A 144,179-nucleotide genomic window follows, 5' to 3' on the forward strand; every position below is an offset into this window, starting at 1 on the left:
TTGAGACCGTTCATCTATCCTCATAACTCTTCAACTACTCTATGATTGTTACATTCAACTATCGACACTTGAACTTCAACTTGACAAGACGTTACATTAGAATGCACATGTGCCCATGTGAGGCAAAATGGCTTGAGCAAGCCATGTAAGACATCACTGACACTCGGACCGTTGTGGTGAGACCAACTCTTTGACATGCTTGTGATGGTCGAAGGTGGCGAGCTGATGCCAAGCTTGGTTGCCTCTGATGGTGTCTATGTTCTAAAATGTGACATCTTGCTGAAGCGAACTCTTACCTTCATTGCATCCGTGTGGACTCATATGGCTCCTCCGTCCAACTCGTCTGATAGCATGTGCATGGTCTTCTTGGGTGCGGTCGAACCAACAACACAGTGATGCATAGTGTCCGTGCTGATCTTCAAGTGTGTGCTGGTGGTCATGCACATCAACTTGTCGAAGTACATGTTGAACTCCAGTTGGACTTGCTTCTTGTCTTCGCCTTGGTGAGTGTGCCAAATGGGCGGGATCGCATGCGTGCACACAATGACATGCGTGCTGCTGAATTCCCTTGCATGCGATCAACAACACCACTCACCATGTCTACTTCATGCCAGTTACTGGGATGAATCTATAACTTGTACGGGTGCAGTTTCATCTATATGTGCATGTTGCACCCCCTGCTGTACCTGTTCATGCTGCAACTCATTCTCTTGTCTATGCAACTCTTGTTCTTCCTTGAGTTGTTGCTTCAGCAAGTGCAACTCCTTCTCTATTATGTTCTCTACCTTCGTGTGATCTTGATGTCACATTGTCACCTTATAGCCTGAGTCTCCAAACTTTCTTTCGTCACAAGTGGATCTGCTTGAGCTTGCAACTTTGTTCTACCTCTCTATTGTCCACAACCTTCCTCTTGTATTCATTGCGTGCATGTGTGCTGCCTTCTGCTGCTGCTGATGGTGTTGCTAGTTGTAATGTTGTTGCCATATTGTCTTGATGTCCTGGTCTATAAACGACTTGATGTCTTCATAGGTAGGTGAGCTCATAGACACTTGCTTGGCTGCAAACCCCATTGGGCTCTCAATGGTGTCCTTTGACTCTGCTCTCCTGAAGGCCATTGTACTTGTGCTACTGAGAGACAAACGAACACCTATGATGATTGGAGACATAGAAACACTCATGGCAAGCAATCTGTCAATCAAAAACCAAAACAAACTTGAGGACTGACTTGCAACATATATGTGTGATTGATCATGAAGGTTGCGCAATTTCCATCGGGAGGTTGGGAGACTGACTGCAAAAACTACTCAAGGCACAGTCCAAGCTGTTAGGAGGCTGACTGACTGCTAGAACTGCATAATGCGCAGTCCATCCTGGCCTGCTGAGGACTGAAACTATGCAATGCACAATTTCAGTCAGCAGTGACATGCAACCAGTAAACTACATTGCACAGTTTCTTGGGCCAGCAGGAAACTGCCTCCAAGAATTGCGCAATGCAAGCCTAGATGTCAGTGTTGGGCCAAACTTGCACAATTTCTGGAGGGAAGGCAGAGCCTTCGCTTCTGGAAATGCGTAGTGCTAGCTGTGCAAGATATGGTTTGGGCCAAGGCAGCCCAGACCGGCCGACGGGTGACTGAAAACATGAGAAGTTTGAATGCATGGTGAGATGAGTGAAAACAAGAGCAAATGATCATTCATGCAAACATCAAGTGCAGGATTCAAACATCAGGAAAACATGCATGTGTGTGAAGCTGTTCGCTGCAACAACGACCATCCGTGCAAAGATAGTGTCATTCATGCGACATCAGTGAGATGCGAAAGAAAACTGAAACGATGCTTCTACAAGCTGACATGCATCAAAACGATAGCAAGTGCTCTCTAAAATCAAGCAGACAACAATCACGCGAAGCGAAACACAAAAAGTGACAAAAATGCAACTCGAGACATGGAAGGCGGGCTTACCCCAAAACAGCTGAGTTGAATGTGTCAATGACTCCTAGATGAAATGTGGAATGTCAGCACTGCAAGGTCGATGTGAGGAATGAGCTCTGCAGCGTTCGGTTCATGAGTTTTGATAAAATCGAAGATGTGACGTTCATGTGACAAATCTAGGAAGAGCAACACTTGGTGGGATGTTTCTGAAATGATCGTTGCATGCAACCTTCAGCTGCTAAAAGTAGATCCATGAATCAAGGGATGCCTTTGCATGTTGCCTTGGGAGAAGCAACCCATGCATGCAAATCATTTTTTCTTGGTCCCGAAGGGAACCGGTCAACTCAACTGCACATACAATAGTCTGATCAACTGGGAGGAAAAAATCAGCATTTTTGGGAGAGAGCTGCGCTGGCTGCCTAGGGGGATTGCACAATTTTTGAGCTAAGCAGCTGACTGCTGCCCAGAATTGCACAATTTCTGGGTTGAGCAGTCCTGTTGGGAGGAATTGCGCAATTTTTCTAGTGAACAGTGATAGGCAGATTTTTGCAATTCTGGAGCCCAGCAGGCTGCCAGACAGAATTGCGCAATTTCTGGAGGGAAGGCTGGTTCCCCTCCAGAATTGCACAATTTCTTGAGGGAGCTGCTTAGCCTGCAACTAGACAAAGTTATGTGAAACAACCTGTGAGGGGGATGCAATAAGTTTTGATGGACAGGCTATCATTCTGCAAGAAAATCATTGAAGCTTGTGTACTTGACAAGGCAAGACATGTTGTTGTGAAAGGTTGGTCGGGAGGATCCAAAACGAAGCTAAGGAAAAATTTTGGAGGGTGGTTGTAGCGGCTAGAACACTTGGCGACACAGTGGTAGAACTCCAACTCTCTGAATCGACCTTGTTCGTGAAAAGATAGTCTAACACCTCCAGAAGTATTGTTTAGTCCTCAGTTCATCTTGGTTTCCACACTTGCTTGATTGTAACATGTATTATCTGCCATGCTGTTGGTCGATTGACACACATTGCAAGCCAAGTCAACGCATTTGTTTAGGTTGGAGTTGAGGGGTATATTGGTGCACAAGCAGTATAGTTGTCACAACTTTTGTTTCATCTTTGGTGTTGCTCCGCTGCTAGCAGGCCTGGACAGTACCTCGACGGAGTCATGTAGGAACAAAAGCATCGCTCCGCTGCCAACGAGCCTGGTCTGTAGCCTGATGGAGTTACTTGCATCACCTCTCTGCGCATGAAGCCTTTCTCTTCTTTCGCCTTATTCATTTTTCATTTTGTTCATTTTTCACTTTTCATTTTTTTCATTTTTTCATAACTGTGCATAACACTTATTCATTTCAGAGGCGGAAGAGGGATCCCGACTTATTGAGAGCAGAAGAGGTTGTTCCTTCATAGAAGTAGTTTATTATATACCTCTGACATTCCTATTAAGGTTTTCCCCCTCACCTTACTCTATTTGACTGAGATGACAAGGGTTACCCAAAAACAACCGACTAGAGTAGGTGACACTAGTTAGAGCGCAAGCGTTGTGTTTTCACCAAGGTTCATTTTGAACAATACGTATTTTCCATTGACATATCATGGACTAGAAGTAACAAGTTCTTCATACAGAGGTAGGATGACAGATAACCAAGTAGTGATAGCTGCACAAGGCCTCTCGTACTTTACCCAGCTTGTTTCAAGAGTCATGCGTGGTTTCATGTGAAACTAACCTACGAACGAAAACAAGCAAACAAACGACAAAGAAAATCATAATCAAAAGTAAATGCAAAAACAAAGTGAGTAAGAAAACAAGGAAGCAAGAAAGTAAATAAGCAAATAAAGCAAGAAAACAAACACGAATGCAAGCAAGCAAATTGAAAGCAAACACTACTCCTACTCCTAAGCTAACAGTGCATGGGCTTGATCACGTGAAGTGATATTTCCAATGCAGCCACCGGTGCATTGGTTGACCCATGTTGGTGAAGGCTTGGTCCGCAAGCAACCCAGTTGTGTGAACCAACAAATGTGAAAGATACAATAGTGAAAACAGACACACTTCGAGCTTATAAGCATCCACAGAAAAAAAATGAGTGAAAGCGCATGACATGCACTCTATGGACTTGTCATAGTGTTGTGCTACACTGCATGCAGATGTTGAGTGTATGCATTCCCTTGGTTCGTGCAAGCAAACGTGAGAAAGGTAGACCACTTACGTTGTGCAAGTGTGCTTGCTATGTAAGATTCCTCCAATGCATGAGCGATGGGATCATGTAGTTCGAGTGGAGGAAGTGAAATTTGAGTGTTGGATTGTTCTTCCGTGCATACAAATGAGTGATGAGGAGCCTTAGGTGTTTGAACAATTTCCTGATCGAAAGTGAGACCAAACTCAAGACAATGAGGACCTGGCATAACCATCAACTTAGGCTAAAGTGCCTTGATAGTCTAGGGGGTTTCGACTTTGTCAATAGATAGATCATCGTAGGCCAGTGGCTTAGACGTATTAACAATGAATGAATCAACATCGTGATCAGGTGATGAGGTAAAGAGATCCTGACAACCAAGATTAGAAAACTTAGGATGTTGGTTAGCATCCTCATGATTTGATGAATCACATAGAGGGGTAGATGTGAAGAAAGGATGTTCACCCTTTGCGTTTCTAGAAAAAGCATATGAAAGATCAAGTGGATTTTCAATGAATGGTTCGTCCTTTCCATTGTCGAATGATGGTCTGACATCTGGTGTGTCCTGCGGATGATCAACAATGGGTACATCCATGGATGGAGATGTGCATGAAAAATCAGGGATGGCAGGATCATCAAGGAGGTCAGGAAGAAACGGAGGACGTGTGAATAGATAGGGATGGTCCCCTGCTTCCGGTGGATGTTCAAGATCCCCGTCATGCTCTTCATGAATGCCAGTGCATGTTGGTTGTGCAACACCAACTCCGTCAATAGAATGATCCTCGTTCAAAACAAGTGTAGAGTCTAGAATGGAAGAACAAAAGTCAGTGTCATCTAGAGGATGATCAGAATACGAAGACGAAGGTTGAGGTACAAAATACATGTGCCGAGGTATGGGACTCACAACCAAGTTTGCACAAAAATTGGAAGTAGCGACGTCGAGAGGACATGACGGTTCAACAAATGTGTGTTCATGCTCTCCCACATCACTTTGCGATGGTGGAGCTATTTGATGAGGGGACGGTGGACAGTCACTTGTGACAATGACCATGTCTGTCTGTGATTGCGCAGCTCCATCACCGAAGTATGCTGAGTGGGGTTTGAGCTTTAAATTCTTCTTGGGACGGGAAGATTTCTTAAGACAATACTCAAATCTATCCCAAAGATAGGGAAATTTCATCTGGCTCTTCGGAGCTTGAAACTGCAAATCACGGAAGCATTGCCAAAAATCCATAGACGATGCATGCAAAGCCTTCCATTGTTGCAACAATTTTTGGTCAAGATGTTCTGGATCAAAATGATAGAAAGTGTCTTCAATGAGATCACAAAAGTGCTGAAGTGAGTGCACACTATCAACCGGTAGGCTACACAACCACCGATGTGGAGATTCACGAAGTGTGTATGCAAGCAGCAGATTGGCCTATTTGTCAAAACATTCATCTTCCTCGTGAAGCATGGAGAGGAAGTCATGTAAGAACTCAGGCCAGGCCACTTCGCCTTCACCATCATATGTGAATGTAGACAAGAGATCAAAGAACTCCTTCGTGATGGTGACAAATTTGGCATGCGTAAAACATCGTGGATGGAGGAGAGTGCAAGCTTCCATGATAGATATGCAAAGGTTCAAAATAGGATGAGAGGGCACAACTTGTCATCTGGCCCTCCTTCTAGCGCCAGAAATGTTGACGGTCTTGGACCCACCAACATGTCAGGGGATCTCCTCGGTAAGAAGTCCCAATTAGACCTTACACCATTTGGTGTAGGAGTCCCAGCGGTGGGTCGTACAATAATTCCTTGACTGCGGTTTCACACAGAGGCAAGTAAGATGTCCCTGTTGGTAGCAAGGGTGTGACAGTTGTAGTAAGTCAAGTAAGGTGCATGAGAGGTTCTAATACACGGAGGGTTAAGTGAGTGCGCCCCTTGGAAACCTGTAATAGTACGCAACCTGGAAGGGAACACACGAGCAAAGATGCATCACAAGCTGGAAAGCAAGTTAGCGAGCAATCCAAAGCGATGGTTAAACCAACAACAAATTTAAGAAAGATTTATACATACTTATATAGAATAGTCCATACATGCATGCATAAGCAAACAAATACATATGCCATTTAGAGTAAACCATATAGCATAGAATACAATACAACATATGCATGAAACGTGTTGGCTTTGTTATATTAAGAAGTGTAAGTTCCAGTCATACAATACATCCATGTCCAGCCACATAGCGGAACTTTACAGCCACAACCGCCCGCTCCTCCAAAGAGATATACTATCTCTGTGCAGTGGAGAAGCCAAGGAGCATTACAATACTGTCCAAGCTTTCTCTAAGATACTCCTATTGAAGCTTGGCTGACCAAAATCCTATACAATGAGTTATGAGGTACTATTTATAGTAAAGGGTGGGGTGACCCTTGAAATTCCCCTTTGAGACCATTCATCTATCCTCATGACTCTTCAACTACTCTATGACTGTAACATTCAACTATCGACACTTGAAATTCCACTTGACAAGACATTACATTACAATGCACATGTGCCCATGTGAGAAAAAATGGCTTGAGCAAGCCATGCAAGGTATCACTGACACTCGGATCGTTGTGGTGAGACAAACTCTTTGACATGCTTGTGATGGTTGAAGGTGGTGAGCTGATGCTAAGCTTGGTTGTCCATGATGGTGTCCGTGTGCTCAAAGGTGAAATCTTACTAAAGCGAACTCTTGCCTTCATTGCATCTGGGTGCACTCATATGGCTCCTTCGTCCAACTCGTCTAATAGAATGTGCATGGTCTTCTTGGGTGCAGTCAAACTGGAAACACACTGATGCATAGTGTCCGTTCTGATCTTCAAGTGTGTGTTGGTGGTCATGCACATCAACTTTTCGAAGTACATGTTCAGCTCCAGTTTGACTTGCTTCTTGTCTTCGCCTTGGTGAGTATGGGCGGGATCACATGCGCGCGCACAATGACATGCGTGCTACTGAATTCCCTCGCATGCGATCAACGATACCACTCACCATGTCTGCTCCATGCCAACTGTTGGGATGAATCTATAACTTGTACGGGCATAGTTTCATCCGTCTATGCATGTTTCTCCCCCTACTATACCTATTCCTGCTGCAACTCATCCTCTCATCTATGCAACTCCTGTTCTTCCTTGAGTTGTTGCTTTAGCACATGCAACTCCTTCTCTGTTCTATTCTCTGCCTTCGCGCGATCTTCATGTCACACTGTCACCTCATAGCCTGAGTCTCCAAAGTTTCTTTCATCACAAGTGGATCTGCTTGAGCTTGCAACTTTGTTTCGCCTCTGTGTTATCCACAACCTTCCTCTTATATTCGTTGCGCGCAGGTGTGCTTCCTTTTGCTGTTGCTGATGGTGCTGCGAGCTGTAATGCTGCTGCCATATTGTCTTGATGTTCTTGTCTATAAACGGCTTGATGTCTTCATAGGTAGGCGAGCTCATAGACACTTTCTTGGCTGCAAACCCCGTTGGGCTCTCAATTGTGTCCTTTGACTCTCCTCTCCTGAAGGCCATTGTACTTGTGCTGCTGAGAGACAGACGAACACCTGTGATGCCTGGAGACATAGAAACACTCATGGCAATAAATCTTTCAGTTGAAAACCAAAACAAACTTGAGGACTGACTTGCAACATACTTGTGTGATTGATCGTGAAGGTTGCGCAATTTCCGCCAGGAGGTTGGGAGACTGACTACCAAAACTATGCAAGGCAAAGTCCGGGTTGTCAGGAGGCTGACTGATCTAGGTTGATATTTGTGGCCACCTACCTATTCCACTTGGACCCCCACCATTGTTTCTTTTATTTTTTTAGTTTCCTTATTTGTAGCACAATTTACTATTTTTGGCATTTTTTCGAGTCCTGAACTTCCGGAGCCATTTTGAGGCCCTAAATGATGCATTTTTGGGAAACCCAAGAGCAACATGGGGGTTATATCGATGTTGCTCACTCAAAAGTTGTATTCCTTGGATAAATCTTTCTAACAAGGTATTGTGTGCATAAAACGAAGATCATATGCCAAAGTTACGACCCCGGGAAGTTGATGTTCCAGTTTACCCAATCGTGGCCCATAGTTTGGCGCTTCATCTCCTAGGATTAGGTTTTTGGATGTTTAGGGTTTTCCATTGTAACACAATTCAGAGGCATGTAGCTGCCACATCTCTTCTCAGAGATAAGCTACCATCACCTGAGCTAGTCTTATTTCCATTCTGTGTGTAAGCATATTTCAGTATTTTACATTAATGAAAATGAAGTATTATTTCTCCTACATCTATGTATTTATGGTTATCTCTGTAATTTGTTGCATTCTTGTCTAAATCTGGATCAGTGGTATCAGAGCGGTTTGCTCGTTCTCTGTTTTTCTTTGCATGTCCCCAACGAGGTCGGGATATAAGGTGTTAGGGCTCGATCTGGTTGAACCTTTGCAAAATCATCCTCTCAAACCACGAAAGCCTCCCATGGTGGAAGAAAAGAAAGACGAGGGGGCAGGAAATCCTATCAAAATGTTGCTTGAGGTGGCCCTTGAGAAACAAAGGAATGAAATGATGGATATCTTTGCCCAGATCCTTCAACAGTTACCCACCATAGGTGCATCCACATCCAGCAACCACTTTGGAGGCTCCACTCCTTTTAAGGTACAAGTAAACTTTGGCATTCCCATATTTAAGGTCCAAATAGATGAAGACATCGTAGATAAATGGTTAAATCTGCTAGAAGGATATTTTTCTGTTCATGATTTTTCCAACCGAGAAAAGATTACTTTTGCTCTTCTCAAAGCCACCCCCCACGTCAAGGATTGGTGGGAAACCTACTGCGAGCAGAAGGATGAAAGCACAACTTCACTGTTTTTAGTCGCACCCAATTGGAATTCATTCCTGGATGCCATCAAGGAGTAGTACTACCCTGTAAAAAGCTATGAGGCTAAATATATAAAGTGGACCATGCTGCGCTAGGGAAGGGACCAAGATGTGCCAGAGTTTACCAATGTTTTTCATACCCTTCGCACGAAGTTGGGTATCAAGGATTCTGAGAAACATTTGGTACTTAAGTACTGTGGTTGCCTAGATAGGTACATCAAGGACAAGATGGAGTTCCTGGACATCTCCTCTCTTGGCATGACGAACTGATACACTATCAAGATCCAGCAAAAGTTTAAACAAAAGAAACGAGACTTTGGATCTGCGAATCTGAAGCAAGGAAAAGGTGCCCCCAGAGTGCGGAACAAAGGACAAAGCCAAGGCACGGTGACCTAGGACAACCCACCAAAGCCACAAGCAAAGAACAACACTACGAAGCTAAAGAAGGACATGGGAAAGTGGTGTGAGTTCCATAAGAGCTCCACTCACAACACAAGTGAGTGTTGGGCCAAGCAGTCACTAGTGGACGAGCTGAAGGCTTCAGAATCAGATGCATGTTCCGTCTCTGAGTCAGAACTTGACAAGGGGAATGACAAAGGGAAGAAGATTATTGATGCGGAGCCGAATGCCACCATTGCCACCATGAAGATCTAGAAGGAGGAACTCGAGGATCCAGAGGAGGAGGAGTGCCTCTTCGACTCCTAGATGTGGGTAAAGGGTTCCCCTCTACAGTTCATTGTCAACAATCAGAGACAAAAGAACCTCATTTCAGCCAAGGTCGTGAAGTGCCTAGGCTTATCGACCTTAGCACACCCACAACCGTACATTATCGGGTGGCTTCACCAAGGACAGGATCTTCGCGTGAGCCAACAGTGCTGCCTTCCATACAACATCAAGCCCTTCATGGATGAGGTGTTATGTGACGTTGCTCCCCTTGATGTTTGTGATGTATTATTAGGCCAACCATACTTGTGGAAGTGACATGTTGTGTATGAGTCAAGGCCTCGCGGTGTTATTGTTACTTTCGGAAATAAGTTGTACAGGATACCGGAGGTGGCACTGCCTACCGCCATCTCTTTGGTTATTGCAAAACAATGCAGTAAGCTCATTTCCAAAATCAGGAAATTTGTTTTCCCGATGATACGCCCTCAGGGAAAGAAGAAGATGGTGGCCAAGACCTCCAGACAGGGCCCCTCCGCACGACAATAACAGATGGACAAGGTCGTGGAGGAGTACGAGGACATCTTCACCTCCCCCGCGGGGGTGCCTCTGCACTATCAGGTCAAGCACTCCATCGATCTGACCCCAGGTGCGCTGTTTCCCAATGGACCAATCTATCGGTGATCTGTTCTGGAGAATGATGAAATCAAGAGGTAGATTCAGGAGCTGCTGTAGAAAGGTCACATCCGGCCGAGTTCATTGCCCTGTGGGAGCCCGATCGTGTTGGTACAGAATAAGGATGGGACTTGGAGTCTCTGTATTGTCTATCGGGAACTGAACAAGAGCACTGTCCATAATAGGTACCCAATGCCGTGGATTGATGATTTTCTGGACCAACTCAAGGGGGAAAATATTTCAGCAACATTGACTTGAAATCCAGTTATCACCAGGTACTAATCAAACCCTCTGATGTGTGGAAGACTGCCTTCAAAGCCAAGGAGGGCCTTTTCGAATGGTTGATTATGTCTTTTGGGTTGACGAATGCTCCTGAAACCTTAATGAGGTTGATGGATGACATCTTGCGGCCATTCACAAACTCATTTGTAGTGGTATACTTGGATGACATCTTGATCTTCATCTAGAGTTGGGAAGAGCACCTCCACCACATCCGACTGGTTCTCCAAACACTGCGACACCACAAGCTGTGTGCCAATTTGGAGAAATGCACTTTTGGCATGACCCAGGTTCGGTATCTGGGATACATTATTGATGAACGCGGGGTGCATGTGGATCCAACCAAGATCCAAGTCATTCGGGATTGGCTAGCCCCAATCATTATGACAAAGCTCCGTAGCTTTTTGGGTCTTACTAATTTCTACCGTAGGTTCATGTTGGGATTCTCTCATATCACTTGGCCCTTGAGTCAAGTCACCAAGGGAGGAGTGAAAGCAAAATTATTTTGGTCTAAATCTCAATAGAAGGCATTCACAAAGTTGAAACATCGCCTCTACTCTGCACCAATGCTCACTTTACCAGACTTGCAAGAACCATTTGAGATCGAGACAGATGCCTCTCACTATGCTATTGGGGCAGGCCTTACTGAATAGGGGCATCCAGTGGCATATCACAGTGAGACACTTTCAGATACAGTCTAGAAGTATCCCACTTATGACAAAGATATGTATTCCATTGTGCAGGCCTACCGACAGTGGACGCATTACATTTTGGGGAAGGAAACAATCATCCACACAGACCATCGACCCCTGTAGTTCATACAGATGTAAGGGAAGTTGCGGAATGATTACCATCAAAAGTGGTCCACATACCTGCAACAGTTCCATTTGAATATCAAGTATAAGAAGGGTAGAACCAATAATAATGCAAACTGCCTCAGCCGACCACAGATCATGGCGTTAACCACCGTGCCCAACTCTTGTGGGCATGATACTTCTGATTGGCCACTTCTCTACAAAAGCGACCTAGAATTTGGCCACACATACCAGATGCTCTTGGAGGGTCAGCAAGTTCCAGATTTTCATCTCCAGGATGCCCTGCTATGCCACCTGGGACACCTTTGTGTTCCTTCAAGCGAGTGAGCCAAGATGATTTGGGAAGCGCACTATAGTCGAGCCACTGGGCATTTCGGGGTTGAGAAAATAGTGGCAGTACTGTAGAAGTATTTCTATTGGCCGAATCTTTGACAGGATGTCAGGTTGTACATCAAATCCTGCATTGCCTGCGCCATTGCCAAACAAACCTTCAAGAAGCAAGGCCTCTATACTCCGCTGCCTACCCTTAGTCGACCTTAGGATTCCATCTCCATGGATTTCATGTTGGGCCTTCCTTCTACTAAGCATGGCAATGACTGTGTTTTTGTGGTCGTCGACAAATTCTCGAAGATGGCCATTATGGCGGCCTGCAAGAAGAATATCACAGTAGAAGCCACTGCTAAACTCTTCTTTGAACGAGTGTGGGTACACTTTTGGATCCCACAGTCTATCATCTCAGATCGGGACAATAGGTTCCTTAGTACATTTTGGCCTAGTCTTTGGTTGATGCTGGACACCAAGCTCACTAAGTCCACAACTTTCCATCCCGAAACTGATGGCCAGACAGAGGTCATCAACAGGATGATCGTACAGATTATGTGCATGTACAACTTAAATTATCCACGCACATGGGATGAGAGCCTCCCCTATGTCCAGCACAACTATAATCGGGCTCTCCACAGCTCGAATGGCCACGACCCTTTTTAGGTGGGCTTGGGATTCCAGCCACTATGTCCCATTGATGTGGCCATACCATTTGCAGCTACTCAGGCAGATTTGGCTCATGTCCAGTCAGAAGCCGATAAGGCAAACAAATTCATTGAGCACATCCAACATATTCACCAGCAGGTCCATGACATTAAGGAGAAATCAAATGCTATGTACAAGCAGTGACATGATCAACATCGGGTGCCACACAAGTTTCAGGTGGGTGACAAAGTCTGGTTGCATTTGCAGAAGGAACGCCTTACCGGAGCCTATCAGAAACTCAAACCACTCCGATATGGTCCTTACACCATTACCAATGTTGTGGGAGATAATGCATTTGAGCTTAACATTCCCCCATTCCTTGGTCTTCACCCAGTGTTCAATGTGGACCGCCTTCAACCATACTTCCTACCATTGCTGGACACATTAGACATTGCAGAACAACTCACACCTATAGAGTTAAATCCAGATTGCATGGAGCAATCCACAACTGATCGAATTATGGACACGCAGATCAAGAACACCCGACAACAAAGGATCCAACTATTTCGAGTTGTCAAAGCAGGCCAACTCCTTCACCACGGCAAGTGGCTCACCAGGGACCAAGTTCAGTGGAAGTTTCCTCATCTCATGGAGGAACTCAACGCAATGGGGACGATTGCTTCCTAAGGGGGAGGGAATGATCCAGGTAGATATTGGTTGTCACCCACCTATTCCACTTTGACCCCCACCATTGTTTCTTTCAGTTTTTCAGTTTCCTTATTTGTAGCACAATTTACTATTTTTGGCAGTTTTAAGGGTCCTGAACTTTCGGAGCTGTTTTGAGGCCCTAAACGACGTTTTTTGGGGAAACCGGGAGGAAAGTGAGTTGTTGACTAGTGTTATTCACTCAAAAGTTGTAGTCCTTGGATAAATCTTTCTAACAAGGTATTATGCGTGTCAAACGGAGATCGTATGCCAAAGTTACGACCCCAGGAAGTTGATGTACCAATTTACCCAAATGGGACCCATAGTTTGGCGCTTCATATCCTAGGGTTAGATTTTTAGATGTTTAGGGTTTTCCATTGTTTCTCAACAATAAATAAGCCTTCGAGCCTCGTTGTAACACCGTTCAGAGGCATGTAGCCGCCACATCTCTTCTCAGAGATAAGCTACCATCGCTCGAGCTAGTCTTATTTCCATTATGTTTGTAAGCATATTTCAGTATTTTACATTAATGAAAATGAAGTATTATTTCTCCTACATCTATGTATTTATGGTTATCTCTGTAATTTGTTGCGTTTTTGTCTAAATTCGGATCATTCACTGACTGCTGGAACTGTGCAATGCATAGTCCATCCTGCCCGGCTGAGGACTGAAACTGCGCAATGCGCAATTTCAGTCAGTAGTGACATGCAACTAGCAAACTGCATTGCGTAGTTTCTGGGGCTAGCGGAACATTGCCTCCAAGAATTGCATAATGTAAGCTTGGAGGTCAGTGCTGGGCAAAACTTGTGTAATTTCTGGAGAGAAGGCAAAGCCTTTGCTTCCGAAAATTCGTAGTGCTAGCCGTGCAAGACACGGTCCGGGCCAAGGCAGCCCAGACCGGCGACTGAAAACATGAGAAGTCTGAATGCATGGTGAGATGAGTGCAAAAAAGAGAGAATGATCATTCATGCAAACAACAAGTGCAGGATTCAGAAAACAGGAAAGGATGCATGTGCGTGAAGCGAGTCGTCGCAATGGCAACCGTCCTTGCAAAAATAGTGTCATGCATGCGACAATAGTGAGATGCGAATGAAAACTGAAATGGTGCTTCTACAAGCTAACATGCATCAAAACGATATCAAGCGAAATCAAGCAGACATCAATCACACAAAGTGAAACACAAAAGGTGACAAAAATGTAACCCAAGACATGGAAGGCGGGCTTACCCCAAAACAGCTGAGTTGAATGTGCCGATGACTCCTAGATGAAATGTGGAATGCCAGAGTTGCAAGGTCAATGTGAGGAATGAGATTTGTAGTGTTCAGTTCATGAGTTTTGATAAAATTGAAGATGTGATGCGCATGCCACAAATCTAGGAAGAGTGACACTTGGTGGGAGGTTTCTGAAATGATCCTTGCATGCAACTTCCAGCTGCTAAAAGTAGATCCTTGAATCAAGGGATGCCTTTGCATGCTACCTTGGGAGAAGCAGCCCATGCATGAAAATTATTTTTGCTCGGTCCTAGAGGGAATCGGTCAACTCAACTGCACATGCAACAATCTGCTCAGCTGAGAGGAAAAAATGGGCATTTTTGGGAGGGAGTTGGGCTGCTGCCCAGAGGGATTGCACGATTTCTGGGCTGAGCAGCCGACTGTTGCCCAAAATTGCACAATTTCTGGGCTGAGCAGCTGACTGCTGCCCAAAATTGCACAATTTCTGGGTTGATTAGTCCTGCTGGGAGGAATTTAACAATTTTTCCATTGAACAGTGACAGACAGATTCGCGCAATTCTGGAGCCCAGTAGGCTGCCAAACAGAATTGCACAATTTATGGAGGGAAGGTTGGTTCCCCTCCAGAATAGCGTAATTTCTTGAGGGAGCTGCTCAGCCTGTAGCAGGACCAAGTCCGGTGAAACAACCTATGAGGGGGATGCAAAAATTTTTCATGGACAGGCTGTCATTCGGCAAGGAAATCACTGAAGCTTGTGTACTTAACAAGGCAATACATCCTGCTGTGAAAGATTGGTAGGGAGGCTCCAAAACGAAGCTAAGAAAAAATTTTGGAGGGTGGTTGTAACCACTAGAACAGAGACCAAATAAAATTATTATAAAATGGAAGAGAAAGGTGTGAAGACATTAAAACAATAAAGCAAAAGAACATATCCCTCGTAAGGGTCTGTAACAATAAATTAAGATTCTTAGCAAAAAAAGGCTAGTAGGACTAGATATAGAGTTAGCACTTTATGACTTTGAAAGTTGTTCCATAGGTTTTCCATACATAGTTTCCATAAATTATAACACCCTTACACACTTTAACTTAGAAACTTAGGAAGATACCTTGTGTCCTACTCCTATGATACATGTAAAGGGGATGAATTTATACTATCATGGTTTGCTTATGCAAGTTGGTAAGACTATCTCATGTTATTTTTGCTGACCTAAATTATAAATGTTGTCGTGCCTTACATCTTGTTTGGAGTTTCATTCAACATGATAGGTTAGTGTGATAATCATCAAAATTCATGCACTTTGACTTGATATCCATGAAATCGTGGATGTCACATCATCATAGGGTGTCCACTGACAAATTGCAAACTTTCTAGGATAAGGAGCATGCATGAGCCACTTGGAGGAATATTCTCACACGAGTGGTTAGAGCATATTTTTTTTATGGAAGCTAGCTTTAGGGGCAGTTATCTTTTGATAAAGCACCCAAAATTCCCCTAGACCAACATGATAGGATGCAGATTAACCATGGGATTTCAAAAATGGGGTTATGATAGAAAATCGGGTAAAATGTAATCAAGTTACACTATTGCAGAAATTGAAAAATGAAAATTATCATGTGTTTAGACCACTTGGTGTCCAAACGTGTAGAATTTGACTAAAAGATTAGAGGACTCCACTAGATTGATCAAACCAAAGAAAAAGCTAGGAGTTTGTTCAAATACCACTTGTAACAAACACATGGAAGCTAGGAGTTTGTTCAAATACCACTTGTAAGAAACACATGGAATTGTAAAGCACATTCTATTGAATGATGGTTTTGAAGCACCCATTCTCTTATAAAAGAGGATGCTAACTCATTTTTACTCATTGGAATTTGGAGAAAATAAAGGAAATATTTATACTATTTTTTTTGGAGCTTTCATTTCTTCTTTTTGTAAAGACTTAGTGAAATTAATGGAAACCGATTAAAGTTTTAAACTCTATTAAGCAGTAAATATCGACATAAAGGTAAAAACAATTAAAGAGGTATAACCCATGTTTATTTCTTTGTGTTTTTAATGCTTGTTAAACAAATTAATGAAATATTTAAGAGAAATATCATTGCATTTTATCTTTCTATTTTCAATTTTTTAATAAACCCTTTCAAATATGATTTGGTTATTTTTTTCCTAAACTTAGATTTAACCTCTTTGTGGAATTATGATTTTTATCATTTTAGATTGATGCTCTTATTCCAACATGGAGGTGGAAAAAGACATTCTCGTTGTAAGAAGCATTGTAGACAAAGGAAAATAAAGACTCCAGCACCCAAGAGTGAAGGTATCGTCTATTTTCTCCAAGTCAATCTAATTTATTTCCTAATTTAAAACTTTTTTGGAGCAAGTTATTTTTTTTTTTTAAATCAGATATTTTATTTACTTACTCAATGCAAGTTAAAGATCTTAAATTATAAATCTTTAAATTTCACTTGGATAGCTAAAATTTTGATCCAGGGCCTTTAATTTCTAACTTTTTTAAAGGGTAAATGGATTATTTATTTTATTAAATATCTTTTTATGTCATTATTAAATAAAAAATCATTTCATGAGTTGTTATGGATTCATAAGTAATAATCTTAAAATGCTGTTTAGTTATTTATTTTATTGAGGATTTTTTAATGTATGTGTTTATTAAAGAAGTGTTATTCGTGAGTATAACAAAAGTTTTGTAGGTCTCCTGAAACCAACCATTTGGGCACTAATTGTTATGATTGCACCAAGAATAGCACTGAGGAATATGATGTTGTATATTGTGGTAATCAAATAGTATGACTGAGGGTACAATTGATCCTCCTTAGTTATAGCTCTAAGATATTAGGTCATGTACCACTATTTAATCATGTCAGTATATTAGAGAGCTATAGCATAGGATAAACCCTTATCCATAAGCCTTTTCATGTGCTAGTTTGTTGTTTCAATATTTTATCTATTTAAAAAAACTTGCATTATTATCATCAAGGATAAATAATTAATGAATTGATATTTCATCCATTACGAATAACACTATTTAAAATCATGTGGTTGATGTCCTGTGGACACTTCACCAATTTGAACCATTGATCATTCAAATAATTTCTAAGAGATCTTAAACCAATTTTATTCATAGTAAGCTAGAGTATAATCCTAGCCATATTCTCTCCATATTAAATGATAGGATTAGTATTAAGTATAGGGAACCCCCCCTTAGGTTAGGATACCATTTCTTGGACCTAGAAGTGAGGAGAAGGCTACTAAATTGATAGTGGGTAGCTTGCTTCATAGCATCCTTACTTTTTTCTTGAGTGAGGTGTTGATAGTGCTGGACCCGCCAACATGTAAGGGGATCTCCCCGGTAAGAAGTCCCAATTATACCTCAAACTGTTTGGTGTAGGAGTCCAAGTATTGGGTCGTACAGTAATTCCTTGACCGTGATTTCACATAGAGGCAAGTAAGGTGTCCCTGTTGGTAGCAAGGGTGTGACAGTTGCAGTAAGTTAAGGAAGGTGCATGAGAGGTTCTAACACACTGAGGGTGAAGTGAGTGCGCCCCTTGGAAGCCTGTAATAGTACACAGATTGGAAGGGAACACACGAGCAAAGGTGCATCACAATATGGAAAGAAAGTTAGCGAGCAATCCAAAGTGATGGTTAAACCAACAACACATTTAAGAAAGATTCATACATACTTATACATAATAGCCCATACATGCATACGTAAGCAAACAAATACATATATCATTTAGAGTAAACCAGATAGCATAGAATACAATACAAGATATGCATGAAATGTGCTGGATCTGTTATATTAATAAGTGTGAGTTCCAATCATACAATACATCCATGTCCAACCACTAGTTCCGACATCGAAATGTTATAGCCACAACCGCCTGCTCCTCCAAAGAGATGTACTATCTCTGCGTAGTGGAGAAGACAAGGCTCATTACAATACTATCCAAGATTTCTCTAAGATAGTCCTATCGGAAGCTTCGCTGACCAAAAGCCTATACAATGCGTTATGAGATACTATTTATAGCAAAGGGTAGGGTGACTCTTGACATTCCCCTTTGAGACTGTTCATCTATCCTCATGACTCTTCAACTACTCTATCACTGTTACATTCAACTATCGACACTTGAACTTCCATGTTACATTACAATGCACATGTGCCCATGTGAGACAAAATGGCTTGAGCAAGCCATGAAAGACATCACTGACACTTAGACTGTTGTGGTGAGACCAACTCTTTGACATGCTTGTGATGGTCGAAGGTGGTGAGCTGATGCCAAGCTTGGTTGTCTGTGATGGTGTCCGTGCACTCAATGGTGACATCTTGCTAAAGCGAACTCTTGCCTTCATTGCATCCGGGTGCACTGATATGACTCCTCTATCCAACTCGTCTGATAGCATGAATATGGTCGTCCTGGTGCAACCGGATCAACAACATGTTGATGCATAGTGTCTATGCTGCTCTTCAAGCATGTTCTGGTGGCTGTGCACATAAAATTGTCGAAGTACATGTTCAGCTCTAGTCAGACTTGCTTCTTGTCTTTGCCTCAGTGAGTGTGCCAAATGGGTGGGATCACAAGCGTGTGCACAATGACATGCATGTTGCTGAATTCCCTTGCATGTGATCAACAACACTGCTCACCTGGTCTGTTCTGTGGCAGCTGCTGGGATGGATCTATAACTTGTACAGGTGCAGTTTCATTTGTGAATGCATGTTGTGCCCCCTGTTGTACATTTTCCTACTGCAACTCATTCTCTTGTCTATGCAGCTCCTGTTCCTCCTTGAGTGGTTGCTTCAACACATGCAACTCCTTCTCTATTCTATTCTCTGCCTTCATGTGATCTTCATGTCACACCATCACCTCATAGCCCGAGTCTCTGAAGTTGCTTTCATCACAAGTGGATCTGTTTGAGATTGCAACTTTGTTCCACCGTTGTGTTGTCAACAACCTTCCTCTTGTGTTCGTTTCATTCGGTATGTTGTCTTCAACTGCTGTTGATGGTGCTGTTTACTGTGATGCTGCGGGCATCATACCTTGATGTCCTTGTATACGAACAACTTGATGTCTTCGTGAGTAGGCAAGTTCATAGACACTTGATCGACTACATCCCCAAGTGTGCTCTGAACAGTGTCTTCGAATCTTCTCTCCTAGAAACCATTGTACCTATGTTGCTGAGAGACATATGAACACCTACGATACCTGGAGACATGGAAACATTCATGCCAAGCAATTTGTCAGTCGAAAACCAAAATGAACTTGAGAACTGACTTGCAACATACATGTGTGACTGATCATGAAGGTCGCGCAATTTTCATCGGGAGGTCGGGAGATTGACTAACAAAACTCTGCAAGGCACAGTTCGGGTTGTCGGGAGGTTGACTGACTGTTGGAACTGCACAATGCACAATCCAGCCTGGCCTGCTGAGGATTGAAACTGTGCAATGCGCAAATTCAGTCAGCAGTGACATGCAACCAACAAACTGCATTGTGCAGTTTTTGGGTCCAAGAGGACACTGCCTCCAAGAATTGCGCAATGCATGCTTAAAGGTTAGTGCCTAGCTAGACTTATGCAATTTTTTGGGGGAAGGCAGAGCCTTTTCTTCCTGAAATGTGCAGTGCTATCTGGGCAAGGCATGGTCCAGTCCAAGGCAGCCCAGTCCGGCTGACGGGTGAATGAAAACATGAGAAATGTGAAAGCATGATGAGATGAGTGCAAAAAAGAGTGAATGATCATTCATGCAAACAACAAGTGCAGGATTCAGAAAACGAGAAATCATGCATGTGTGTGAAGCGAGTCGCTGCAACGACGACCGTCCGTGCAAAACAGTGTCATGCATGCGACAATAGTGATATGTTAACGAAAAATGAAATGGTGCTAGTACAAGCTAGTATGTATCAAAATGACAACAAGCGCTCACTGAAATCAAGTAGACAACATTCATACGAAGCGAAACATAAAAAGCACCAGAAACACACCTGCGAGACATGAAAAGCATGCTTAACCCAAAACAACTGAGTTGAATGTGTCGATGACTCCTAGATACAATGTTGGATGTCAGAGCTGCAAGATCAATGTGAGGAATGAGATCTACAGTGTTCGGTTGATGAGTTTCGATAAAATCGAGGTTACGATGCACATTCCACAAATCTAGGGAAAGTGACACTTGGTGGGAGGTTTCTGAAATGATTCTTGCTTGTAACCTCCAACTGCTAAAAATAGATCCCTGAAACAAGGGATGCCTTTGCATGTTGCCTTAGGAGGAGCAGCCCATGCATGCAAATCAGTTTTGCTCGGTCTCGGAGGGAAACGATCAACTCAACTGCACATGTAACAATCTGCTCAACTGGGAGGAAAAAAATGCGCATTTCTGGGAGGGAGTTGGGCTGGCTGCGCAGAGGGATTGCGCAAATTCTTGGGAGAGTAGCTGAATTCTGCCCATAATTTCATAATTTCTAGGATGAGTAGCCCTGCTAGGAGGAATTGCACCATTCTCTCAATGAACAGTGACAGGCAGATTTGTGCAATTCTGGAGCCTAGCAGGTTGCTAGATAGAATTGTGCAATTTCTAGAGGGAAGGCTGGTTTCCCTCCAAAATTACACAATTTCTTGAGGGAGTTGCTCAGCCTGCAGCTGGACTAAGTTTGGTGAAACAACCTGTGAGGGGGATGCAACAAGCTTTGATGGATAGGCTGTCATTCTGCAAGAAAATCACTAAAGCTTGTGTACTTGACAAGACAAGACATGCTATTGTGAAAGGTTGGTAGGGAGGCTCCAAAACGAAGCTAAGGAAAAATTTTGGAGGGTGGTTGTAGCCGCTACAACACTTGGCGACACACTGGTAGAACTCCAGCTCTCTGAATGGACCTTTTTTGTGAAAAGCAAGTCTAACACCTCTGGAAGTATTGTTCAGTTCTCAGTTCGTCTTGGTTTCCACACTGCTTGATTGTAAGATGTAGCATCTGCCAAGCCCTTGGTCGATCGACACACATTCCAAGCCAAGCCAACATAGTTGTTTCGATTGGGGTTGAGGAGTATATGATGCACAAGCAGTATAGTCATCAGAGTCTTAGTTTCATCTCTGGTGTTGCTCTGCTGCTAGTAGACCTAGAAAGTACCTCGACGGAGTCACGCAGGTACACAAGCATGGGTCTGCTACCAGCGAGCCTGGTCAGTAACCCAACGGAGTTACTTGCATCATCTCTTTGCACAGGAAGCCTTTATCTTCTTTCACCTTATTCATTTTTCATTTTTTCAAACTTTTTTCACTTTTTCATTTTTTCATTTTTCATCTTCATAACTGTGCATAACACTTATTCATTTTAGAGGTGGAAAAGGGATCCCGACTAATAAAGAGTAGAAGAGGTTATTCCTTTAGAAAAGTAGTTTATGTATACCTACGACATGGTTTCTAAGGTTTTCCCCCTCACCTTACTCTACTTGACTGAGATGATAAGGATTAACCCAAAAACAAACGACTAGAGTAGGTGACACTAGTTAGCACGTAAGTGTTGTGTTTTCACCAAGGTTCGCTTTGAACAATACGTATTTTCCATTGATGTACCATGGACTGAAGACAAAAAGTTCTTACATAAGAGAGAAGACAACATATAACCAAATGTTGATAGATGTACAAGTCCTCTTGTACTTTACCCTGCTTGTTTCAAGAGTTGCACACGGTCCATGCGAAACTAACCTATGGACAATAAAAAGCAAACAAACCAAAAAGAAAAGCAAGAAGCAGAAGAAAATACGGAAGAAGAGCGAGTAAGCAAACAAACACACAAAGAAAGAAGCAAACATGCATGCAAGAAAACAACTCAAAACAAAAAACTACTCCTACTCTTAAGCTAACAATGCATGGGTCGTCTCACATGAAGTGATACTTCCAATGCAGCCACCAGTGCATTGGTCGACCCGTGTTGGTGAAGGCTTGGTTTGTGAACATCGCAGTTGCGCAAATCATGAAGCATGAAAGATATAACAATGAAGAGAGACACACTTTGAGCTTACCAACGTCCACAAAACAAAAATGAGTGAAAGCGCATGACATGCACTCTGTGGAGCTGCAATGGTGTTGTGCTACACTATGTGCAGATGTCAAGTGTATGCATTCTCTTGACTGTGACATGCAAGCAAACGTGAGAAAGGTAGACCACTTACGTTGTGCATGTGTGCTTGCTGTGTAAGATTCCTCCAATGCATGAGCGATGGGATCGTGTAGTTCGAGTGGAGGAAGTGAAATCTGGGTGTTTGGTTGATCTTCAATGCAAAGCAGAGAGTGATGAGGAGCCTTGAGTGTTTCAACAATTTCTTGACCGGAAGTGAAACCAACCTCAGGACAACGAGGGCCTGACATAACCATCAGCTCGGGTTGAAGTGCCTCGACAATCTGCGGGGTTTCGACTTCGTTGACAGATAGATCATCATAGACCAGTGTCTTAGACATATTAACAACGATTGAATCAACATCGTGACTTATTAATTACCACAGTGTCTTTAAAGCATCCGACTTATTAATATTATCCTAAGGTGATTTATTTATATACGAGGTCTTTGTTTATGTACAAAGGCTTATTGGTGAAACTAAAAAATGACTATATTAGGAAAATAAAAACATGAAAGGAAATAAAAGGCATAAAATGAAAAAATGGCATAAAAATAATATGTATAGAGATGATAATAGTTGCAAGGGCTGCTAGTAGAAATAGAATTTCAGATCTTGGACATTCATGGGAAGGGAATTGATCTTCCTGTCTAAGATTTGTAATCGATAGGTATGTAGGCGAAGTTTCTCCTAGATTTGACATGGACCAATCCACAAGGATTGGAACTTGGTGTGATTTCCCTTGTCTTTGTGGGATTTATCCCACTTCAAGGCAAGTTCCCCCACACTAAACTCCCTAGCACCTATAGATTTCTTATTGAACCATCTTTTGATGCGTTTTTTATGGCACGAAACTTTCTCAGAGGCCTTTTGCCTTTCTTCTTCTAATTTCAAAAGAGTGTCAATCCTACTTTGCATGATTGGATAAGGCCTTGCATGTGATTCCTAAGATAGTTGAAGAACTGGTAGGTAAATATTGGGGGGCATGATTGCTTCCTTTCCATAGACGAGGAAGTGTGGTGAGGTGCCAAGAGAAGGTTTGGGTGTAATATGATTAACCCAGAGAGCATTTATTAAAGTGTTATGCCAATTTATCTTATAGGATAACATTATCTTCATTATGATACATATCAGGTTCTTGTTAGTGGATTCAACCAAGCAATTTCCTTGGGGGTAGTAATTTTCAAAATGTTTTAATACAATACCATTTTCCAAGGCTAAATCATATAACCTTAAAGATGAGAAATAAGTAACATTATAAAAAACAAGTGAATTCAATGTGCCAAACTTGGTGATAATGTTTTGATTGAGAAACCATATCACCTCTTGGTCATTCACTTGCCTCAATGGGATGGCTTCAACCCACCTTATGAAATAACCCATGGTCATAAGAATATCCTTGTGTTGTTTTGATTAATGCAGAGTGATTTCACCTATGACATCTAAGCCCCACTATTGAAATGGTTCTTCTATTACAATGGGATGAAGAGGGGTAGCTGATCGTCTTTCCCTATTAGCACACTTTTGAAAAATCAAGAATTTTCACACATGCACATGAGCGTATTTGAATAGTGTTGGTTAATAATATCCCGCTCACATAACTTTGTGTGTCGTGGTGTCACAAACATAATGTCCTTTTATTGGTCCATTGTGAAGTTCTTTCAAAACTGTCTCAAAATCAAAAGACTCCAAAAATTTCAATAAAACTCCATTATGATGTTTTCAAAATAAAACTCCATGGGTTGGTTTATTAGAAGAGGCTTTCAACCAAATGGCCCTTTTTTGCTTTGCTGATAAGCGAGATGGAAAGGTTCCCTATTCTAGATATTACCTTATCTATGAATACCAATATGATGGTGAACTTAGTGAGGATGTAGAATTGTTATTGTACATTTCAATTTCTTGCTCCCATACTAACATCTCACCTTCTTGGGGATTTGTGGCTTTAGCGGCAAGATTACATAGGATGTGACCTTTAACTATATGAGCGGGACTGAATTCCAAGACATATTCCTATAGGAAGGTAATCCAGTTTGCTCTTAGTTCACCTAGTTCCTATTCTACAAACAAATATCTAATCACGGGATGAAGAATGAATATTATGACATGATTTTTAAGAATATATGACCTAAAATGTTTAACAATTTTGTAAATTGCACAAGCTTTTTTATCTAGGTCTAGATGTTTTAATTTTGACCCTTACATACATACCCATACTGATAAATGAAATGGATCATCATTTCCTTGATCATCTTTCTGGGTGAGAACAACCTCAAATAAGGAGTATGAAGAAAATGTGTAGAGCATGAAGTCTTTGTCAAAATTAGGACTGAAAAGGGCGGGAGCTTTGACTATAGCTTGCATGATTTGGGTGAAAGCTTCCTTTTCTTTTTTATTCCATTTATAAAAAACATCCTTCTTTATCATATATTGTAGTGAATTTACAATTTGGTTATGGGATATAAGTGACGCCTTTCATACGTTCATGATCTACTATAATTCCACTCTTTACGATGATACACCTTAGGAGATTTCCTTTGGACATATCAAAACTAATTTTCTTTGGGTTGAGTGAAATACCATACTTCCTGCAACACTCAAAAATTTGTCTCAAATGGTGTAAATGATGAAATCTTTTCTTTCAGAACACTGTAACATCATCGAGATATACCACCACACTTTTGCGAATCATTCCTATGAATGCAATATCCATGGCTTTTTAAAATGTGGCTCCAGCATTGATTAATCCGAAGGGCATGCGCCTAAAGGAAAAGGTTCCCCAGTTGGTTTTGAAAGTTGTCTCAAGTCTGTCTAGCTCAACTATCAATACTTGGTTGTATCTAGAAAATCCATCTGAAAATGAAAACATCTCAAAACCTGATACTATTTGGAGTATCTGCTCGATTGAGGGAATCAGATAATTATCCTTGTCTGAATCCTAATTAAGATTATGAAAATCAACACATAAGTGTACCTCCCCATATTTCTTCCTCATATGGATTAGGTTTGTAACCCATGTAGAATGCATCACTTTAAAAGTAATCAGTGCATCCAACAACTTCTTTAATTATTTTTGTATTAGAGGCTTAAGTGTCGGATGTACCTTCATTAGCTTATGTTGGAATAGATTGACCTCATATTAGATTGGAATCACATGTTGAATAATCTTTGTATCATATGTTTTGAGGTCTTCATAAGTCCAAACAAAAACATCTCAATATTGTTTGATTAGCTGAATGAATTCTCATCTTTCCTCTAGATTAACAAATTTAGGGACCTCCTCTGTCCTAGATTGATTTGTTCATGTGATAGCATTGAATTCTGGGTCTTTGGGTTAGGCAGTCATTGGAATCTATTTTGTAAATCAAACAACTTTCTAGTGATACAACACCTTTAAGCATTGGATTTCCTCTTGTACATTCTCTTTCTTGCAAAGATTTAACGTGTTCATCCTCATTTATGGCCACATCTTCAAATACATTTGTGTTAGAAAAAAATTCCAAGATATGTTGGTCATCATTAAAAACACTCAAATTGGTCACATTATCAAGGATGATAGGTTTGTAAATTATTTCTACAGAAAATCCATCCCTAGGAGGTGTAAATATAGTGGATGCATTAGCTAAAGCATTTGTTGGACATTTGGTGGTGGCTACGTTAGTATTGGCATGTATGATTGGCACTGATGTCAACCAAACTAGCAAGAATGTGTGTTGCAACAAATGCATGGTTCAGGAGGATTCCCATAATAGCTGCAAGATTTATGTTGAGAATCATCATAGTAGAAAAATTATTTGAAAAGCCACAAAATGATGACTACTATGTGTTCCAGAGGAATCCCATGGTTGTTGGAATGTTTCATAGAAAATCATCATAGTCGTAGGCTTGCTGAAGAAGCCATAAAATGATGATTACAGTGGTGGACCAGATGGAATTCCATGGTAGCGGCAGGCTTCATGTAGAGAATCATCATAGTAGCAGGCTTATTGAAGAAGCCATAAAATGATCACCATGGTGGTTGAGAATTCAACTGTCTAAGCACAAAATAGAAGGGTCAAGGAGCTGAGAAGTTTTCAGTCATCTAACAAGTAGAAAATGGACTAAAAATCCTACATCGAACCCTATCCAATGCAAAGTTCTCTGGAAGGGTTTTCCAATGATATGCGGAAGTCCAAACATGGTTTCTTGGATCAAAAGATATGATCTGTTGAAGTCGAGGAATTTGAAGCATAATGAAGGAATATCGGAACCTCGGAGGTTAGGATATCAAAGATCAACATATCAGGCATATTGGATATCACAACCCCGGAGATCAGAACATCGACACATAGGATATTGGAACATCGGAGAATTAGAGAAGATGGCATATCGGAGATCGGAACAATGGGGTATCGGAATCACTGGGATATCTGAATATCGGAGGATAAGGACATTGGAGTATCAAAGCTTCTTAACTCTGTACTCTAAGAATTTACGATGTCCAACAGTTCCGGTAATACTAAAAGCGCTGAGTAATGTTGAAGAAGATTGACAAAGAATCTAGTTACAAGACCAAGGTATGTTGGGCCCTCTTCTCTCTCCTCTGGTAGGACACATGGCGACATAAGATTGGCTCTAAGAAGCTATAGTGTCATCTGATGTCAACATGACATGGCAGTACGACAAGACATGTGGTAGGATGATTCAACTATATTGGGTGCCCAAATGTGCCAGATCTGGGTGACACGTGTCATCATTATGAAGTTTCCACATGGGGTGATGACGTCATATTTGATGGTGGAGACCCCGTAACTTCAGTTCAGATGATTTGAAAATTTTTACGATGAAAGGGGCTTACGATATTGGATTGGAACTTGGTCATGAAAAGCCAAAGAACCAAGGGCATATAGTAGCTAGTAAAATAAGATTAGCTCCCGGGATGAACAAAACATCTTAGCACCTAAAAGCTAAGTCGCATGTCATATCTCTCAGTCCCATGGAGGAGAAATTCTCAAGGAGCTAAGCCGCAGAGGAGCTAAGGTCATCGGAACTGAGAAATATCGTAACGTTCCACCTCTAGGAAGTTACGATGTGGAGTTTCTCCAATGATACAGTAAAACGAGTTAAAATATGTATGGGTCGACAATTGTGAAATTGGATGCAGGCACAAATGAGTTGATAGTTGAAAGGGGCTAAACTTTCAGAAGACTATGTAATAAGAAATCAAGGACAACATTTCTGGCAGAGACGAATTTGGGAGAATGAATGAAGCAATTGACTGATTCGCGTGCACGAATGGTTATGACAAATGTGAACAAAGTTGTCACCTATACGAACTATCAAGATCTGTGGAACAATAAATGAGAATGGGACTCTTGGAGGAGTGTTCAGGTCACCTGAGAATTAATTTCTCATCATGGAGCTCTATGCAGTTAGACGATAAAGGACTGCAAGGTCTATCTCTATTTTTGCACTGTGACAAGAAACTACCAGGAGACGCAACAGTGGCAAGGGAAGCCATGCCTAAGTACAATTAGACAGCTAAAGGACATATAACAAATATTGCCTTGCACAAGATTGTTTCAAAAGAACAAAACCATAGTCTCCAATGGAAAAGAAGGTGGCGTTTAGCATATTGTGAGTGTGTTGTGTTGTGAGTTGTGTGCGTTGAGACATAGAGGTCGAAGCACCAGGGAGGAAATTGTGTTATACAACAACAAGTGCAATGAGAGTGTAGAGTGGATAATTGCAAGGGTAGTGTTGTAGAGAAGACATTAGAGAGCCCTAGATAGAGGAGGCAGAGCATAAAGGGAGTGTTTATGTGAGCAACAAGAAAAGACCTGCTGCAAGTGAGCCCAGAAGACAAAGTGTAGAAGTTAAATCTGCAAACAACCATTGTTGGTATTTTACTTTTATTACTGTATGCCTCTTTTTTCAGTTTGAAAATTGTATGAAATAGTAGAATAGTGGCAAGAGCGGGATGGTGCCTGCATATTGAAGATGTTGGTGCCTCTTGGAAAGTTGGTGCTTGATAATCAAAGGGGGTCAGTGCCTCCTGTGAGTGGGTGCTCACAAACAAACAAATGTAATTAAGTGGGTGCTTAATTTACATAATAAACAAAAAACAAAATTGACGGTTTTTTCCCTCTGGGTTTCCACATGAAAAACACTGTGTCAAATGTGTGTTGCTCATGTGATTGGTGTTTGAACATGTGTGTTTGAAATATTGTTGGTTTACTGCTTTTGTGAATGAATTCTCTCACAAGTAAAATAATATAAGAAGGGACTGTAAGCATAATAATAAAAAGTCAAGAGTTTCTTTTACTGATTCACCCCCCCCTAGCAATTCCTTATTTCAACAGTATCAGCTATTACATTATTAATTATTGGCACTGACTTAATATTAAAAGAATTAAAAGTAGTAATCAAACACATTACTTCCTATTGGTAGTTTTTTAGATGAGGCAAAAAACAATGAATAGTGTTACACACTTGCTTGGTAATAATTTCATAATCACCATTACCTCCAAGCATTCTACCTTCAGGCATATAGCTTTTTTTGGACCAAGAATTAATGTCTTATACTCTATGGTGTTGTTAGTGCATTGAAACTACTAATGAAAAGAAATCTAGAACTTGTTCTTTTTAGGATCCATAAGGATGCATCTCGCACCAACTCCATCCTGCGTCTTTGTTCCATCGTAATAAAGAGTCCACAAGTTAGTATTTCGGTATCTAAAATAAAAATATTTACATCTATAATATAGTATTCATTTTCATCAGATAGGGAAGGAGTTCTAGAAGTGTATCTGATGAAACAAACGATGGTTGGGCTTTATAGCAACCAATATCTGCTTCCAGAAAATAATTCTCCAACATCTTCTAAGCAACACTGATAGGTTCATTGGGTGCCTCCAGCTCAGTAACCATGCACTTCATGTGTGGCTCATTATTAATCCTGATTTGGTTAATTTTCGCTTTGTATGAGAGCCACGAATGTGACCAGTATGTGGCAAAGTACCCTTGGAGCTTATTGGACCAATATCTGCTGAAAAGTAGCCCATATGCCTTGAAAATGTCGCCGACCATAATATCAATAAATTGATGTACCTGTGAGTCGAAATACAATCTAATTAGCTCATTGTTAAGCTCTCCAATCCCTTGTAATTGAAATCTATCAAGTTAAATGATATTTGCATTTGACTTCTCTAGGTTAGCATTAATCTTCTTACATACAGATAAATGCATGACATTGGTTGATGCACCAAAGTCAAGTAAACAATTATGAACATTGTAATTGAAGATATCAAATGTCAAAAAAATGGAGGCACTAATGATCTCAAATTAACATTATTCGCATTCACAATAGATTCAAGGCTCACTGTGACTTTAGATTGAACAAAAGGTGAAGTCTTAGAAAAAGAAGTAACTTTTCTTGTTGAAGGGATGGAAGAAATTCTTAAGAATAATCTCCCTTTTCCCCGAAAACTTAGCTAATCCATATCACACGATACACTCTCATATTTAGATGACTGGCTAAGGATCTTGATTGAGAACACTTGTTAGCTACTTCATGTGTGTTGGAATTAATTTTAACATTTCTTGATGTACCTTTTGAAGCTTGACCAACTAGAGATCGTGGAGTCAAATTTTGAGGATGATACTTTAGGGGTAGTATTATTCTGAAAATCATTTTCTTCTTATCATCTAAAATAGGTTCAACTACTGGTCCCTTGCTTCTCAAATTATAGGTCTTAAGAGGGTTGGCAGGGGGGTTTTCTCTGACTAAAGATTCACCAATTGATTGGGACTCGCTGCCTCTAACTAATTCTAGTTTCAATATGGGTGAACCAATATTAGTGTTATCTTCAGGCGAAGAGGGTTCTTTTTCTTTTGATTGGTTAGGTTGATCTTGAATGGTCTGATCATCAAGTACTTTCTTGACTATCACAGTTATGTTATATAGCAATAATTACCCATGCCAAACTCTTCCAAATTGAGATTCCCATTCAATCTTTTTGTTGATTTAGCTGGTTGGTTATTGCTCTTTTTGAAATAAGGCTAAAACATTTTCTACCAAAATAACTTTCATTGGTCTTTCTCTTTAGATAAAACACTTCATTAGTCAATTGTTTGAGATATTTTGTTAGGCTATCAAAATCGAAAGTGTCTTTATCACTAGAGTTTCTAAAAGAAGCTTGATATTTCTTGTCGGAAGTCTTTCAATCATCATGTGTAGTATGTACTCATATGGCAATAATCATGTCTTTCTCAACAATAATAACTTCAACGAAATTTTCAACCAACATAGGCTTCACTACCCTCTTAGCGAACATAGCATTGTTATAGAGAAATGGCGTAGAGTATTAGTTGATCGTTATAGAGTCATGAGAAGTCACATTGTTAGGAAACCGGTTCAGTATAGTCGTGAAATGTTGATTGAAGTCTTTAACTTTTTCTTTCTTTTCCATCTTAAGCACACTCAACTCTTTTAGCAAAATACCACGTGTCTTCTCTTCAACAAAATTCTCCAAAAATGTGTTTCTAAATTCATCCCAAGTCCTAATTAATCCCATAGGAAGAGTATGATACCATGCAATGGCTTTGTTATGTAATGTACACGAGATTAATCTAGAAGCTATGTCTTCATGTTGCACATTCATCATTCTTAGTGAGAGATAGAAATTATTGACATGATCTTTTGCAGAAATCAACTTGTATGGGTCATACTTGGTGAGATATTTTTCAAGATGGTGAGGTAGATCATGCAATATACCTTAGATAACAAGAGCTAGTTGTGCCATCCAGGCTAAAGTTTAATATTGATTCTCAACCATATTGTTGTATTCGTCACTCTCTGAATCAAAGTCTAAGCTTTCATTGTCATTTCACAAATTCCTTTTTTTCTCCAATATCTCAAAGTGTTCACCATTCTCTCGTGCTCCTTGTTTCTCACCTTCAATATTCTCCCCTTCCAGATTCTCAAAATTAGTTGGACCTTCGTTACCCTCTTCCGAATTTCTCTCTACAAAATATACTAAATCATATAAAGAAACATTAAACAATTCTTGCACTGTACTAACTAATATCCCTTGGCGGGTTGTTTGAGGTTGGTTTAAGGGATTATGGGGCAAGATAGATGTAATAGGAAGGATTCCAAGCCTTTTGGTGTATTCATGGGCAAGAGGGTGGAGGGATCTTAACTGATCACACGTGACTTCGTATACTGGTTTAATACTATGTGGAGGGGGTTCTTCAATTTTAGGAGTTTCCCACACAGGAGGAGTTAGTGAATGAGAATGTTGTTGGTTACTTGTTTGCTCAGAAGGATCAAAGACAAAATGTGATGCAGGAGCATCAAGACCTTTTTTTCTCCATTTGTAAATATGGGGTGTGATAATATTAAATTGTAAATATGGGGTGTGATGATTTTTAATATTTTATTAATTAATTTGAATAAAATAGGAGAAGGTGAGGATTTTTTGTAAATATCTTTTTATTAATAAAAGGATATGATGGAATTTAATTAGCTGAAGGATTTTAGGGATAAAAACCTATCCTTTAGGGATGTTGAGAGATTTAGGGGTTTGTTGAGGAATTGAAAGGATTGAGCATTTAATTTAATGATTTTTTAAATGGTATAAATAGGAGGGCTTTTTGAGAGAAAAGAACATTGAGATTGTGAGAGAAGTGTGAGATTGAGAGTAGGCTTGAGTAGCAAGGCTGTAAGCCTTCAGCAATTGTAAGGGCCACGGCATTGAACATCTGGCCAGTAAAAAAAAGTTGTAAGTCATTGTTTGTTTCAGTTTATACACATTGGGTGATTGGGAAATTGTATATTTGTTTCTTGAAGTTCATAGCATTTTTAAATTAATGATCAATGGGGTTGAAATCACATTTATTTGTGTGAAATTACCATGCAAATCACTAAGGGTAAATGGCATTAAAATCTCTGTTTGCAAAGAGCGCCACTCTAAGGAAAGATTTCTGTTGGAATTCCATTGAAATTGATATGTTAACATAGTTTGAACAGTACAGCAAATGTGTGACTCTGGCATTTTATTTTGGAAAAGTCGATTTCACTGTTTGTACAGCACATTGGCAGGTTATATATATATGAATATTTGCAGCATTGAATAGATGTATATTGGGAAGCGCTTCAGAAAACGATATGGCATCGATTTGAATAGTCGATATTGTGCAATCGATACACAACTTGCAGACGGTGGAGACAAGTTTCAATTGGTTCGATTCCTATATGCAATTGTACAAAGGTTAATGCTGTTAGTTAATGCAGTGAATTAATTTCAATAAGAAAACAATTCCAAAATCTGGACGCAGAAAAATGGGTGCAGAGTTATGTTGCTAGAAATTGAGTATGTTGAATGCAGTTAAAATCATTGTTGTGAAAGATCGATGTATCTCAAGATCGATTAAGGGTTTGCCGTAGTGTTAATTGGTGCTTGCTGTAATGATTATTCCAAATTGGATTCATGAGTTTGTATTTACTGAACGCTGTCATTAGAAGATACAATTCCGGAATGAATGTATGGTTGAATTATTAACTGAACGCTGTCATTAATTCCAGAATGAATGCATTGTTAAACTGAACGCTGTTTTGAAGGTGGCTAGAATGCAACTGGAAGAAGGATTGCCCGGGTAAGGGTATGCGGAGCGTGTTAATACAATAACCAATTGCTGTAAAGTCATAGCACAATCGATTTGTTAAAGGGTGGAACCAGAATTGAATCTGGTAATTGGGATTGAAATTAATAAAAACGCAGAGTTCTGGCATTAAACGCAGAGTTCTATCAAATGGCCGGACTATCCGTCCATTGGCAATGAAACAATGATTTATTGAAATGCGATGTTGAAGAAATTATGGTGGAATTTAACTTGCAGTGAATTTTGAAGTTGATCTGTAGTATTGCAGTATAATTTACTGTGTTGACCATTTTCTGATGGATAAGGCAGGTGAGGTGCATTCAGAATGGAAGGTAAACGCATTTACAAACAATGTGTTAACATTATGGTAGGGCATCATTGTGTTTTGCAGATATGTAGATGAGTTGTTAAATGAAACATTTGAAGCTGTTCTGACAATGAGTTGAAGATTCATTTGCAAGGATGTGAAAGGCGCAGTGAGGGCGCTGGCAATTTGATACAGAAACGCAGAAAAGCCCTAAGCGCTACCAATACTTTGTCATTTTGAATGTGTTTTACAATTTGAACAGCGTAAGAGCCAAATTTAGTGTGCAGAGAGCACTGGCTGTTTGTAAATGAAGACCCAATTTAGATGAAAGGCTAAAGTCTTGTAGATGGAGGTAATTTAAATAGCATGGCCAGATTGTTTGACTTGAATTCTCATTATATTGAATTCTGTTTGAAATAAATTGTGAGCATTGGCATAAGTGCGAATCTCATTAAATTTGTGAGTTATAAAGTTAAACTATATGTTGGGAAAAAGTCTTTGCAGAAAATGGTAAAATATGAAATTGCCAGGAAAGTGAAATTACAAGCTTCCACACAATTAGTGAAAATTGCCGTGTGTTGAATTGGAATTGGGCATATGATGATGATGCATGAACAGACAATTAAGTTCCTGGGTATGGCAAGCTTTAGGCTTGCGTCAAAATGAGGAGTTCTTCCAACCATATGATGGCGGCCCTCCTTTTAGTGCCAAACTTGTTGATGGGCCACACTTTACCACAAATAGCTAACGGATCTCCCCGGTGCAAAATCCTAAAGGCACTCTACACTGTTTGGGATAAGAGTCCCATCCAGTATGTGGCCCTGACTCCCACCATGTTGATCTATGATTCATTTCGGATGGAATGAGCAGAAAGAGTCAGAAGATGAAAAAAACTTCTAACAAATACAAGTTAAAGCAACTTTATGGAAAACTTTACATATAAGATGCTACAAACATAATAACAACCAAATAATGTGACATGAATATTAAAGAAGAGTGTTAACAAACTTCATTTAAAATAGATGTATTTAAAAGAAAGAGTCGTTATCGATCACGAATCTGTAGGTTTTAACCCTGTACAGAAATTACCTGCATACGAATTCTTAAACAAAGAAAATAAACAATGCGAGAGCATAACCCATAAAACACATATGCAGAGAGATTTTTCCCTGGATCCCAAAACCGGGACTACCAGCTTGATTTTTCATTATGTTCCTTTCAACGTTACAATACATATTTATACATGCCGAAGCATCCAATACCATGGACCGAAAAACCATCGCGTCCAATACCATGGACCGAAAACCATCGCGTCCAAAAAACATGTGCGAAAATCATGCACAAAACCATAGGTGGGTCCGCCCAACCTACATATGGTCCAAAACCAAAATTTTCCGGGGCGCTGCCACGGACCCCATAAAGTTGTTGGGTTGTGTTATATTCTTTCCACGTAGTTAATAGGGGGTTTGAAGGGCACTCGTAACCCCACTTTCCCCGGAAAATTTTGGTTTTGGACCATATGTTAGGTTGGGCGGACCCACCTATGGTTTTGTGCATGATTTTAGCACATGTTTTTTGGACGCGATGGTTTTCGGTCCATGGTATTGGATGCTTCAACATGTATAAATATGTATTGTAACATTGAAAGGAACATAATGAAAAATCAAGCTGGTAGTCCCGGTTTTGGGATCCAGGGAAAAATCTCTGTGCATATGTGTTTTATGGGTTATGCTCTCGCATTGTTTGTTTTCTTTGTTTAAGAATTCGTATGCAGGTAATTTCTGTACAGGGTTAAAACCTACATTTGGTATCAGAGCTGTTTTGGCTTCAAGGGGACACCTTTGTTGCTGAGGGGTTTCGCTCAGGCCTATGGTAGACCCTGTTCAGTGGGAGATCGATTCTGGTGGTGAAAGAAGATGGCGAGCAGTGGAAAGATAGAGATTGAGAAGTTCAATGGTCAGAATTTTGAGTTGTGGAAACTCAAGATGGAGGATCTGTTTGTGGATAAAGATCAGTGGATTGCGGTAGATCTGGGTACTAAACCATCGGGAGTGACTGATGAAGAATGGAAGAAGTTGGATTAGAAGGCAAAGAGCACAATACGATTATGTGTCTCGGATTCAGTATTGCTGAATGTATCAGGGGAAGCTACGACAAAGGCTTTGTGGGTCAAGTTAGGGACTTTGTACCAATCTAAGTCTTTGGTGAATAAACTGTTCCTGCGGAAAAAGCTGTATAACCTGAGGATGAAAGATGGAGACTCGGTGACAAAGCATCTGAATGCGTTTAATACTGTGGTAAGTCAGTTATTATCTGTTGATATTAAAATTTCAGATGAAGATAAGTGCATCAGTCTGTTGTGTTCTCTACCAGATTCGTGGGATAGTCTGGTTATTGCAATAGGTAGCAATGCAACTACTTTGCAGTTTGATGAAATAGTCTCAGCCTTGCTGATGGAGGAGATGAGACGGAAAAATATGGACAACCAGAATGGTGATGCCTTGTCTGTACGAGGACGGTCCCAGAACAGAAACAAAAATAAGTCATCGAGTGGGAGATCTAAATCTAGAGGGAGATCTAAATCTCCAGGAAAACCTACAAAGGTGGTGTGCTGGAAATGCGGAAAGGAAGGGCACTTTAGAAGGGATTGTAAATCTAAAGCTCCTGATAAAGGAAAGGGATCTGATGATGCTCCTTCTGCAGAGGCAAAAACCACCTCAGATGAAGGTGGGGATGTGTACTTGGCTTCTTCAAGTACACATGTAGATCATGAGGCATGGTTGATTGACTCAGGTGCATCCTTTCACTTCACTCCCCATAGAGAGTGGTTCTGCGAGTATGAGAAATACGATGGTGGTGATGTCTTCTTAGGAGATGATAGGAAGGCTAGAATCATTGGTCGGGGAAAAGTAAAGTTGAAGTTGCAAGGTGGAAGGGTTAGAACACTTTCGGGTGTTCTACATATTCCTGCATTGGCCAGAAATCTGATTTCTGTAAGCAAGTTGGATGATGCAGGTGTAAAGACGGTGTTCGAGAAAGATACCTGCAAGATGGTTCGAGGAGCACTGATATTAATGCGGGGAGTTCGGGTTGGAACTCTGTACAAGCTGCAAGGTAGCACTGTTGTTGATGGGTGCAATAGTTCTATGGTTCCTAAAAATGGAGTAGAGAATCTAGTGGTCTCTGGAGAGAAGACCATGTTGTGGCATCAAAGGCTTGGACATATTGGACAGAAGGGCCTTCGAATACTTCATGGTAAAGGTATGGTAGAAGGTATGAATAATAGCTCTCTGGATTTTGATTTCTGTGAAAATTGTGTATATGGGAAGCAGAATTGGGTGAGTTTCCCCTTTGGTGGTAAGAGAACGAAACATATATTAGAGCTTGTGCACAGTGATGTGTTTGGACCTGTGAAGGTTCCATCACTGGGTAAGTCTGTGTACTATGTATCATTCATAGATGACTTCTCAAGGAATACATGGATATATTTTCTTAAGAAGAAATCTGAAGTCTTTGACAGGTTTAAAGAATTTAAGGCTCTGGTGGAAAATCAGACAGAGAAGAAGATAAAGGTGCTGAGGACAGATAATGGTGGAGAATTTTGCAGCAAGGAATTTGAAGAATTTTGTAAGAAGTGTGGTATAGCACGGCAGAAGACTACTCCATATACACCTTAGCAAAATGGAGTTGCAGAAAGAATGAACAAGACGTTGATGGAAAGGGCAAGAAGCATGCTCAGTGGTGCCGGGTTAGGACAGGAATTCTGGGCAGAGGCGGTTGATACTGCATGTTACCTGATCAACAGATCACCTTCATCAACGTTGGAGGACAAGACTCCACAAGAAGTATGGACTGGTAAGAAACCCTCTCTTTCACATCTAAGGGTATTTGGATGTGATGCATATGTACATGTTCCAAAGGAGAAACGAACCAAGTTGGATAGTAAATCTGAAAAGTGCATCTTTATTGGGTATAAGGATGGTTTAAAGGGTTATAAGCTTTGGAACCCAGTCACACGGAAGGTTGTGTACAGCCGAGATGTGTTGTTCAGAGAGGTAAAAGATGTTATTCAACATGAAGTCCAACCAAAGGAACCTGAGAAGATAGAGTTTGAGCCAAAGGAGGAAGAATCAGACTCTGCAGCAGAGGAGGAATCAGAAGATGAAGAGCCACAAAATCCGGCTGTGAGAAGATCAGTTCGAGAAAGAAGGCAACCAGAAAGGTATAGTCCATCTGCTTTCAGTTCAAATTTTGCTTTGTCTGTTACTGATAATGATCCCAGAACTGTGAAGGAAGGAGTGGATTCAGAGGATGGAAAACTCTGGAAAGAGGCCATGGTCGATGAAATGGCATCTTTGCACAAAAATGAGGCTTGGGATATGGTGGAGTTGCCGGCTGGAAGGAAACCCATTGGCAGCAAATGGGTGTTCAAGAAGAAGACAAATGCAGAAGGAAAGGTGGAGAAATACAAAGCTTGGTTGGTAGCAAAAGGTTATTCCCAGGTGCCGGGAATTGATTTTGGTGACATTTTTTCTCCTGTTGCCAAGGTAACTTCTATTAGATTACTTTTATCTGTTGCTGCTGCTTTTGATTTTGAGGTAGAACAGATGGATGTGAAGACAACATTTCTTCACAGGGATTTGGAAGAGGAAATCTACATGAAGCAACCTGAAGGCTTTGCGGTGAAGGGTAAGAAAGAACTGGTATGCAAGTTAAAGAAGTCTCTGTATGGGTTAAAACAGTCACCAAGGATGTGGTATCAGAAATTTGATACATTTATACGGGGACTTGGCTTCACCAGAAGCAAAGCAGATCATTGTGTGTATTTTAAATTAATTGGTGACCGTATTATTTATCTGGTCTTGTATGTGGATGATATGTTGCTGGTTGGAAATGACAAAGAAATTATCCAGGATTTGAAGACCCAATTGTCCTCCAAATTCGACATGAAAGATCTTGGTGCTGCAAACTATATTTTGGGCATGGAAATTAAAAGAGACCGGTCAAAGAGGAAGCTCTGGTTAAACCAGAGGAAGTATGTCGAGACAATACTCCAGAGGTTTAATATGCAGGATAGTAAACCGGTGAAGGTTCCTATTCCTGTAGGTGTGAGGTTATCTGCTGAACAGTGTCCCAAGACACAAGAAGAGGAAGAGGACATGTCCCGTGTTCCATATGCAAGTGCAGTGGGTAGCCTGATGTATGCAATGGTCTGTACTAGACCAGACATTGCACATGCAGTGGGAGTATTGAGCAGGTTTATGTCAAAACCTGGGAAGGAGCACTGGACAACAGTGAAGCGGGTTTTCAGGTATTTGGGTGGCACTAGTGATTATGGTTTGTGCTACCAAGGAAGACCAGGATTGAACAAAGTGTTGGATATTCATGGCTTTGTTGATGCAAACTGGGCTGGAGATCTAGATCAGAGAAGATCTACAAGTGGGTATGTGTTTAACCTATTTGGAGGTGCAGTCAGTTGGATGAGTAAGAAACAATCTGTAGTGGCACTATCAACTACAGAGGCAGAATACATGGCAGCCACTCATGCAAGCAAGGAAGCAGTTTGGTTGCAGAGATTGTGTTCAAGTATGGGGTTAGTACAGGGAGCTATAAGAGTAGACTGTGACAGCCAAAGTGCAATTTTCTTGGCAAAGAACCCTGCTTATCATTCAAAGACAAAGCACATTGATGTTCAATATCACTTTGTGAGGGATATGATAGAAGACAAAAAGGTGTTGTTGGTAAAGGTGGACACTTTGAAGAATACTGCAGATGCATTGACAAAATCTGTGAACTCTGAGAAGTTCTCTTTGTGTAGAGAAGCAATGGGAATCTCAGGGCTGAAAAATGACTAAGCTCTCCTGTGGCCCCCTGTGGAAAGAAAACAACGAGTGGGAGATTGTTGGGTTGTGTTATATTCTTTGCACATAGTTAATAGGGGGTTTGAAGGGCACCCGTAACCCCACTTTATGGGTTCTGGGGCAGCACCCCAGAAAATTTTGGTTTTGGACCATATGTTACGTTGGGCGGACCCACCTATGGTTTTGTGCATGATTTTCGCACATGTTTTTTGGATGCGATGGTTTTCGGTCCATGGTATTGGACGCGATGGTTTTCGGTCCATGGTATTGGATGCTTCGGCATGTATAAATATGTATTGTAACATTGAAAGTAACATAATGAAAAATCAAGCTGGTAGTCTCGGTTTTGGGATCCAGGGAAAAATCTCTGTGCATATGTGTTTTATGGGTTATGCTCTCGCATTGTTTATTTTCTTTGTTTAAGAATTCGTATGCAGGTAATTTCTGTACAGGGTTAAAACCTACAAAAGTGGGGTTACGGGTGCCCTTCAAACCCCCTATTAACTACGTGGAAAGAATATAACACAACCCAACAGAATCAGTTTCCATTCAACAACAATCATGAAAGCAATAAATGCATACAATCCCAAGTATAATATGTGCTTAAATCAATAAAATAGTTTGATAACCAAACACATGAAAGAATAAACATATACCATTCAATCACTAAGATATTAGTCTCATAATGCTCAACAACACATGTGGAATTGCTTTCTTGGGCTCAAAGGGCTTCCCAAAATTAAATTGAAATGCTAATAACACCATCACATGAAGTACCCATGAAATCCATTAGTAGAGATACAAAGCTACCACTTGAATTCTCAAAAGAATATATAAGCTCTCAAAACAATATGCTTTAATGAAGTCCAAAAATAAAATTCCTTTCTAGCTAGCCACGAGGGTATATTTATACAAAAAGGGGTGACCTTTAGCCTTCTGTGACTTTTCAACTCCCCGTCATTTCATCTCCCAATGCCACCATCAATGCAGATCAGATATTTCATCTCATAACGAGGCATCGACATCCCATACTATAAGCAGTACCGCCTCCCATACTATCTACTTGGTTATTTTCGAACCATTATGTGGAATATGTAGCGATACCTATCATAACACTAAGGCATGCCGTATGTTACACACATTCCAACAAATTAGGATTCAATGTCAACATCCTATCAAGGAGGCTACTTTTGCCCCTTGTACACCAACAAGAATGCAAGAACTTCCTCCCACACACCCGCAAGCTACCATAATCGAAATTTTTCCACCACCCAAAGTTGACAACACGCAACATCATATAAAATACGTTTCCTCATCTGTAGGAACCATGATTCATGTTGTCTACTCATCATTTTCTGTTGTTGAAACCAGAAAACCCACCTCAACAGTGGTAACATCACCGACTGTGCAGAACCATCCAATCTACACTTTGTCAACCTCTCTTGGTTCTATGACATCAACCAACGAATCATATTCTTGCTTGTCGACCAGCACAATGAGGTCTAAACCTCAACTTCAAGACCTGGAGCAACCCAAGTCAACACTAGATAATATTTTCCACTCAGATGAGGACATTCTAGAAGCCATCATGAAACATGAATGTCCTTGGGATGCCATTCACCATCGTTCATTTTTTCTACCCAAATAAACATTTGTTCCCGACAACGCACAAACTCACGATATTTGTGCCATTTAATCAAAAGATTTCCTCCCACTACGAAAGGTCGATCGGTTCAAAATCCCATCCCAACACTTGATACATTTGAGGAAGGGAACATGTCCAACATTTCACCTACCATCAAGGTGAATATTTCAAACAAACCTAGAAAATTCGAAGAGAACTCCTTGGGGGCAGCATGCTCTCTAGAACAAATAACCACATATACATCCCTGTTCCAAAAATACAGGGATATTTTTGCATGGGATTACTCAGAAATGCCAGGTATCATTCCCACCATAATGGAACATCACATTGACATGTGGCCTAATGCCCATCGCGTCCGACAGAAAAAATGTCAGTTACATCCTTCTAAGGAAACAACAACCAAATAAGAAATCGATAAACTTCACAAAGCTGGGTTCATCTACCCGATTGCTTACACGTGTTAGGTTTCCAACCCTGTACCCGTCATGAAAAAATATGGTACCATTCGTGTTTGTACCAATTTTAGGGATCTGAACAAGGCATGCCCTAAAGATAATTATCCAATGACATTCATCGACCAAGTCATCGATTCTTGTGCCAATCATGAGGCCTTACCCTTCATTAATGGGTTCTATGGGTACAACCAAATTCATATTGGCCATACAGATCAGTAAAAAACCACATTCACATACCAAGTTATGCCTTTCGGTCTTAAAAAAGTTGGCACCACCTTCCAATGGGCCATGAGATACATCTTCCATGATCTTGGTCATCTCATCGTTGCATATATGGATGACTTTACACTACATTCAAAAAAACGTGCCAACCATTTAGAGGACCTTTGTGTGGTTTTTCAGAGATGTCGACAATATAAACTATGCTTGAACCCTCTCAAGTGTGTATTATGTGTCAATGCTGGAAGACTATTGGGTTTCATCATTTCCCAGCACGGTATCAGAGTTGACCCTCTCAAATTCCAAGCCATTAAAGAGGTATCTCCCCCAAATACATTAAAACAATTACAAATCTTGGATGGTAAGACCAATTTCTTACGACGCTTTGTACCCGATTATGCTACTTGCGCACAAGGTTTCTTGCGCCTCCTTCATCAAGATTTCCCCTTCTAGTGGGGTGATCAAGCCCAAAAATCATTTGACACCATAAAATTTCATTATCTCAAGCTCCTTTGATTAGCCCCCCTGACCAGAACAAATACTATACCCTATACCTATCTGCATCAGAGGTATCCATCACCAGGGTATTAGTCCAAGATGTACTAGACAACAAGAAGCACGTAATTTATTACATTGACAAGAACTTATCCCGACCTGCATTGAAGTATGTGCCAGAAGAAAAAACTGCCTTAGCCCTCATACTTTCTGTGCAAAAGCTTCGACATTATATCATCCTTTGAACCACTACCGTAATAGCAACCATCAACCCCATGAGGTATCTTCTCACTCATCGTATGATGAACCACAAGTATGCTCGGTGGGTGGTTATTCTACAAGAATTTGATCTATAGTTTAAATCCCCTAAGAGAAGAAAAGAACTCATGTTTGGCAAGTTCATCACAGACCTCCCAACAGAGACCTGAGACTCTTCCGTTAATGAGGCTCTTTCCAATGAACATCTATTTTTAGTATCAATGGATGACCTCAGGTATGGTGATATCCTCCTCTTTTTACAAACTCAAAAGTTCAAACCCAATCTTACTCATGATGATCGGAGGCGCATATGCCAACAGACACCTTGCTACCTCCTATTGGGAGATGTCCTTTATCAATGAGGCATCAAAACCATCCTACGCCAATGCCTCGATCACCAACAAGTTGAGAAAGCCTTAAATGACTACCATAGTGGGACTTGCGGTAGCCACCTATAAGTGATGGCCATTGCCTAAAAAAACCTTCCCGTTGGTTATTTTTTGCTTACCCTCTTCCACGATTGCAATCAAGAAGTCAAATGATGTAAGCAATGCCAATGATATGCTCATAAGGCATGAGCACCACCAACTCCCTTACATCCAGTCATAGTGGCCAACCCCTTCTGTAAGTGGGGCATCGACTTCATGACTTGTAACCCCCATCATCCGACAACCACAAATACATTGTGGTCGTTGTAGACTATTTCACCAAATGGGCAGAAGCAATGCCCACATATAATAACAATGATGAAATTGCCACATGGTTTTTCTTCAACCATGTCATAACACGGTTCAATGTTCCTAAGGAGTTGGTTTCAAACCATGGTAAACATTTCAAAAATGAAATCTTTCAATAGTTATCCCAACACCTTGGTTTCTCTCATGAGTTTGCATCACCATACTACCCACAGTCCAATAGACAAGTAGAAGTCATTAATAAGGTCCTAAAAACCATGTTACAATGTATGGTGAACACTCATAAAACCAATTGGCACCATATGGTGTTATCCGCCCTATGGGTGTACCGCACAACGATCAAGTCATCCACAGGGTTTACACCCTTCCAACTAGTATATGGCGTAGAAGCAATACTTCCCATGGAGTGTGAGATCCCCTCTAAAACTCGACCATCGAACTTTTAACAGAAACCAAACCTTTGGAACAAAGGTTGGTACAACTGGAGCTTGTCAATGAGCGTCGAGGGGAATCCCTCTAGAATAATGAAGCACACAAGAATAGGGTCAAATCCTCATTCAATCACAACATTACCCCTCAGACATTTACTAAGGGGGAGTTAGTCCTCTGCTACGATGTTGCCCAAGAAGCGGTAGGACCTGGAAAGTTTGAAACCCCGTGGAAGGGCCCATACATCATCAAACACTACCTCCTCAAGGGGGCATACATATTGTTAGACCCTGATGGGACTTACCTAAAAAATCCCGTGAATAGTCTCTACCTCAAAAAATTTCACCATAAAATGCTAGAATAGACATGTATGCACCATGACTTTTTTTCGTATGATGATCACCTCATCATGGATTCTCTCATCATGTGTCAGCAAATGGATCCTCTGGCAGCTTATCATGACGGGTTTGCTGACGACGCATCTCGATGGTTACAAAACCTCATTGCTACAGCCTGGGCCATATACTCTCCCGACCGGACACCTCTTCTCTTTAATGGACTTTGTATCGGGTCATCCACTAACAATCAAGCAGAATATGATGCCATCATAGGCCTCTTGGTCGATGCCCACCACCTAGGTATTTGTGACCTACATGTATTCCTTGATCCCCAACTAGTTGTATCGCAGTTAAACAAGACTCTTCAAGTACGTGATACACGCATTTTTCGGAAGTATCTACATGCACAAAGGTTAGCCCGACATTTTGATCATATCACATTTACACATATACCAAGGGATCAAAATCGCACGGCTGATCACATCACTAATCAAATCCTAGACTGGCATGCATCACATATATAACATAAAACATCAACATAAGATACATCTCAACCAAAATGCAGAAATATATCAAAATGTGTAGACGCATGGAAAAATCATGAGCGCTGCCAAAAAATAATATTGTATATACATCAAAAAATATGTATGAGTACAAAAATATCCACATAGTCCATTGGGCCACGACCAAGATAAATAAGTAAAAAAATATAGGGGATCATCTTCATAACATGTGATTTCCTTGATACATACATAATATCATCCAAAAATGAGACCACCAACTCTTTCTAGGGCCTTGGTGGCCCAATCTCTGCATCTAGAACCAAAATCAGGCCAGTCATAGCCATCGCCATGGCTATATTATGCAAAATTATATGGTGCGTTTGCTCTAGTGACATCATCGTCTCTACGATGACCTCTACCAACCCTACCCATCCATCAATAGGTAACCCTCTAGTTAGGGTCTCCACCCCAACCAGGTGTCTCGGTAGCTCCGCATCTCAGCCTCTACAATTGCCAAACGCACCTCTGCGGCCTCAACATGCTCACACCATCACTCTGCATCCTCTCCCGCCGCTACCCTCTCTAGAGGGTCCACCAGCGGTGCTGGTCTCTCAAGCCCAGCCGGTGGCCTCGCAACCCTCGTTCTCTATGGAACGGCTGCATCCCTTGTGTTGAAGCCCAAAATTGTCTCTTTTTGACAACCTTCCTACACTCCATCCTCCTTCTTTTTGACTCTAATAACTCTAATTGAGCATCGTTTTACAAGGTTCATGGCAATAGCAGTTACTTAGACATATTTTATTTCGTAAGTTTTGATTGTTCTTTATTATTTAACTTAATATTTTCATGAGCTATTGAATTGCACCAATTCTGTAGCTAATGACTGATTCTGCAGCAAAGTTGAAGGTTTGATAGGTTCCGAAACTCCAGTCGAGGAACGAGACATATGGGCAGGTGGCTAATAGCTGGCACAATGATATTTTCCTATCTTCATGATCTGGATCGATGATAAGAACACCACATAGGGCTAGTCAACGTGGAAGTCAACCAACGAAGAAGGAGCCAAAGGCGAACTAGGCGAGCGAGGAAATTAATGGAAGCATATATTTAGCCTCATGATTTTCTTCTCCGATAGAAAATCATGAGGAAATCATGAGATATTAGATTTTTTATGATATTTTTAGTCTCTGTCGAGTAGGATAGGCTCGTAAATATCTAAACAGTTATTGATAGAGGTTATAAATCTACCTCTCAGCATGACAAACACAGTCTTGAATATTATTTTGAAAACTCTATTTTACAGTTATAAAAAATCTGTTTTATTTGATATCCTTGCTATGCATTATTTTGATGCGTATATAATCATTTGAAGGAGTCGTGTTGTTACCTAAATCTCGCAGGAGGCCCCCTTGGACCTGTAAGGTTTTATTGTTTTCTATTAAAATTTCAATTTTGCAGTTTATGTAGTGCTTAATTCATTCATCTAAATGTCCAGTTTTGATTGTTAATGAATACTTTGACAATGATCACAAAGTTCATAAAAGAGCATGTTTTGTTTAATCATTTTGTTGTAGGATGAATGAGTGAAGTTGAGATATCTTGTGCACATGATAAGTAGTATGGAAGAGTGTGGATTTATGTATTATTTGTAGTATAGTTTGAGTTTGGTGAGGAGGATTTCAATTTCCAATTAGCGTTAATTTCTCTTTTTCTGTTAGAGTGATTTAGATTTAGTTTCATTATATAGTTGAGTAAGCGCGATATTTATTTCTACAAAGTGTGATCTTTCTTTTGAGCAAGTGTGATAATCCTAGTTCCATATTTATTTCAAGCAGGTGTGATGTTTCTTTCAAGTAAAGTGTGATATTTCTTTTAAGCAAGTGCAATGATTTTGATTTCATTTCTGTTAAAGAGTGAGATATTTACTTTCATGTAAGAGTAATAGTTGTTAAGAAAACATGTGCATCTCAATATCTTAATTTAATCTAGGAATTGCTTGAATAATAAGGACTTCTAGTACATACAATGCACATACACTTCATTAGTATACTAGCCTTGGTCGATAATTTATGTAGTAATTTAACATCAATTAAATTACCAAACACCCTGAGACACCCATATGTCTAGGATCATGTCCTATCAAATAGGCCAGTGGTTGCCCCCACGGCCCCGCATCTGCAAGTAAACAAACATGGTATCAACATCATCATAAATAAAACACCATATTGATACATGCAAATATATGTATACAAATGTGAAAAGAAAAATATACCTGCTGGTCTCGAGGCATCACTCGGAGGAAGCCCGTGTATGGATCTCCCTGGAAGTCCATGCCATGATAGGGATACTCCAGAATCAACTGAGGATTAGAGTTAAACCAATCCTCTACAGTGGTGTTCCAATAACGCCTTGTCGTACCACCCCTAACTCTCGACATCACAGGTGCCTAGCATTGTATAAGTGGGTCCTTGGTAGGCCCCACTGGCACTGTTGAGATAAGACACAACATAAAAACTCGCTCATACATAATACTGCAAAGTACACTCCCATAACAAAAAATCCTGAGTGTACAATGCTGCACCTGCATCAACTAAGACAACATCCCCCGATGCAATAACTGAGCCTAATAAAAAAAGTGGCCCACCTGCAGCTACTGAAGGACCGCTATATGTGGCCCTGATGCTCTGTTGGGGGATGTTGATCCCACCAACCTCACAATCATCACCAATGCCACTCGCTTAGCGAGATCCAACACAACCACAATCTTGATGCAACCCTCCTCATACAGGTCATGCCCATAGTGAGCATCACCCTCAACCTCTGCCCACTCATGGATATCCACGTGCCCAATTGGTAGTGTTGGGTCAAAGCCTCCCCACGAGGCAGTAGACCGGTAATAAAATATATATCGGTACAAATCGACATCCGCAGATTCTTCAACTGGATAACCATAACTTGTCGGGCCACATCCCAACATCGGATCAAAAAGTGCAGGAACTTGTCCTCTGACCTCAAAAGGGGGTTCTTAAGAAAATTCAGAAGCCCCCACTGCACCAACAACTCATTATTTGTTGGATCCCTTGCCACATCCGAATGGAGGCGCTCCCAATATCTCCCTCCAAATCATCCTGCTAGCCAGGATACCATGCGTCAACTATATAGCCCCTCAGGCTATCAAAAAAAGAAAAGAAAAGAGAAAACCCCTTTTCTCATAGTTGTGCGGATGTGAGCATGACAAACATGATGTCAAGCGCCTATTTTTCCAATATATGTGTGTCTATCATGCCCCTAAGCCGCAACGTCTAAGGCCCTGAAGACCACGCGCCTGTTTTTCAAACAGGCGCACGATCCGTGTGTCTGTGTCTTACATAGACACGCAACCATCTCACACTCCACCGACCAAGCCACGACAACCCCTGCATCATTTTTCCGCAACATTTCTCACCTCAGACGTACAAAACACGTGTCTGAGGATGTGTTTTGCGCGACAACCGCGTGACTCCAAAGGAGTCGCCTGCCAAGAAAATTCAAACTTAATAAGCCATACATGGGATGCATGTACGGCTTGTCTACCCTAAGAATACCAAAATGAAAAAGAGTAAGGTACAAGCCCTTACCTGGCTCTCCTCGTGTGCATCCCTGGTGCTCTGGCTGACCACAATGGCAAGAAATGCTCCAAAACCTCGCTCTGACCTCTACAACTCAGTAGTGCAAATGAAGTGATATTTGGCCCCCTTTGCCATGTCTATTGCCCTTTTCACCATTTTTTAGAGTCTATTACCTAAGCCTGTGACATTCATTGATAAAACCTAAAGAGACGCAAGGATCAATACCACACCATGTTCATCACGGAACTCTCCATTAAGGGAAATGCAAAAACTCATTTTTGGTCCTGTTGCACACTCAGAACTTCATGTCAGGTACTCCTCTAAGTTTTTTAATTCATAACATTCAATTAGTCACATATTATATATGTTTTAAACAAATGCTTTCACTTGGGGTATTGGTCGTATATATTGCAGGTACATCACACACAATTTGCTTCGGCCAACACCCTGATAGACAAATAACAGAGAAAGTATCATTCTCGAGTTAGCATGATATTATTCCTCCTAAGATTTTCATATCCTGACATCATGTCTCCAAAATGGACCATAGGGTCCCTCATGTCGACCATGTTTATCACCCTCTCGCCTTCGCATATGATAAACATCCGCGTCGATCGATAGATCCCTCCTAGTCATGGATCGCTTCATGTTTATAGACCCCTCTTCACTAACATTAGCCATGACCACTTACTCAGCCCGTGAACCACTCCACTTACATGCCTTGAAGTTCATCCTCATTATGCTACACTCAATGCACATGCACCCCATTTCCCGGTCCATCCCTGGTAATTTACGACGGATCAAGACTGATGCACCTCCACGTCCTACATTTGGCATGTCATTCACCAATATTGTGTAGCCCATCTGTGTCACTTAATCTGCCTCACCAACCCAACAAGAAGACCAACCAATGTCCCCCTTGCCCTCGCCAAATTGCACCCCAACACCACACAAGTCACCATCATTATGGGGCACCCATCTCCGTGGTTGTACATCCAAATCACCCTCATATTCTTTTGGCAAGTGTACACAGATTTTTTTTTAGGAAAGAGACTCCCATCCACATTTTTACTATTCATGACTTTTACCCGGCGGTAGTTTCTAGTCACCCTTGGTCAGAGCTTGCACCTCACCAACAATCATTTTCCATTTTCATTCCAATTAGAACGTACTCCCACCCACCATAGAAATCCTACTAACTCCAGGGCCATCACGATTAGTAAACATGTTTTGTCCGATGCCATTTGCACAAAATCTTCGACCTCGTGCCAACTATCCATATCCTCTTATATTGTTAGCTCTCACTATCATGCCTTATCTAACCCACACTATTACAGTATGTTTACATCTCATATTGATTCCTCGACCCAACATGTCGGGTGGTTAACACTCCTTTCCTGTCGACTTCAACATTTGTATTCCAGGATAGGGTTAGTACCTTGGATACTCCCCCCTTGTAGGGATATCCTCAGGTGGCACAATGGGAATCACTATTGCCCACTGATGTCATCGGTCCCCTTGACATTCAACACCAACACAAGATTTCATGTCAAGATGGTGTTGTACTTATCTACCTTTGTAGTTCTTTCATTTAGTCGAAGACCCTTGCATCACTAAGCACCTCATCCAATAATGCTTACACCATGATACGGGGAGGTACCTGGCATCAAAGACCCATGCATACTGCAACACCTCATGCAAAAATGCTTCACCTTTTTTATGCATGGGGGAACCAAATTCAGTCTATTTTACCAGGAAGTGTACTTGAGGGCATCAACAATTATGATCATCAACTATCAACATGTCAACCACGATAACATTGACTAGACAGAACCATTCTATGTCTGATTGTAATAATTTAAGATTAGTTATCATAATGAGCATGAGACATGCCCTCCTCGTATAGACACATTTTTTCACTCTTTAGCCTTTCACCAGAGCGTGGTCACCATTTATACTCAGTCAAGGGGTTTCTCTACTCATCTCCATAATAAGTTATCCTCTATTTCGAAAAGTTGATTAGACTCTCCGTAAGAAAAGAAAATGTGATGTATTTCAGCTATACGTTTGCTCCTAACCTCATACATTCGGGGGAAACTATTAACACCAGAAAATCATACACATGCTGGCACAATCTAGAACACACTAAAAGGTGACCAACAGAATGCACAAGTGAAGATTTTCTAGCTAAATACATCATGGAGTTTAAAGAATTAAATTTCACCTAAGGTCCAAAGTGTATAAAGATAAAAACAATTGATGTCGCGAGACTATTTCTTCGATAAACGCACACGCGTGGTATTCTTCAAAAGTCGCGCGGTTGTGGAAATGGATGATTCAGTGATTTGGGAGCACTCCACACAGTTGGGGCCGATTCTCTGACATGATCTCAGTCCAATACAATCGAATTCGAATAGCCCTGAAGATATGCAACTCTTAATGGAATCATCTTGTCCTACTCATGTGTCATTATCATGCATGAACTAAGAGGGGGAAGATGGATTCAAAAAATTATATATAAATGGGACATGGGAGAGCCAAAATATGAGACATTGTTATGTTGGCCAAATTTCTATTAGAGAAAATCACCATTCCATTGTTGAAGCCAAAGAAGGGAAGAGCACTAACATGTTGGCCATATTTCTTCTAAGCAATCCATCATTCTAGTGAGAAATGAGGAATCCACCAATGGAGATTCTTCATACTTCTTTGAGAGAGAGGAGAAACTTGCAAAGAGAATGAGGAAAAGAACCCCCCTTGATGAGGATTTTTGAGCACTAGAGTTCAAAGATTTATCTTCAAGTGTCTAAGATTCATCTATTGTATTCAACCTCTACTACCAACAGTCAATAAAGGGATCTTTTTCCATTATTTTGTTGACTTGTTTGCTCCATTGAGCATTGTTTGTGTATTTACCTCTTTGTTTAGTTTATGTTTATGTATGCATTGTTTCCACTATTTACAATGTTGTGTTTATTTAAGTCTGTCCACTAACAACACCAATTCTTCCTGTGATCCTTTGCAGGGAATAATTAACTGCTAAGGAGGTGTCTTTTGGTACACCATTGCCACAAAAACACTACCACAGGAATGGTGACCATACCATTGTCTTTTCATTAATCTAAAGATTGTTTTTGTAGGACCTTCTCTCTGCACAACCATCCTACAAGGTGCTCAACACCTCTCTGGAATTTTTACAGACCTCAGGGACCTATTATGAGCCCACAAAAGTGAAAATTTATTTTTCTTTTGTCGCCCGTGTATATTTTTCTTTGACAGTCGCGTGCGTGTGTCTATGTGATGCTAAACTCGTGCGGTCACCATAAATAAAAAAATGAGCCTTGTATTTTCTCTATTCTTAGGTGATTGGAAGACTTTAGTGAATTGCCTTCACCTTTTCATTCTGTATTTTTTGTTAAGTATCATTCGTTGCTTTACTAACCTCAATTGGTGGAGCAATAGGAGCATTTTTCATTTTCTATTTGCAATACACACATAGCTTAACTGGGGAGAAAAGTAAGCAACCAAATTCCACATATTTGTTTCAAACTATTTTTCTAAATTTTTTTGAAAATCACATAACTTAATTAGTAAAGAAGCAAGCGGCCCATCATCCATGAATCTTACTACTAACCAAAGCATTTATTCTTCATTTTTCGGGACTAGGAGAAAATGTTATTAGAGACCTGGGCTTGCATATGAAAATTTTCTTAAAAGCATTTGAATTTCCGTATCCCTTGTTAAACTCCACACAATTTAATAGGAAAAGAGTAAGTGGCCCACAATCCACAATATTTTTTTTTTTCAATGCAAGGAACAAATCTACGCTTAGTGTAATTAGAAGGATATTGTAAAGGATCACTGCATATCTGCATCTTATCAAACTTTGTATGCTCACTTGCATCACACAATAATATTCCATATAATTTGTATTCACGGGGGCATCGAGTTTGTGGAGATTTGGGTACTTAGGCTATTTTTGCTTACAAAATCACTCCATAAGTGAATTAAGCCTCCTTAAAAACAACCATAACTTGAACCAACTAAGTTTCCCTGCAGGGGCCACCAAAAAATTTATAGTTTAGGTTAGGACCATTAGGGGTAGGCATCCCATAAGCTACCATGGTCATGTTACACCTTTGAAACGTAGTTGTCGAATTTCTAGGGAGGTTAACATCCTTTGATCATCCCATGGAAAATAATACCTGAGCATGGCAGAGACCCGATTTAGAGGGGGTTTAGGTTACGTCCAGTATGTGCGGTACTCTTTGGGGCTCGTGACCCATCTAGTGCTTGGAACTGGTAATTGAATACCAAGAAGCTCACGTGGGACAAAGATATTTTAGTGACCAAAATATAGGGCATCCTTTACATATAGGTGATGGTGTAGGAAACACTTGAGCCTCATTACCATAACCTTGGTTAATTCTTCGGCTATTTGGAAGGCATCGCCAATTTTTTCATGACGTTTCCCTAGGACCCATCATAAGATATATTTTCAAGGCCCAATGAATTTGAGAGTGGTAAGGACGATTAGGTCTACATAGGATCTTTCATCATACACAACAAACAAAAACCCTTTGTCTTGTTTGCTTGATCACATAACTTAATTATAAAAGGAAAATAACCATTTATATTTTCTTTGTTTTATGTATGTGATCTTATTGCATTGATACTTATCTCCTTCCCTCACCATACACAAGGTAGCACACACTCTAATCGACACCATTGGGGACCCCGTGACTTCCCGTCGATTTAGACATTTTTTAAACCTCCCCTATTACCGGGAGGTGTGCCAGCACTCTCGCCATTTAGGCATAAAGGATGTCACACAACCACCATTATTGGATCTTCCTTTATTGGTGCATATTTGTTCGGGTCCCCTCCCCGTCAAGTTACACCCCTCACCACCCTAGAAGGGTCCCCACATGCTACCCATTTGGGGAGCCCACACAACACTCCTTCGAATAGTCCACGAGACACCCATCAAGGTAGTTCTCATGGAACTTCCCCACAGAGGAACCATTTACATATAGTTGTCTAAAATCATTTCACGATGGTAGTAAACTCATAGATCCCGTTTTTAGCTTCGTTAAACCTACCGGATTTAAGCAAGCTAACCAATGACCCGATCGCCCATGGCCAGAATTTTCCAGCTATGCCCACAAAGCTCCCTTCGGATATTCCAAAGTTTGAAGTGAAACAGGGCAAAGACCCAAGAAACCGTATCATGAATTTTCACCTGTGGTGTTCGTCTAATAGTATCACCGATGATACTATTAGATTACGATTATTTCAACGCACCCTAATTGGGCCTACAACGAAAGGGTACGTTGACCAACCTTGTGCGTCACATGAAAACTTTATCTCTCTAGCTACAACTTTCCTCACCTTCTTCCAGCTCCTGGTACGCCATGATTTGGTCTGGAACTCCTCATCCACTTCAAACAAACACCCGCTACCCACATCTCAGATCACATACATGAATGGTGAAAACGTCGTAGCCTGTGCAAAACCCAGTTTGAAGATAAAGTCCTCTTGAACTTATTCTTTAGATCCCTCACATTTGAAATGTCTAAGGATGTGGTCAATTCATTCACACAAACCAAGGAAGAATCTATTAGTAAATATCAACAGTTGGAGCTTATTTACACCTATCTAGGTACGTGCTTCCAGAAGCCCCTCGCCTACAAACTTATAAAGAGATCCCAGGCGCATCCAATTATGCTGATGGATTGATTGGGTCCATCACCCAAAACCAAATCAACAACAACTAGCAGTACCCTGGATATTCGTTCATTGGCTAGGCATTTGATGCTACAGAAAGCGCACCACCATTGCAACATACATGATACCACCCATGTCAACCCACACCTATGCATAATATGGTTAGTAGAGTTAACCAAAATCATCCCTTTCGGGGGGAGGGGGGGTCATATCATCCCTCATAGGGAAACCAATACTTCTCTAGGAATACAAATGTAATGTCCTCTTGCCAGAATCCATACATTAACTAGGGACAAGGAAACCAATTTATCCTTTCCCCACACAACATCAGAATAACCCACCAATGCAGAATAATGCAAGGGCGAATCTAGTGCAACCTTCTCTAGCTTCACAACAATAGTGGGAGGAGAAGCTGAATCCAGCTAACCCTTTGAATGTTGCTAAAATAAAACCTAAAAATAAGCCAAAGGGAGAACTGGACCATGGGGGCAGCAACCAACAACAACCCCTATGGGCACCAAGAAGGGGCAACCCTAACTGGACTCAAAACTAGGGATCAACAAAAATGAACTGACAAAAACAAGGCAAGAACACAAGTCTACAAAATAATCGTTCATGTGCTATCTTGGGGAATACGGTCATTATACCCACCACTCTCCTCAACTTCCTGACTTAAAAAGGACACAATATAGTAGGGGGCAAAGAGGTCAACAAATTGCAATAATGCAAGACCCCTTCCCTCATCAGGGAGTAGTTAAAACTCAACAACAAGCATCCCACTCTCATCCATCTGGAGGGAACACCATAACAATCCTAATCATGAAATTTTCATGAATATAGGAGAATATATCCTCCTACAAACATGAAATCGATTTATGAAGCTCCCCCGGAGCCTAATCCATCCCCTTGACTACAACAATACCTACAGGGTCGTTGATCATTCCTCGACCTTCTATAGAATCTATGCCCAAAATGGTCAAAGGACCTTTACAGCGCATGGGACACAACTCAAAAGTTGCTCATAGCTACAACATAGTTGACGACTTAGCACAATCACCATCAACCATGTCAGCATTAGAAGTCTTGCAAACATGCCCAACCCAACGGAAAGCCTTACTTTCTACTCTAGGCACAATCAACCCATCTGATTCTCGCCTAATGGTCTTCGACTTGGATAAAGCTACTCCATGGCTACCATCAATCGTTGCTTTTCAAATTCCAGTCTCAGTCCAAAACATTAACATTCATCATTGCATTGTCGACGAAGGGGCCTCCACATGTATCATGTCCAAATTCATTTGGCAGAAATTGGGATCCATTGATCTCAATCCTTCTGACATTACGCTTAGAGAATACGACAGGTACCCTTCTGCCCCCGTTGGTCTATACCCTAGCATGCCAATTAAGTTGGCTGGAAAAATTGTGTTAATAGACATCGAAGTACTAGACACCTAGTTGGATTACAATACCATACTAGACCGAAGCTACATGTACGAGATGCTGGCAGTAGCCTCATTGGCGTTTAGAATAATGATTTTCCCCCACGATGTAGTTATAACAAAAATTTCATAATGTTTTTTAAAAGAAACATATTTATAAATTTACTTACCATCAAAATTCTGATGATAGTTGACCAAGTCAAAGTTGACTAGTCAAAAAGTGACCCATTGTTCCATTAATAGCTCAATGAATATAAAAAAGGATTTTTCGCCGGTATTACGGCAATCTTTGGATTCCATCGTCCTTATGACCATATGGAGTATATAGCCATAATTACGACGGTGTGAATATATGTCGTCGAAATACTAACAAATTCAACTGATTAAAAATAAATAAATAAATGACATTAATTCTTATCATTTTTTTACATACAACCAATTTTAGCCATACCATCATGCCATTTCATTGAAATTTATTACTATATAGTTTATTGACATCAAAGATAATACAATTCATACGAACATTGTTAACCATGTGATCCTAGAAAATCATGTGGTAGAAGGAATCAAAGCCCTTAGCTCTGGTACAAATAATTAGATGAAAAATTTCTATTAATTTTTTCTTGAGTCGCTAGGTTCCTTCATTGGATTAGAGATGCATCAAATTCAAAATAAGTTTCCTACTATCTTGTGGCACAGTTGAGATCTATTTTTCTTAGTGTTTACCCTTCATGGTAACTACTTTAGAGACACACTCTGCCAAGTATGATTTTTCTACATGCACAAGGTCCTTGTTCTAGCCCCTAAGACCTGGGCCTACTTTTCTCCTACACTCCATCATTAACCTATGTTTTAGATTCATTCTAGAATGGTATAGCAATTCCTACTCCTTATATACCTCATTTCTATGTGTTAGCATACGTTATTCCATGATAATTTCTTCCAATTATACGATTCCATGTGTTGCTTCCTAGCTTAGAGTGGTGTTGATGATTCTAATTTGTTTGTAAAGTGTGTTGCAAAATAGATATGAAATATTTTATCTATATCTAAGCAATAATATTACCTTCTTGTCTCATCTATCCATGGGGAACATAATTTTTCTCATACAAATGTGACTTTTCCTAGGCCACTAGGTATTGCAGAGTATCAAGGTAGTTAGTGTAATCATACTACCTCCATACTTAACACCTTCATAAGTACCCTTACATTTCCATCTCATCCATAAATAATTTACATGCCCCAACTTATGAATAACTTATTAAATGTCACCAAAATGGGTCCCAACGAATAACTCACAAAAGAAGAAAATCATGCAAACCTTAGTCAAACCAAGCCAAAATAAATTGAAAAAAGGCTAAGAGGTATTGAGCAGAGAATAGGAAATAAAACAAGGCCGCACTACTTTGAAAAAAGGCCTACCCATTAAAGTCCTAGAGTTGAATCACAGTTGAATTCCCATCTAAAATGACTATGATGCTGTTGATTGTGCTAGCCCCGCCAACATGTCAAGGGATATTACCAGTAAGAAGTCCCAATTAGACCTCAGACCGTTTAGTGTAGGAGTCCCACAGTGGGTTGTACAGGAATGTCTTGACCGCGGTTTCACACAAAGGCAAGTAAGATTCCCCTGTTGGTAGCAAGGGTGTGACAGGTGTAGTAAGTCAAGGAAGGTGTGTGAGAAGTTCTAACACACTAACGATGAGGTGAGTGCGCCCCTTGGAAACCTGTAATAATACACGACTTGGAAGGGAACACACAAGAGAAGATGCATCACAAGATGGAAAGCAAGTTAATGAACAATCCAAAGTGATGGTTAAACCAACAACGCATTTAAGAAAGATTCATACATACTTATACAGAATAGTCCATACATGCATGCGTAAGCAAACAAATACACATGTCATTTAGATTAAACCAGATAACATAAAATACTTGTGACAACGACCGTGTCTGTCTGTGATTGTGCGGCTCCATCACCGAAGTATGTTGAGTGGAGTTTTAGCTTGAACTTCTTCTTGGGACGGGCAGATTTCTTAAGGCAATACTTGAATCTATCCCAAAGATAGGGAAATTTCATTTGGCTCTTCAGAGCTTGAAACTACAAATCATGGAAGCGCTACCAAAAATCCATAGGCGATTCATGCAGAGCCTTCCGTTGTTGCAACAGTTTTTGGTCAAGATGTTCTCGATCAAAATGATAGAAAGTGTCTTCAATGAGATCACAGAAGTGCTCAAGTGAGTGCATGCTGTTAGTTGGTAGGCTGCACAACCACCGATGTGGAGATTCGCGAAGTGTGTATGCAAGCAGTAGACTAGCCTGTTTGTCAAAACATCCATCTTCCTCATGAAGCATGGAGAGGAAGTCATGTAAGAACTCAGGCCAGTCCACTTCACCTTCACCATCATACGTGAATGTAGACAAGAGATCAAAGAACTCCCTCGTGATGGTGATAGATTCGGCATGCGAAAAACATCGTGGAGGGAGGAGAGTGCAAGCCTCCATGATAGATATGCAAAGGTTCAAAACAGGATGAGAGGGCACAACTTGTCATCTGGCCCTCCTTCTAGCACCATAAATGTTGACGGAGTTGGACTTGCCAACATGTCAGGGATCTCCCTAGTAAGAAGTCCCAATTAGACCTCAGACCGTTTGGTGTAGGAGTCCCAACAGTGGGTTGTATAGTAATTCCTTGATTGCGGTTTCACACAGAGGCAAGTAAGATGTCCCTGTTGGTAGCAAGGGTGTGACAACTGTAGTAAGTCAAGGAATGTGCATGAGAGGTTCTAACACACTAAGGGTGAGGTGAGTGCACACCTTGGAAACCTGTAATAGTACGCGGCTTGGAAGGGAACACACGAGCGAAGATGCATCACAAGCTGGAAAGCTAGTTAGCAAGCAATCCAAAGTGATGGTTAAACCAACAACACATTTAAGAAATATTCATACATTCTTATACAGAATAGTCCATACCTGCATTCGTAAGCAAACAAATACATATGTCATTTAGAGTAAACAAGATAGCATAGAATACAATACAACATATGCATGAAACATGCTGGCTCTGTTATATTAAGAAGTGTAAGTTCCAGTCATACAATACATCCATGTCCAACCAATAGTTCCGATAGTAGAACGTTACAACCACAACCGCTTGCTCCTCCAATGAGATATACTAGCTCTACGTGTGGAGAAGCCAAGGCGCGTTACAACACTATCCAAGCTTTCTCTAAGTTACTCCTATCGAAGCTTGGTTGACCAAAATCCTACATAATGAGTTATGAGGTACTATTTATAGTAAAGGGTGGGGTGACCCTTGACATTCCCCGTTGGTACCGTTCATCTATCCTCATGACTCTTCAACTACTCTAAGACTGTTACATTCAACTATCGACACTTGAACTTCAACTTGACAAGACGTTACATTAGAATGCACATGTGCCCATGTGAGACAAAATGGCTTGAGCAAGCCATGCAAGCCATGCAAGACATCACTGACACTCGGACTGTTGTGGTGAGACCAAATATTTGACATGCTTGTGATGGTTGAAGGTGGTGAGCTGATGCCAAGCTTGGTCGTCTCTGATGGTGTCTGTGTGCTAAAAGGTGACATCTTGTTGAAGCGAACTCTTGCCTTCATTGCATCCGTGTGCACTCATATGGCTCCTCCGTCTAACTCGTCTGATAGCATGTGCATGGTCTTCTTGGGTGCAGTTGAATTGACAACATAGTGATGCATAATCACAAATGGGTTTTCACAGGGGAAATCAACAATGGCAGAATCACAAGGGATGTCAGGATAAAGTGGATGAGGCGCAACTGGAAGGGAGTCATCCTTCACCACATGTTCTTCTTTAGATTCCCACACACACTCATCTGAATGATGGCACAAGTTGGCTGCATAACACCAACTCCGTCGACAACTCCGTCGACAACTTGATCCTCGTTCACAATAGGTGAGGAGTCTGGAATGGGAAAACACAAGACAATACAATATGGAGGATCAACAAAATGCGGGGACGAAGGTTGAGGGAATGAATCCATGTGAAAACCAATAGGCTTGCAAGCCAAATCTATGTATATATCAAGAATAGGTGGGGTGGGAGGATGTGACAGTTCAACATATGTGTGTGCATGATCTCCCACATCACTCCGTGGTGGTGGAGTTGTTTGAGGAGGTGAAGGCATATAGTCACTTGTGACAACAACTGTGCCTGCCTGTGATTGCACAGCTCCATCATCGAAGTGTGCTGAGCGGGGTTCAGATATGCGAAGAAGATACTCAAATCTTCCATAAAGAAATCCCAAATCAATTTCATCTTTAGAAATCGGTATGCAAGATTACAAAAGCGTGTGTAAAATTGATCAACGGATTCAGCGGGTGATTTTCATAATTTCAAAATTTCTTGAGCGAGTTATTTATGGTTAAAGTGATTGAAAGCATGATCTATCTCTGTGACCAGATGAGCAAGAGCATGAATATATTTTGTGGGCAGCGTGGCACAACAATGCATGGGGTGCCCTCGAAGCATGTAGACGAACAACGCGTAGGTCATGTACTCTTCAAAGATTCCATGTCTTTCGCATGAGCCTACAACACCAACCACGTGCCTAACCAAGGCTACGTGGCCTCCACCATCAAATGTTTTATGTGAAAAGTTATCCGAGAGCTTTTCTGAGATAATGAAGTTGTTTCCATAAGAAATACACTTCGGAAGAGCAACTTTGTAGTTAGTCATGATAGATATGTAGAGATTCAAAACAGATGTGAGGACTTAGCTTGTCATCTAGCCCTCCTTATAGCGCCAAAATGTTGACGGTGCTGGAATTGCCAACATGTAAGGGGATCTCCATGGTAAGAAGTCCTAATTAGACCTCAGACCGTTTGGTGTAGGAGTCCCACTAGTGGGTTGTACGGTAATGCCTTGATCGCAATTTTGCATAGAGGCCAGTAAGATGTCCCTATTGGGAGCAAGGGTGTGACAGCTGCAGTAAGTCAAGGAAGGTGCATGAGAGGCTCTAACACACTAAGGGTGAAGTGAGTGCGACCCTTGGAAGCCTGTAATAGTACGCGGCTTGGAAGGGAACACACGAGCGAAGATGCATCACAAGCTGGAAAGAAAGTTAGCGAGCAATCCAAAGTGATGGTTAAACCAACAACACATTTAAGAAAGATTCATACATACTTATACAAAATAGTCCATACATGCATGCGTAAGAAAACAAATACATATATCATTTAGAGTAAACCAGATAACATAGAATACAATACAACATATGCATGAAACGTGCTGGCTCTGTTATATTAAGAAGTGTAAGTTCCAGTCATCTAATACATCCATGTCCAACCACTAGTTCTGACAACGGAACGTTATAGCCACAACTGCTTGCTCCTCCAAAGAGATGTACTAGCTTTGTGTAGTGGAGAAGACAAGGCTCATTACAATACTGTCCAAGCTTTATCTAAGATAGTCCTATCGGAAGCTTGGATGACCAAAAGCCTATAAAATGAGTTATGAGGTACTATTTATAGCAAAGGGTGGGGTGATCCTTGACATTCCCCTTTGAGACCGGTCATCTATCCTCATGACTCTTCAACTACTCTATGACTGTTACATTCAACTATTGACACTTGAACTTCCACTTGACAAGTGGTTACATTACAATGCACATGTGCCCATGTGAGACAAAATGGCTTGAGAAACCCATGTAAGACATCATTGACACTCAGACCGTTGTGGTGAGACCAACTCTTTGACATGCTTGTGATGGTGAAAGGTGGTGAGCTGATGCCAAGCTTGGTTGTCCGTGATGGTGTCTGTGCGCTCAATGGTGACATCTTACTGAAGCAAACTCATGGCTTCATTGCATCTGGGTGCATTGATATGGCTTCTTTGTCCAACTTGTCTAATAACATGTGCATGGTCGTCTTGGTGCGACTGGACTGGAAACATGTTGATGCATTGTGTCTATGCTTCTCTTTAAGCATGTGCTGGTAGTTGTGCGCATCAACTTGTCGAAGTACATGTTCAGCTCCAGTCGGACTTGCTTCTTGTCTTTGCCTCAGTGAGTGTGCTAAATGGGTGGGATTGCATGCGTGTGCACAATGACATGCATGTTGCTGAATGCCCTTGCATGCGATCAACAACACTACTCACCTTGTCTACTCTGTGCCAACTGTTGGGATGGATCTATAACTTGTACGGGCACAATTTCATCCATGGATGCATGTTGCACCCCCTAGTGTACCTGTTCATGCTACAACTCATTCTCTCGTCTATGCAGCTCCTGTTATTCCTTGAGTTGTTGCTTCAGTACATGCAACTCCTTCTTTGTTCCATTCTTTGCCTTCGCGTGATCTTCATGTCACGCCATCACCTCATAGCCCGAGTCTACAAAGTTGCTTTCATCACAAGTGGATCTACTTGAGCTTGCAACTTTGTTCTGCCTCTGTGTTGTAAACAACCTTCCTCTTACATTCGTTTCATCTATTATGCTGCCTTCAATTGCTATTGATGGTGCTGCTTGCTGTGATGCCGCTGTTGTCATATCTTGATGTCCTTGTCTACGAACAACTTGATGTCTTCACGGGTAGGAAAGTTCATAGACACTTGATGGACTTCATCCCCAAGTGTGCTCTGAACAGTGTCTTCGACTTTGATCTCCTAGAAACCATTGTACCTGTGCTGCTGAGAGGAAAATGAACACCTACGATACCTGGAGATTGGAAACACTCGTGGAAAACAATCTGTCAGTTAAAAACTAAAACGAACTTGAGAACTGATTTGCAACATACCTGTGTGACTGATCATGAAGGTCGCACAATTTCCGCTGGGAGGTCGGGAGATTGACTGCCAAAACTGTGCAAGGCATAGTCCGGGCTGTCGAGAGGCTGACTAAATGTTGGAACTACACAATGCATAGTCCAGCCTGGCCTGCGGAGGAACAAAACTACGCAATCCGCAAATTTAGTTAGCAATGACATGCAACTAGCACGCTGCATTGTGAAATTTCTAGGGCCAACAGGACACTGCCTCAAAGAATTGCACAATACAAGCTTGGAGGTCAGTGCCTGGCTAGACTTGCACAATTTCTGGGGGGAAGGTAGAGCCTTTGCTTTCAGAAATGTACAGTGCTAGCCAGGCAAGGCACGGTCCGGGCCAAGGTAGCCCTGTCCAACCGACGGGTGACTGAAAACATGAGAAGTGTGAAAGCATGATGAGATGAGTGCAAACAAGAGTGAATGATCATTCATGCAAACAAAAAGTGTTGGATTCAGAAAATGAGAAAGCATGCATGTGTGTGAAGCGAGTCGCCGCAATGGTGACTGTCCGTGCAAAACAATGTCATGCATGCGACAACAGTGAGATGTTAACAAAAATTGAAATAGTGCTAGTACTTATCAAAACGATAGCAAGCGCTCACTGAAATCAAGTAGACAACATTCATACAAAGCGAAATACAAAAAGTGTAAAAAACGTAGCGTGAGACATGAAAAGCAGGCTTACCCCAAAACAACTGAGTTGAATGTGCCGACAACTCCTAGATGCAACGTGGGATGTCAGAATTGCAAGATCGATGTGAGGAATGAGCTCTGCTATGTCTTGTTGACGGTTTCGATAAAATTGAGGCTGCGACGCGCATGCCTCAAATATAGGGAAAGTGTCAATTGGTGGGACGTTTTTGAAATGATCTTTGTATGTAACCTCCAACTGCTAAAAATAGATCCCTGAAATAAGCGATGCCTTTGCATGCTGCCTTGGGAGGAGCATCCCATGCATGCAAATCAGTTTTTCTCGGTCCCGAAGGGAATCAGTCAACTCAACTGCACATGCAATAGTTTGCTCAGTTGGGAAGAAAAAAATGCACATTTCTGGGAGGGAGTTGGGCTGGTTTCCCAGAGGGATTGCACAATTTCTAGGCTGAGCAACCCTGCTGGGAGGAATTGTGCAATTTTCTCAGTGAATAGTGACAGGCAGATTTGTGCAATTCTGGAGCCCAGCAGGCTGCTAGACAGAATTGCGCAATTTCTGGAGGGAAGACTGGTTGCCCTCCAAAATTGCACAATTTCTTGAGGGAATTGCTCAGCCTCCAACTGGACTAAGTCCGGTGAAACAACTTGTGAGGGGGATGCAACAAGCTTTGATGGACAGGCTATCATTTTGCAAGAAAATCACTGAAGCTTGTGTACTTGACAAGACATGCTATTGTGAAAGGTTGGTAGGGAGGCTCCAAAACAAAGCTAAGGAAAATTTTTAGAGGGTGGTTGTAGCCACTACAACATGAGGTTAGGAATTTTTTTAGGGATAATCTTAGCATTAACACTTAGGTTCACATGTCTAGGGGAAATTCATAATCCATTGAATACCTTGACATTCTGGTGCATAAAACTTTGATGCTTAAATATGAAAACGTTTTCATCTTTGTTTTTTATACTACGAGTATTACTTTATTCCATTAATTTTAAGTAAGGTTGTTGCCTGAAAAACTATGAATTATAAAGATAGTTTTACTTATTTAGAAGTTGGTTTTGGAGTCCAAGTCTCATGTTTACATAATGACATCCTCCCTCACTTTAGGGTGGTTCGAATGTCATGAAAAATGCATTATTATTTCTTAGATGTGATGCCTTGTTGGTCATTTTTTGCTTGGCTTTGGGGTGCAATTTCTATGTAAATTTAATAACATCCTCCCACACTTTAGGGCCATTTGGGTGTCAGTGCACTATTTTTTTCTTGGGCACAATACTTTGTGGGTTTCATTTGGCTTAAGTGTGGCACATATTTATCCATATCCTTATGTGACATTGCAAGCTATTTTATTATAGTGGCATATCTCTATGTTTGAATCTCATTCTACATTAATATTTTGCTTCTAATTGTTGTTTGTATTGGGAATGTGTTGTGAAGAGTCCAACATGCCACAACAATTGGGAGACATGTGATGGTTTATAAGGGATCATCTTGCACCGAAAATATTATCAATTTTGAAATTAGATTTGAAGTGTAAGTTTTGGTGTTATGCCTTATGAGTTATTGTTGGCTCATGATTATTATCTGATGTGATGATGTTGCAAGTTATCTTACGATAATGGCATATTCCTATGTTGATATTTGCTTCATTCCATATCCATAACTGTTGAAATTTCAAAACTTGAGTTTAGTGATGTAAGTGGCTTTACAATTTTTTTTGTACGCATGTGACTATATCCCATGAGTTTTTTCCTCCTTTCTATTTTTTTTCTTCTCTCCAAAGAGGATACAAATTGATTCTAACTTTTCCCTAATAAACCCTATCAAGCATTTGTTTCTTAGAATTGCACATGTCTTAAATTATCTCCGCTTTTAGATTGGTTGAGTTTCTAATTAAAACTGACATATTCATTGCTTATACTTTGCACCATTCATATTTCCACTATATTGACTATTTTCTCACTCAAAATGTGTGTATTCCTTGCTACATAATCAATTAATTATAATGATCTCTTAAAAAAACCATTCCCAACATCACCTTGTAGTAGATTCCCTATTGCATCCACCCTTATTATTTTTCCAATCTAGATGGATGTTTAATTCTTTGCATTTTCTTTTTGTCGGTGATATATTCAACTTAATTTATAGTAGGGTGTGGGTTTGATGGTTTCTTTGCCCTCTTGTTATCCATTTTTTTCACATTGAACACATTTTGTGGAAGGAATGTTTATATATATATATATATATATCCAAAGGAAGACTAGGAGGGAACCAAAGGGATTCTTCCTCAAAATTATGAATGGTACCTCACCCATATGGATTCAAATTCAACACCTATCAACATATAATTGACCAAATGTCCAATGACATTGGTAATAACTAATTGAGATAACCCCTTAGGTTGAGGGAATGCCTATTACTGTGTATGTATGTTGTTGAAGTTAAGCCTTTGGACCATTCATCACCATAGATTTTAATTTTTGCAATTTCACAAGTGCTTTAAATTCCCAATATTGTCACCACTTTTAGGCTAAAAATTGCACAAACTTTGTTATTCTTTATCGTTAATAAATTTCAGTGATAATTTTTTATGGAAGTATGGAATTAAATAAACAAGACAATCAAACACACTAGTACAAAAGAATTTTTTATCTTAGAGAAATGAATGAAATAAAATTAGACAAACACACCAATGCATAATAAATTTTATGGGGAAAATTCTTGAGGAAAAACTACAACATCAAATTGTGTAGCATTGTTACTCTCGTAGAAAATTACAAATATTTGGGCACACTCTCCAAACATATATTTTTGTATGTTTTTATATGCAAAACAATTAAATTACATAGGATTTTTTTGCATTTAACGTCTTGTACTTTGTCTCACCTACTAGATTGTTGGTCACACATTGACAATGGAGAATTATGTTCCTCTATTTTCCAAAAGGCATTACTTGGATTGTATACCACTTCCCTGTTTTTCATCCTTGCCCTCTATAGAGTTGTTCAAAACCCTAGTCAAACATAATCAAAAGTATCAACATTAGATATATCAACCCATTAAGGGCCTTCATTAATATGGTTGTTAACAACTACTAATTATTATTACTATTCATTGACTTTACATCAAATATACTAAATTTCCTCTCTAAGCCATCATGAATTTTTCTCTTCTAGGTAAAATCAACTTGATCACTGAAGATATTGTTGGATAAACTTATGTGGTGTGGTAAGTGCCACATGTGTGAATAATGGATGCTCATGCGATTTCCACTTGTTGCTTATAGTGGTCAGTATTACACCAACTCACTTGTGAAACATTTACCCCATATTGCATTGTGTGATGCACCTGTATGTAAATTCTGGAGGTTTCCCTTATTATTGAAACTCTAACATAGAGACAAATCAAAGGTTGGGGATATTTTGATGGAGTATGCCAAGGGACTCCAAGTGTTTGTCTAAAGTACAATATTCTTGAAATAAAATCATTGTATCTATTTTAAATTGGTTGTTGAGCAAGGAAAATGTAGCATAGCTAAATTGTATGCTTCATGGTCACTCCTAAAAAATGCATGAAAATAGGTGTTATTGGTGTTCAAAACATGGGTGACTCCAAGCTCATTATTAATTGGGAAGAACTAGGATGGAAAAGTTAATACTCTTCTTGATCATGTATAGAATTAGAGAGGTAAAGAACAAGTTTGTAAATATTTACTTTCAACATGTATTCCTTGAACTTAATATGAACACACATAAGCTCTCCAAAGAAGCATTATTACTACAAGAGTGTTTGTTGGGTGTCAATAAAATGAGACAAGTTCACTCCTAGAAAAGGTTATGTACATTTATTGGTTATCTACAAAAATGAGGATGAAAATTCTTACATAAGTGAAGTATCTACTAAACATAGTAGTTATCTCTATTATGCTTATACCTAGGACTTTAAGCCGTGAGCCAATGGATGAATGTTTTTGTTTTTTTGTTTTTTGTTTTTAAGCTCGGTAGGACCTTTCTTTTCATTATCTTTCAAGATCAAGCAGGTTACATCCGTGTGCTAAATGGTTAGGTGTCCTCAACCTTCCCTGAGGGAAACCAAGTATGTTGACCACCTAACGACATGATAAGCCATCCATAAATAAAATAGAATAAGTCTATCTAGCCATGCTAAAAAGGTATGATTGTCTTTATACTGCCTAACATCGAGATATCTATAAACATACTGAAAATAATGAAAATACTGAAACTATTGCATACACTAAAATTCAAAACAAATGTGATACACCAGACTACTCATCATTAGCTGAGTCAACCGGGGTTGGGACCCTTGCACTTGACTTGAGAAGTAAAAATTGCAGAATGCAGGGGATGTGGTTTTCTATGCAGCTGAGGCGTCCGTTTTGCTTTTGAAGTTGGAAATTGATTTTCTAAAAATCATGACTATAATCTGGGAAAGCTTGTGTTGTCGTGGTTGAGCCTGAAGGATTGTGCTCCAAGTTTTTGACCAAAAGGCTCTTCATCATCTAATACAAGTGAACTGTCTACTTGTACTGAGAAGTATGACCCCGAGAGTACATAGGATCAGGCGCCAGGGTCTACCAATCATCCATGTCAATGTCCAGAAGCTCATCTTTCTTATTACACTCCTCTTCCCATTGAGCTATGAGTCGATGAACCAGGGTTGAGCCCGCATGACATGTAGTGGTTGCTTCATCAATAATCTTGGAGGTGTATTTACGCCCACGAGTTTTGTCGGTAGGAGTACTGGAAGAATGGGACGTTGTGGCTGCTTTGGTCTGTTTCCCGAGATCACAGGAACCCCTGCTAGTTTTCTTCTCCCAGAAGCAGCAAGAGCCATAATGCTGGTGATGAGGGACTGGTAAGACAGACTAACACCAACCAAATTAAAACCATAAATCTAACCCAGAGCAAGCCAAAACCCAAGAGCCGAGAGCTTCCAGGGGTCACTCCTAGTTGGGGGACCTGTCAGGGTGATCAAATGTGAGAACCACGACCCATTCAAAACCCAATGGTATCTCTTTTTGTAACCCAGGCCCCTAAAATGGGAGTAATCCTAAGGCTCATAGACATAAGTCCAACCGAATGCAGACCAGTGGAGGATATCATTAAAAACCAATCCATTTCCTTGTCGATACCTTGGTAATACAAGGCCACGACCACATATTACCAAATAAAAACTTAAGTGAGTGCTCCAATGACATAACCAGAGAGACCATGGGCGGCCCATAGGCCTTACCAGCAACATGCCCATGCAATCCAACATAACTCCAAAAAACACTGACACAGGGATATAAAAAAAACAATGTAAACTTTGAAACGAGAACTATAAACTCAAAATGGGAACTCTAGCAAAAAAGCCCCCCCAAAAAATGAAAAATAGTGCTAAAAATGAAAAGTGTGTATATTGGAACAATGTTTTTTTTTAGGGTTAATTTTCAACATATTTAGAAAATGGTAGTACAACCATTTTCTTTTGTGCAAAAAACAATTGTTTTGAGGAAAAAACACACTAATGTTTTTGGTAGAATAACATTTTTATTTCCCAGGTATAATTTCAACATTTTTTAGTAATGGCGATAAAGATAACATTATGGGATTCGAAACACATTAAAATTCCATAAGTTTTCATCCATGTTGTTAAACATATAATATCATGACACTAAAGATCGCTAAAATTCTAATTTTTTTCAACCATAACATTAAAAAAAATAAAAATAAAATTTGGAAAATTTTCAACCATAGAATTAAAAAACTCTAAGTTTTCAACACATTTAAACCATGACATTATGAATAAATTACATGACTAAATTAATTAAAATGTCAATACTTGTAGATTGAATGAAACATAAATTATATCTCTAAGTTATTGTTGTATTGTAGATATTCTAAACAATAAAACTCATCATAATTAAAACATATAATCCAACAAACATAAAAATGACTCATAACTTCATTTAACATCATATGGAAATCAAAATTTTTATTTCAAGATACGATGCAAACATCAGTTATATAAACTGTCTTAGACAATTATTCAAAATCACTCATATTTTCTTGCACACCATCAGAATTCACATCTTCAGATGAATGACTAGATGCAGATGAAGATGTTCCATATTATTCTCTTTTATCAATTAGCGCCCCATCTGAGTCCACATGCATGTCTACCATTTCAGGTTTCAAAATTCTTTTGGATCTACAACTGGTTTCAGCAGACTCCCATCTCAACATTGTTTCTTCTGGTAACAACCTCTTCAGAATCTCTATCGTCTTGAAGCAAAGAGTTCCTCTCTTTGTTAAATTGAAGTCATAAACAAGTATGTCAACATCCTCCAATTTTAAGAGGTCTGTGCGGTGACAATTTATATTTGTACCCTTTATTTTTCTCTTTTTGCCAATTTTTTTTATCAACTACCATCTCTCACTTGTACACACCATTGAATGGGTGTGTATTTGTGGCATACCAATGTACTTCAACACCTACTTCATCTTCATTTTCTATAATGGCCTTTATAACCTTAGCAACCTAGAATGGATAGCCATTGGGATCTCCATTTGTTAGCACCGTGATCATGCTACCGTCCTTAATATCTTGTACTGAACCCCTGTAAAGGTCTTCCATGGCTTCATGTTGTGCACGAGATCTTCTGGAACCAATATACATTTCTCTTTCCTCTACCTGTGAAGAATTAATAATACCTTGAGATTGTTGTTGTTCAACAATGTTTGTTTCCTCATGTTCATTTGACATGTTTTGTGGCCAAATAAATGGAGTTTTCAAAGTTATATCTTCATTTGTTGTTCTTGAAATGATATCACTTTGATTATTGAAAAAGACTCCCACCAAATTGAATAAGCAATATCAAAGTACTCATATGTATATCTAATACATTTTTTAATTTCTTACAGGCAATCAGAATAATTTATATCTCTATTATGCCTATGTGCATTATGAACTTCAACAACTGATTGTAATAACAATATATTTGATGCAAATATTGGATGATATGGAATGAACTTCAAAAATGCCAAACCTGATGACAGTGCCCATTCTGTAGTAGTTGAATACTTCTTGCCCCATATTAGTGTTTTCCCATCAATTTTTTTGATACGAAATTGATGTTGGAAGCTAATATCATTAAGTTGTTCAATGCATTTCTCCTCACCATGCAATCCCAGAATAAACCTTCGCATGTCAACAGTTTCTTCCAACACATCAAAAATAGGCTCTGACATGTATGATTTCTTAATACATTTAATTAATGATGGCAATCTCCCAACATCCTTCCTCCTCAATGTGATTGAAAAACGACTGAACATCTGATCAATATGGTCATGAGTGTGCCCAACAAGGAGGAAACCAACCTTTACCTTTGAAAAATTCTCAATTCAACAAGCATGTTTAGATATCCAAAAACAATCTGATTTTTGTTTTCAAGACAAGTGTTGTCCAATTATAGATACAAGACATCAGGAAGATTACCAGACCAATGAGAAAGCACATCATGAATTATGGTTATTGTCAGATTTGCATCATTATGAATAATTGGAGTTGTGAAGTATACCCTTGGCAACATTTTCCCATTGAAGACCATACAAACAACCAAGTGATACTAAATAAAATTTTCCTCCTGTAAATTTTTGGGCGTGCGAACAAAATGTGGTAGAAGTGTTTTCTTTTGGTCCATACCATCAATTATCAAACCCAAATATTTATTTGGATTATCATAAAACTTCTTTCGATGCTTGTACAAAATTTTACTTTCACTTGTTCGTTGTTCACGATGCTCTTGAAGCGCTTTGCCAATAGAATCTACACAACATAAAAGAAAGTCATTAATAAATACGTTTCCGTAGTTGATGACTATACAATTTTAAAAATTATTGTTATGAATGCTTACCTCTTTCTGCCCCTTCACATTTATTCCTTTTTGATTTAAGAGAGGCACATGTATTGAAAATCCCCATCCTTGTCTTCTTAGGAATACAGACATTGTTGAATTCTTTCTTCCATATCTTCACAAAATATTGATATGTAATAAATCAACCATTTCCTTCAGCACCTTCTGCATATTCTTTGTATAAGTTGTAGATTTCTCATCTTGAGAAATTATATGGAATATTTATTATCTCTCTATTTGGCATACACTCTCCATGCTTTGAAAATAAGTCTTTCATCCATGACATTGCAGTATTTGATAATGGCCCAAATTGTTGTTTATGACGTACTTTTGAATAAAATGTGGGATCATTTTCCAAATTTTCTTGGATTCTTGACAGACAAAAATTACCCATTGAATGAAACATTTTGAAATCCTTTCTACAGATAAATAAAGACCCAATATGATAATCATAACTTGACAATGTAGATTGCATGCACCCCACTAAATATGAATTTTGCATGCTTTTATTCATTGACAAATATATCTTCCTTTTCTCCAATGAAAACTTGAAATCCATATGTTTCAAGCAATCCTTTTGACAACATTCACTTGAAATGAGAGCACTGATAGAACTTCTTCTCGTGAGATATTCTGCTCTACCCCTTGTATAACTAGAACATCTTGGATTGATACGAAAAGGTTTGCTCCTACTCCTCGATACAATATTTGCTGGCAACATCTCCATCATTGGATCATCATATGTATAATCATTTTCATCATCATTATGAGGAATATTATCCTCACTATGATCATCTGTTCTTTTGAAATACTGACTTGGAGGATATTCTTCATCTTTCCCTTCTTGAATGCTACCCTTATAGTCCTTAGAATTAGGAATAAATGGAAAATTTGACTCGATGTTTATTGGATATTCTTCAACATGTGCATTGTCAGTATTTCTCTCATAGCCCATAGGATTAGGACTACGTGGAAAATGTGACTCTTTACTTACTGGAAATTCTTCATCCTGCCCTTCGTCACTGTTTCTCTCATAGTCCTTAGGATTAGGACTAAGTGCTTCATCCTACCCTTCGTCACTGCTACTCTCATAGTCTTTAGGATTAAGAATAAGTGATTCATCCTGCCCTTCATCACTACTGCTCTCATAGTCCTTAGGATTAGGACTAAGTGATTCATCCTGCCCTTCGTCACTACTACTCTCATAGTCCTTGGGATTAGGACTAGGTGGAAAATGTGACTCTCGATTTATTGGAAATTCTTCATCTTGGCCTTCATCATTGTTGCTCTCATAGTCCATAGGATTAGGACTAAGTGGAAACTGTGACTAGCTTTATTGGAAATTCTTCATCCTGGCCTTCATCACCGCTGCTCTCATAGTCCATAGGATAAGACTAAGTGGAAACCGTGACTCTCTATTCATTTGAAATTCTTCATCACTGCTGCTCTCATAGTCCATAAGATTAGGACTAAATGGAAACCGTGACTCTTTATTTATTTGAAATTCTTCATCATGCTCTTCATCACTGCTGCTCTCACAGTCCATAGGATTAAGACTAAATGGAAATCGTGACTTTCTATTCATTTGAAATTCTTCATCATGCTCTTCATCACTGCTTCTCTCATAGTCCATAGGATTAGGACTAATTGGAAACCACAACTCTTTATTTATTTGAAAATCTTCATCATGCTCTTCATCACCGCTGCTCTCATAGTCCATAGGATTAGGATCAAGTGGAAACCATGACTCTTTATTTATTTTAAATTCTTCATCCCGCCTTTCATCAGTGTTGCTCTCATAGTCCTTAGGATTAGGGCTAAGTGGAAGATTTGACTCTCTATTTATAGTGAAAGAATTTTTGTTATATTCATCAATATGAATAGAGTTGTTACGCGATGAAGATATTGATGCTTCACAAAGCAAAACTTCACTATTAGAACAATCCATGCCTTTCAAACATAAGAGGTTGAATGATACAAATGCACTCTCTCCTAATGATAATATATAACTTAAAGAATGAAAATTTCCCTCCAAAGTTTCCCTCTAAAATTTTTCGCCAAAAATTTTCCCTCCAAAAATTTCGTTTCATGTATTTCCCTCTAAAATTTTCTTCTACAATTTATTAATTTTTTCTTATGAAATTAATCTTTTAAACTAAATCTTTAAATTAAAATTGTAAACTAAATATTTTACCTAAATTAAATTTTTACTTAAACTATATAGCATTTACTAGACAATTGAATATTTCTTTTAATTTTTATTATATCTTCTATCACACATTTAAAATAAATTGATATATCACCATAACATGATTTATATGTTAAGTTTTTATAAAAAAAAATTAATACCACATTCACCATGCAGTAAAAAAATATCGTAATGCTCTGTTAATCATAAATTACTATATCGCCATAACAAGATTTATATGTTAAAGTTTATATAAAAAAAAATTACTACCACATTCACCATGTGGTAAAAAAATTCCATAATTTTGCTATATCATAAATTTCATTATCACTATTCCTCACATCACATCAAGGCTTTTCAAGGTTCGTTAAAAGACTTGGAGCGATTTTGTGGAGCAGCTACATTGTTATCGACAACATATTCAACGGAAGACTATCGCATTTGAAAGGTTAGTTTCCCTTTTGCTGTGTGCAAGTCTTAAACTGCCATAGGTTGACTCGTAGTTATGTGTCAGTTGGTTTGTTATCTTCGTGTAAAATACCAGACCAAAATCATATTCCAGTAAAATAATATTTAACTTTTTATTAATGAAATTTAGATTTCTTTTAGAAATTTAAAATTTAGATGAGCTAGGCTTACCCGATAGCCCCCTGGTAGGCAGGAGGCCACTACGTCAGTAACAGGCATGGTCGTGCTCGCTAGTGGCACCCACCCCCGCGGCCCAGCCCGCCAAGGGTGAGGGTCGATTCTTAGAATTGAGCCTCCACCCCCACGGGCTCGTTGGGTCGTGGGAGTGGGGTGGGAGGGGGCGTGCCCCTCCCGCCCCACATCGGCAGCCCAACGGGCCCGTGGGGGTGGAGGCCCGATTCTCAGGGCTCCACCCCCGTGACCTAATGGGCCCATGGGGACAGCCCCTTCCCGCACCACGCCCACGGCCCAACAACCCAATGAGCCTGTGGGGGTGGAGGCTCAGTTCTCATAATTGGGCCTCCACCCCCACGGACTCGTTGGGCCGTGGGGGTGGGGCAGGAAGGGGTTTCACGCAGCCCCTCCCGCCCCACCCCCGCAGCCCAATAGGCCCGTGGGGGTGGCAGGCCAATTTTTTAATTTTTTAAAGGTTATGTTTTAAAAATGATTTATGATATATGATTATTTATCGTTTTTAGATTTTGTTTCGTTTGTATGTTTACTTAAGCTATTTTTTTTGTAATTTACCGATATATATATATATATATATATATATATATGTATGTATATTTTTTGTAGGAAAATGGCATCAAGGAAGATTTATGTGAATCTTTCTGGACCAAATATTGCTAAAATTAAAGGTTGATCCTCAAAAAATACTGCTGAACAAACCAAACTTGAGCTAATAACTACAAATCTATCAAGTGCCTCAAACGATAGGAAGATGATTTATTACTGGAAGAAATCACAAGAAGTGAAGCATACATAAAATGTATGGTATGTGAAAGATAGAGAAGGCGAACAACATCTGCATATATATTTATATGTTGATATCCCTAACGATAGTGGACTTTATGAGGTGTTGGGAAAAGTACTAGACATCTGTTTGATACCGGACATTGAAGTTGTTTATGTACTTACAAAACCACCCAAGTCACATGACAAGATTAAATATTAGTTATCATTGTCAATGTATGACATGACAAAGGAATCTACAAAGACGTGTAAACAAATCATAAATGAGATTGCACAAGATATCATAAGTATTGTTATTTATATTTATGTGTTTTGCATTATTGTAACTATATCATTGTATTTTTATAACTTAGTTTTTATCGACATATGATATTTTGTTTGACAGAATTTGATTGAAAATCTTTCAATTATGTTGGGAGGCATTTGTTTCATAGAGAAAGATATTATGAATGTTGTCAACAATTTCTACTCAGGGTCAGAAGAAGATTAATGGCAAAAAAAAATAAAATAATTCATGATGCTGCAAAACTATATCCAAGGGATCAGTAAATAATGTATATAGTGGATCTAGGCATGTTACTTTTGAAGATGAGGAAGTTGAAACTGACCTTGAAGAATATGTTGCCTTTACTGAGGATGAGATTAGAACTGATGTTAGAAAGGAGAAGAGCTATAAAAGACCAAAAGTAAAAATGCCCAAGAATGTCTCTATTCTAGTTGATGATGAGAATGTTACTTATTTAGAGGAAAAGAGGAGGAAGAAAATGAAAGTTGATCATTCTCAAATAGTCAAGGCAAACAGTGAAGATCCTAGTGAAAATTTGTAATGTCCCCATTTGTATTTTCCTCCATGGTACAACCAGACTGGATTTAAAGTGCAGGTGACGGTCAGGTCATTGGAGCAGGTTTATGTCATTAGGGGTCCTGATGGAGTTTTGAGGATTTATTATGGGGTTCGATGACATTCGCTTGGCATATTCATCACCATGAGCAGTTCTGCACATCTTGTTTTTGGTTCTGTGACTTTCTAATAATTCTCGTAAAATGAGGTTATTATTGGCATAACTTAATTAATTATGCTCGAGGTGGCATTCCGGGGATATTAATTGATGGAACACCTTAGTGTAATAGCTCGTTGGAACCAAAACGAGAAGATCTATAGGATGTGATGTTGAGAAGTGACTTCCAGTGGCTGGAGAGAGTATGGTGGACGATTTACCATTTTCCTTACTTAAAAATGACTTTAATTAGTAATTTAATTAAGGAAAAATAATTAATTAGGGGAAAAGGGCCAAAAGTGACTGAAGTAAAATAAAATAAAATAAAATAAAAGGGTCACTTAAGATAAAGTCAATGGAGGAGCTTCTAGAATAATAATAAAATAATAAAATAAGATGCTTCTAGAGGCTTGGAGATATATCCATGAGATCTATAAAAGAGGAGAAGGTCATTTGGAGACATCTTGGTTTTGATATTGTTTCTTGTATGTGAGGTTGAGAACCCGGTTCTCTACTACAGCAGTAGCCCCAAGACGGAAACCTTCGGTTGATTCAGTGAGATTGGGCGAGCATCCATCTCTTCCCTTGGTGAATCCATTCAGGGTTCACAGGTTGTAGTGTATTGGTTTTTCAATTTGTTTTGGAGGTCGATTGCGGCATTATTGTAGATCTGTCTGAGGCCATTGATCTCAACTATATGGGTTGTATTTGCATGTAAACCCCAGTTCTTCTAATATAATAAAGCTGAGGATTTCCTGTTCATTGTGTTATGAGATTGCAGTGCTTTATTTGCTTATTTTTACATGGCAATCTTTTGTTAAATGTATGATAAATTTTATGTGAAGAGCTTGTTCCAAAATTTTCTCATTTGGGACATTACAATGGTATCAGAGCATGATATTGGCCCAGCTATGGGAAACTAGCCAAAAGATCATGGAAGCTTTGGGTATGAGTGCACAGTGATGAGTGAAATTGGAGACAAACCCATGGCTTAAGGGAAATCCAGTATGCAGAAATTCTGGGGTAGAATTCATTGGGACGATGAACGGTTAGCCCAATTGAGGAGGGTGACAGACCAAACCCATCCTCACCCTTACAACAAAGATGTTAGAGGTGAGCAGGCCGTGGGGATGCAGCCATCTACATCATGTGGGGAAAGTTGACTAGATTAGGGCACCAGATCTCCTGAAAATGAGCAGGCAGGACAGAGACAGTTAGAGGGTGAGATCAGGGAGCTCTTTTGCTGGTGGGGACCTGGCTTTAGATATCAGGAGCTTGAGGAGGAGGTTGAGCATGATGCTGAGAGCCCACAGGATGGTGAGGAGCACATCGATATACCCGGTGTGGCACATGAGTCTCCTTTATTAGAGACCTCTTTGATAGCTCCAGTTGACACCTTGGTGGAGAAGATATAGCCTACACACATAGAGCCATCTATTGAGGAGGAGCCACCCATGGACGAGATGCCAATAGTTGCTAAGGTATCTGAAGCTATAAACGAGTTTGCAGACGATAGTTGCCCATGACAATTTCACCAGTTTTAGGTCGACCTTCTAGCATTAAAAAGGAAGGTTGCATTAGTGCGTGAGGCTATTTTGCAGCAGAACAAGGAGCTGGAGGGCATGAGAGTAGTTTGTGCCAAGTCCATGGCCAAATTGACTCACGTTGGGGGGCGGTTGGATTCCCTATTGGTGCAGCTAGAGTGCACGTTGAAGCGTGAGAGGAACCCTCTTCAAGCATACATAGATGGGGTTGGAAGCACTGCTACGTTACCTTGACCCATTGGACAAAGAGAGACATAGCTACCTATTCAGATTTTATGTATTGACCAGGATAGCGAGATGAGATGACCTGAGTTGCACAGGATGCAACACTCGCATGCTGGGGTTGTTCTATGTGTAGGAATTTACGGGGTAAGTTCCTCAAACAAAACACCAAAGGACACTGCTCACAAATAGATCACAGATCAATACACCAGTACTTTTAACGTGGTTAAAACCCTCAAAGAGGGAAACAGTCCACGGCCTGAGCCCACGCGGCCACTTCAAGCAATTTATTAATAAAAGAATGAAAATTTACATAAGCTTCTCTCATGAACGGTTAACCTACAAATGACCCTCCATGCTCTTTAAATAGAGATCATGGACCAATCGGGTGTTAAGCCACGGATCAAGTGTCGGTAATACCGAGGAGAGAATGAACCGTCAGATCACTACATATCGTGACTGTCGGATTGTAAGTTACAAAATGTACATAGTAAAGAAACACAATTTACCTAACTCTATACTAGACCAAGCTATACTTAACTATTTCCTATGTGTCGGAATATCCTAACATCCCCCCTTAAGAACAACTTGGGATAGGATTAAAGGATTTACAAATATGACACAATAGGAGAAGGAAGGAGGCACTAGAGCCTATCCCCCCTTAGTGACAACTTCCTGAACTCCAACCATAAATCAAAGTTTAATGAACTTCGCCTCTGTGAGAGCCTTTGTAAAGATGTCTGCAACTTGATCATCTGTTGAACAATATTTCACTTCAAGAACATGGTCGTGGATGAGCTTTCTGATGAAGTGCATGTGCAGTTCAATGTGTTTGCTGCGCTGATGTTGGACTGGATCTTTGCATAGTTGAATGGCACTTTGATTATCACACCAAAGTGTAGTCGGATGCTACTGCTGAAAGCCAAACTCTGACAGGATCTGACGACGCCACAAGGCTTCCTTACTAGCTTCTACGGCACCACGACACTCTACTTCTACTGAAGAAAGAGAAATGGCACCTTGTTTCTTGCAAGCCCATGTAATAGGTCCTGAACCAAGAGTGAACACATAACCTGCAGTAGACTTCCAATCATCAGGGTCACCAGCCCAATCAGAATCAGTGAAACCAACCAATAGAGGAGATGCTTCGTCACTGTAATGAATCCCAGACTGAACTGTACCTCGAACACAACGAAGTATTCTTTTAGCTGCTTTCCAATGACTTTCACATGGGTTTTGCATAAACCGAGCAACAAGGCCAACAACAAAGGAAAGGTCAGGACGAGTATGGGTTAGATACAAAAGTTTTCCTACAAGTTGATGGTATAAGGTAGCATCCACTTCAGGAGAGGTACAAGTGACTGAAAGTTTGACTCCAGATTGAAAGGGAGAAGGGGCTGGCTTACAGTCTTCCATGTGAAAATGGCGTAGAATATCACATGCATACTTGGACTGGGAAAGGGAAATACCTTCCTTGGATTACAAGACTTGAAGACCAAGAAAATAATGTAAGTGTCCTAAGTCTGTCATTTCAAACTTCCTTTTAAGGCTAGTCTTCACATGGTTTATAAGGTTGGGATCACTACCAGTCAGGATAAGATCATCAACATAAAGAACAAGAATGATAAGAGACTTGCCCACTTTCTTGGTGTAGACAATATTGTCAGAATGACACCTAGAAAAGCCATTTTCTAAAAGAAAGTTATCCATTTTGGCATACCAAGCTCGAGGAGCTTGCTTGAGACCATAAAGGGATTTCTTAAGCCGACATACAAGGCTGGAGTCTGTTTGTATAAAGCCAATAGGTTGTTCCATATAGATTTCTTCATGCAAGTCCCCATGCAAGAAGGCGGATTTAACATCCATCTGATGGACTTCCCATTTGAAAGAGGTAGCAAGGGAAAGAACAAGGCGGATAGAGTTCATTTTTGCAACAGGGGAGAAGGTTTCAGTATAGTCAATGCCTTCAACTTGTGAAAAACCCTTAGCAACAAGACGAGCTTTATGTTTATCAACTTTCCCATCTGGTCCATACTTGGTTCTGTAAACCCATTTGCATCTAACAAGTTTTCGTCCCTTTGGTAGAGGAACAAGATCCCATGTATCATTTGCCAATAATGAATGATATTCTTCATTCATAGCTGCTTCCCAATCTGAATGGCCTGAAGCTTCTGCAAAGGTGTCAGGATCATAATTCACTGAAGCTTGAGCCAGTAAAGAGGATGCTCTATCAAACTGAGAACATGTACGTCACTGATCTGTAGAATCACCAGCAAGATCACCTGCTGCATCCCGAGTAGCACGGACCCATTTTGGAAGCTGAGGAGCTGAAGGAGGATCTTGAGAAGGTGGGGGAGGATTTTCATCCTCGCTTTCATCATCTCAAGAAGAAATATTTTCAAAAGTAGAAGAGATAGGGAGAGGTGGCACATCCGCCGAACTAGGCTCGTAGGCCGATATATTTTCAGCAAACTTTACATCTCTTCTAATGATAACATTTTTGGACTTAAGTGGAATAAGACTATATCCTTTGACATCTTCAGAATATCCAACAAAAATACATTTTTGACTCTTAGGTTCTAAAGCTTTATGTTTCTCATCTGGAATATGGGCCCATGCTTCACTTCCAAAAACACGAAAGTGACTTACATCTGGTTTGATTGAGCTCCATGCTTCTTCTAGAGTGATATTCTTTAAAACCTTAGTAGGAGTGCGATTTATTATGTAATTTGCACAGTTAATTGCTTTTGCCCAATAATTAAGACTAAGTCTTTTAGATTGAAGCATACAATTAGCCATTTCCTTTAAGGTGCGATTCTTCCTTTCAGCTACACCATTTTGTTGTGGAGTATATGGAACAATATGTTGCATTTGAATTCCATGCTCAGTGCAAAAGTTGATGAAGTTGTTTTTAACACATTCTCCGCCATTATCAGATATTAGCTTAAGAATTTGATGTCCAGATTGTTTTTCAACAAAGGCCTTAAAGGCCAAGAACATGTTAAATACTTCACTCTTGAGTTTTAAGAAGTATACCCAAGTGCGTCTGGAGAAATCATCAATGAAAGTTAAGAAATACTTGTAGCCAGAGAATGAAACAATTGGAAGTGGACCACATAAATCACTATGCACGAGCTGTAAAGGGGCTGAGGCGTGCTAAGAGGCACGTTTTTCAAAACTGTCCCGGTGATGTTTTCCGAGAACACATCCGAAACAAACACCATATCTACAAGATACCATTGGAAGACCTGTCACCATATTTTCTTTACATAGATTCTGAAGAGAGCGGTAGTTTAAGTGACCAAATCGCTCATGCCAAAGTTTGCTCACTTCATCATTATGAGCAACAAATAATGAGGTAAGATTTGATGACCCAAAGTTGTGAAACTTATACAACCTTGTAGAATCATCAGCAATGCCAGTAGCTAAAATCTGTCTAGGATCTCTTAGGTCCTTAATTACAACATCGTGAGGTGAAAATTCAACGATTTTACCTTCACCTAAATTGGTTATATGATATACAGATAGAAGGTTGCAGCATAAGGTTGGAACACATAATACATCATTAAACTGACCATTGTCTATATGAACAGTTCCAGTCCCTACAACACTAAGAGATCTATCATCACCAACATATATATTTTTGGTGTTACAATCATTTAAAGAAGAAAACATGGCTTTGTTTTTGGCCATCTGATAAGAAGCTCCAGAATCAATGAGCCACTCATGAGAATGAGAAGAAGAAGATACATTTAGTGCATAGCCAGACCGAGATGCTTGCCAACCACATGCAAAAAGTGCCATTCCTGAAGATGAAGTTGAAGTTGAAGAGTGCTCCAAATGGATGTTATGCTTCTTCATTGCTGCTTCCAAGGCTTCCATCTTCTTAAAGCATTTGGATTCTAATTGGCCATCTCGATTACAAAAGTTGCAATGTCTATCAGTCTTCTTCCCTTTGTTTTTATTTGTCTTATCATTTTGTTGAAATTATTTTTCATTTTGAGGCTGAAATTGCGTAGGACCCTTGTTTGGTTTAGGACCATTCCTTTTAGGATACAACTTCTTGGGATTCTTTGGATTTGGTTGCTGTTGGGCGGCTAACGCTTTCTTAGAAGAGTTTCCAAGATTAAGAAGACCAAGGTTCTTGTTCTCTTATTAAAGAATCACAAAAAGAATCAAAGGAAGGGGACTTGTAGTCTTGTCCTTGAGAAATGAAGGCTTCTCTTGTAGAATGGAAGGTGGAAACAAACACAGAGTAGGCTGGTCCCAACTTAGTAAGAATGGAATAGATAAGGTTACTATCTTCTTTCTTAACCTTAACACCTTCCAAGAGAAGTCTAAGGGTCTTGAACTTGGACAAAAAATCTTCAATGCAAGAAAAATTATTGGGGTCCAATGTAAGCAACTCATTTTCAAGTTGATGGGCTCTAAGTTCATTTTTAATTCCAAAGACTTTAGTAATCTGTTTCATTGCTTCATCAGGAGCATCAAGTTCTGCAATATGGAATCTAAGATCTGGAGAAATAGACATCCCTATCAACCCACGTGCTTGATCTTGCCTATTTTCCCATTTAGATACCTTATCTTCATCTTTCAGTTTGGTTTCTTGGCCTGTGGCTATTCTATAGAGACCTTTACTTCTACGTAAATCCACAATGTAGGACCACCATTGGAAGTAGTTGGTGCTGTCAAGAATAACTTGGCATGGACTTTCCATTTTAATAGAAACTGAAGCTATAGATGCTGAAACTAAGTGTTCCGATGTAAAGATCTCGAAAAATTAGGCCGTTAAAAAAAAACGGTTTTGAAAACGGCTTTCGGATGAAGAAGTTATGGCTTTTTGAAGAAAAATTTGATGAAGTCGCCGACGAAGTGCGGGAATGTGCGGAAATGAAAAATCCGCCCCCACAAAAAGGAGATTTGAACTAAAGACCTCTACTCTCATAAATTAGCTTTGGACCAAGTGAGCTATACAAAAAGTTTGAGAGAGAGAGAGAGGGGGGGGGTGAAGCTTTGGGTTGTGTGCTTGCTTCGAGAAAGCTCTTTTTCCCTACAAAACAAAAAACACAAAACCCAACACGGACATACAAAAAAAAAAAAACGAACCTTGCGGCTCGAAGTTAGCTTTAGCTGGAAACTAAATATTTTCCTCAATGTTTCTGATTTTCCGAGATCACACTAAGGCGCAACGGAAAAGAGCATACGCATGAGAAAAATCATTCCTTTCTGTTTCTGATTTGCCCAGATTGCACAGAGTCGTGGGGAAAAGAGCATACACAGAAATGAAAGGTATAGATCCGGTAATAAAAAAGGCTAAATAAACCGAAACCGAAATAAACAGAGAGAAAATAACTGTAAACTGCAAAATAAACATTGTATACCTCCATATCTTAAAAATTACGCAGCTAGGGCTACCGGAAACCTTTTCGCGTGAAACGAAAGGCATTCCTCACTGGAACAGATGCTCCCAACACAACAGAGCAGTCCTCTCGGCCCGAAAGCAGTTAGAAACAGTAGATCTAGGAAACGACAGTCAGATGCAGTTCTACCGGCTTCAGATTTGGATCACCAATGGACATGGCCCTCAAATAGCTCTGATACCATGTAGGAATTTACAGGGTAAGTTCCTCAGACAGAACACCAAAGGACACCACTCAAAAACAGATCATAGATCAATACACCAATACTTTTGACGTGGTTAAAACCTTCAAAGAGGGAAACAGTCCACGGCCTGAGCCCATGCGGCCACTTCGGGCAATTTATTAATAGAAGAATGAAAATTTACATAAGCTTCTCTCATGAACAGTTAAACAACAAATGACCCTCCATGCTCTTTAAATAGAGATTATGGACCAATCGGGTGCTAAGCCACGGATCAAGTGTCGGTAATACCGAGGAGAGAATGAACTGTCAGATCACTACATATCGTGACCGTCGGATTGTAAGTTACAAAATGTACATAGTAAAGAAACACACTTTACCTAACTCTATACTAGACCAAGTTATACTTAACTATTTCCTATGTGTCGGAATATCCTAACACTATGTGCGGGAGTTCATGCATTCGATCCCTCTCTTGGGGTTGGGTGGCGAGAGCTTTTGAGTTGGCACTTGGTGGAGTGGGCAATGGAGATGGTAGTGGACCCAGGTGGAGCTCAACAGGAGTTTCCAGGCACTAGGGATGCTAGAAGCCTCAATCAGCATTGGGATTAAGGAGGGACCACCTATCATTTCCCAGGTATACCGGTTGACTACGACCTAAAGGGTATAGTTGACTTAGCAGCCGAGTGTACACCTCTGCTAGGAGAGTTTCGGCCAGCACCAGTGGCCAACCAGTTTATGGACATGCTTCTTGGGTTGACTTGGTACGACGTTTGTACACAAGATCACGGGGTGATCAACACACTCTGGTAGGAGTTTGTTGGAGGAGGTGGCATTGGCAAGCCACCAAATGATGCCTTGTATGGAGTTGAGAATTATTCACTTTTGTTTGGGGCACAAAGGATGCAGAGGAGCATTGCAATGGTAGCATCACTGCTGACACATAGGGAGATTCACTTCTCGGATCCCTTAGGGAGGATTTGGAGTGAAGATCCATTCACTAGAGGGTATGATGATGTGACGATGGAGGTGATGATACTGGTCGGGTGTGGGCCGACACATAGGGACACAACTTTAGGCCATCCCATTCGGGGATGGGTAGGAGCATATAGTGTGGAGAATTGGTCTACAGATGGGCATGGAGACACATGGGGGAGTGCCTCACGTCACATTCAATACATATAGGGAGTGACTGGTGCAGTGACACATGCGGGGCATAAGACGGTATAAGATGGAATAGCTGCAGTCAGGGGTATCCAATCGTGTACAGGGACAAGTTGCGGTATACAGTGGCATGTCGAGGAATGTAGTGTTGCTTGGTGGTGTGCAGTGATGCATGGTGTGACACAACAAGATCTTGGAACGTTGCCTCCAAGGAGGTATATGGGTAGGGTCATTAGGTGTACCGTTGGATGCAGCTCACCTAGGATCGATGAGGACATTGTTGAGCATATGGGGACACCATGCTTAGCGAAGATAGGGCTTCAAGGGAGTTATCAGTAGAGCCGAGGTAGAGAGAGTGTCGTTTGTAGGATCACTCTTGGGAATTCTAGTAGAATGTTGATCATACCGTTTGGGACATACTCACCCATCATCCTCCAGTGTTGCTTATAGTCACAGAGTGTTTGGTTGTTTCCCATTGACACTCTCCATTTAGGCAACAGGGTATGGGAGGCTCACCTTAGACAGTTGGATGAGACACCATGTGCCATTAGTAGGGAGGAGACTCTTCAGTTGAGACCCTTGGTAGGAGCATGAGTTATCGGATACAGGCTTAGGGATGGCGTGGTTGGTAGTCAAGGTAACATATATTCCACCCCTGATCTCACACTTGAGGGATGGTGGATGGTAGACTTCATCTACATGAGGGTACCCAGACTCCAAGCAGTGTCGAGGTGTATCATCGGGAGTTGGGATAGCGGATTTCACTACGTGGTCTGGTAGGAGCAGGGCATGTTCATAGGCATGAGACCTACTCCTTATACTTGGGTTTCACCCAAGGAATACATATAGGGATCAGAGATGAGGTCCAGATGGATTCTAGCTGGTAACGACATTACGCAGCAACATCGTGTCAGGAGTGGGAGTTATGAGGTCCCCGTATGTTTGGGGAATCCGAGGATCCATTTGGTGGGCAGATCACTCCACTTTGTGATGATCAGGGTCATGACAGAGGATGGTCCAGTTCACTTTGGGTGTGAAACATGAGGGATCCCTGAAATCTCCATTGCATGGAGAGGCAGACTTGTCCTTTTATGGCTCATAGTTGAGATTAACAATGGAGGGGTAGATATTGGCATCATGGAGATGCCCGAGTAGGATGAGCTTGAATTTCACAGATTTTTCACCACTAGGCCTCAGGAGGGGAGGATATTGTCTATGCACGATGGGGAGTATGTCATAGTCAGAGAAGCGTGGCGTCAACATGGTGGCACCACTCTAGGACTAGCAGGGGGCTGGGGCATCACAACTCTTCACAACTCAATAACCTTTAGGGATGCGCTGGCTACTATAGGGGGAGATCATACAAATCTTCCATTGGGCTTTAGAGAGTCACTGATGGATCAGGGGACTTCTAGTACTTGCACCAGGCAGGATAATGAGTGGAGCGAAAGGAGCTTCATGTTGGAAAGGATGGCTTGGAATCTTGGTATTGAAGGATTCTTTGATACCAGGACAGTGTAGAGGTCAGGCATGATCCAGTGGCACATCTAGGAGCCTGACACATTTTGCAGTGACAGTGAGGAGCATCAGTTAGAGAGGATGCTTGCTCAGGGATTTCTTGAGGAAAATTCTTGAGGACAAGCAATTTTTTTTTGGTGCATTGGAGGAGCTTGCTGGATGAGGATGCTACTTTGGAGGGTGAGCACATATTTGAGCATCCAACACTAAAGTTGTTTGGGGACAAGTAACATTTGGGAGGGCAGGACTGTAATGTCCCTTCCTAAATTATTTTGGAACATGATTCATTTCTATATTTTGGGGCTGATTTTGGAGGTGATGGGGTCCATTCGGTTTTTATTAGGATATTAGACTTAGGAGAAGTTATTTTGTTGTGGTTAAATTACACATGGGGGCCACCCACACTAGGGAAATACGCACTTCCTAGTTCGGTTTGCATGAACGTGGTTAAGTTTTGCATGTAGGTGGTTAAGTGAGGGCCCACGATGGAGGTAAAATTGGAGGGAAAAGTGCTCCATGAAATCTATATAAGGAAGGTAGCTCTCCTCATTTCATTCATCTTATTGGAGTATATTGATTTCTCTTTGGTTGCTCGAGCTGCTTAGCCGAGTCACTGGCTGTTTAGCACGAGTTCTTTAGGCGAAGAGCTCACCCTTTCTTCGGGGGACTTTGAGTGCCAACCTAGGAAGGTTTTCTTCATTTCTTCAGGAGGAGGATCACATTGTGATTCCCAACAATAGCATTCCCTTCCAGGTTGTGCGTATTACTGGGGGACACAGTGGAGAGGAGGCTGAGTTCATTGGTGGTGCTTAGCAGTGGAGATATGATGTGAGATTTTTCAAAGAGGAGGCTAGGGAGGATTGTCAGTATCTGGGAGAGTTTGGGATCTAATTGAGCTTCTGGCTTGGCAGTGTGAGTTTCGCACTACCTGGCCCAGCGCAGAGGAAGTGTGGGGGAGCTCATTTCGTGGGTAGAGTATCAGTCCTTGAGGCTGAGATTTTCCATGGAGGTTAGAGTAGATATTTAGAGTAGTGTTTGCTTCCATTTTAGATCTTGGAGGAGGACTTTGTGGTCATTCCTTGTAGGCTATATTTCTGGAGCTGTGTGGAGGGCATGGGCCATAGAAGAGGTCAAATTTGGGAGGTCAAAATACGGCCAAATCATTTATGGGTTTTTCTGGGTTTTTGACAAGGATCCCAGATATAAAGTTTCGGAATTTTCTGAGTACTAGAAGTGGGATTTCCATTTGTATCTTTGCAACAGACAATGCATAATTGCTGGGGATTGCATAATGCCTTTGGGGGTGGATTTTGGGAGGTTGAAATCGGGCCAAACGATTTCTAGGTTTTTGTGAGTTTTGGTCAAGGAGCTTGGGGTTGAATTTGTAGCATTTTTCAAGCAACGAAAGTGGAGTTTCTTGTAGTTCCTTTCTAGCCAACAATGTAGTTTTCTCGGTAGCGCAAAACATTAGAGGAGCAAACATTTTCCAGTACTTGATATCATTGTCTCATCACCTGTATTCTGTCATGATTTCCATTGAGGCAAGCCCAGGTGCATTTATCCATACTATTGTATTGCTCCATTGATTAATAAAATGGCTCAGCTGGTTCTACTTCTAGAGTTTTTATGAGCATGTGTTGTTTGTTAAAATTTTCTACGTTGATAATCATTTTTGCTTTATATACCACAATTTGTTTAAGTTTGGAACATTATAGTGGTATCAGAGCATTGAGCTTGGCTCAGCCTGTGAGTTTGAGTTTTCAGTTTTAAGTATTCGAGGAGTTATCTTGGAAGTGCCAAAGTCATCCTTTGTTGCAGAATTTTTATTTTTGTGCCAAGATTGTTGTTTCCAGTTATTTTTCAGTGAATTTGATGGATTAGAGGGGTGGAGCATTGTGATATTAAATTACCTTATTTGGAGCAGTGTGCAGAGTTGGACGGAGTAGGAAACTTGCATTAAATTGGGGCTTTCTGTATCTTTTGGAATCTAACCAAATTTTTTTGGGTTTTATGAGAGGAGCATGTGGTTAAAATTTCAGAATTTTCTGGGTGGTACGCGGGTTGTAAACCAGTTTTCCTTCATCATTTCGTTTTACCAGTGAAATGCGTAATTCACACCACTTAGTGAGCTTGATCTTGGCTTGGATTTAAGCCAAACCATTTATGGGTTTTTATGGGTTTGGTGTGAGGAGACTTAGGTTAATTTTTCAAACTTTTTGGAGTAGTATTGAGGGAAAAAACACAAGTTCATCTTCAACAACAACAACATAATTTATGGGCAATGCGAATTAATTATTTGGGTTATTTTGTTGGGCCTTTGCAACAACAGTAAGGGGATATTGAAATTTTAAAATTTATTGGCTCATGGATGAGTCACTGAGGCAGCTTGCAACACTTAGTGCTGACCCTATCGGCAGGAGAAATTTTATGAGAATATTTTGGGGAGGGTTCAGATTTGGGAAGGATGAGGAACCAAAGCAGAAGCAGTGTCAAGAGTTCCCAAAGAAGAGACGAAATCAAATGAGGAGAGAGAATATATGCTTCACATGTCAAGGAGCATGGACACCAAATCACACATGTAAAATTGACAGAGAAGAACAAACTAAAGAAGAGCAAGCAATGACAAAAAACTCAAGTCAAAAAGGAAATGAAGGACCCATGTTTGAGCAGGGAGATATTCTTCATGTCTATCAGGATGAGGAATCTTAGTTGGACAAGTCAATGGTTCATACGATGATACCTTAGAGGAGCATGCGCAGTCATATGGAGTTGATGACAGTAGCCTAGATATGCATCCATGTGTGGTAAAGGAGTACGAGGAGCAGCTGGTTCCCATGTGGGAAAGAGATCAGGGAGAAGATGAGTGGCTGATGATTCAACATAGAGAGCACATAAAGGAGCATGAGTCATAGCGAGTCATTGACATCAAGCCAAATTCATATGATGAGTAGTCCATGGGTCCTAGGAGAGACATTTAGGATAATATGTCACCAGTGATGAGTTAGCGTGAGCATCATATGATGGAGCATGAGTCAGTTGAGAAGGATGATGTGCATAGTATGCATGATGAGCCTTCTGGGGAGAGCTAGTTGGAGGTTCATATTGAGCTTGTGATGGTGGAGTATGAGCAGCCACACTTGGGGTTAGCCATTGATGAGGAGTAGATAGTTGTACAAACAACTTGCAGGGTGGAAGTATTTGCAGACACTTGTTGTCAAGCGGTGTTGGAGGCTGGCAGAGTAGTTTTGCGGGAGGCTAGTAGAAAACAGGAGCGCAAAGTTCCCAATCAGAGGAGGGAGGAGCTGTTGGAGACGGCGGTGCATCCATCTTTGGGCCTACCCATTGATGCAATGTAGATAGGTGCAGCAACAGCTGGTAGAGATGTAGTATTTCCAGGACAAAGCCCTATTCAGGAATACATAGACAGGGTTTGTAGCACATCTTGCCCACTTTTTCCTATTATAGTGAGATGGGCAGGTTTCCTTAGACAGATCTGGTTGATTGACTGAATAAAGCAACATTCTTTGAGCAGGGACCCATATCAACTCAGTAGCTTGTTCCTTTCACATGTGTCCATGCATTGGATTGGCGAGAGATCATGAGATGGTACCTTATTGATGGAGTATCATTTTTAGTCAGGAGCAGTGTACCTGCAGGCTGGCCACTGATCAATATTTCAACACAACATCGGTATGATCAGACTGACCTTGGTTTATGCCAAGGGTTGGATTCAAGAGAGGTGATGAGTTGGTATGTGGTGGATGGAGCAACATTCATGGTTGGAGTTATAGAAGAGCACGAGATTTGGAGCCTTGATACTTGTTCTTGGCGACATTGGGATCCAAGGGATTTGTTGCTGACAGGTTCAGACAGAGATTGGTTTAGGATCCGATCATTGAGGGGTCCGTTCATGGTAGGTTGACATAGGAGCAGAGCATCACCCAGCGGTTCGTATGGGATCCTGGCATTGGGTCTTAGTTGCATTGGGCCACTAGATTGGTCCACAAATTTGGATTGCTTGAGGGCAAGCAATCTTGGGGCGGGAGGAATGTAATGTCCCCATGTATATTTTCCTCCATGGTACAGCCAGAGTGGATTTCCAACGGAGGTGAGGGTCAGGTCAGTGGAGCATGTTTATGTCATCAGGGGTCTCGATGGAGTTTTGAGGAGTTATTATGGGCTCCGATGACATTTTATTGTCATATTCATCATCATGAGCAGTTCCGCACATCTTATTTTTGGTTTCGTGACTTTTTGATAATTCCCGTAAAACGGGGTTATTATTGGCATAACTTAATTAATTATTCTCGAGGTGGCATTCCGGGGAGATTAATTGATGGAACACCTCAGTTTAATATCTCGTTGGAACCAGAACGAGAAGATCTACAGGATGTGATGCTGAGAAGTGACTTCCAGTGGTCGGAGGGAGTACGGTGGACGATTTACCATTTTCCTTACTTAAAAATGACTTTAATTGGTCATTTAATTAAGGAAAACTAATTAATTAGGGGAAAAGGGCCAAAAGTGACTTAAATAAAATAAAATAAAATAAAAGGGTCACTTAAGATAAAGTCAATGGAGGAGCTTCTAGAATAATAATAAAATAATAAAATAAGATGCTTCTAGAGGCTTGGAGATATAGATATGAGATCTATAAAAGAGGAGGAGAAGGTCATTTGGAGATATCTTGGTTTTGATATTGTTTCTTGTATGTGAGGTTGAGAACCCGGTTCTCTACTCCAGCAGTAGGCCGATGACGGAAACCCTCGGGTGATTCAATGAGAGTGGGCGATCACCCATCTCTTCCCTTGGTGAATCCATTCAGGGTTCACAGGTTGTAGTGTATTGGTTTTTCAATTTGTTTTGGAGGCCAATTGCGGCACTATTGTAGATCTGTTTGAGGCCATTGATCTCAACTATATGGGTTTTATTTGCATGTAAAACCGAGTTCTTCTATAATAAAGCTGAGGATTTCCTATTTAGTGTGTTATGAGATTGCAGTGCTTTATTTGCTTATTTTTACATGGAAATATTCTGTTGAATGTATGATAAATTTTATGTGAAGAGCTTGTTCCAATTTTTTTTCATTTGGGACATTAAAAAATTCAAAATATAGCAAGGAAATCATTACACCAGGAGTTGATTTAGAGGATGACATTATTAAAACAAAATAAAATGCCATTAAACATAACTCGACAAAGACAAACTTAATTGGGGATGGTCGTACATTTCAGCTTAATGTGAGACAAACCTATAAGCCAAGTGAAGGACAATTTAAATATCAAATCAGAAAGCCACACCACCTGCATGTTCACAACTTGAAGACATTGATGAGGTACAATCCATATGCTCATGTGGTTGATTATGTGATTCTTGTTGATCCAGTTCAAGTTCCCAACAAAAAAGCATTTGATAAGTCAAAATGTTTTGAATACAATTATTATGTGCTTGGGGGGAACCATTTTGTAGAAGCTCAAAGGCAATTGATGGAGGAATATCCCAATAACCCACATTTTGCAACAATGAAAGGGTTGGATTTATTCATAATGAATTAAAATGTGGTGGGGATAAGAAAACTGTTAGTCTAAAATTTAGAAAGGAATGTTTTATAGAAATAGGCTATCAAATTGAGGCAAAAATCAATTCAAAAGGCGGAAAAGTACATTATGATATATTCAGAAGTATTGATAACATTTTCCAGTTGGCATTTAGAACTGGAGAGACATGGGAATTGATTAATGATATTTTTAGCATGTGGGAGAACATTGGCATTAAAACCCAGAAGGTCAAAAAGTCTAAACCATTGATATGTAGCAACAATAAATCATGTCCTGAAATGAAGCAACTTCTAAAAGATATGACTATCACATCTTGGAGAGCATTGCAAGGAGTGAAGGATGAAAAACTTGTCAAAACATTATTATCTTGTGTGAAGTCATGGGAATTATCATTGGATGAAATGTGTGAGGAATTTCAAAAGTAAGTTTGTTGAATTATTTTTACTGATTTCTAGATTATAATATCATTTTAAATATAACATTTTGTTCTTAGTATTTGTTATACATATCATTATATTAACTTTTTTTACTTTATCTATTCGGTCACAAAGTTTACATGAAAATACAAGAACAATTGATTAAATTGTTGAATGAAGATAGTTGGGATGATGTTGTACGTAACTACCCAAATTCAAGTTCTACATCAACACTAGAAGATTTTTATCTTGCATTTAAAAAGGTATTTTGATTTATACATTCATTTTTATTCATCTGTATACTATTTTTATTTGATCACTTATACATATATTTGTTTATTTTATTAAAAATGAGGAAGGATGCAAATGGATCACCAGATAGTTTCAGAAGCTTTATTGAAAAAATTAAGTTCGAAAGGCTGAGAAAGCAATGTCTTAGGAATGTTGAACTTGATCCAATTCTTACTCATTTCATTTGGAATGGGCTTGACACTATTCAATATCAAGTAATACAAGGTGACTGTGAAGACATTGCTAAACTCATACCTAAAAGGGATTATTCCCTGGTTATTATAGATATTCCCCATGGTTTCAATATCCCAAACATTGATTATGATAGTGACCCTTATACTTATCAAGATCTTAGTAATTTGGTTGCAGGATTTGTAGAAGTCACATCATCACCATTATGGAGATTAGTGACATTTCATTCAGACACACGATTGGCAATGTTATTGACAATCTTCAAGGGGAAAACAAACTCAAGGATGTAGCTTACATGGTAAGACGTTGAAATTGTATGTTTGATTAATGTTGAAAAACCCATTTATGTAGAACTTAATTGAACTTTAACTATTATGTTATAGTCAAAAGTCAAATCTTCTTAACTGTGAAGATCAACCAATTATAGATGATTGTGAGTTCATCCATGTTGATAGCTGGACAAAATATGATAGCTATAAGTTTATGCTTCTTAATCGGGCAGATAGAAAGAGTCATAGCCAAGTACTCGTTTATGATGTTATTGTGAAAAAACTAACATATGAAGATAAAGAAGAAAAATGAGAGATAATTAACATTTATCAAAAACCACAGTCATTGATTAACTATCTTATAGTCTTATGTTCAAATGAAGGAGATTGGGTTTTGGATTTATTTTCAGGCTCAGGTAAGTTTTATTATATAGAATTGAATTTCAATATATTCTTTCTTAATTTATATGTCATTATACTAATTTATTTCATTATTTCTTTTGTGTTTGATATTTAGGTACAACACTAGCATGTTGCCTACAAAAATGAAGAAATTGCATTGCCAATGAAAAATACCCAGTACAGTGCAAATTTATTTAGCAAATAATTAATGCTTTTTAATTTCTTTCAGATGCAATGCAAGAAATTGGGTTGAGGAAAGGGGATTTTAATGAATCACGTGTGTAAAAACAGGCAAATGAACCTCAACCACCATTAGATGGAATGATTGGAAAGGCATACATTGGGAGATTCGTAGACATCAAAGATTCATCAGAAGAGGAAAATGAGCAAAATGAAGTAGAAAATATTGTGGAAGAAGACAATGATGAAACTCTAGAGGATGAAGAGTTTGGATTACGTGATATTGTTGATTAAATTTAAGTTATGCTTGAAAATCAAGCTCATTTTTTGTAACTATTAATTAGTTATACTTGTAATGTTTTGACTTTGCATTTTATGAGAAGAATAATGCTTTAGTTAATTTTGTTATATATTCAATATTTGTATTATGTGATTTTCGCTTTAATTTTTATGTGAATCATTATTTTTTGACATGAAATTCATAAAAATATATATATATATTATTTAATCATTTTTTGTAAAAATTTTCCTATAAAAATTGTGATTTTGACCTGTCATTTCTAGCAAAAAATTATCAAAATGTGTAAATTTTTAGTTATATTTATGTTCAAAATGATTATTTTTATTTCAATTGTTAAAAATGATCATTTTTTAAAGACAATTATTTGATGTGCATTGAAAAATTAATTAACGATATATAAATATGTAGAATATTGAAACTTTAAAATATCGACCTTCTTCTTTAACTATGCAAAAAAATAAAGACCTCACTACAAAAAAGAAATTAAAAGAAAAACAAGAAAATATGAAGAAGAAGACCACTTCAAAAATTGTTAAATTTAGAAAATAATTATTCACATTTAATACATTAGAAAATTTAAAGTAAAAAAATAAGCATTTTAAAAAAAGGGCATGATGCAGAATCAACATTTTTTAAAATCAACATGAAAATCATTAACATTCTAAAAACTAATATACATAAAAAAAATTAAAGTGTCAAAAACTATGCTATATATATATATATATATATTCTGCATCACCACTTTTCAAAATCGGTTGAGTTTTTTGCTACCTCAACAAAATGGGTAATCGTATCAGTTCTCGTTTCAAAGTTTACATTGTTAAAACCAGACAACCTTCAAAGAATTCAGTAACAACAAGACCCTATTCTAGGGAATACATCTTCTAGACAGACCTATTCACGGCACATCCCTTCTTCCATGAAACCCACAGACCAGAAGGACGAGCCATGACAAAGAGATATGTGAAAAGTCGAAGAACATACCCGAGGTCAGTGACCTGAACCCACTGCAGGAGAACGTGAGCCCTTCGAAACACCTCCACAAAATTCCTCAACAGCTTGCCAAACTGCTCTACTCCAATATTATGCCAAAACAAATCTCAAACGAAGTACTTACTAATCTCACAGATGAAAAATCTGGGAGCTTGTTGTGTTTTCATTCTATTGCCACCATCCCACCTTGCATTGATTTTGATCATGCGATCTTCCACCCCTCCATGTGCTTCGTGCATGTGGACGGTGGTGTAGGGGCACCTTGGGATCCGTAGAACATCCATTACCTGTTGAGATTATTGATATTTTCCCACTTGCACCCCGATTGGGGGAAATGGATGAATGTATTAATAAGCATACATAAGCATTATTTTTTTAATTAATTTTGTTGAAGAATTAGAGAGACTATTCCTCTAGGAGTGTTATACAGGCACCTTTGGAATCCATTTTTATACTTTAGCTTGATGGAAAGCTCTCAATGTAGAGTATTATATTAAAAAGATAAACCAAGAGAAAGAATAATTGTCCTTATTTGATTCCATTGAAGCCATTGAACAACTTGCGTAACTCTCAACTATGTCTTAGTATTGTTACCTACAAACCAAAGGAAGACTCTACCTTACCATTGTTTGACACATACGAAACCTCATTCCCACCTGACTTCTTTTCTTTACACACTACTTAGTTCACCACTTGGAATTAAGAGCTTTCCACCTATCATTATGTGATTGAATTATGCAATTGGAGGAAGCATTCACTCTCACATCAAGCGTTATAGTATGTATTGTAATATAATTATGACAAAATCGAAGGAACAAAGGGTCCTCTCCAACAACGCATCTCCAACCCACTCACTGATCCTGGGACAATTAATTATGCCAATTAATGATTCAATCTAAACAAGCACCTTTGATTTATCTTACTACTTGGATTCTTGTCCTTCAAACAAACAACCTTAGTCCTTTCTCAACCCATTGACATGCTTAGTCAACTTTGTCTTCTTATCCCTTTTGAAAGTAGAGTTTGCACTGATCCATTTCAAATCAAACTATTGTTTGCATTTATCATATTAGTTATTGGGGTGATCAATTTCAGTGGACCTTGAAGTAATTAAGTGAGGTCAATGCTTAGTTGTTGTTGTGTGGGGCTAATGGGGTTAGGGGTTAGTGGAGCTATATGGGATATGAGTTAGAGGATTAATGCTTAATGGGTTAGGGTTATGAGAGTTAAGGCTCATTGATGTAGTGGTGAGGGCTTGTTGTATTATAAGTTAAAGCTTAGCGGGGTTGTAAATTTCGAGGGTTCAAGTATAGTTTCGAGCTAATGGGATAATGAGGTTACATCTTCAGTTGTATTAAAACACCCTTTAATTATCACATAATGTGTATTTGATATTATAATTTTTTTTATGAAACACACTTTTTCATCTCAGTTTGACATCTGTTCGTCTGTATTTTTTCCTATTAAATGACATCTTGTAATTTACCACTGACTCGATACCGTGATGGGACATCTGCGTAAAATTTGACATTTTGTAATCTCTTGTTGACTTGATACCATGACTAGTCCTTCACGATGCACACAATCGAGGATGGAAATTCATGAGCATGAAGCGAACTGTAACTTCAACGACGATATTCTTGTTTCACCTATGACACCTCACTAGATTTCACCATTGAGAACGCAATAGCGAGCAACCCAAGCTCTAACTGTCGTCAGCATGTGACCCATGAAGTAAGATTGGCTCAAAATCGTCCCTCATTTCAAATCTAATGAAGCTCAACAATAACAAACAAAAAAAGAGAATAGCAGAGAAGGCCATGGCAGAGGTCATGCCATCCTCCCCACTCTACTATCTCTCAAATGAGTCCCTTATGGTTTCTAATTTCGAAGACGCGACCACTACTGCAGGAACTTCGATCTTCTTAGAAAGTGATTTCATGATGGCTAGAGATTCTTCTTTCGATGAAACCCCTATGAAATTATTCTGCAAAAGATGCAAAATCTGCAGATTTGGCTAGTCCCCAATGAAGGATGGAATACCACCATGTAGTTTGTTCCCAAACAAATTCAACACTCTCAAGTCTTTTAGGTTCTAGAGTTCCAAGGGTATTTCTCCAGAGAGATTGTTCTTGCATAGATCCATGGATTTTAACCTCCTAAGATGGCCCAGCTCAGGGGGAATAGGGCCACTGAGGTTATTTCTATACAAAAACATCGCATGTAGACTTTTCAGACCGCCAAGCTCGGAAGGAATTGCACCGCTAAGACCACAATTATCCATACTGAGGTATACAAGCTTGCTCAAATTTCCTATCTCACAAGGAATCCCACCATCGAATACATTGTAGAGTCCCAAATCAAGCGATTTTAAGTTCCCCAGATTTCCAATCTGTCTCGGTATTCTACCAGTCAAACGACTTCCATGCAATGAAAGATACTCTACATTCTTCAAGTTCCCATACTCACTGGGAATGTTTCCTGAGAAGTAATTTCCTGCAAGGGAAAGATTCTTAAGCTTCACCATATGTTGCAAATCCAGTGGCAATGTCCCTGACATATTGTTGTTATAGACATCGAGGACCTCTAAGTTCCTCAATTTTGACATGTTGGAAGGAAGGTTTCCACTGAATATAGAGAGATTGAACAAACAGAGGGCTGGTAGATTTGTGATCTGACTCAGGAACGGGCCTGAAAGAGTCATCGCAGACAGATTTAGAGTCAATATGGTCACATTGGACGCCAGTCCATGAGCAATGGGTGGTGTGATTGGAAGCTCTCCAGCTATCTAACTAATGATTCATGTCAACCATTGTTGCTTTCATTGAGATCAACATTGTTGAATCTCTATGGAATGAAGAATTGGGGATATGAGCAGCCAATGAGTATAGAAAGAAAGCATACACAAGGAAAACAAATATTTGCAACCTCATCTTGAACGATGGAAATACTCTCCTGGACTAAATCAATCTACAATGGCAATAACGTTAATCCTCACTGCACTACAACTATGAAGTCGTAGTAAAAAAATCTTGGTCATGGCATAACCACCTAATACATAGAATTAGAGTCCCTTACTTTCATATGGTCTAGCAATTCACTGAAGCACTTAAGCTTCTCTCTATTCAATGTTTCCAACATCATAAGTTCTTAATCTTCCCTCTTCTCAATGTTTCCAACGTGATAAGGAAAATCAATTCTACGGACGAATAGAGTGCATTCCCTTTTATATTTGTATTTTATACAATCATCTAATCTTTCGCCATGTCATGTCCTTGAGTTTGATTTAATCTAAAGGGAATAATGTGACGTGTTTGAATATCATTTCAGATTATTTTTATAGGATTTGGTTTTGTTTTACTGGTCAGGTCCTCTATGTACCATTTCAAAGATTCTAGAATGCCCTGTACTAAACGCAAAGATGCGATTTTTTTTTATCGACATCCAAATCAAATTAAAGTAGACATTACATACGAAAGAAATGTTGTCACTTGACTAATCATCAAATACTAATTAGACTAATTTTTGGTTGGAATACAGTTTCTAAACGCAAAAAGAATGAACCATCAAGTGATTCTTATCACCCACAACTATGTAAAATATATATACTTTACAATTCTCTACTTATGTAAAATATATATACTTTACAATTCTCTACTTTAATATTTTTAAAGCACTTTACAATTAAGGAGGAAAGTGGATTTTTATATTTTTAGGTACTTCTCAGTTTCACAATCTTTGTTACAATACTGACCTTTCTAGCCTTTTACAATGTCAAAATTATAGTGAGCTCGGGAGGCTTCTCTTCAAGCTTTTTGAACATAGGAATAAAATCTTAAATCAAAATAAATAATTTGTTTATTTAGGTCCGATAGATCATTGTTTGGTCTCAGCGGACGTTAACCATCATCATCATCATCAAAATACAAGTGTTGAGTTAATAGAGGGTCAATATAGTAAGTGAAGATCATTGAAACTTCTATTATACGTTGATTTGCAATAATTTTGCTTTATGTGGGTGGATACTTTTAATGCCTCTACTAAAGTGGTTAGTGTCTTCTTTATATTATTTTTAAGAAGCATCTTAATTTTTTTTTTAAGAACCTTATTTTTTGTTGCAACGTGCCATTTATGGTTTTGACAAAATCTAAAAGATAGTTGCGCCATGGTTGATTGCTATGAACGAGGGGTTGCTTTTGTTTTGATTTTCCAGACAATCATTGTATTAAAGAATTTATTAAAATAAACCTATTAGGAAAAAGATTTCAATAGAAGGCTTTATTAAATTGAGCCTCCAAACCGAAATGCTTTATTTTCCTTGATTAATGTAAAGGAGACACCTTTCAAATTTATTTAACTTTGAAAAATGTTTATAAATTTTTTATATACTTATAATAATTGTTTATGTTATGATTTTCTTCTTATAATATTGTTGTCTATCTACTTTGCATATTACAATATTCACAAGATATGTATTTTTTTGGGGTTTTGATTCATATTTATAATTATTAATGTTAATCGGTGTTTACTAGTCATTTATTTTATATTTGTTACACTACTTTTGTTGTTCTTCTACCTGGCGGAAAGAGTGATGAAGCTTGGCTACTAAGCCCCTTTAATAGTTTTAATATTTTTCTTGGTGACATTTTAATTTAAATTTAAATTTACTTGATTAAATGGTAATTTTAAGATATTTTTATTTTATGTATGATTGGGTTTGGATTTCCTTTTATGACCTTGGGTGTGCTTTAAGTTCTAAAATTGGCTTATCGGTATTAAAAGGTGGAGCTCAACATTTTATTTTATTTTTAATTAAAACTTTCTATTATTAGAAAACAAAATTACATTGTTATAGCAACTAACTATCTACGAGATTTCTTGTTCCTCATTGAAACTAACATGGATTTTATAGAAAAGTTTAGGGGTGAATCTTAGCCCATGGGCGAAATTTAAGGGGTTTTATATTTTGGAGGGGATTTTTTTTTATATATTACACCCCTTTTCTATAGTTCGCCCAAAAATTATTTAAAAAATAAATAAATATTGTATTTTAGCCACCAATATTATGAAAGATAAGCTTGATAAAACATGATTTTGCCTCTCCAAATTTCATTCCAAGCCCTGAATCGCCTTGAAAATATTGTTTGCAGGTGGGATTTTCTTCCAATCACCTCCAATTTCTAGGAATGGCACTGCTTAGGGGCTATTTCGCCCTCTACCATTCCTGGAAATCAAGGCTATGGTTGAATTTGCCCATGATTTTAGGGGTTTGCTTGCATTTACAGTTTGATTCACCTGTATAAATGTGTATCTACACTCAGAAGCAACTTCGTGATCGATTGAGTCTTCACAATGGGTGTTGGGCAACATTCTTTGGGTTTTTATCATATGTGTGAAAGCAGAGGAGTGACAGAGTTAGACGATGGCCTTCTTCTTGGTTGAGGTTAGTTCTCCGACCTACTTCCCCAAGATCTACTCATTTGGAGCACTCTGAATCTCTTACCTTGTTGCAGAGCTACAAGTTCAGCACAGGTGGCCAAGACACTGCCCAAAGTGCACTAGTATTTCTTTATCCAAGCCTTTTGCATTTGGTAAAAAAGCTTCAAGGCCTCCCCACTATACCCATTCTGATAATACCCTGTCAAAATGGCAGTCCAAGACACAACATTATGTTCCACCATTTTTTCAAACACCTGCTATGCACCATTAATTCTCCTGTGTTTAGCATACATATCAACAAGCCCACTCCCCACAACTACATTTGACTCAATTCTAGTTACAATAAGTCAGGCATGTACTTGTTTTCCCAAATCCATAGCTTCGGGCCTAGCACACTGTTAGTGTCGGTATCTTCATCCCTCCATAAATGATCAAAATTTCTCTTTTGCATGCATATTAGATGTCCCATCTGATCAGTTGCATTCCATTAGGTCATGGATCAACTGATGGTAGCGGTTCATTGTAATTTCCCTCATGGCATTTACATGCTGGCCTGTTTTCACATGTTTAGGTCATTTACTGTCATTTTGTTTCATTTCATTTACCAAAATCAGTTTTAGGGTTTTAGTCTCATTAGGTCTAGGGTTTGCCACCATGGTCATTCAAAACTCAATAAAAGGTCAGCCGACACATGAGGTGGTCTAATAATTTCACAAAACCAAAATTTCAATGGTGTTATGCTCAATAAGTGGTTTTTACCTCAAAACTCTGTTTTGAGGTGAACACAGAGTTTTTATTTCTATGTACAATTTTTTTTTTAAGTAATTTCAATATTTTCTGTATGTAATAAGTTCAAAGTTATTGCCCTTGCTCACCTTGCCAACTCCAGCTACTGCAGACCAAAAACACAAGCATCAAATGCATTAGTTTACCAAATGACTAAGAAAAGGCAAATTAAATGAAAAACAGAGCTTATGACCAAAAGTGACTTTGACATTAGAAAAGTGGGTTTGGAATTAGTAAAACTTAAAGGTCATCCATATTTAAATTGAAAGGGGTTCCATTTATCATTTCATTGTGCAAAAATATCCTTGGAGAGTAAAAAATCGCGATTTGGAGCAAAGGAGACAAAAAACCCTATTTTCCAAGCAAACTAGCCTGGTGCTGCACATCAGAGGCAGTGCGCTGCACATCAGGCTAGCGCTGCGCATCAGTGGCTATCTTGCAGTGTTATTTTGCATGGGCGCTATGCATTGGGCCCAGTGCACTGCACATCAGTCCAGAACTTCCTAAATCGTTCCAAATTGTGCAATAACCCTCAAGATTGCTGCATTTTCATGCTACAAGTAAGTAATCATCATCCAAAAGCTGAATTTGAGGTCATACATGTGTTCTTCATGAATCTTGCATGTTGAAAGTGAAACCCTAGCTTGTCTTCACTGTTTTCCATTCTATTGTGCAATTTTCACTTCATCATCACTAAAAGCATCATTAAAATCTCTTCACTCTTTCATTACCCTAAATCACTCCATTTATCCCATTTTCCCATATCCCACTCCCCTAAAACAACTAATTCCCTCACCAAACCCTAAATCCCTCACCAAACCCTGCTTCTCAAAACTAATCCCTTTATTCCCCAATTCCATTTCCCAAGAGTAAAATCTCTTCATACTTATCACCCTTGTCCTCCCTCATTAGAATTTTTCACCATATCTTCATCTCATCATTTTCGTAAGACAAGCAAAAAGCACCATGGCAAGAAACATTGACTTAAGCTATGAAGAAGAAACACAAAGTGACAGTTCAAGAGACAGGAATGTATAGCCTAGGAGACCTCACAAGGGCGGGAAAATAATCAGAGAGGAGCCTATTAGCATTGCTGAACTCCTTGCTTGCCCCCTTGCCACCACTTGCTTCAGATACCAATCTTGCTTTGAGTTTTGTGAGATGGTTGAGAGGGTTAAGTATCATCATGAATTAGCTAGGCAATTTGTCATCAACATGGAGGATAATATGGTACACCTTGCTGGCATCAATTTCACTCTTTCACCAACCATTATTGCAGAAGCAACTAGAATGCCAGATGTGGGCCAAAGATGGAACAAAAGACAAAATATCAGCAAGCAGCCCTATGAACCATACATTAATGCCAAATATCATAGTAAATTGGGCAAGGTGTTTCCTTTCAAGTTTTTGGAGGACTGGTATGTTCCACTTATGAAACTCATCATTAAATACTTCACATGTGAGGGTAGGTTCTCCAGACTCTATGCCTATCATATCAGATTACTCATGCATTTCACCAGGGTTAGAATGATGAGTATTCCATATTTCATTTGCAAAAACATAGAGAGGATGACTGTTCTTGCAAAGAGAAAACCATACCCACAACAACTAAACAACATTTATCACTTTGCTATCATCAAAATTATTGTTGTGCATCAGCTCACTCAATTGGGAGTGCCATGGGAAACCTTCATTGCCCATGAGATCTTCAAGGGGCCTCAAATTTTTGCAGATCTTCAAGAGGAAGGTGGACCTTTTGGGCAAAAAAGAGAGCATGAAAGAAAAACTGAAGAGGCTCACATTCCTGTGTTTATAACTTATGAAAAGGGCACAAGAAGACTTTTTGCAGCTGCCAAATGAGTATTATCTCCACCTGGGGTGGAAGGGGTCTCATTTCCTTCACCGGATCACAGGCAAATGCTATCTTCAGCTGGGGTGAAAGGGGCTTTGCCTTCTTCTTCAGTAAAACAGGTACAGGACAAAGGAAAACAACCATTGCATGATGAAGGGCCTTCAGAAGGCCAACACAAAGATTTTGTTTTGGTTGAGGAAGATGACACTGATTTGGGCTCCCAAAGCTCAAGACTTAAGGATGTGATTATTAAGGAGAAAGAAGCTGAGATCTAAGCTTTATCACTTGACCTTGAGAGGGCTAAGTGGATCATTAATTACCTTGAGCAACATAACAGTAATTGGAGGACAAACAAACAATCATGGAGCTGCAAACCATAAGGGAAAACTGGCAAGTGGCAAAAAGGAGAAAAATCAAGATGACCTCACTAGAGCAAGAGATAGAGTCTGACCGAGAATCATAGTTGGAAAGAGTGAATTTTCACCTTGAGAAGCTACTGAATAAAGCTAACAAGGAAAAGAACATGTTGGCCACATGGCTTATCACTACTTGGCTCGGAACAAAATTTGTCAGACATGGATAAGAAGCCTAAAAGCCAAGTTAAGGAGAGCCTTAAAAGCCAAAAAGGAGCAAGATAAACTTAGAATCTTGGCTGAAGCCTCCTTGGCTCAGCAAAGCAATTGATAAGCTTGCCTCTTGCCAATTTTGAAGAATTTTGGAGAATTTTTTGTCATTTCATAAATTTTAATTGCAAAACACAGGAATTTTCCTCTGATGCGCAGTGCCACTGGCACTGTGCATTGAGGTGGTTGGGAATTTTGAAAAATGGCTTGCATTTTTGGATTCCTAATGAAAAAATACTAAAACCCAGAAAGTTTCATGAAGTTTGGAGGAGATTTGGGTCACCTAAAGGGCAAAAAACACCTAAAAAATGCCCTCTCTGCCACTTTTTGGACCCACAGGAAGCAGTCTTGGGAGAACTGATTTTTGAAGGGGCAAATGGACACCAAATATAAAAATTCCAGTTGTCCTAGAAATTAGACAGACAGAGCTTTCCAACAAGCCATCTTGGAGCGAATTTGGTGAAGGGGAAGGCCTTCAAACTTAGGCTGGAAATGGCGCTGCGCACCAAGCAAAATTTTGCCAATTTTGCTCAAAAACTCAGATTTTCGCTTAGTCTTCTACCAGTTTGACTTTTTCTTCTCTCATGGTTAAATTCATGATGTAATATGATGTAAATTGATGTACTATGATTTAAATATGATGAAAAATGACTTAAGGAGGTAGATACATCAGTTTTAAGTGGTTTTAAGCTGAATGAATCAGTTTCCATAGTTTTAGAGGCAAGCTGTTCCACTGCCTGTTTTTCAGTTCCTAGTTTAGATCTTGTTGAAACAGCTCCTTGACTCATGGATTCAACCCTTGATGGCTAGAATAGGTGGTTTTATGCCTATATCTTGTACTTTCTTAGTCATTTGTCAAGGTTGGACTCTTGTGGATGCATTGAGCACTATCGTACATCACTTCTGCAATTTGGCAAGGAAATAAACCAGGGTTTTGCAACATTTTGTGGGATTCTTGTGGTAATGTGAATTATCATAGTTTCCTTCTATATTATTTCAATTTATCTCATGTTTATATGTGCCATCATCTCTCTTATTCTGCATAAATGAATCAAGTGTAAAAGGTAGAATCCATTGATGTTTCAGTGCTCTGCCTTGGGGTTTATTTAGTTTTACATGTTTTCTACTGTCTGAAGAGGGCTCAGGACACTTGCATGCCCTCTCCAGCTCCTCACCAGTCTTTAGAATTACCATTACACTCATTTAAAATTGCTAAAACACTTGCCTACCTCGCCCCACAGAAACCTCTACAAATATGTGTTGATTTCCCGGACCCAAAACTGCCTTCCCCATTGGATCCAACAACCAATCATTAAAATCAAATCAATCTCCTCTGAGCATATACCTAGCCTAGAATTAGTATTCTTATCAGTCATCTCAAGCATTTATTGCCATATTTTCATTGAGATTGACAAGGAGAGAGCCCTCTCCTGACCTAGTAGGGCTAATTACTAGGTTAAGCGTGGTTTGATGTTACCCTAGACCTGCCTTTCTCAGCCTGAGGTAGATTTAGGTTCTAACACACATGCATTAAGAACACTACTAAAATTAAACTTGTCTGGCCTAAACCCAACCTTCTATATTTCACAAAAGATCTCCAAGACCTTCTCGCCATGACCATTTTGCACATAGCCTGAAATCAATGTAGTGCGTGACACTACATCTCATTTTGGCATTTTGTCAAACACTTGTTGTGCAACCTCTATATGCCCACATTTTGCATACATGTCAATAAGCACACCACTAACCATGATATTCACATCAAACCCATTTCGAATAACATCACCATGAAAGCCTTTGCCACATTCCACATCTACCAGTTTAGTAGAAGAGTGAAGTCGTTGACATGAAGATTTGCAAAAATGAACACAATAATGAGATAAATAACAATAGTAATGAGTAGTTATTTGTTCTAACTGTTCTCTTAACGAAATTCAGGCAATATTTAGTTACTTGTTGAGAAAACCGAGAAGAGCCTTCAAACATGGAGATAAGTTGGCTGACAAATGTAAGACATGTTGCGCATGTGGCATTCAACCGTTTTAATGTCTTCTTGGGGTTGCTAGTCGAGTTCGACCTCAAGATCCCCAGAAGAATTCTCAGTGACAGGTTTCTTTCTCGTTTCTGGTCCCTTTTGTTCGTAATTTTAGCTCATACTACCTCCATTCTAATATCTTAGTGAAATATATGGAACTACATTTCGTTTAGATTTCGAAAAATTCATTTAAAAGAATTACTTTGCATTTCTTGCATCACAATGAGATTTTTCCCCAGATTTTCATTCCTCCTCATCTTGGCTGAATTTTGAAAAAAACATTTAGCATAATTACTTTATAAAACTTCAAATTTTTGGGTGCCCTAGGAGTTCTTGATGGTGTTGAATCCATTTCCACCAAGAAATGATTCAAACACTCCAGTGTTCTATTTTTTTGAAAAAAAAAAATTACTGGATTCCAGCGTTATGTTTTTTTTGAATTTTGTTTAACTGAATTCCAGCAAGAAACCTATCGTTCGGGTGAATTTGTGGCATCGATAGACAACGCCATTGGAATAATATTGTGTGGTCTATTTTATCTCACCAACAACATCGACAATCATGCAAAATAACACAAAATCCACAGTAATAGTTTGTCACGCGCATCTTTCACAAACAAAACAAGAATTATAATAATAAATATATCATTGACCAGTCACAAACATGGTTTCTCAAAAAGGCAATGCGATAGAAATGTTTACCTATTGTAAATGTATTTCCGCAATGTGATGGCAGAGTTGGAACTAGCTTTTCCAATGCTTGAAATATAATGTCAATGGCCTTGATATGCATCTCTTAAGGCCTTTCGGTGACGAGCACACTAGTGTCAAAGAAACGTTGGAGTATGCATTCACACTATGTAAAATTAAACAGGGTGAAATGTTAGCATGTAAAATTGTGAAAATCTTGATTATTATTTTGAAATTCTATATTTAAAATTAAATAGGGTGTAAGATTTAGAGGTTTTTTTATTACAAATTTTGTGTGCATGTAAAGTTTTAGTAAAAATGAATATTTGTTTGTCATCATTATGGTGAATGTAATTAAATTTATTTAGTTATTTTTATTTTATAAATAGAATTTTTATGATTATTTGTGTTATTTAAAGGCTTTTTGAAATTATGTAGTTGATTTCAAATTCTAAAATTTAATTATGATCTTGTTTTTGGGTTTATTGTTGGGGAGATCATCTTCCCAAATATTTTATCCCTTCAATGTATATTTTCATATTTTGGGGCAATTGCTAGTATTAACTTTTGTTATTAAGCCGCAAGGGTTACCCTAGTTGGTTGAGTTCCCTTTGTTAAAGCACCTCACTATTAAGAGGTCATTGGGTCAAATCTCCTCGATGCTCTCGGGGTTAGGCTTCATTAATGAGTCGGTGGGAAGTGACCCTTTGGGTGGATCTTCCTAGAACAATGTTTATGTGGACGTAGCAGTCACCTAACTCAAAGTTCGTGAACCACATCGAAAAAATAAAAAATATATATTATTATCATAACAAATAAACACTTAACTATCTTTAATATGTTTTTATGACTTTAAATATTCAATACCATGTCCAATTTTTAATATGAAAAATAAAAATTACTCATAAATTTTTTAGAAGCAAGTATGTTTTGAATTAATAAATCCCAAAATATTAAATATAATGTATTTAATTTATAAATACATAATTATTCAACTCGAAAAAATAATATTTTTTAATGAAAACATGGGAAGTTCGATAATTTCCCATGTTGCTCACCTTATATACCATACAAATATTGTTATCAAATATTTGATAGATTGTATGCAAACCCTTATACCTTATTTATGAAAATTGTATTACTTTTTTTTGGGTAAGTTCGTACAACAACAATTTTATATTAATATCAAAAGGAATTATATTGAGTACATATAGGTAACAATAGACCAAAAGTAATGACCTGGGAGTTCATGCCTTCAACCAGGTATGATATAACTGATAACCTTTTATTTCTATGAACCTATGCGATAAGATAAAACAATAGAGGTGTTCAAAGGTTTTTATTTTTTCCCTTTTCTCCTACGGGTATCTACCCATCCTACAGAGTTTTTAGTTACAACTGAGGATATTGTCATATCCTCGTTTTTTAGAGAAAGCTCCATCAACACTACCTTCTTAGAGTGTGGGTCATCCCTTTCACTGTCTGGATGATCAGATTCATCGGGTCATTTCTGCCGAGTGGTTGTAGACATGATTAATGCTAATGAACTTTCTTTCTCCATAGGTGGAGGATTCTTTTCCATTGAGGGTGTATGCGTATCGACCTTGGGATGCATAAGATCTTGCGAGGCTAAAGAATTAGGAAATAATTTTTCCTGTTGAGTATAGTCCTTCTTATTACCTGTCTCGTTCTTTATGTTTAACACTGCCTTCTCATCACGCCATCCATGATGTGGTTTTTGCGGATTCAGGGATCCTAACACCCCTTTAGGGCAGGCACTCTAAAGATGCCTGGGCTGCTAACAATATTTGCATCTAAAAGTTGTGTTTTCATAGTCTATAGGTTGATGAATTTAATTTCCTTCCCATTTTAGGATGATTTTATTTGAGAGACATGCACTTAAATCCAATTCAACACAGATGCAAACAAAAGAGATGAACCCACTAGCTAGTCTCTCACTATCTACCTTGACAAAGTGTCTAATATCATTTACAATATCTTTAAGGAAATCTGACCTAATCAACTGGACGGTTTTAAGTTTGGAAGTCTTACCCAAACTGGAGTGGCCAAAGTCTTCATGGAGAGCGGGTTGAACTCTAGAAACCATGGCTGAATTGAGAAACCTGCACGACCCCAAAACCAGGGACCCTGGTCGAAAACCTGCTTCCAATCTTCAAGATCATTGAAGACGAAAATAAAATAACCTTTGGAACAAAATCACAAATATAAGTTCTATGTCCAATTCTAAAAAAATTATTCCTTGAGGGCAAAGCCCAAGGGCCAAAATCCATTGAAACGACAGATGACCGCATGCTTAGTAAAATAACAAATCTTTATTTTAGTGAAGAGAGCATTTATCTGGAGTGCTAGAACTTCCAATGAATTTTTAACCATAAAGGGTTAACCTACAAGAGCCTTCAAGGGTTGGGAGCTAGATCATGACTTAAGAGCTTGTTTGAATGAGAGGTGGTTTGGGGTAGAGGATGCCCCATTACCTTTGGCACCTCCTCGCAGACTGAAAATGAGAGAAAGAGAGGTATCCTTGTTGATGCCATAATCCCTTAGAGAATTTTCTAGATTTAACTTCCTTACCTCATAAATGATACTCATACTCCCCTATAATACCTATTAGCTAATAAATTTTGTCTATAAGTGACGATACAATCTCCCATTCACATACCCTAAGGCATATAAATTTTCCAGCTAGGGTTTTAACAAATATGGGAAATTTCTAGACCCCCAAATCCCTAGTACCACCCAATGGATGGACTGGATCCGGGCAGAAAACCTAGCAGGAAATTATTGTCAAACAATTCTCCATCAGTCCCGCACCAATACTACGATGGCCTCCTAAGACCGTGGGCACTTTGAAGTGGTTCATTATAGGTTCGAGGAAAGATATCGTTGAATTTAGCGATGCTTTGGAGAGCGACGGTGTTTTTGAAGGATTCCACAATTTTAGCATCCACCGCACTAACCATCTCTTCATGGGCATTGTCTATGATGTTGGGATCATGGTTAGTTGTGATAGTTGGGAAAACCTCCTCCTTTACTTCATTTTTGTGCCTTGATAATCTGAGAAACCCCCTATAACCTAATACATTCCTGCTTTTGATGCATCCATACTCATGGCAGAGCGAGATGTCCGTGAATTTCCAACGAAAGCCCTGCAAAACCAACAACGATGGTGATGGGAACATTGCAGAGGGAAATGCGAACCCTAGCACTCATGTTGTTTTTTCCAACAATGTAATATCTCCCTTGGTCTTTTTAAATTTGTAATACCTTTACATCATTTGTAAATTTTGCATTATATCATGTTCACATAATCAAAATAGACCAATTTCTTTTCTCATCTTTAGAAAATTATTTAAACAAGAGCCATGCGGTGGCATGCCATTGCTTATTTGTATACATGAATTGTGTGCATATAGTTTTAAGTTTATTTAGTTAAAATGTTATGTGTGGAGATGAAGATGAAGTTATAGCTCAAGTTCATACACACAAGGGCAGTTTAGGCCTAACTAATTCCTGAAAACAAATATTAAAAAAGCCTAAGTATTTTGAAACTAATTCCAAACTATTCAATTTTAATTTCTAATTTCAAAAATATTGAATTTTAATTTCTAAGTGTAGTTTTATAGATTATTCTTAATTCAAGAAAAACATCAACTTTCAATAATATCTTTTGTTTTGTTTTTTTTTTTTTTTTTTTTCGAGCTTAACCTATTTTTATTGGTATTTATTTACCTGGGATGGGAAAACAAGATTTTTTGCAAAAAATACTTTTATCTAGCTTTTTCCAAAATGACATTTGTGTCTTTGTTTTTTTTTTTTTAATTTAAATAGGAAAAAATATTGGACTACTTTGCTTGGTCGTTTACCGATATTTACAGTTATTATTTTATTAAAAAAAATATTTCTTATAACAAATAATTAAATAGTTGGAGCACTTTGAAATTTTCTCCACTTTACATCAGATCAACGAGCAAGAATAAACAATAGAAAATAGGTTGTGTTAATTAGTTTTCAGGAATTTTATTATCTATGTGAAAGTCCCACCCAAGGTTCTAGTATAAGATACATTATAAAAAGAATTTACATATGTTGTAATATTTGGAATAACAAAAAAAATGGGACTGAGTCTAAGGACATGGATTCTAGAGCTAGAGATGGAAAATTCTTGGTAGGGATGATACAATTTGTTGTGAAAATAAGATATTTGAACTTGACGATATGCATTAAAGGTTGACTGGTCCATGAAATAAAGGATATGGTCCATGAATAATTTTTGTGAACTCCCATGTTGCGCTCTCCCCTTGAGATCGCCCCCAGCTCTCTCCCTGCATTTTTCCCCATGGCCCCTCTGGAGTCTGATCCAGAGGGGGCTCGCCCTGATACTACACCCCCCTCTGATGACGCTGCTATGGCCTTTGACAACCTCATTTCCTCCCTGAGCCCTCCTCACGATCGTCCGACGGTGTCTAAGTTTGTAAAGAAGCTTGAAGACATTCCAAAAATCATGTTACCTCCCTTGTTTCTTAGGAAAGTCACTCTTTCACTATCTGAAAAGGGATTGGTCTGTCAATTTACTGGAATTTGGCCCTCTCCCAAAACTATGTAAAGATGGGTTGAAAGGAACTGGTCCATTTTCACTCAAGGAAAAACCTTTGTTCGTTTTTGCGGAAGAGGTTTCTTTACCTTTTATTTTGAATATCGAGAAGACATAGAGCTAATTTTTAGAAATGGCCCCTACTTTATGGATTTCAGAGGCTTATACCTTAATAGATTGACTCCAGACTTTGATCCTGAGCTCGATGTCCCCAATGTAGTTCTTGTCTGGGTATGTCTCCCTCACCTCCCTCTCCATTGTTGGGGGGGATGAATCAGTCAAGGCTATTGGCAATGCGTTTGGGAAATAAATTGATTGAAGTGAACCAAAAGAGAACATGCATGCTTGTTCTCAAATATGTGTTGAAGTTGACCTAGGAAAGGGACTACCTGAAGAAGTGAAGATTAAAGTAGACAATTGGACTCACATTCAACAGCTGGACTATGAACAAATTCCCTTCAAATGCAAGGTATGTCACGAATATGGTCATTTTTCTAATAGATTCCAAAAGAAGGAAACAAAATAATCTAACATCTCTAAAGATCCTCAATGGGAACTGGTTAAAAAAATAAAATTTTTATCCAAGCCTTCAAATCCTTCTGCTCCCTCCTCTTCTGCCCCTCCCTCTCGAAATGTCCCCCCTCCCCCCTCTTCCCTCTCCATCCCTCTTGAATCCAATCCCTTCACATCTCTTGACCATGAAAATGATGAGCCTCCCCCCTCCCTATCAAATCCTCGATCCTTTCTCCCTCTGCTCCTCCTGACTCATCTCCCCTTCCCCCTCTCTTTCCTCTCCCCTCTTCCCTTGCCTCCCCATAAGTCCCCTCCCCTTGATAGAATTTTGACTAGAAGCTAGTCAAAATATTCCCTCCTTCGACAAGACAATCATAAGAGGCCTGGTCAGAAAAAAATTAAGGAAATCAGGGATGAAGCTACAATGAAGGAAATGGCCTTAGGAATGCAACAACATATTGAAACATTCATAGAAAAAAGTGTTGGAAACAAAGAGAAAATAAATCAGAATGTGAGAGGAAAAGGTCTCTCTGCTCCATCAAATAGTAAATAATGAATTTGGTCTCCTAGAATTACAAAGGTCTCGGGCACTTCTCGAAGGTTAATATAAAAAATACCTTATAAAATTGGAAACCCCAGACTTCCTTTTATTACATGAGACCAAATCCTTGAAACAAGAGATGACCCAAATAATCCAAAGAATAAAGAATTTTGAAGGAACAATAATACATCTGGGGCTTCAGGAGGAATATGTACATTGTGGAATCTCTCCGCATGGGAGCTAACATATCAGCATAAAGAAGTGAATTGGATTAAAATAGAATTTAGAAACAAATTTATTGGTTATCAAATATGTCTTTTTAATATTTGTGTGCCTTCTCATTTTAGGGATAAGGAACAATGTTGGAATTCCTTGGTTGAATGCGTGGAGTAGGAAAATGGGAAAAAACACAATATATGTGGAGATCTCAATCTGATTATGAATGCTAATGAAAAAGCAGTGGTAACTTTCAATCAGACCCCTTCAGAGACAAGTTAGAACTCATCATGGAAGCAAACAATTTATTGGATATTCAACCAAGAAACAGGAAGTGTTCTTGGAGTAATAAAAGGTTAGGACAGAGAAATATAAAGGAACGATTGGATATATTCTTAATACATGACAACATCACTTCATATTTCAATTTAGTGACCTCAAAATTAATTCCATCTGCAGCTTCATATCGCAAACCAATACCCATAAAATTTGGGGATAGCGAAAATTTCGGCCCTCTTCCTTTCCGCTACAATCCCCTTTAGATAAACTCTGAAAATGCTAGGAACTTGGTGGGAGCTTGGAAACAAAGCATAAATGGCTCCCCGATTTTTTTTGCGAAGAAAAGTTAAAAAATGTCAAAAAAGCACTTAAATGGGTTTGATTACATTACAAAGAACCTCAAAAAAGGAAAGAAGAGATGCAAAAGAAGCTTGAAAACATTCAAAAAATTAATGAGGAAGGTGATGTAACAAGGGAGGATCATCTAAGAGAAAAATAAATTCATTGGGAAATTTACAAGAATAATAGAAATGAGGAGGAGACATGGAGATTAAAATCAAGAAACTTGTGGATACATTCTGGTGACAAAAACACAACCTTTTTCCACAACACCACCAAAATGAGATTTCTCAAAAACTGCATTGAGTCAATCATTGGAGAAGGGGGAGTTGATATAAAGGGTCAAGAGGAAATAAAAAGGGAAGCATATCAGCATTTCAAGAGATTTCTTTCTTCATATCAAGAGGAACAAAATTATGAAGACTTCTTAAGGCACATTCCTAAACTAATCACAGAAGAGACAAATGGTTTTCTAACAAAAGAAGTGGATGAAGCTGAAATTCAACAAGTTATTTGGAGTCTTAATTTGGACAAAGCTCCAGGGCCTAATGTTTTCTCCATCTCCTTCTATTGCTCCTTTTGGAAGCTCATCAAAAAGGACCTGTTAAAAATGATTCGTTGGGTCTTCAAAAAAAAGAAATTAAGTGGAAACACCAACTCCACTTACCTTTCCCTTATCCCCAAGGAAACCAAGCCTTCCTCTTTTAACCATTTCAGACCCATATCCCTTTGCAATTCCTCTTATAATATTATCTCCAAAATTCTGGCGAATAGGATTAAACTCCTTCTTCCCAATTTGATTTCCAAAAATCAAGGAGTCTTTGGTCCCAACAAGAAACTCATGGATAACATAATGTTGGTTCAAGAAGCCATTCACTCCAGTATGTCTAGAAATGAAAAATCTTTCATCCTAAAATTAGACATGGCCAATGACTTTGACCGTGTCTCTCATCCTTTCCTTATTGTTGTTCTCCAAAAGTTTGGGTTCTCTTTTGACTTCATTGGCCTCATCACAACTTATACAAAGGGACCTTTGATTGCCCCTCTTGTGAATGGGAGATCGGGGGAATTTTTCCAAAGCTCAAGAGGCATACGACAAGGATTCCCTATCTCTCCTTTTCTCTATATTATCATGGAATATTATTTAAGTTGAAGCTTAGAACATAACAGGAAAAATGGCACCATAAAAGGCATATACTACAACAAGGGTCTCAAAAGCATCAATCACTCTCAATTCACAGATGACACCCTTTTTTTAGGCAGGGCCTCGTGTATAGTTGCAAAAAGAATTAAAAAAACCTTGGACATATTTATGGAATTCTCGGGCTGTGCTCTAAATAACCATAAATGTTGCATCTATGGTTGGAATACTTCAGCAAGAATCCTTCAGCGCATTTCACAAATCTTTTATGTTCCCTTTAATGCAAATTGGAATCATTTCAAGTATTTGGGACTTCCAATTTTCAAAGAAAATTTGAAAGTAGAGATATGGACAGTTTCAATTGACAAAATGAAGAAAAAAAATACAAAACTGGGGAATGCAATGGCTCAATCTAGCTGGAAGATTCATCTTGATTAAAGCAGTCTTATCATCCCTCCCATTGTACCAATTTGCAATTATACATGCACCTATAGGAATTCAAAAGAAAATCAAACTTATCATAAGAAATTCCTCTGGAAACGGGGTAAAGTGGAGTAAAAAAAATTAGTCTAATAAATTGGAAACATATGATAACACCATATGAGAATGGTGGCATTTCCATTCGACTCCCGAGATTGATGAATATAGTTCTCGGAGCTAAAATAATTTGGATATTCAGAACATGAGAACCTTCCTAGTGGAAACAAGTACTTGAAGTAAAATACTTGAGCTCTTCTTGTTAGAAACTTTTAGTTTAGAAAATCCCTATCAGGCCTTGTTCGCACATTTGGAAGCTTATCGGGAAATCCCTTCTATTGATAAACGATAATACTTCCAAAGTTCTAGGAAGTGGGAAAGATATCAATTTGTGGAGTGAAAGCATCATGGGATCTCCCCCTCTTTTAGACTTCCAAGAAATCCACCCTCTCAAGACTTGGATGCAAAGCAAAGGAATAAATACTCTTGATCAAATTTCTTCCTAGAATCATGAAGATAACTCATGGGATGGGTGGCTTCCCCCAACTTTCCCTTTCAACCTTAGTAATCAATGGAAATTGATTATCTCAAATCTTAAGGGAGCAGCGCCTATAAGTCTTCGAACCCAAGATAACTTCAAATGGAATCCATCTGGAGGGGTTTATACAGTTAAGTCTAGGTATGTGAAGCTCCAAGAAGATCTTGGTCTACAAGTTTGGCCTCATTGGAAATTTGTGTGGAAAATAGAAGATTACCAAAAATCAAATATTTTGTGTGGACAATGCTCAAAGGAAAGATACTTACAGCGGACAATCTCAAGAAAAAAGGAATTCATGGGCCTTCCAGATGCTCGTTGTGCTGTAAAAATGAAGAAACAATACATCATCTTTTTTTAAATTGCAATTTTACTAAAGATTGTTGGCTGAAGCTTATTCATCCAATAGAGGTCAACATTAATTTCAATCTATCCCTCTCAGACTTCTATGATAATTGGAAAGCATCCTATCCTTATTCTCTTAAGAATAAAAACTTAATAAAAATATTTTGGAGTTGTCTCCCTTCTTTTCTTTGCTGGCAAATATGGCTTGCTCGCAATAAGAAAATCTTCCAAGACAAAAAGCCTGAAATTAGGAAAATTCTTGCCAAATCTTGGGGGCTCGCTTCAGAATTTATACATGCTAAAGGAGAAAATGATTTGGATCCAAGCAGCCTCTAGCAAGAAGATAAAGCATGGATAAATTTGATCACGGATAAACCTCAAGTTAGGAACTATCCTCCTATTCTTAGCAAGCCAAAAGACTGGAAAATTAGATTGAAAGAAAAGGACTTTCTATTGTGGATAAATTATTTGAAGCGTCCATGTATTTTCTTTGATGGAGCTTCAAAATATAATCCAGGAAAAGCAGGAGCAGGTGGTCACATTATTGAACAAGGAAATGCAAGTTCAATCTCCTTTGAATGGGGATTGGGTATAGAATCAAACAATAAAGCTGAAGCATACGAGTTTCTCCTGGGATCCAAAATTCTAAAAAAAATAAACTATATGAATCCAGTCATTATAGGGGATTCCTCAATATTAATCTAGCAAATGGTTTCTAAAAAAATCCAAAAAATCTTGAACTCATTCAGATTGTTTTTCGTCTTCAACATCAGCTTAAAATTCTAGGTAACGTCTCTTATTTTCATATTTTAAGAGAGCATAAAAAGTTTGTTGACAAACATGCAAACAATGTGTGCTTACGTCCTTAGGGAGAAGTCAAAATAAATGATGAAATACACTACAAAGATATTCCATAAACCTATGAATTCTCTTCCACACAGGCATGATTTTCATGTGAGCAGAAATGAAGTGCTTATCTTCTTGAAGATGCATTTTTCGATTCTGCCTACCCTTATTAATCCTTTGAGCAATCTTATCCCCTTTTTGAAGTTGAAGCCATCACTCCAATGGTCACGTCGTGGGAATGGGAAGCCTCAAAATTCCCCTCTCCATATCCTCTCTATCAAAAGTGTAATCCCAACAAAATCCTTTGCATCCCCTCGGCTCTGCCCCAAGCTGATTTTTTGGATTTTTGTCTCTCATTCTTCTCATGATGCTATCCTCCCTACTCCTTGATTCTCCAAAGATACCTACCCTCCACCTTTTATTTCTCCTCTCATATCTTAGTGCCTCCCATCCCTATCTCAATCTCCTATTGATGTGTTGTTGAGCGCTCTCCTGTTTATCCTTTCTGCTCTTTCTTCTGCTTGGGATGAGCAACGACCCATGTGTTTTGGTCTCTTGTGTCTTGTAGGCCTTTTGAATTTCAAAGAGAACCTTTGTCCTATCATTTTCATCTCCACCTATCTGAATCTAAGTCTTGCACCTATTCTATTTGTAGTTCTACGACAAAGGTTCTTCACTAACCCATAATGCAAATGGATCCCCTTGATCTCTCTTCCAAGAATGATTCCTGTGACCACTGTAGAGCACAAAAATTTGTAATCAATCAGCTAAGGGAGATAGTCAGGAAGGTTCATTTCCAAACAAAATGGAGAATGCATATCTTATGAAGCACCTCAAGGATCAAAGTTCTGAAATCGAGACTCTGAGAAATAGGTGCACTCACTTGGAAAACTCTGCCACTTCCCTCAGAGAAAGCACCACCAACAAAACTGGAGAAAACTCAGTCACGGTGGATCGAAGTAGTAGAAATAAAGACAAAGAGGAGACTACAGTGAACCAAATGGAGATGGTCCCCACTCTCAGTTTGTTTCAGAACACTCTTTTTCTTATTTAGTTTATCTCAGCACCAACCTTATCTAAGTAGTATTTTTTTATCACGAAATGTAAATGCAAATTTTTATTACAATAGTTCATTAGATTTTACAAGAAAGATGTAGTAGGGAGGCTAGGTATCTATGATAATAGGATAACAGTTGATTTTGGAGGAGCAAGTCCCTTGCTCTGTTCCTCTTACTGGCTAGTTCCAGAAATTTTGTAATGGGAACTTTCTCCCTCATCCTTTTTTCGAAAGTAATACCAATATACGATCTTGTTAAAAAAAGGGGATGGATCCTGAAATTACATGGTCTGAGGAAAGCATCCAAGCCTATGCTTGTTTGAGATAATACAAGGATCAAAAGAGGTATGCATTTACAGAGGGATTGCAATAACAAGGCTGCAACAGTAATGGAGGGACATGAAGCTTGCTCCAAAAGAAAGAGATGCATTTGGAAAAGAGGACGTGGATAGGGAGCTAGACACAGTTCCACTGCAAGAAAAAAAAATATGAATATTGTATGATTACTATTTTCAAGTAATGGGTTATGTTGCATTGTTGTTGTACTAGATATGGATAAACAACAACTGCAATATGTGTTGTTTTGTATATATATATGCGATGCAACTGTGAAGGGATATTTTCTTGATTTGTATATTGATTGTGGCTATTATTATGCATGGGTGCATGTTTTCTATGCTTGTATGAAAAATAAATAAGTTAATATAGTAAACAATAGTAGTTAGAGAGTGTCAGAAGTTCAGAGTGGAGAAGATTCCCATAACAATGTCGCCTAAATGCTTAATGGTATCATAAATAATTCAATAACTAAAGGTAAGGAACTCAATGATCTATTCCAATTGCAAAACATGATTAGTTAGAAGAATTGGGTTCTGAGAACCTCTGTATTAATGTACAAATTTATAATAGAGACCCTCTGTTTGACAAAGTCCGTCAATGTGTACATCAAGATATTTGTTTACAAAGTACTGTGTTGATAGGCGAACAATATGCGAAAGATCAAGGGAATATTCCTGGGTCAATCATGTCTTGTTATGGTAGTTCCATTGGCTTTAGCCTTTGTTGTGCACGAGAGTCCATTCTTGCCACAGGGAATTTGGCAATGAGGGTCACAAGCCCTTGTCAGTAAGCCAATGCTCTGGCTACCCATGAGAAGTCTGGAGGAGTTGTTGAGAGAGTTTGTGAGCATTATGGAATAGTTGGCACATGGAAGGTTAGTTGGGACCCCACTATAAGGTGGTGCCAGGCTTCTTTAATATAAGATATGTAGGAGTGCATATGCCATCATGCGAGGAATTCCCTACCTGAAGGCAGACAAGCATCACGGGATAGTAATTCCTCAATCTAGCTATCACCCAAGCTCAGAAGGGGTAAAGTTGTGTAATGTCTTAGTATGACTTCAACAGAGTGGCGAGGTGTTGATTTAGATCTAGAAGCAGAATGGATCTCTGAGAGCAGGCTACAATCGATAGGATTAGCTCAAGGTAGTTCATGCAGCAGCAGAACTTGTCTTTTGGGAGAGTGAATAAATCTTGAATGAAGGATTTGTGTGGTACAAAGATAAAGAGCCATGATGTAGCCATTATTCAATAATAAGAAAGGGTGTTTACTGTAGAGCAAAGGGGAGAAATGCTAAATATATAGAAAGAATTGGATAAGGATTATGCTGTTGTAGTGAGGCCCATAGGTAGGAAAGCTTCTGATTGGAGCATTGAGATTCTCTTGTTGTATGATTGGACATTGTATGTGGATTATCTGCAGGGTCCAAGAAGCTAGGCAGATAACCAAGAGTTCATAGGATGGAGTAATAGTTGCATAGTAGCATAAGAAAAGTGGTGTTGAAAGCCACTTAGTCGGAGGTTAGGAGGTTGGGATGTATGTGCTGTGGAAGGATGTGTGGGTGATATGCCGAACCGACTGAGTTGAAAGTCAGGGATCGGGTGGTCGGAGGGAGTGTAAGTTACAAAATTCAGGATGAGCTGACTACCACTAGGTTGGGAAGTCGGGAGTTGGGAGGAACATGACATCGTGAAGTAACAGACGGGGATGCCTCGACAACTTGTCTATACGTTTTATTGGAGGGCCTATGGTATACTGTCGTGTGGCAATAAACAATTGGTGATCGCCATTATTTTTTAGAAAGAAAGGCAAGATTGTAAATGAATTTTATGTATCAAAGAAACTATAGACTATATTTTCCTTTAAGTAAAATATAGGCTAGGATATTCCTCATCCAATCGTTTAGGTTGCTACCTAGAGTGTAAATTATTTCTTTTTAAATTTATTTGGAAAAAAGTTCAAGATTATTGTCCATACTTTAATGGTTTTTTATTGGGCTGACTATCAAACAGTCGGGTGTTTTTTTTGTTCTATGATTCATTTTATCTATTGCGACCCTGACTATACCATATTAGGGTGGTTTCATTAGGTCAGGTAGTTTGATAGTCAGGCAATGCTGAGGTCAGGAGGCCAGGCAGAATATTTATAAAAAAGTTCGTAGTCACCCCGAATTGCTAGTCGGGTGGTCAGAAGGTCGGGTAGTCAAGTGGTTATATTTTTTTTTATAAAATCTTTCTGGATCCGACCTCCGACTTAAGTCTTCAAAAAGGAAAAAAATGTTTAGGGATTTTGTTTTTATTCATTTTGTGATGCACAAAAGAAAAAAGGCTTCTTTTAAACATGATAACATGAACCCAAATTATTTCGTGAATTTTTAAATTATATGTTTCATATCAAAAAATTAGATAACAAAAAAACAGAGAAGACTAGACTTGGTTCTATCCAACATGCTATGAAAATAATATGTTGTGTGCATAGTCGCAATTATTTTCTTGACTCTCAGGTCAATTATTGATATCATGAGTGTATATGTAATGTGACACTATAAAATCTTTTTATAATTTCAGTAGCTGATTCTCAATGCCCACATTTCGTGTCTATTTTTGTCTACATCCATACTTATCAATGCATTTCCACATATTTTTCGTTTGGTATCAATAGTGCTAAATAAGAAGATTTCTTTAGTTGCAGTTGTATTCAGAGCTAATTACTTGACACAGATGAATACAAGAACATAGTGCGGCAAGAAAACAGATATGCTTAATTTATTTTAGATGCCTATACTGTAGCAACATATTGTAGCTCTTATATGACATAAATGGATCGCTCCATGACAACTACATTCAAAAAAATTCGAGAAAATTGCATATCTTATGGAGACAACAAAATTGAAACTATTCACAAACTTGGAAACATATTGCTAAATATGCAACAAATTTCAAGTCGACAAGGAGTCCACATTTCTTTTTCATTGTCTTTGTATTCAACTTCTGGAAAAACGTTTTTCAGTAACATTGCTCTAGCTGAAAAACAAACATATGTTCTAAAAATACCTATTTTGTTAGAACAAGAACCTGATAATTCTGAGTTCTCTAGTTGCAATTGTATTCAGAGCTAAATACTTGACATAGATGAATACAAGAACATAGTAAATGACAAAGAAGTTTTTGACGAAATGTGCAAGTATTGCTCCAACTCCTTGTGCTAGTTCTGTGTATAATAACTCTTCTGTTGGAACTCTGGGCACACCTAGTGTGGAACCTAGGTTCAATATGGAATCCGATGTCACTTTGTGTTTCATCTCATAGGCATAATTGCTTTCATGGACATAATGACACCATACATTACAAGAAACAATATTTCAACAAAAACTAATGGAATGTACCTTCTTGAGGAAACTTGTACAAGATTGCTAACAAGAATAGTAACTTCATTATGCCATATAAAATGATAAACATTATAAAAAGAAATAGACGTGTCTTCCATATTATAATCATTACCAATGTGAGCAGGGATCAAGGCACAAATATGACTGCAAGAATTGTTATGCTTGCATCTAATTTACATAAGGAATTGTTGACAGGTGGAAAAAATCCTCTTGCAACAAGCCAGTATTTGGCCAATCAAAGTTCCAATTCTATATATATATATATATATATATATCTTATTTTAATTATTATTATTATTATTATTTTGTATGGTTGTATACCCCCTATAACAAAGGTGTTGTTGCCTATCTAAAACTAAAATTAAACTAAGATCTATAGTTCAATCCAGACATTTATGGCTATCAATATAATATTTTGCAAAGTAACCAAAATCCTGCATGTGGTATCTTGAGCCACTCATGTTACATAGCACAGTAGATATTGTAGCTTCAATAGATAAAGTAATTGGCCCATGAATTTGTCCATACCAATTCTCACTTGGACACTTTGACATATTTTCAATTGAGAAAATCTTACTTAAACAAGGCTTGTTGATCTATGGACAAAATATCAATGATTGTCATGACTATTTGTTTGAGTCTATTTGTACACTTGCACCATGTTTTGATATGTCTAATATTAGAAAAAAATTGCACAACCTTTTATAATTGTTTCATTTGCAATGACAATAGAGCTACCAATTGCTTAAAACAACACCTGAATGCTAGAAACATTGAACAAGAGCAATGTATCAATGATTGAAAAGCTTATATTATAAACTTATTAATGCCATATGCATATGGACATATAGAGGGAAAATATTTTTCAATACAATGGATATGTGAACTACTTGATGTTAACATATATATCTGGAATACATAAACAAAAGATATTTTCTTGAGATTCTATTCATCAAACACTTGCTCCAAAGTCTTGTACCTTATGCATGTACCAATATCCACATCACATGCACATTTAACCAATGATTTAACCAATCTAAATAGAAACAATTAAAGGATTTAAATGAGCATAACACCACACATAATATCATGAGATTTAAAATCCTAATTGGAATTGAATTCAGAAAATTGAATAGATAAGTTTTGGTTGAAGATTTAAATAGAAAATTCAAACACGTTTTTTGGTATTTTTTGTAATATCTATACATGGAAAATTTAAAGTAAATAAATAACAATTTCTATATCATAGAGAAGATAAAATGTGTCTATATTTCAATACTAGATTGTAATGATCAACTAGCAATAAGTAAATCTACGATTTTTTAATTTCTGATCATAAAAAGATGTAAATTGCAAAATTGTCATAAGGAATCTTAAATAGAATTATCAAATATTCATTCAGAATCAAACAACATAAGTCATAGAGTAAAACCAAAGGCATTTATTAAGTAATTAAAATCATGTACTGACATAAATGCCATAGGTCATCACACATGAACACTGAAAATGGTTTTGAAAAAAGCTGGTACTTCAAAATTGATTAAAAACATCCAAGTTTGTAGTCTTCATTGATTTTGGACCCTTTGCACCAATGCATAAAGGTCTATAAATACTAAAACATAATAAAATAGGTCTTGAAACATGAAAATCAACAGATTTTTTGAAATTAAATACACAATTCTAAAAATATATTTGTTCAATTGATATATGGTAGGCAAGCAAGCGTCCTTTCCTCATCTTCAGAATCTTCATAATTGATACCAAGTAGTAGGTGAGGTGCATGTACTTGGATATAAGTTTCCCATTATGAATATATCTCGTACAGTGTAGAGAAATAAATGGAAGGAAACTGATTTATGTTGATCTGACAACTAACAATTAATCCTTATACATTTTTCTTCTTCTTCTGATATTTGACCTCGAACTTGGCAATAAGCTTGATTTGTTCAAATGGCAGTTGCAAAAATTATTGTAAACTTTGTTGTTTCCAATTTATTTATTTTTTTACCCGGTCCTCGGAAACAAGATCTTATGTAGATTGTTTTAATTGTCCCGGAACTTCTTCCTTTAATGAATTGCCACTTGATAGGTCAAGTTCTTCTATAAAGTATGTTCCTTTTTCCCAAATTGATAAACATTGCTCATATGTTGTTTGTATGCATGCTCTATTTTTTTTTCTCTTTCTCCCTGCAACTTAAGGAGGCAAACATCAATCTTTTATCTCTCTTAGAAACTTTTGGAATTTCATTAGATTGAAATTCGTTTTCCCAATCAAGAATTAACAATTTATTTTTTCTAACTGATTTGTATTCTTCTACCAATGAATCAATTCTTTCATTTAAATATGTAATTTCTTGATAAAATCTTGATATTGTATCCATCTTTTTATATAAGTTTGATTTATTCTTGCTTCAAAGTAGACAAATTTTTAAAGTTCGATCCTTGAGAACTTCAAGACTTTGTGTTGCATGTTGATTCTCATTGAGTTGATATTTAAGAGATTCAATTTGCTCTTTCAAAGTTGTGAACATAATGTCAGAATTGTTTTCTGCTTCTTGCTTCCAGATGTAGATTTTATCTTCATATAATTTTCTGAATTCCTGAATCTCTTGTCCATGTTTTGCATTTGCTTCTTTTAATTGTTTTTGAAAATTCTTCTGCAGGTTTTCTCTTTCTACAACAAATCCTTGAACTAAAGTTGTAGAATTCCGTTACCAATTTTCTTGATTGAACAACCCGTTTTCTTCAATTTTTCCTTGAAAACTTTAATTTTCTGCAAACTGTCATCATATGAAGTTGCAAGCTCATTCAATTTATATTGATTGTAATTAACAAAATCTCTTAAAGTTTGAGAAGATTCTTGAGATTTTTCTTTTACATATACCTGAGCTTGCCAATTGAATTCAGATACAGTCTCTAGAGTATCATGTTTCCTTTTCTTTGTTCTTCTGACAACTGATTTTGTTTGAGTATTAAATAATAATATGTCAAAGCACATATATATATATGTATATATATATATATATATATATATATATACATATACATATATATATATATATATATATATACATATACATATATATATATATATATAGATATATATATATATATATATATAATATATATATATATATATACATATATATATATATATATATATATACATATATATATATATATACATATATATATATACATATATATATATACATATATATATATACATATATATATATACATATATATATATATATATATATATATATATATATATATATATATATATATATATATATATATATATATATATATATATATATATATATATATACTATTGAAGGAGAGAAAATGGAGTGCGTATGTGTTAGGGTTTCACAGGCGGGGTTTGCGGGATTGGGATCGGAGGCCATGAACCGACCCATGGAGGGTGTGTATGGTGACTACGGAGTTGTGGCACCTGGCCTCTGGCGGGTTCTAAACTCTGGATGGGCATATGCTGAGGTGCCTATGATGTGAGGGCATCCTAGATTCCAGAACACAGGGTACCCGAAGCATCCAGAGGAAGGAGAACAGGACCCTGCGGTGGCCTTCATCCTTGGGGCAACCAATGCAAACAAGCTTAGGACTTGGATGAAAAAACCCTTGCGGATGGGTTTGAAGCATTTGAGAAAGGTGGCAGAAACTAGGATAACTGTGGACCTGGACTATTCATCGCACCGAAACAACATACCGAAACTCATCTGTTGTTACAACAGAACCACTCTCGTCAGAGCGATCACGAACAAAAATCCCTCGATACTCCCATATTTATAGTACTACTGGCATGCCAACTTTGGAATGGAGGTTGGGTGTTTACAACAAACAAGCCTGCAAGAAGTCACAGAACGGGATAACCAAATATCAGTGCAGGGTATGTTGGGCACAGAGGCAATAGGCACTGAATAAAATAAGGACAAAAGCCCTCTATTCCAGGAGATCCACACCTATATTCGCTCTCAAAAGACAAACCCGTATCATCCCCTGAGATTGGGAATAGTTGTGATGGCTTCGATTACGAACCCATTCAACAATCATCCCAAACAAACCTCAACATAAAGTGGATCACTGGTAGCAGAGAGACTAAGCGAAAACATGATGAATACAGATCCCCTGCATTTGGTAAAATCAATACACTTTCAAATTTTTATAAAAACCCCTGCAGGCATGTATTTATTAGTTTGGGTATTTTCATTAGACAGTGTGATGCATCTGAAGCAAATCATCTCCCAAAATAATGGATACCCTGCGTATTTACAATATTTGATCTTTGGGGGCAGAGCATTGCAGGATAACCGGACCCTGATGGACTACAATATCATATCAGCTTCTTCTATAACACTCAATCTGAGACTGTGAGGTGGCGCTACGACCTCCAACAAAATTAAAAATGCAGGAGGAGGGATTGGGAGCAGTACATCAAAAAGCACAAAATCAAAACAAAAGCAAATAAATGGAGGTCTTTCCTTCAAAAATATCCTACAAGGAAAAAACGCAGCTACAACACCATCAAAGCAAGCAGGTACTGAACCCAGTCCATATATAGTCGAGCAACTGAACTACACTCCAGAACTAAATATAGACATTCCAGAAACAAATGAGCATTGTGCTACATTTGAATCACAAGCCATTATATGTCGATTCAACTATTTCTGGCCAAAACCAACAGAGCTTTTTCATTGGATTTTCACTAATTGGAATATTCATTGTGAAATACACCTCTGCTCCAAGGGGTTCTTCATTGTCAAATTCCCAACATCGGATGCAAGAGACATTATCCTTCAGGAAGGACCATGGTTCTTGGGATCGACGGGCCTCTTCATCACACCCTGGTTTCCAGAATTTGATGCAAATACCATGGTTGTTTCCAGGATGTCGGTATGGGTTCATTTGCACAACCTCCCTCTACATTTCTGGGACAATCAAGTCCTTGTTGGCATTGGGAACATCATTGGGAGATACATAAAAAAAAACACCCAAAGAGTGGAGGAAAGAGTCTTCACATTTGCATGAATTGTGTGGAAGTAGATCTCAACAAAGGCTTAGCGGATCGAATACAACTGATTCATAACCAGAAGAATTGGACATGGATTTTAGATTATGAAAACACAACCTTCATATGCAGAATCTACTGACAAACAGGACACCTGCAAAATACGTGCCCTGAAGCCAAGAAAGACACCCAAAGAAAGAAGAAGATTGGGAAACAACCCAAAGGATGGAAATTTCCCCCACCCGAGTCCGATGAGGAGGAGAATGAAGCAAAGGAAGAACCCACACCCAATGAGAACAATCAGACAACCAAAGAACCAGAATTATAGGAGAATAACCCACAATATCTAATTGAACCACAGAGCTATCTGAAAAAGATTCCAAAAGCAATGGATACCAGTGGAATCAAATGCCTACATACTTCAGACACCTCAGATTCATACAAAGACAATGCAAGATTTGACGTTGGCAATCAACTTTCTCTTGTTTCTTCCTCGTCCTCACAAGGGGAGTGGCACAAGGTAGAGAAAAATAAAGGGAGAAAAGCATGACTTTTCTCTCTAGCTGTATATTAGTTTGTTTTTATATGAACCTTTGATCAGCAGTCATGGAATTGTCGATGTAATGCGCCTTATCATATGCAACATGTAATTTTGTTTTCATTAATAAAATTACTTTTTTTTCCTGGGAAAAAAAATAATATGTCAAAGAAGGGATAATATATGCAATTGGATCTAACTCAGAAACCGGTTTAAACAATAATGATTCCCAAGGAATCTTACTAGAAATCAGTGTTACTGATGCTTGAGGAGATATGGCAGATATAGTATCCAAATTGTTATATGATTCCACTTTTTCCTCATTTTCCTTGGTGTTGGTTTCAATAGATACCTATTTTTCTTTCTCTTTATCTACTTCTGTTTGTTTAACTTATGTAGTTTATGGTTTTTTTGCTCTATTTTCTCAGGAGAATTAGTGACAATAATATCATGTTCAATTGCTTTTATTTTTTTGGAGTCTTTGCTCTTCCTATACTTTCCTGCTCCTCTTTTAGATTTTTTTATTGTCGTGACTTCAAATTCTTTACCCGTCACAACAAAACCTTCTTTTTTTCAATTTCTACCCCTTTTTCCTTTTTAGAAACAATAGAAGGTTATGAAGTGAGTTTGTTGAAATTAAAATTCAAAAATTTAGTAGACTTTAACTATGAGGTGGAGATCCTTTTCCTTTTGGAAATTTTCAAACAGTTTGTCCCTAAATTCTCGAAATTGTAGTCTTGTTTGACTATCTAAGAGTTTGGATCTTTGAAAAAATTAATGAAAATCATCGATGTTTATAAAAATCTCATTGAAAAGGGGTTTCTGATGAATATATTTTTTTGTATAACTGACTATTATATAATGAATGCCAATGAGACCTTCAAGATCATAGTCATAATGAGGCAAAGGAAATAACCAAATTTCCTCAAGCTCTTCAGCTTCTTTGATTCCATGCACTTTGTCTCAGATATTGATGTCACCAAAATTGATTGGAAAATTAGGCTAGAGTTTCTTTTGCAACTTAACTTTTTGGCTTGCCCATTCAAAATAGCTTGATTATCCACTTCTCTCAAAGCAAGTTTTTTCGGGATATATCGGGGTAGAAGACAGGGAAAAACTTCACTTCCAAAAACTCTAATGTAGGAACATAATTCTTCAACAAACCAATGACCTATTGATTCTAAGCCTTCTTTCAAATTATCACTTATTCTGGGAGGTATTGTTCCAAACAAGATTTCATGGAAAGGAATCAAAACATAATGGAAAATATCATAAAAATGGTATTTAAAATTAGACTCCCATAGAATAGGACCATAATTTTGAATCGGTAGTTGTTGGTTAGACCAGTAATTTCATTTCATGAGTGGGGATGGAGTTGAGGAAATAACAACATTTATCAAATAGGAAGACATACAGAAAATATATTTGAACCTGGGGGGAGATGATAATGACAGTTTTAATGAATCTATGATATTTTGCGACAAGATGTCAACCCAGTTTAGGCATTTTCCCTCATTCAAAATGCTATGGATTATTGGGATCCATTTAATTTTGTAATGCTCAGGATCTTGTTCCCCATATAATCTGGTTAGCATTTTAATAAGAAATCTAACAAGCTTCTTAAAAATATCTATGGGATACTCCTTTTTTGCTTTGAGCTTGAATCCTTTCTCTTCTTCTCTCAATCAACCTTCAATTACTATATCACAATTATCTTGAAATTTCTTTAAGACGGTACTTCGAAACTTATAAAGGAAGTCAGCATTAAGGTGGATTTCCATGGGACTAAGTTTTTATATGGCCGATAAGACTTCAACTTTCCAGGAGGCTATGCAAATTTCTTGATGGTCTGAGATTGTTCGGGTTTTAATATTAGCGCGAGAGAGAATTCATGAAACCATGTCATAATAAGGAAAAATTGTGGCCCTAGTTGCTACTTTATGTAACTGTATTGCTCTGCTTGCTTCAAACCAATTGTTCTTTGTTTCAGTAGTTCTTATGTTTTTTAACCATTCCCTTTGCTCATAGAATTCAAATATCTCCTCCCAGCTCATCGTACCTGCTTTTTATGTTTTGTAAGTTGAATATGAGATGAGTAATGCATTGAATTTGAGTTGCTTTGCTGGTGGATCATTCCTTCTCTTAATCTTTTCTCTAATTTTCTCCATTTGTTGCTTTGTGGCTGCATATTTTCCCTTTTTTCCCATTTTCTGACCTGTAAACAATAACAAAGGATATATAACTTTTTCTTATTTAAAATTTGAAATTGAATTCAATAATTTCCAAAATAAATAACATTATGCTTACACATATTTTTTGAAACTGGTACTGTGTTTCCTTAATTCAGTGCTTCTTCGAATGAGACTTAAGAAAAGAGCATGCAACCAGAACACCCTAAAATCTTAAATTTTTCGTTGAATATTTTTCCTTTTTTGGAATTTTATGAGCTATAAACACTAAGAGAGCATATATAAGTTTTTATTATTCAAGATTTGGAATTGAATTAACAAATTTATAAAAAAATAACATTATGCTTACACATAATTTTTTGAAACTGGCACTGTGTTTCCTTAATTCAATTCTTCTTCGAACAAGAGTTAAGAAAATAGCATGTAGGAAGAAGACCCTAAAATCTTAAATTTTCCTCTAGAGAATTTCCCATTTTTGTGATTTTATGACCTCTAAATGCTCATAGAGCATATATAAGTTTTGCTTATTTAAAATTTGAAATTGAACTCAGGAATTTCTAAAAAAAAATAATGTTATGCTTACACAAAGTTTTTTGTTATTGTGTTTCCTTAATTCAATTTTTCTTTAAACAAGAGTCAAGAAAAGAGCATGCAAGAAGAAAAGCTTGAAATCTTAAAATTTTGTTTAGAAAATCGTGAAAATCGCAATTGAACTGGTTCATTATGTAATGTCCCCTAATAATAATAATAATAATAAATAATATAATATAATAAAAAAATATAAGCGAATAAATATTAAACAATAAAGAAAAGATAATAGTAGTAAATATATATCCACGATTGAGAATTGCTATGGCGGAGAATGCAAGGAGAGTGAGCGGTTAGGGTTTCTAGGGTCTCCACGACTCTGCCCTGACATCCCTGCTAGCGTACAACCAAATGAAGGACTACAAAGCTGACCTGCACCGCGCTGCTAAAGAAGCAATGAATGGAATGACAGGGAGGAAGAGATCCCCTCATATAGGAACATTGCAGCAGGAGAATCGAGCCATCATGGAGCAACCAACAATAATGGAGGAAATGGAAAAGGAATACCAGTCTTAAGAGCCAAATGGAAAGCGGTTTTGGGAGGAAAATGCTTGCTAAGAGCTGCCAAAAAGCGAAGATTTGTTATCCTGAACAACAAACTCGAGGAATATAAAAAATACATGAAGGACCATGCCCTAATTTGCAAGTTCATCGGGGCATGGCCGATAGAGAAAGAGTTGATTAAATGGATCCATCAACGATGGCAACCGAAAGGTCACATCGATCTCAAGCTTGGGGCAAAGGGATTCTTCACAGTGATCTTCTCAAATATGGAAGACAAAGAGGGGGTTTTCAAAGACGTACTGTATTTCTTTAACAATGCAGGACTCTTCATCAGGCATTGGGAAGAATGATACAACCCAGATTAGGAAAAACTCTTGGCTACCCCAATCTGGGTTTGACTATTCGTCTTACCAATCAACTTTTGGGATCTTAAGATCCTAGAAGGAACTGGGAACTTTATTGGAACCTTTGTTAAAGTGGCAGATTCGACAAGAAAAGGTAGATACACTTCCTATGCTCGGATTTGCGTGTACATGAATATTATGGAGCCGCTCCTAGATTATATAGAACTAGAATATCATGATGAGATATGGCCACAACCTTTAGATTACGAACATATACCTTTCAGGTGCCGCTGATGCCATGAATATGGCCACTTGTTCCGGGCATGCCCCCTTAATCAGAAGGAGAACTCCTCTACAAAGAAAAGGCTAGGGGAAACGATGGTCAAGGAAGATGGAGAAGGGTTCCAGGAGGTGCAACGGAGAAAAAGGAACTAGAGACAGCCAGTGAACCAAAAAGAAAACCAAAACGAGAAAGACCAAAGACTCTAGAACCGGTTTTCTGTGTTACAGGAGGATGAAATGGGAGAGCACATGCCGAATAGCACCTGGGAAACGGGAGGCCAAAAAGACAAGGAACCGAAGGGAAAAAAACTGAAGAAGATGGAGGCAGAAGTAAATCAAGGAATGATGGATACCATGCAAATGGTGGAACAAAACCTAATGGAGATTGATAACCAGAAAGAGGACTTAAGTGCTGAAGAGCAAGTCATGAAGTGGCTACTACAAGAATGGAGGCATTTGGATGAAAGATTCATCCCCGAAGACCATAAACAAATCTATAAGGAAACCTTCCAACAATATAAAGACAAACAAGGCTCAACGATAATAAGCCAACCAGACCATTTAGGGTCCCAAGTCAGCCAAGGGCAAGAGGTGGGAAAATAAGGAAAAGGGGGGAAAAAGAGGAAGGAGAACGATGAATGAATCCATTTAGATGGTTGGTGAGTTGCTTGTAAATTATGGAAGAGTATTTCCATTGTCAGAAGTTTTTCATCAACCCCTAAAATTGTTGAAATGATTATTACAACCTGGAACATTAGAGGCCTCAACAACAGAGGCAAACAGAGATACCTTAAAGAGAGATTGAAAAAAGACAAGCCCAATATTATGATAGTACAGGAAACTAAAATCAATGAAAGAAAACTGAAATAAATTATGGAGCACTTTAAGCTTGAGTATCAAGTCATGGCTCAGGATGCTAATGGCAGTGCAGGGGGGTTGGCGATTCTATGGAATCCGAAAGAAGTCTGGTTCGAAGACTGGGTTAGCTTACCAAGAATTCTCACAGGAAAATTCCGGAATATAGGCTCCAATGAATGGGTCTTGTTTACAGGGGTATATGGGCCTCATATCCCTGGTGAAAGAGGAGCCTTCTTACAAAAGTTGGTAAACCTGAGGAACCTCTACTCAAAGGACTTATGGATAGTGGGAGGGGACTTTAACATGATTACAACCCTAGAAAAAAAAAGGGAGGAATGAGAAGGGCAGATACAGATATGGAAGCCTTCAGTTAAACCATAACAAATCTACGCCTCATGGATATGCCCACAATCAATGGTGTTCACACTTGGAACAACAAAAGAGGAGGGATACATCAAATAGCATGCAGACTAGATAGGTTCCTACTCTCAGAGCAGTTGATAAGACGTGATATTTTTATGGAAGCCTCGATCCTCCCATGCATGGGGTCGGATCACTGGCTAGTACGACTGGAGGTGGACCTAAAAGCAAGACCAAGAATTGTCCCTTCAGGTTTGAAGCCTTCTGGCTCAGAGACCCAAGACTCCTTAAAATAATCAAGGAATGGTGGACACAAAGTCAACAACAGGGTAGAAGCTGTATGCATACCTTCCAACTAAAACTTAAAGAGTTAAAGAAGAAGCTCAGGAGGTGGAATAAAGAAGAATTTGGACACATTATCAAGGATTCGAACGAGATAAACAAACATATGGTAGAAGTCCAACAACAAATTATCTAGGAAGGGAGATCTGAAGAGCTGGTCCGAGAAGAAGGAATGCTGATAAACAAGATGGAGGAAAGAAGAAAACAGGAAGAGATTCTATGGAAATAGAAATCTTGGGTCCATTGGTTGAGGGAAGGAGAATGAAATACAAGATTCTTCCACAAAGCTATGGTGCACCACCGTCAGCACAACAGAATATACTCCTTAAAGGATGAGGAAGGGCAACACAAAGTTCAACATGAAGAGATGGAAGAACTCCTGGTCAACCACTTCAAAGACCTTCTCTCGGAAACCCCTAAGAATAGAATAGGAGCCATTCAAAGGATCACGCAGCACATACCCCACCTAATAACTTGAGATCAGAACATGGCCCTGATGCGTGCAACTACCCTAGAAGAAGTGGAAGAGATAGTCCATGGAATGCAGAAGAATAAAGCCCCTGGACCTGATGGGTTCACAACATAATTCTATCAAGCCACCTGGAAATTCATGGGGCAAGAGATCCTAGAGGTTGTAGAGGAATCGCGCCATAACCAAAAGGTATGTCCCAACTTTTATAGATTTGATTCCTAAAACTGTGAAGTCTGAAGATCCTCAAGGGTTCGGCCCATAGCCTTATGTAATGTCATTTACAAGATCATTGCTACTCTTATTGTAAAACATCTGAAGCCTCTCCTCCCCAACCTTATCTCTCTCAAACAAACAAGATTTGTGGAGGGTAGACAAATCCTTGATTGCTTCATCACATCTGAGGAAGTAGTCCACTCTCTCAAGACCCAAAAGATTCCTGGTATGATGATGAAATTGGATATATCCAAGGTGTATGATAGACTTAGTTGGGGTTACCTGTCGAGTATCCTCAAAGCCTACGGCTTTGCCCAAAGATGGATAAACTGGATCCTCACCGGTTTTCTCTATTCTGCTGAATGGGACCCCTAGCTCGACGTTCAACCCAACTTGGGGCGTTCGATTGGGGGATCCTATATTTCCCTTCTTGTTTATCATTGCAGTAGAAGGATTAGGCCGGTTCATAAAAAATGAGGTTTGAGAATCCCGACTTCAAGGCCTAAGGATATGGGGTAACGACATGCCCATCACCCATCAATATTTTGTTGATGATATCATGCTATTCTGTCAGGTCTCCTTGAAGGAAGCCCGTCGAATTAAGGAAATCCTAAACACCTTTATGGAAGCCTCAGGGACTATGATAAACAATGAAAAATCCTGTATCTTTTTCTTCAATACCCAAGGGAATGTCAAGAACTATCTAGCCAGAATCCTTGGGTTTAGTACTGGAAATCTACCGACCAAATACCTGGGCATGCCCCTTTCTGATAACCCTTTAAGAAGTACTTGTTGGCAGAACATCCTCCAAAAATTACAAGGAAAGCTCAATTGTTGGGCTTTTAGATTTCTTAACATAGCTGGCAGAACAATCCTTCTCAAAGCTGTGCTGCAGTCGATTCCCATATACCAACTTTTAGGCATGGCTGCCCCCAAAGGAGCGTGTTCTAAAATGGTGGATATATTCAAAAAATTCCTGTGGGGAGGAGCACAACAAATCAGGAAATGGGCACTGGTATCGTGGCAAGGACTGACAAAAAAAAATTGGATGGCGGGCTTGGCCTCAGAGATCCCTATATTTTGAATCAAACAATGGGAGAAAAAATTTGGTGGCAATGGATTGGAGGGGGAACAGATCTATGGAAACAAATTTGGACAAGGAAATACAATATGCCTGAGAGAACAAAGGATATCCTGAGATATCAAGATCCCCCAAAAGGATCGACGGTGTGGAATCTGGTAGCCCACAATAGACACCTTATTAACCAGCATGCTTTTTGGGAGATTCGTAATGGAAAAACAACAAGATTATGGATGGATTCATGGCAACAAAGAGAAAAATGATAGAGATACAGGAGCTTAGGGACATATACCAGTATACCAGGGACATGAATAAGAATGTGGTGGAACAATTATGGAAAGAAGACCAAGGAATGGGAAGCTAGAGGAGAATGAAGACAAAGGAAAACTGGGACTAGGCAATATAAACAAAGCAATGGAAAGATCTTGACAAAGAATTGAGGTCAAGGCAACTAACGATCTGTCACGATCCAGATATTTTGAGATGGGGACATACCACTAAAGGCACCTTTACTATAAAAAAAGCCTATGACATCTAAGTAAGACAAGACCAGGATAGGCAAGATATCATATGGAAAAAAAAAATTGGAAGGGAGGATGGTGACCCAAGGTAACCCCTTTCCTGTGGATGGTTTATAAAGGGTGCATATTGACCTGGGACCAATTGTAGAAAAGAGGATTTCAGGGGCCTTCCTTTTGCTGGCTATGCCATCAACACAAAGAAGACATGGAGCATATCCTAAACACATGCCCGTTTGTAGAGCAAAAGTGGAGGCAAATGTAAGGAGTTTTCGAAAGAATGGATCAAGACCAAAATAGAATTAAAGGAACAATTCTCCTATGGCGAAATCATATTTACTCAAGCCTAGTTATAAAGCGAGCATGGGGTCTTTCCCTAGGATTCAACCTCTGGGCGATCTGGAAGGAACAAAACCATATAATCTTTAAGAATAAAGCAACTACACAGGAGAAAGTATGGGAAGGTATAGTCCAGAATATCAGGGAAACAATTCTTGTTGAGCCATGGCATCAAGACGACTGGAAAGTGCCCCCCAAGAAGCCCGTATCCTTCAGAAGCTCAACTTATCCCCAGGAATGATTGCCACCACGACGTGGAAGATAAACAGGGTAGGTTTGACATCCCGGTTCCATTTTACCCCTTCGGAAGAAGGCTTCATGAAACTAAACTTCGATGGGGTGTCCAAAGGGAACCCAGGTGAGGCAGGGCTAGGTGGCCTCTTTCAGGACCCCCAGGCTAACACTCGACTCATTTATGCTAAATGCAGCGGGATAGCCAGTAATAATGAGGTAGAGTTTGCTGCAGTGCGATAGGGTCTCCTAATAGCTGTCAGAATGGGATATCAAAACTTAGAGGTGGAAGGGGATTCAAGCTTGGTCATAAATACGTTGGAAAAACTAAACAATGGCACTAAGTGGGATAAGCTTAGCCAGAGTTGGTGGACAACAAGACTCATCCAAGAGATAGGTGAAATCATCCCCAAGTTCGACTACATTCAGGTCAGACATGTCAGGAGGGAGGGGAACAAAGGGGCCGACTTCTTGGCCAACTGGGGGTGCAATCATCAACATGAAAGGTTAGAAAAACAGTGGCCATTCCAACCCTGGGATGAAAACTTCAAACCCCTAGGGGAAATACTGGTTCAGGACCTCAGACAGAGCCAAGAAAGTAGACCCTCAGCAACTCAAGATCCTGATCGGGATGCGGGCCGACAGTTGGGACATACTGGGTGTAGTTATGATTGGTACCCTGACAATTAGTACCGTCCTTCCCCACATGCTCAAGGCAGGGGTGCAGTGACCCTTGGCATGAATGCATGCTGGGGAGGTGGGAAAGGTGGCAGGACTAGAGGTAAGACAGGGCATATAGGTGGGAGAGGTAACTCGATCCACAATGTTAGAGAGTTAGCTTGTGGAGAAGGGTGGCATTGCAGTGCTGCAGGGGGACATTAGAACGTGAAGAACCAAGATCGACGACTAACGCCTGCAGACTTCGGGTATGTAATTCGACTCTGCAACAACACTGTGATTATGTTCTGGTTGGGGTTTTGCTGGGGGAAAGGAGGGAAATTAGTAAGAGAGCTTGGGGGGTAGGAAACTATTGGTGGAAATGGGGAAGGCAATTTCTTGCCATTGCTTGGTTTTGCTTCCATACCTTCTGCCAAACGGGTAATACCCATGATTGCTGGGGGGGAAATTGCATGCTGCTGGGTTGGGAAACTACGTGCTCCTTAAACAAGGTTTGGAGGGAGTTTGACTGTGGCAAGAAAATACATGAGGGGTAGACGAAGGTAGAAGGGGGCAGGGGGAAGTAGCTGGTAGGAGGCTTGGGGCGCAACCATTCCCACGACCTGCAAAGCAAGCGCTGGGCTAACTGGAACCCCTACTGGAATGATGACAAGGCCAGAAACTTTAGGTGGAAACCTAGTTGGGTGGAACCGAGAGGCAGAGCCATTAATCCTTGGGCAGAGGGGGAAAGGAACCTGAACTACAACAAACAAATTACAAGAAGCAAGGGGGGTTTGAGAGCTCGGCTTGGGCAAGGGCTGGCTTACCTGCATGCAAACGTTAGTAATGAGGAGGGGAAAAGGGGCGTAACAAGGGATATGGTCTATGAACCTCCCCATTGCGGGTTGCGGGCTTCGGTCCACCCCAGCCTGAATATGGTGAGAATTGACGGAGAGGAGAAGCAGGGAAAGACATATTATGCTGCAAACAATGCTCAGAACAGAGCCACCAGGGGGTGGTGCATAACTGAAATTCTGTGTTTTAATTTAACTAATTGTGGATGTCACCAGTGTTCTGGAAAGTAGGTCATGGATCGTGCTGCGAGAGGTCGTGGGCGTGGTAGGAGAGGCCCGACACCAAGGAAAGACAAGGATTCGAGCACGTCGGAACCACATAGGGGCAGGAAATCGATAGAAAATCTCATCACTGAAGCAGCAGAGGCTTATCGAGAAGGGATGAATGTTGGAATTTGAAATTGCTCGAAGAATGGGAAGAGGAAATAAAATAAGGCAATGAGACAGAGGAAGAAATGGATAAATGGAGGACTTTAGTCTCGGATCTGGGCAACACCTGCGGAAGAATCACACAGTTCAAGCAAACTCTGTACTTGTACTGGTTAATGAAGAGTTTATTAGGCAAGGTGATGGAGCAGATCTTCGTGGGAATGGCGGTGACACTTTAGGGAATGCCAAGCTATAAGAAGGATTTGGAGAAAATCCTCTTTGAGCTGCATAAACAAGATATTAGGTTGGACAAAATCGATTGCCATATCCCTTACATACTGGAACTAAATGATATGCTGATCCAGGTGGATCTTTAGACATAATGGCATGGAAAAGCCCAAAATTTAAAGTGGTAGAAAGGCAAGTATCTTGACATCAGATCGAAGTGCTCGTTGCCCTGATTCCAATGGTGTGAACGACACTCCAATCCGAGTTCGGATGATGAAGTTATTACCAAAAGACTCTTCCTTTGTTCCTTTGAAAAGGGAGGCATTTTCTCTAAAAAATGGGTTTTAAGCATTATAGGACAAATCACACAATTGGAGGAGTCAAAAGGGCGGATTAAAGGCCAGCGAGATGAACCCCCGATCAGGGATCTCCAATTAATCTTAATCGGGGGCAAGTGATCGGCGATATTGGCGATCGGTGAATCCCCTCGACAAGGACCATTGAACAAGCGATTGCGATATGGGGACTAGACCCGATGTGTTTATAAGCCTAATTTCATATATTTTGAAGTTCAGGGTTTTCAGTTTTTCAATGTTTCTGTGTGTATTTGTGTTTTAAACAAGAAAAAAGGCTATTTCGGGGTTTGTTGTTAAGAAAGGTTGGATTCATCGCGTCCAACTGATCCTCCGTTAGAACAACATTCTATTATAATCGGACAACCCTGATTTAAGCGGAAATTGTAACAAAACAATGATATAAAACCCAATGCACGCAGAAAGTGTAGGGGGAGAGGATTTTGGCATGCAGTTCGAGGCAGAGCTTGCAGGAAAGGGCGAGAGGTCATTTTGTCTGAATTGGGCAAATTTTATATGGTTTCAGCCCCTTGCAATGCCATGGACGCAGTGGTGCTATCCATTTCTCCATCTGAGTTCTCCATTTCTCAGCCATTTTCCAAAAGGGAGGTATAAGACTCCTTTTATGTAACTGATGATGGTATTCTCTTATTTTAATGCCATTTAATGAATGAAGGCCTCCCCATTGATCTAGCAGGGCCCAGAGACGTAGTCCAAGTTGGACGAAATCCATTATCAAGTCTTGTTGTCTTTTTAGATGTGAATTGTATGTTTGTATGCTAATAAGAAACAGGCTCTGAAGAGGCGAAGGGAAAATAGAGCCTTTCGAACCCTAAGCGGGGCGTGCACATCGAAGGAGAAACATGGCAGATGAAGAGGCTCATATTGAAGAGGAGCACAATTTCTGCAAAACCTTCTATTCAATGGCAGAGAATGTCGGTCAATTGCTTTCAAGGCTGGAGAAAGCAGAAGAGAGAAACCCAGAAGAACAAGGTTCAACGCATGGAAATGGTGGAGAAGAACCCCCTCCTTCTCCTTCCACGAGTGAAAGTTCTTCTTCCTCTCACCACCATAATCATATAAATTCAAGGGATGCATCTAAGAAACCTTTCTTTAAATTAGATGTTAAATTTGATCTTCCCATGTTTAATGGTGAAAGTAATGCAAAAAATCTTAATAACTAGATTAGGCAGATTGAGATCTACTGCAAGATTCAACAGATCATGGAGGATGAGGCAAAGATTCAGTTGGCCTCTCTATAGCTGAGCAGCACCGCTCTTGTTTGGTGGGAGAGAAAATTGCAAAGCAGTAAGAATGTTGTTAACCTCTTTTCCTCATGGCCTGATTTTATTTCTGCGTTAAAGGAACAATTTTATCCCTTGGGTTACAAGCAAAAATAATTAATGAATTGGCAGTATTTAAGGCAAGGCAAAGGTCAGGATGTTCAAAGTTTTACAGAGGAGTTTAGAAAGCAAGCACTTAATTTAGGTATTGCACTTGATACACCTGAAGTAGTAACTAAGTACATTGGCTCATTACATAGTTACATTAGGCATTCATTATTGTTGTTTGAACCAACTACTATTGACTCCGCCAGTGTGAAGGCAATTCATATTGAGAACAGGGGAAAAAATGAAAGAGATGATCATTCTAGAAAACCACCGTTCAAACCTCCCAATGGAAAATCTAAAGCGAAATGGAAAGGAAAGGAGAAGAAGATGACATCAACCAAGAAAGAAGAAGGAGAAAGACCTTATTGCAATCACTGCAAAAAGGAAGGTCACGATGACGATCACTGTTGGAAAATGCACCCAGAAAAGAGACCAAAGAAATATGGAGGAAAAGGCAAGCAGAAGACAGTGGCAACTGCGCAGCAAGACCTTGGATCCGATTTGGGGGATGAAGCATTAATCACAGCAATAGGAACAAAAGGTACTCTTACACCTCATGTTAATTCTGAATCGCATGAAGGCACTAGTTCTGTAAATGAGTCCCTTCCTAATGATCGAAAGAGAAATGAGCTATTTCATATCAGAGTTGTTGGAAATCATACTAAAGCGGAAACTCTATCTGATACTGGATCCCAAGAAAACTTAATTGCAGAATCCTTCGTAAAGAAACCCGGCTTAGAAACAAAACCACATCCGAAACCTTACCCGCTTGGATGGATACATGATAAAGCAAAACTGAATGTAACTAAGCAGTGTAAAGTAAAATTTGTGATCACTTCTAAGCTAGTGGAGGAAGTAGAACTTGATGTGATACGACTGGATATCTATGGCATGGTGTTGGGGAGTCCGTATCTATATGATAGAAAGGCAATCTTCTTCCGTCATGAAAATAAATACCAAATCACAAAAGATGGAGTAGAATATATAGTAAGGTCTCATCAAACTAAAATCAATGCCAGCCTTGTAAGTGCAGGACACATGAAAATATTGGTAAACTCCAGTAAGGGCTGCATGCTTATCTTTGTAAGGGGAAAAGAGGCAAAATTAGCTGATGCTTTCTAGGGTTGTGATCAAGAACATAAAATGGAATTATGTGAATTAATTTCTAATTATGATGAGATGTTTCAGGAACCGAAGGGATTACCTTCGAAGAGGGAAATCCAACATGAGATCCATTTGCAGCATGACGCTCCTTTACCAAATATTGGCATGTACAGGATGTCGACCATATATTTGCGTAGTGGTTACCACCAGGTCCGAATTGCAGAGCAGGATGTGTGGAAAACCACCTTCAAGACCAAACAGGGCCTGTTCGAATGGATGGTGATGCCATTCGGACTTTGCAACACTCCAACCACTTTTATGAGGGTCATGAATGATCTCTTTAGGCCTTCATTGATGAATTTGTTCTTGTATATCTAGATGATATCCTTGCCTTTAGTAAAATTTGGAATGAACATGTGTGTCATGTGAAGAAAGTGCTTGATGTATTGAAAAATGAAAAACTCTATACATAAAATTATTAAAGTGTGAGTTCGGGAAAACCTCTTTGGGTTACCTAGGTCATATTGTTGGTCATGGTCAGTTAAAAATTGATCCTTCTAAAGTTGAAGCAATTGTAAATTGGCCTAAGCCTACTAATGTAATCGAGGTTCGTAGCTTTTTAGGTACAGTCCAATATTGGAGGAGATTTATTACCAATTTCTCTGTTATTGCAGCACCTCTGCACACATTGACAAGTGTGAAACAGGTCTTCCAATGGGGAGGAAAACAATAGAGGATCAGCATTGCGCTAGTCTTAGCCTTACCAGATCTCCAATAGCCATTAAAGATCGAAACAGACGTGAGTGGATATGCCATGGGAGCTGTACTGATGCAGCAAAAGAAGCCAATATGTTACCATTCTGAGAAGTTCTCTCAGGCTGTGATAAACTATCCCACTTATGACAAAGAGCTTTATGTCTTGGTGCAGAGTGTGAAGAAGTGGAAACACTACCTGATCGGCAAGGAGACCATATCCATACAGATCTTCAGCCCTTGTAGTACCTTCAGTCACAAACCAAGTTGTAGTAATCTCGTCATTTCAGGTGGATGGTTTTTCTTCAACAGTTTCATCTGGTAATAAAGTATAAGAAGGGCACTAGCAATAAAGTGGTCGATATGCTATCTCGCCCTCCTATTTCTACTTCTATTATTTTGCATAATGCTTTGTTGTCTTTTGAGAGTTATTCTGAACAATATGCTAACGAAGATGACTTTACGAAGATTTATGCAAAACTAACCCATGGTTCACAGGTGGACAATTATCACTTGCAGGGGAAACTGTTGTATCACCTTGGTAAATTGTGTATTCCCATAGGGGAACGAGTACATGTAATCTGAGAGGCCCACACCTCTCTTGTGTTTGGACACTTTGGTGTCGAAAAGACTTTATGTCATGTACAAAGATTTTGTTTTTGGCCTCATATGAAGAACATTGTGACTCACTATGTAAAGGGTTCTGTGATGTGTTCTGTTTCAAAGCCCTCTAATAGAAAACTCGGGCTCTACACACCACTCCTGTTCCGAGTCGTCCATGGGAAAGTGTGTCGATGGAATTTGTAGGAGGTTTGACTTTGTCCAGAAAGAGTCACAACTATTTGTATGTCGTTGTTGACCGTTTTAGTAAGATGTGTATTTTAATGCCTTGTAAAAATCAGGTCACTGCAGAGCAGACTGCTTATGTTTTCTTTCAGCATGTTTGGGTCCATTTTGGGCTACCCACATCGATTGTGTCAGATCAGGACTCTCGCTTTCTCGGAGAGTTTTGGACCAGCTTGTGGAAGATGATGGACACCAAGTTGAAAAGAAGCATGGCATTTCATCCACAGACTGATGGACAGACAGAGGTTGTCAACCGCACCATGGTACACTTGTTACAAGGCTATTGTGGGATGCACCCCAGCAAGGCAAAATGGTTGGAGAAGGAAAGAGTGAGGGAAAAATTCCCTCACTTGCCAATTGACTAATAAAAGCTTTTGGCAGTCCAAAAGCTCCTCAATGGGGAGGATTGATCCAGGTGGATCTTCAAACACAATGGCATGGAAAAGCCCAAAATTTAAAGTGGTAGAAAGGAAATTATCTTGACATTAGATCGAAGTGCTCGTCGCCCTGATTCCAATGGTGTGAACGGCACTCCAATCCGAGTCCGGATGATGAAGTTATCGCCAAAAGACTCTGTCTTTGTTCCCTTGAAAATGGAGGCATTTTCTCTAAAAAATGGGTTTTAACCCTTATAGGACAAATCGCAATCGGAGGAGTCAAAAGGGCGGATTAAAGGTCAGCAGGATGAACCCCCAATCAACGATCTCTAATTAATCACAATGGGGGGCAAGTGATCGGCGACATCGGCGATCGGCGAATCCCCATGACAAGGACCAGTGAACAAGTGATATGCGATTGCGATATGGGGACCGGACCCAATGGGTTTATAAGCCCAATTTCATATATTTTGAAGTCTGGGGTTTTCGATTTTTCAATGTTTCCGTGTGTATTTGTGTTTTAAACAAAAAAAGGCTATTTCAGGGTTTGTTGTTAAGAAAGGTCGGATTCATCGCGTCCGACTAATCCTCCGTTAGAACAACATTCTATTATAATCGGACAACCCCGATTTAAGCAACAATTGTAACAAAACAATGATATAAAACCCAATGCACGCAGAAAGTGCAGGGGGAGAGGATTTTGGCATGCAGTTCGAGGCAGAGCTTGCAGGAAAGGGCGAGAGGTCATTTTGTCTGAATTGGGAAAATTTTATATGGTTTCAGCCCCTCTCGACGCCACAGACGCAATGGTGCTATCCATTTCTCCATCTGAGTTCTCCATTTCTCAACCATTTTCCAGAAGGGATATATAAGACTCCTTTTATGTAACTAATGATGGTATTCTCTTATTTTCATGCCATTTAATGAATGAAGGCCTCCCCATTAATCGATCAGGGCCTAGAGACGTAGTCCAAGTTGGATGAACTTCGTTATCAAGTCTTGTTGTCTTCTTTTCATGCCTTATGTGTTTCTTCTTCTTCTCTCATGTGAACATTAAATTTCTATGTTAAGATGCAATTTCTACATGTGATTCTTTAATACATCTATATTCAAAATATTCCTGGGTCATATGCCAGGGGAATCTGCCAAGGATCCGACACCTGTTGCATTTGCCTCAGAGGAACAGAAGGATTAGACTCTTACCCATGCATAATTTTGTTTTATGCAGATAGCTTTTAATTTCTATGTTGCAAATATCATTTTATATATTTATGTAGTGTATGGACACGAAATAGAGACATATCTAGCTTGGCTAGAAAGATTAAGACTGTATTGTTTTTGGATGGCTTATAATGCGGACCAGTGGCCAACAGACTCAGTTTCCCTTCGGGGCAAGTTGAGGCCACCCGGTCAATCTGTGTGGTGTAAGCTTGCCTATTTTTAATAGAAAATTGAATGGTCTTGCTAAGCTTAACAAAAACAAATAATTTTAAATATATAATAAATAATGAAGAAATATAATAATAACAAATAAATAATATAGTAAATAACAATACTAGAGTTCTAAATAAGTATATATAAAAGTAAACTATAAAATAGTAACAATAAATAAAGTTAACAAACAGTAAAATAAAATAAGAAAGAGTTAACTAAAAGAACTATAAAAATAGTAAAATTAAGAAAAGTTATCAAAAAGTAAAAATGAATAAAATAATAAAGAAATAAATTAAGAGAAAAATTAACTTAAGTAAAACTTAAAATAAAAAAATATAAGTTGCATGTCGACACATGGAATGTGTGCATGCGGTTCCCTGTCCAATGTTTGGTCTATTTAATAGACGATGAGGAATATGAGAGATCATTCCATGAACTATTCTCTTCGGAGAAAAGTGTTGTGAGACAAAGGATTCCCTCGTAGTAGTACGTTGATCGAGGGCTCGGGGGTAGCCAGTTGTAGAAAGGTTATGTGCAACTAAGCCTACGGTTGGGTGGAGAGTTGTCCCCAAAACCTTCTTGCAGTTAGCGGAATTCAAGGAGCACTCAACTCCAAAAGCTCAAGTAAGGGATATCGTCAATATAGGTAAGTCCCCTCTTGGCTCATATTTTTCAAATTTTATGTTCAATAGTTGAATAATTGGGTGTTGATTATTAATCATATGAATTGGTAGATTTAATGCTTGTTTAATTTAGGGTCATTACACATCAATTTATTGTAAATAGGCCAATTATTTTTGTTTTTGGGAATCGAGAAATCGTTATAAATTTAATTATTGATTTAACAAATAATCAATTGAAGGTGAAATAGAAAAATTTGAAAATCTTTATTAAAAAGCGCATTGCATGCAAATCAATAAAAATAATATTTTATTTGGATGATCATACGATTGGGAGGTCGGGCAGTCAGGTGTTTTTTTATTTTATGATTGATTTTTTTTATCCCAACTCCAAGTATACCATAATCGGGTTGTGTTTTTAGGTTGAGTAGTCGGGCAATCGATCGGTTGGGTAGTTGAGAAGTCGGGTGGTTTCTCCACATTTAATCACTTGTGAATAGTAACACAGTATATATATGTTTTCCTTATTTAAAATTTGAAATTGAATTCAAGAATTTGTAAAATGATATTCTAGTTACACAATATTTTTTGAAACTCGTAATATATTTCCTTAATTCAATGTTTCTTCGAACCAGATTTAAGAAAGCAACATGCAGGAAAAGCACTCTAAACCCTTAAAATTTTGTTTAAAATACGAAAAGATCGAAATTAAACGTGTTAATTAATTTCTCTTAAGAAGGTCAACTATTTTTCTTTTCCTAAATCAAGAAAGCACAAGGAAATTTATTATTGTCTTAACAAAGAATCAATTGAATGTGAAACGAAAATTGTTGAATATCCATATAAAAAAACACACTACACACAAAAAAGGGGATTTTTTTTTAATTGCGTTGATCGTACAGTCGGGAGGTCGAATATTCGGGCGCTTTTTTGTTTTATTTTATGATTCATTTATTCTATCGCGACTATACTATAGTCGGATGGTTTCATTAGGTCAAGTAGTTTGATATTAAGGCAATGCCAAGAGTGGTAGGTCAAGCAGATTATTTAAAGGAAAAATCCATAGTCACCCCGACTTACTAGTCGAGTGGTTAGAAGGTCGGGTAGTTGGGAGGCTATATTTTTTCTACAAAATCTTTTTAGATCTGACCTCCGACTTAAGTCTTTAAAAAAGAAAAAAATTGTTTAAGGCTTTTGTTTTTATTCATTTTGTGATGCACAAAAGAAAAAAGGCTTCTTGTAAACCTGATAACAGGAATGCAAATTATTCCGTGAATTTTTAAATTATATGTTTCATATCAAAAAATTATAGAACATGGGTCATGGAATGAACAAGCATTGGATTTTGATTTCAAATCATAAACAACACTAGTAGTAACATAAATCATTTCTATTCCTCTTGTGTTCAATTAATTTATGCTAATGTCTTAAGTACATATGAGAATGAAAAATGACTCACATATGCAATTATAGCTTCAATTCTTGTGTGCTACTTACTTAATATTAGCAATAAAGACTAGATTTGTCAATG

This window comes from Pinus tabuliformis, chromosome 4_1 (genome assembly GCF_031772625.1).
Source record: "Pinus tabuliformis cultivar Carrire ecotype Pingquan chromosome 4_1, CPIR1, whole genome shotgun sequence".
Classification (NCBI taxonomy): domain Eukaryota; kingdom Viridiplantae; phylum Streptophyta; class Pinopsida; order Pinales; family Pinaceae; genus Pinus; species Pinus tabuliformis.